The sequence below is a fragment of the Muntiacus reevesi genome, chromosome 2, assembly GCF_963930625.1.
Source record: "Muntiacus reevesi chromosome 2, mMunRee1.1, whole genome shotgun sequence".
NCBI classification, from domain to species: Eukaryota; Metazoa; Chordata; class Mammalia; order Artiodactyla; family Cervidae; genus Muntiacus; species Muntiacus reevesi.
In genome coordinates, this window is record NC_089250.1 from 247,658,817 (window position 1) to 247,781,051 (window position 122,235).

The following is a 122,235-nucleotide window of genomic DNA, read 5'->3' on the forward strand; positions in this document are numbered from 1 at the left end:
GCGAGGAGTCCAGAGCAGGGCAGAGGGAGGGAAGATTAGAGAAGGGGAAAGAGTCTGGTCCAGGTTTAATCCTGGCAGAGGAAACAAAGGAATAGAGGTATTCTTTCCACCATGTCTGACATGCTTAGGAGGCTCTTCCTGTGACGAGAACAGGATCATAAATGCAGAGCTGGAGACTAGCTGGCTAGGCCAGACCGTGCTTGGCTGGCCCAGTCAGAGGGCAGCGCCTTCATCAAGTTCATGCCGTCCAGCCTCCCTGGCCCCCGCCCCACCTCTCCTCTCCCAGGGCTCCCCTGGAGCCAACCCCTTGGTTTCAAGAATAGAACCCCTCCTGACCTCCAGCCCAGGGAGACCTCAGACTTTCCTACTGTCTCTTAAACATCAGGTCCAACTGGGCCCCTGCAGTCCTGCAGTCTTGAGTCCTGTGGAAAGATTTGAGCACCGAGGAAAGACTTCTTGCAGGGATTCAGCCACAGGGAATAGGCCAGAAGGGGAGGGCAGGCAGTGGTAGGAACCTGGGTGGCCCGCTAGACAGTGACGGATCCAGTGGGTTGGAGCTGCCACAGAGCCATGAGGAAAGAAAAATAACAAACCATCTACAGCAACAACAAGCCTTTCATTATTAAAGAAACCCAACCTACCAAACAGACAACCACCACATGCTATAGTGTCAGACCTTCTGATTTATTAACATTTCTCGTAGGTCCCAGAGCTCTCCCCCTTGGCTCCTCTCTGCCAAAGCAGGGGCCCTCTGCCCGGGGGCAATAGCCCCTGAAAGATCACCTGCTAAAGAAACCCCCTCCCAGTCAGGGAAGGGGTAGCATGGAGGCCGGAAGGGCCTGGTCATGTGGAGAGAGGGCAGGTGTGGATCCCCGAGGGATGACCTGCCGCCCTCACCATTCCTGAGGTGCCCCAGCCCAGGAAGGGCATGGCAACAAGGCTTCGCGTCACTTCTCAGGCCTGTGGCATCAGCCAGGCTGGCTCCTTACTGTGTTTTCTCATCGGCCTAAAACCACAAACAGGCTGCAGAAGCCCCCCCAGTCAAGCTTCTGCCGGCCCTGCTCACAGACCCGGGGCACTTCTGCCTTGCGCGGTGTGCCGGCCTCTCATCCCTGGCAACAGAATGCCACCCCCTCACCAGTGGGGGGTTCCCCGGGGCCACCTTCGAATTCACTGGAATTCAACTCTGCCCAAGCGGACCTATCGAATGAAAGATACCGTCTGTGCTACCGCGAAGCCCTCGTCACAGCTCCTGGTCCTGCCCTGCCCGCTGCCGGGAGCCCACGCGCAGGCTCACAGGTTGTTCCGCTGGAGCGCCTCGCACAGGTTCTGGTTGGCGTCGGGCTCCTCTGCCAGCACCTCTACCGCCTCCCACTCCCCGGATCGGCTCGACCGTTTGATGGCATCCACCACACTCTGCATGTAGAGCCCGTCCTCGAACGAGGCGGCCATGGAGACAGGGGTGTGGTCCCACGTGCGGCGGTCCCCCTGCCCCTGGAAGGACTGGCGCAGAGCCTGCACCATATAGACCATGCCCTTCAGGTAGAGCAGCGGGACGTCCTGGGCGCCCTGCTCGGGCAGCCCCGCACCCACAGCCAGCGAGTCCCTCAGCAGCAGCTCCTCGTGCGGGGCAGAGTTCTTCTGCCCGTAGAGGTCCGCGCCCCGGGCGACCAGGCGTCCCGCGGAGCCCACCACCATGACCTCGTGCACAAAGGCGCCTGGCATGTTGAAGTTGAGAGTTACTGTGCTGCACACACCCCCGCCCATGAGCATCTGGAAGAAACAGAAGTCATCGCTGGTGACGTGCCGGATGCCGCGGATGGCCGCATTCTGCCTCACAAAGGTCTTGAGCAGCCCGTGGACCTTCTCGGCTCTCTGGCCGGTAAGGTGGGTCAGCAGGTCCACAATGTAGGTGCCCATGGTGTGCAGGCCCCCACCGCCCATGAGTTCATCGCAGATCCAGCCATAGTTGGGGCTGAGCAGGCTCCCCGAGTAGACGCGTGCGTCACAGATCATCACTGCGCCCACATAGTGCTCGGCGATCAGCTGCTTCATGCGCACAAAGGCTGGCAGGAAGCGCAACACGTTCCCCACGAGGCTCATCAGCTGAGGGTAGTAGCGCGAGGCTGTCACCATCCGGAAAGCGTCCACCGAGGTTGCCGCCTTCTCACAAACCACGTTCTTCCCAATACCTGAGAAGAAAACAACAGGAAATCTCAAAGATCCAGAGGGTTCACACTGGGAAAAGAAAACCCATTTCTGGAAGGCAGATGACTCAGGAAAGCCGGCTCTGAGGCTAGGCGGTGGCCTAGGACAAGAGAAAGGTGATTGGCCTGGAAGAAAATAGTACCCAGGGACTGAGCCTAGAAAAAGAGTTACGGGTTCGAGAAAGAGAAGTTCTTAAAGGGAAATGAAAGTAGAGGCAGAAGGCGCAAACCCAGAGTGGGAGGTACAGAGAGGTGGTACCATGGTTAATATTACGTGTCAACTTGGTTAGGTTATGGTGCCCATCAAATACTAGCCTAGACACTGCTGAGAATATCCCTTTAGAGCTAATTAACATTTAAAGCAGTAGACTTTGAATAGAGCAGATTACACTCCATGTGGGTGGGCCTCAACTCATAAGATGAGGGCCTTGGGGGCAGGGGTGGGGGGGGGGGCAGACAAACGACTGACGTTCCCCATAGAGGAAGAAATTCCGCCTCCATATTGCCTTTGGATTCAAGTCTGTAGCATCAACTCTTGCTAGAATTCAGACTTGCTCTGTGGATTTCAGATCTACCAGCTCCTACAACCAGATAAGCCAATTCTTTAAAATAAACCTCTACCCTTTCTCTCAATATGCATTCTATTGATTCTGTTTCTATGGAAAACACTGCCTAATAGAAGTGGGCTGGAGAGGTGGACGTGCTTATCTTATGTTCATGCATTTATTAGATCATCAGGTTGGGGTAAGAAAATAAAATATATATTCTAGGGGATGGGCTTGGTTCTCTCAGTTGTAATTGCAGAAAGGACTCTGAAGAGTCCCTGCAGACTGTCCTCAAAAAACACTGGTCCAACATGTTAGTGTAGTCAAAAGGCCAGAAAATGCTTGGCTATAGTCAGAGGGGAAAGGGAGAGAAAACATCCTTTCTGTCTCAAGCCTGTTCTAAGTGCACCGCAGCTGGAAGGCACCCAGGAAGCAAAACAAAGCTAGACAAAGCCCTGAAGAGAGCAAGAAGACTCGAGCAGCTCCCACACAAGGAAACGGAAAGGATGAACACTCTTCCACATCACAAGATGAAAGCTCAGGAGGGTATGAATGGCCACAAGACACTGATTCTTGGAGCATTTCTGTCAACTTGGTGTGGTTCAAGTAGAAGTCTTGTGCTCGTATCTTCAATAGAAAAATTTAAAAGCCTAGGAAGTGGTATGGACTAGACACACACACAGTTTTTGGGTACAGCAAGCTGGAGAAGGGTGAAGACATCCAGTTATTCCATTATTCATTCCACAGACACTGCCCTCGGGGTGCAACTCAAACTACCTCCTCAACTCCTCCAAGAAGTCATGGGGTTCTTGAGGGAACAAGCTCAAGGGTCTGGTACAAATGGCAGGATAAGGGAAGGGGTTATCCTTAAGGACGCAGATGTTCCAGGGAGGTGTTACCCTAAGGGGGAAGGAAATCCAGGCAGGGAACTGCAGGGCTCCCAGGAGCCGGGATTCCTACACCCTGAGTGTGTACCAGGAAACCGGCTGGAGGGGTTACACGGGGTCTGTACGCAATGGAGGAAATGGGATAGAGGGCTGGTAGCATCACTCACAAAGACAGTCAAGGTCAGGGGTAGGAATGGGGGTGGAATCCTGTCCCCAAGTTTCTCCATCTCAGACAACGGTGACGCCACTCTCCCAGTTTTTCAAGCCAAAATCACTGAAATCACTCTCACATCCCACTTTCAATCATCAATAAATCCTGCTGGCTTGGCTTTCAAACTACATCCAGGATCTCACCAGTTCTCACTACCAGTATTGCCACCTGCCTCATCCAAGTCACCACTCTTTTTCACCTGGATTATTGCCATGGCAACATAACTGGTTGCCCTGAGTCATTTCTTAACACAGAAGCCAGGGTAACTCCGTTGAAATTTAAGATGGATCAGATCATATCTCTGTGCTGCATCAAACCCTCTGCTGGCTTCTCACCTCATTCAGAATGAACCAGAGTCCTTATAGTTGCCTACCCACAAGGTCATACATAGATGCTCTGTACGCCCCTCTAAAGTTTTCTTTTTGATCCCTTTGCTTCCCGTGGTCCCTCTCCTGTTCATTCTGCTCCAGCCACTGATGTGAGAAGAGGGCTGCTGCTTACACGGAGACCTGGTGGCTGGGGAGAGGCGCTGACTGCTAAGCAGAGATGATGGGCAGGCAGGGCCAGGCCTAGTCGCTGTGCTCAGGACACAGGGTCTTGGGCTGGAATATCTCTTGATGCTTACTCTCCTGAACAATGTTCACATTCAGGCTTCTCCTCCAGTGCCATCCAGGCTCCACTCTCCCACTGCACAGGCACTTCCCGGTTGGCAGAGCAGTCTGCAAGCCTGGACACTGTATCTCGGGGCAGCCAGGTCAAGATTATGCTTTCTCCGGGTATGTGTATCTCCAGTAACTCTGGTGTCATTCCCTTGGTCCCCTGAAAGTTTTCTCAGTGTTTTCAGAGGGGGAATGGCTGGGACACAGATAATTTCTGGTGGCCCACTGCAGGGTGTAGCTTCTGATGGATCTGGATTCCATTCACACAGGTTTGGGAGGAACTTAGCTGGTCACCTTGCAGTAGAAACAATGGGGACCCAGGACAGCTGACTGCCCAGAAAGGGCATTCATTGGTGCTGAACTCAGGCTCTGGACCCAGACACTGGGATTCAAAGTCTGGTTCTCTCACTTGATTGCTGCATGACCTGGGACATTTCTAAACCTCTCTGGGTTCTGGTTTACTATGCTGTAGGAGAGTCACATTTACCATGCAGGGTAGAAGAGAAGAGTAAGTCAAATGAGGCGGTATATGTAAATGCCCAGCCCAGCTCTGTCATTGGTACAGTTTATAACCATCACCATGGGAGACTCGGCAGATGTCATAAATACAGGAAAAAAGGGCCCACTGTGACCTAGATTTTATGACTCACACAGAAGCTACATTTTCTAGGCCAATAATACTGATGTTCAATATTTTAAAATTTTAATTTTTAAAAAGGTATTTAAACATCAACATGAACACAGACAAGTTTTCTTATTCAATGTATTGTGTATCAGGCCTCTCAGAAAGCTGTCCAGGCCAGCCCTTCAGAAGCTCACATCCTGACAAAGCCCACAGTGGATAATCTGGTGCCTTTGGCCAGTCCTTCCAAGCTCCCCTCACCTCCTGCCCTCTCCCCGCCGCCCTGGCCCTCGAGAATCCCACATGGCCTTCGCCGTCTATGCAGACGGAATTCTCGGGTGTGAACTCCCAGTGCTGTGAACCTCAGTGCTGTGGCAAGGAGGAGCACATGTAGATCAGGCACCTGTGACATAATTCAATCGCCTCACTTTACAAAGCTCTTGAAATCTCTTATTCTTCTCCAAATAATAACAAAAGCTTTACAACAGGTATTGGCAGGACCACCAGGAGAACGGCTAGCTGAGTGTCACACACCCAAGGCAGGGAGCCGCGTGCACAGGGCAGGTGGCCTGGGCAAGGGGACAGGCCCGTGTACTGGGGTCTGGAGCTGGAGGAGCCCTGCGGAGAGAGTCGCCCCCGACTGCTATCACTGTCTGCTCCTGGAGGGTCTCTGATCCTCCCCCACACTTGAGGGGTTTTAGGATTAGGGACAGGAGAATCACAATACTGGGGAGAACCTGGTCACTCGGCTGCTGAACACACGACTGACGAGGGAAGTAATGAGAAGTTAGGTTCTCAGATGCCCCCTGTGAGAGCTGTCTCTCTGGCCAACCCAGAGGCTTCCTGCTTTGACTGTGCACAGCGGGAGGTGGGGGGTGGACGCTGGGGAGGAAAGGGGACAGGCTGGGAGGAAAAGGACTCACGTGGCTGCTGAGAGTCTGGTGGTGATAAAACCAGAATCTAAAGGCATCTCTTGTTTCATGCCACGAGCAGTCAGGGAAGGAGGAGAGATCTTCCTGAAGCTGAATGACAGGAAAGCTGAACTTGGGACCCAGCAGTGCAATCAGTGTGGGGGCTAAAGGCCATCTTGAGTGAAACAAGCCCCTGCCGGCCACAGGGCGTGTACCTTGAGGAAGATACTGGGGGTGCCTCCAGAGACAGTTTACTTAAGTTTATCTAGCTTTCCTGTTAGAAAGTCGAAAGAGAGGTTAGAGAAGCTGAAAATCACTTTTTGTCTCCATGGAATGGGGAAGCATGGATGCTGAGTGCCATTAGCTCAGATGTAATCTGGAGGTTGAACAAGCCTCTCCGGGCTCACACTCCCCAGACGACCCAGGAGTGAAGCACGCCTGAGAAACTGTCCCAGACCACATTTTTATTTCTCAGTAATGCACCACAGCTCTGGGACAATACCACTACCCCTCTCTGTAGAGCTGTGGGACTAGATACGTGATTTCAAACAGCAGGGGAGAGGAGCAGCCCCAGAAAAAGCACCACTTTCATGTTTTACAAAATCCATGGATTCTGCCTTTAAAAACAAACAAACAAAACAAAAAAAGGTTCTGCTACTTAGAAAAATAAGTTTGAAAGCCACCAGACAGAATCACTGCTATCCACAGCCCACTCTCTTTTGGGTCACAGGGCCCGTCAGCTCCCTGGGTCACAACCAGCAGACTGGGCTTGCATGGCCAGAATTTGTGACATTGTCATTCAACCAGTGTGCCAGGCCCAGTGCCAAGCTCTGGGATACATCAGGCATGATCGCTACCTTCAGACAACCTACACTTTAGTGGCAGAGAGCACCATGAATCTCATTATCATGTGAATATATGCAGAACTGCCCTTGTGATCAATCCAATGAAGATTATATAAATGTTAACACAGAGTTCACAGCAAGGACAAGATCTGGACTGGGGGCCAGAGGAGGTACCCCAAGGGACTGGTGTTCTTGGGAGTAAATTATCTGGGTCAGGCTGCTTGAGGAATGATCCCTTGTTATCTCAATAGCCCATGGGGAAAGGACTGGCAAACCCAGTGTTTTTCTAACGAAGTACACAAGTGCTAAGAAGTGGGCACAGAAAATTACCTTCTAGCAATGGACTTAGGAAAACATTCAACTGTAGCAAAAATGTTGGGGCACTTTGTACATTAAAATTTTTTGGAACCACTTCTAAATTGAAAAGGAAACATAGAGTCCCTCCTTCTCCTCTAAGGAATTCACGGGAAAGCCACAAGGATGAAATCTGAGGTGGAAGAAAATGAAAAGTCAAATAAAGGTAGAAAGTAAGATGCCACAGGGGCTTCCCAGGTGACACTAGTAGTAAAGAACCCACCTGCCAATGCAGGAGACATAAGAGACACGGGTTCGATCCCTGGGTGGGAGAAGACCCCTTGGAGGAGGGCATGGCAATGCACTCCAGTATGCCTGCCTGGAGAATCCCATGGACAGAGGAGCCTGGTGGGCTACTGTCCACTGGGGGGCAAAGAGTTGGACATGACTGAAGCCACTTAGCAAGCATGCATGCAAGATGCTATAGAAAAGAGCTGTGAGGTGAAAAGTATATCTCTACAGGATAAGTCCAAGGATTAGTTTTAGAAAAAAACTTATTAGAAAAACACTAATAAGAATGAGGGAAGAAACAATCTTTATGGCCTCAGAAATGACATAAGAATACAATGATCTTAAAAAAAAAAAAAGAATACAATGATCTAAGAAACTGAGGAAAATGCGATTTTGCCTACAGCACTAAGGCTTAGTGAGATGCTGTGACCTTAAACGTTTCTGGGCCCGGGTTTCTGTAACTGGAAATGAAGATGCTGGATGAGACCAGTGGTTCTCAATCTTTAGTGTGGATCAGAATCACCCAGAATGCTTGTTCAAAAATTGGTAGGCCTCAGCCACTGAGATTCAGAAGATCTGGGAAGGGGCCCAGAATTGGGATTTATAACAATTTCCCAGGTGATGCTGCTGCTGCTGGCCGAGCATCTCCGAGAAAGGCTGGACTAGATACTCTCTTTATTGTTACTGCAGGTCCAACACTTCTGACTTTATGTCTGTGAATTTCAAAAGAAGAAAATATAGTATTCTGGCATCAAAAGTTTTAGAAGAAGAACAGTCTAAGTCATAGATTTGCTTTATAGTTGCAAATGTGGACAGGTGCTGCATGCCTCACTTAACTGCTTGTCTCTCTGACTTAACCTTTCACAATGCTGGGCAACACAAGAAGGATCCTTCACTCAATAGAGACTTGAGACAATTACGATTTAACTTCTCATGGGTTCAAAATCTGGAAGAGCTTATCTAAAATTAGAGTACTTCAACAGCTATCCTGTTAAGTAAACATGTCTTTTTTTCCCCCTGGTTCTAAAAAGATTGAGGATCTAAAGCTTATATCCTTTAAATTAATCAATTAATAGGGCATGCGGGGACCTTAGTTCCCCAGACCAGGGACCGAACTCCTGCTCCCTGCAGTGGAAGCATGGAGTCCTAACCACTGGACTGTCAGCACAGTCCCTGAAGCTTATATCCTTAATGAAACATAAGAGACACAGCACCCATAACAGCAAGGGTAAAAAAAAGAAAAATAAGACAGAGATATGTAAGTGGGAAAAACAGAAAAATATCCTCTCATGCATATATAGAGGGACTCATACACGGGAATACACAGGTGGAACAGCAGTGGGGGTGTTCTGGAATGCTGACTCTGAGCCCTTTTAAATACACTGTATTTTTATAACTATCAATGTGTCTATCCTGTTCTTCATCTAAATGGTGTACAAGAATCAGATACTGCCAGAGCTTTACATTACAGGAAGAAAGAACTGGTCCTGCTTTTGAAGAATTAACTTAAATAAAGTCCCCCAACTCACAGAAAAGTTTTTCACATTTGAGATGACTTAGAATGCTTAGTTTCATTTCTGAGCTACATTCAACTCAGTGAATATCTGAACATTTACCTAGGGAACATCCAGAAGAGACTCCTACTATTTGTTTTTGATATGAATTTAACTTAAACAAATCTGTTCTTCCACTTGGGACAACAGGAAAGCCAGGCTTTCCCCTGTAATGCGACGCCAGTGTCTTTCTTGGTCAGTAAATGGAGGCAGTCATATCATGCTGGAAAGACTGAATGATACCTTCATTTCACAGGGGCCTCCAGAGGTTGACAGGGACAGAAATAGGACCAGAAGTGGGGTCTGATGTCAAGGTCAGTTTGGTGCGCTGCCTGCAGCAGTTTATGCACTCATATCCAGTCATTTGGGAAACTAGAGCAGTTCTCATGGCCTCTTCCATATGAGCTAAAGCTAAGTCAGAATTCTCACAAAGAAAGCAAGCAAGCACACAGGGAGTTAACCTCATGGTTGCAATAGGCTCGGTGACGCCTTTGGGGCCTAAGTGGGCAGTGCCTCGTGGCAGATCCAGTCGACATGGCTCTCTTAGCCCAACCAACTTGGCCCTGGGATCATGTACCTGCAAGAATAGACCAAGGACCCGCATTCATACCTTCCTCCCTCCTGACAACAGAGGTGTGGAGACAGGGCTGATGGTTTCACTTCACTGAGGGCTGGGATACAAGATGCCAGAAGCTGTCCTTCTTGTTTATATTAAATGGCCTGAAGTCCAGTGTTTTCCTATACGAGGAAAACACCTGGGAGGCTTGTGCCCAAAGAACTCTGGGTCTCCTCTCTCCTTACACAACTAGGAAATGGCCTCTGTGGGAACCCGAAAGTTCAAGAAGCTGGCTGAGAGCCTCTAGAACTCTGCCTCCACACACACCCTCACCAACCTGTACTCATGCCACGAGGAACGGTGAGAAATCAAGAGACCATGGTAGCTTGATTCCCTTGAACCAGCCCTCTGTTAAAGTGCTGACTTTATGTGAAGTAACTGGCCTCCAACTAATAAAATTTAAAAAAAAAAGGAAAAGAAAAAAAAATAAATAAAGTGCTGACTTTAGTCTACTTCTAAACTCAATCTGGGAGCATGATCTGCTCTAAAAATCTAGGGCCAGTGAATAGCTCCAAAGTCACAACACCCTCAGAGAGAGCCCTCTGGAAAAGACAAACCATCTATAATTTTTGGTCAAAACTTACATGCCCCAAATCAACAACCAGACAGACACTTGTTCTACTCACTTCAATGAACATTTATCCTTTACAGCCCATTGGGTTAGAGGTGACAGACACTCTCGTATCTTCAGACGACAGGAAAGACAAGCAGTCTTGGACCCTGGACCACGGTGGTGGCCAGGAGGAGTGGTGGTCAGTCTCATGGCATAGCGGTTCCTGGACCCAGATATCTCTGGGTCAGAGATGGACACCTGGCTCCTGTCCCCTTATATACAACAATTACTCTATCAATTAATTATATGCTACCCGAATTGTTACTTAAGTCTTTTCTCATTAACCTGGCCATGTGTGTTACTTCCAGTCTCTGTGTTACTTCCAGATCGGAATGTGAAATCTGAAAGCAGGGACAGCTCTATCCCAACACTGCTCTGAATGTCAAGAAAGATACCGGGCCAGTGGCTAGCACACAGGAGATTTTTTTTTTAAAGAATTGCTGGATGAATGTTGACTGATTTGTTTCCCTATTAAATTAGGTGTTTTTTTTTTAAAAATTAGGTTCTTATTCATGTAAGACAAAGGAGAATTTTTCCTACTGTCGACAGGAAAGAGCAGCCCAACAGGAATTGCAGGAGAACAGTTTACCAAACCACACCCAGGCGGGGCAGGAGATGGCCAGGCCCACTGCTTCCCGAGGGAGCAGGGATGCCAGCAGGCCAACCTGTGGGTCCCGCTGGGGAAACACAGCGCATTCGGACAGCCTTCCTGCCTCTGGCATACACAACTGCAAAGCATGACAGGAAGGGTGTGTGCTCAGTCTAGTCAAGGACTGACAAAATATGGGAAATGGCAGCCTTGATACACACTCTCTTCTTTCTGTGGTGGTGTATGCCACGGAAATGAAGTACAAACGCATCAATAACAGGCAATTCCCCCGGGCCCAGGTCTTTGGATTCCGATTTCACAGAAGCGAACTTTACAATGCCTGAATGTAATCATCTCCTGCCCCTGTGATAGGCCAGCTCTGAAGTCATCTGCTTAATTTTTGCTTGGGGATTTACCTACAGGAGGTGGAAGGCCATGTCTTTCCCAGACATTGGGGCATTTCCTCTTGCAGCTATAAGGCCTCCCAAAGTGCATTGCTTCAGGGATGAGAGGTGTCCCAGACCCAAGCCCAAGAGGGCCTACCCAGGCCCAGAGGAGAGCAGGGATGCTCAAGGACCCCCGAGAGGGAGGCGCCATCTGCCCATACCTAGAGCCTTCACAGATATCTGCCGGGTGAGTGGAGGGGGCATGTTGATGCACACCAGATCCACGTCTTGATGCAGCAAGACGTCATCGGTCCGGCTGGTGTAGAAGGCGATGTTCATCTCCTCGGCAAGCTGCTTGGCCTCCTCCTCGGTCTTCCCCCACAGGGCCTGCACTGTAAACCCCTCTGCCCGCAGCAGTGGGACCAGAACCCGGGCGGAGCTGCCGGTCCCAAACACACCCACGCCGGGAAGCATCTTCATGCCGCCTTCTTGGTTCACCAACTCATCTCCTCACCAGAGGCTCCGGCATGAGCACCACTGTCTCGCAGTCTCGGTCATACATGGCTCCTGGAACAGCAAGCAGGACACTGGCGATTAGGGGAGGGCGTGCTCAGCAGAGGCAATTTCCTGGGCTGATTTGGAAGCAGCAAGTTCTCTGCCACGCAGGACAAGAGACACACTGCTCCATAGGGGAACGCTGCAGAAACTTCTCCCGTGGAGACTAAGGATGTGAGCAGTATCTGTCTACTAGGAGGAGGAGAGATGAAAAATGGGTACAGCTGTGTTCAAATTCCTGTCCTGCTATACTTGATTTTCTGTGTGACTCTGGTCAAACCATTTAACCTTCAGGGCCTTAACTGTACAAGTTCATGGTTCTCTAATACTATATTACAGAAAGAAAAAGGAGTGTTATTATATTACAGTTAAAAGACAAAAGAGACCCTGGAGCAGGAAATGGCAACCCACTCCAGTATTCTTGCCTGGATAATCTCATGGACAGAGGAGCCTGGCGGGCCACAGTCCATGGGGTTGCAAAGAATCAGACACAAGTGAGCGACTAACACACTCAATCCAATGACTGGAGTTCTTATTAGAAGAAGAAAAAGACACAGAGGCAGACCCGGTGGGAAAGACGGCAAAGTTGGAGGCAGAGGTCGGGGTGAGGAAGCTCTAAGCAAGGAAACCAAAGGCTGATGGCATCCACCCGAAGCAAGGAATGGATTGTCCCCTAGAGCTTTCGGAGGGAGCCTGGACCTGATGATACCCTGACTGTGGACTTCCAGTCTCCAGAACCACGAGAGAATAAATTGTGTTGCTTAAGCCAAAAAAAAAAAAAAGACAAAAGAGAACTACCTAGGTGCTATGAAAGTGAAAGTGTTAGTCTACCAGTCGTGTCTGACTCTTTGCGACCCCATGTACTACAGCCTGCCAGGATCCTCTGTCCGTGGAATTCTCCAGGCAAGAATACTGTAGTGGGTTGCCATGCCCTTCTCCAGGGGATCTTCCCGACCCAGGTCTCCTGCATTGCAGGCTGATTGTTTACCATTTGAGCTACCCGGGGAGCCCAGGTGCTATACACATTATAATTTTAAAGTTTATGGTAGCAAACATAGGAAAATGTTCACTAGAAACCAAAATACCAACAAAAAACTACCAAATAGGCAGCAGCAGCAGTGCTAACAACAAGGATATTTACAAGGATATTTTTATATAAAAATGTCCAGGCCAATGTTGACCATGATAGTGAAAAATTGGGAACTGAGATACATATTCAATCACAGTAGTGGGTCAGATCAACAACACTATGGAGCCACTGAAAACCATGAGTAGAAGGCCCTCAACGACCTGAAAGACATCACCATGTATTCCTTGAAAGGGGGAAAACAATACGTGAAGCACGACATCAATATTCTTTAAAATAAACCAAAAAAAGCACAAAAAAAGTAAATATGCATGAGACTATACAAAGATATCTACATCAATGACCACACTCCACACAGAGGACGCAACTGAAGGACCTAATTTAATAATAGCTATAAATTGATAGAACTGTGAATGATTTTTGTTTTATGAACTTTGCCATATTTTCAACAATGAATGTGTCTTACTTTTTGTAGCATTTTCCCTTCTGATTACAAGGATTATAAAATGAAAAAATGAAGTACTGCATTATGTGGACGCAATGCAGTATTTGGGTGCAATCTCAAAAATGACAGAATGATCTCTGTTTCCAAGGCAAATCATTCAACATCACAGTAATCCAAGTAATCATGAGTAGAAGGCCATGGACATCACCACATAGACAATACCAAAATCAGACTGATGATATTCTTTGCAGCAGAAGATGGAGAAACTCTATACAGTCAGCAAAAACAAGACTGGGAGCTGACTGTGGCTCAGATCATGAACTCCTTATTGCCAAATTCAGATTTAAATTGAAGAAAGTAGGGAAACCCACTAGATCACTCGGGTATGACCTAAATCAAAACCCTTACTATTATACAGTGGAAGTGGCAAATAGATTCAAGGGATTAGACCTGATAGAGTGCCTGAAGAACTATAGACGGAGGTTCGTGACACTGTACAGGAGGCAGTGGTCAAGATCATCCCCAAGAAAAAGAAATGCACAAAGGCAAAATGGTTGTCTGAGGAAGACTTACAAATAGCTGAGAAAACAAGAGAAGCGAAAGGCAAAGGAGAAAAGGAAAGATATATCCATCTTAATACAGAGTTCCAAAGAATAGCAAGGAGAGATAAGAAAGTCTTCCTCAGTGATCAATGTAAAGAAATAGAGGAAAATAATAGAATGGGAAAGACTAGAGAGCTCTTCAAGAAAATTAGAGATACCAAGGGACCATTTCATGCAAAGAGGGGTACAATAAAGGACAGAAACGGTATGGACCTAACAGAAGCAGAAGATATTAAGAAGAGGTGGCAAGAATACACAGAAGAACTATACCAAAGAGATCTTAATGATCCAGATAACTACGATGGTGTGATCACTCACCTAGAGCCAGACATCCAGGAATGAAAAGTCAAGTGGGCCTTAGGAAGCATCACTACAAACAAAGTGGAGGTGATGGAATTCCAGTTGAGCTATTTCAAATCTTAAACGATGATGCTGTTAAAGTGCTGCATTCAATATGCCAGCAAATTTGAACAACTTGGCAGTGGCCACAGGACTGGAAAAGGTCAGTTTTCATTCCAATCCCAAAGAAAGGTAATGCCAAAGAATGTTCAAACTACTGCACAGTTCCACTCATCTCACACGCTAACAAAGTAATTCTCAAAATTCTCCAAGCCAGGCTCAGCAATACATGAATTATGAGCTTCCAGATGTTCAAGCTAGATTTAGAAAAGGCAGAGGAACCAGAGATCAAATTGACAACATCCATTGGATCATCGAAAAAGCAAAAGAGTTTCAGAAAAACATTTACTTCTGCTTTGACTACACCAAAGCCTTTGACTGTATGGATCACAACAAACTGTGGAACATTCTTCAAGAGATGGGAGGGAATACCAGACCACCTTACCTGCCTCCTAAGAAATCTGTATGCAGGTCAAGAAGCAACAGTTACAACATATCAATAACCTCAGATACACAGATGATACCACCCTTATGGCAGAAACCAAAGAAGAACTAAAGAGCCTCTTGATAAAAGTGAAAGAGAGTTGAAAAAGCTGGCTTAAAACTCAACATTCAAAAAACTAAGATCACAGCATCTGTTCCCATCACTTCATGGCAAATAGATAGGAAACAATGGAAACAGTGACATAGTTTCTTTTCTTGGGCTCCAAAATCACTGCAGATGGTGACTGCAGCCATGAAATTAAAAGACTCTTGCTCCTTGGAAGAAAAGCTATGACCAACCCAGACAGCACATTAAAAAGCAGAGACATTACTTTGCCAACAAAGGTCCATCTAGTCAAAGCTATGGTTTTTCCAGTATTAATGTATGGATGTGAAAGTTGGAATACAAAGAAAGCTGAGTGTCGAAGAATTGATGTTTTTGAACTGTGGTGTTGGAGAAGACTCTTGAAAGTCCCCTGGACTGCAAGGAGATCAAACCAGTCAATCCTGAAGGAAATCAGTCCTGAACATACATTGGAAGGACTGATGCTGAAGCTGAAACTCCAATACTTTGGTCACCTGATACAAAGAACTGACTCATTGGAAAAGATCCTGATGCTGGGAAAAGATTGAAGGCAGGAGGAGAAGGGGACGACAGAGGATGAGATAGTTGGATGGCATCACCATCTCAATGGACATGAGTCTGAGCAAGCTCTGGGAGTTGATGATGGACAGGGAAGTCTAGAATGCTACAGTCCATGGGGTCGCAAAGAGCTGGACACAACTGAGCAACTGAACTAAAAGAATGAAACCAAACAAAAGTCTGCTTGGAAATTACAATGAGATTCTAATGTGTGTAGGGAATAGGTTTCCCTCTGAGGCAATCCCTCAGGTAAACCAGTAGTCCCATTCTAGCTGTGTGTGGGGCCACTGGTGACCCCAGATCCACTGAATCAGACTGTGGAGATGAGGCTATGTCACATCACTTTCTTTTTTCTTTTGATTTTTATTTTATTGTGATAAAATACACATAAAATTTACTATGTTAGCCATTATTAAGTGTACAGTTCAGTGGAATTAAGTACCTTCTAACCATCACCATCACCCACTTCCAAAACTCTTTTCACCTTGCAAAATCGAAACTCTGTCTTAACAGGGAGTGACTTCTCATTTCAACAGTTAATTAACAGTGACTTCTCATCTCAACCTTTCCCTCCAGCCCCTGGCAATCACCATGTCTCTATGAATCTGACTACTGTGCGTAGGTACCTCATAAAGTGGAATCACAAAGCATTGGTCTTTTGTGACTGGCTTATTTCACTTAGCATGTTCTCAAGGTTCATCCATGGTGTAGCTTATGTCAGAATTTCTTCCTTTTTCTGAGGTTGAAAATACTCCACTGTATGTATATATCACATTTTGCTTATCTATTCACCTGTCCATGGATTCCTGGGTAGCTTCCACATATTAGCTACTGTGAATAACGCTGCTGTGAACATGGGTATACAGGTATCTCTTCCAGACTTGGCTTTCAATTCTTCTGGGTATATACTCAGAGGTGGAATTGCTGGATCACATGGTAAATCTGTTTTAAATTTTCCGAGGAACTGCCATACTGCTTCCCACAGATCCTGCACCATTTTATTTATTTTTTAGTATTATTTTTTAATTTTGCTTATTTATGTATTTAGGCTGTGCTGCATGGCTTGCAGGATCTTAGTTTCTCAACCAGGGATTGAACTGGGGCCTGCAGCAATACAAGCACCAAGTCCTAACCACTGGACCACCAGGGAACTCCCAAAGTCCTGTATAGTTTTAAATAATAATTTTATAAACACATAATAGTCCCTTAGCCTATCTAATATCTTTAAAAAAAAATCTGACTACTTTTTTATCTTGATGCTGCAAATCACAACTTTTGAAAAGTTGTATCCAAATGCTGGCTATCCAAATGCTGTTCTACTTTTGTCCACATAACATTGCTTCACTTGCTCCTCCTCACAAATTAGTCATGGGCGTTCCTTTTGTAAATCCATAGTAATTAACTACTTCACTCCCCAACTGTGAGCACTAGCGATACATACAGCTCTTACTTCCCATCCATGATGCCCTCTCACCTTCCTGGTCATTTCTGGGTGCAGCTTTCAGGCTCCCCTGCCCCTTCAATGCTAAGGTTCTTGAGATCCTGTCAGAGGCGCCCTCTTCTCTTCTTGCTCTACATGTTCTTTTACTACTCATGTCCCAGGCTTTAATCAGTATACCAATGACTTCCAAATCTGAAGCACAAGCCCAGCTTTCTCTCCAGAGCTGCACATACCCATGTATTCTAAGCTCCACAAAACCCACATGACTAAACTGAACAGAAGCAGTAAAGTAAGACGGTGAGAACACAAAGTGAATACATCTACGGGTCCAAATCCTGGCTTCTCAGGAAGGGGAAAACATGTAAATCCAAGGCTGATTCATGTCAATGTATGGCAAAAACCACTACAATACTGTAAAGTAATTAGCCTCCAACTAATAAAAATAAATGAAAACAAAACACAAACATTTGGAAACAAACAAACAAAAAAAATCCTGGCTTCACCAGTTCTGAGCTGAATGCAATGTTTTTCATGGGAAAAGCAGGTCTAATGCTGTTTAGCTCAAGGGGTCTTTTGAAGATGAAATAAGATTTGGTTATAAGTGCCTAACAAAGTGTCTGGTGTATGAAGTGAAGTGAAGTAGCTCAGTCGTGTCCAACTCTTTGTGACCCCATGGACTGTAACCTACCAGGCTCCTCTGTCCGTGGGATTCTCGAGGCAAGACTACTAGTCAGCATTTAATAATTATCATAAACCTTCCCTCAAACATTTTCTCTCTCTATTTTCTATTTCATGGCATGTCAGCATCACCAATTCGGTTCTTCAACCCATGTGCAACCTCTTTATTCCCTCACCTGTACAGGTAACTCATCATCAAGCCTTGATGATCCTCCCTCTTTATCATCTCTTAAATCCACCCCTTCCTGACAGCCCTTCCGCCACTGCCCTAGGCTAGTCCCCGGCGCCACTCACCTGGATGAGGCAACAACCTTCTACTTGATCTCTCCTGCCTCCATCCTTTCCTTCCTTCATCCATTCCTCACACTGCAAAGGGATTTTTCTAAAATGCAAATGGAATCACATCACTCCCTTCCTGTTTGAACACTTCAATGACTTCCCAATGGACTCAGTATGAAGTCCAGATGCTTCAGTATGACTTACAAGGCCCTGAAAGATCCAGAAATCTCAAGACAGGTCTAGTTTTGTGTAGGGTCACTTTCAAGGGTTATCTCCAAATAAGATGAGTTTCAAAACACATACCTAGAAAACCTAGTAGGAAGAATGATCTGTGAAATTACTAGCTATAAACCAGGGAAAAGTTCAGGAGATAGTTACTCAAAATGAAAACAACTGCTTCAGGTTAACAGATGATGAGTGTAATTTTTCTTTCTGGGAAAATTAAACAGTGGGGAACAGTTGTTTATTGAGCTGCTTTTAGATCTTATTAGCATGGTAAGTTTGTACATGAATGTTCACAGGAGAATTAAACATAACAGCCAAAAAGTAGAGACAACCCAAATGTCCATCAACTGCTGAATGGGTAAACAAAATCTGATAAAGTAGTACTATTCAGCCACAACAATTAATGAAGTATTGATACAAGCTACAACACAGATGAACCTTGAAAACATTATGCTGAGTCAAAGAAGCTAGTCACAGAAGATCATATAATATATGACTCCATTTATATACAATGTTCAGAATCGACAAAACCATGGAGACAAAGTAAATTAGGGGATGGAGGAAGGATGGAATTGGGAGGTACAGAGGCCTAACTATTCTTTGACATGTGGTTATCTACTTGTTCCAGCCCCAATTGTTGAAGAAAGTATTTTTTTCCATCAGAATGACCTTAGTACCTTTACTGAAAATCAATTGATCATAAATATATGGGTTTATTTGTGGACTCTCAATTTTATTCTGATATGCAGATTATATCAGATATGCAGATGTCACCACCCTTATGGCAGAAAGTGAAGAACTAAAGAGCCTCTTGATGAAAGTGAAAGATGAGAGTGAAAATGTTGGCTTAAAACTCAACATTCAGAAAACTAAGATCAAGGCAACCAATCCTATCACTTCATGGCAAATAGATGGAGAAACAATGTGACAGACTTTGCTTTTTGGGGTTCCAAAATCACTGCAGATGGTGACTGCAGCCATGAAATCAAAAGATGTTTACTCCTTGGAAGAAAAGGTATGACCAACCTAGACAGCATATTAAAAAGCAGAGACATTACTTTACCAACAAAGGTCTGTCTAGTCAAAGCTATGGTTTTTCCAAAAGTCATGTATGGATGTGAGAGTTGGACTGTAAAGAAAGCTGAGCGCTGAAGAACTGATGCTTTTGAACTGTGGTGTTGGAGAAGACTCTTGAGAGTCCCCTGGATTGCAAGGAGATCAAATCAATCAATCCTGAAAGAAATCAGTACTGAATATTCACTGGAAGAACTGATGTTGAAGCTAAAACTCCCAATACTTTGTCCCCCGATATGAAGAACTGACTCATTGGAAAAGACCCTGATGCTGGGAAAGATTGAAGGCAGGAGGAGAAGGGGACAACAGAGAATGAGATGGTTGGATGCTATCACTGACTCAATGGACATGAGTTTGAGCACGTTCTGGGAGTTGGTGATGGACAGGAAAGCCTGGCATACTGCAGTCCATGGGGTCACAAAGAGTCAGACATGACTGAGTGACTGAACTGAACTGAATTTTATTCCATTGATCTACAGTCTGTCCTTACCCCAGTATCACCTTGTCTTGATTACTTCAGTAAGTTCTGAAATCACTAGGTGTGAGTCTTCTGACTTTTTCTTTTGAAATATTATTTTGGCTACTCTGAAACCCTTGCACATTCCTATAAATTTTATGACCAATTTATCAATCTGGGGTTTTGAAAGAGATTGCTTTGAATCTGCAGATCAATTTGGGAACTGTTTTCATCATAACAATCTTAAGATTTCTGATTTATGAACATGGGGTGTCTAATTTATTTAAACAATATTTTATAGTTTTCACGGTATAAGTTACACACTTTTTTATTAAATTTACTTCTGTTATTTTATTTGATGCTATAGTAAATGGAATTGTTTTCATTTTCAGATCCAGCTTTTCTTTTGCTTCTACTATAGATATAAGTGGGCGGTGTGAAGTGTCCATCTCTGTTAGGGGTTGGTTTGCCTGTAGAGCCCACAGTACAGCATCCTATACTGCTTGATCCTACCTGAAGACAACTGTGCCTTTGTGAACCACGAAAATAAGCAAGATTTGAGATGCCTGTGACCCCAAACCCCTGTCAGCTTCCTGCCTCCTCCTGTCTCTGACTTTCTGGGCTGTAGAGTCTTGTCTCATTCCCTGAACTCTACTATTTCTACTATTATGTCCGTGGTTTCCCAGCCACCTCTGTTTCATCTTTGCTGATAATTCTCTTGCCCTTACAGGCTTCCCTTCTAGTTAGAAAACAGGTCAGTCACATACTACCTTCTACTATTTTCATGTCCTGAATTCCCTTTAGCTATTTTTGTCACTTTCTGTATTTACAGGTTTTTGGGGGGTTACTTACAGGTCATGGATATTCTGGGACCTTGAAAGTGTAAACTCTGTAGTGCTACATAAGTAAGATTCTGCTTAAGTTCTCTGGGTCATTCATTATTACAACAGCTCTAAGGGCCAGGGAGCGACACAAAGCCACCAAAAGCAACGATGTCCATGTCCTCTCTAAATTCACGCCCAGGGCACACTTCCTCCTCTCTCACATCTCATTTCTCATGCTCTAATTATATTTGGGTGTATATTTGCACTGGTGGCTTTAAACAACAGAATGGATTAGAAGAAATGTTAATAACCTCTGTTTTATTGACACTGAGTCAAAGGACAGCTTCACCAACACCAATAAATAGAAGGGCAAGAGCTGGCCTCTGAGGAAGCCAGACGGCATGAAGCTAGGCAGGCTTGACTAGGTGTTTTCCTGCTCCGGTAGACAGCGCTGGCTTTCCACATATTTCAGTGATTACCCTTTCTCACTCCTAACAGGGCCTTGTTGCTTGCCCCTAACATCCTTGTACATACCTTTCATGAGCCTCCAAAGATCTCCATAAACCCAGCCCTGCCGAGCTCACACGCATTCCAGTCACCACAGCCTGGTCAGGCAAGAAGCAGGGAAGGGAAGGCGCCTTGACAGGACTGACCGTGCACGCTCCAATGAGGCCGCAGGTTATAGGGAAGGCAGCACAGAGGTCAGAGGCGTGAATCTGCGGCTAGCCTCGCCTGGGCTCAAATCCTGGCTCCATCTCCTACCAGCTGGGTGATGTCCGGTGAGTTTCTTAATCATTCTGTGTCTCTGTTTCCTCATCTGTAAAAGGGGGTTAATTGTATCTACCTCATAGGGGACTTAAGGATTAAATGAGTCAGTATTTACGAAGCATTTAAAACAGGGCCTAGCCATCATCAAAAACCCTACAAACAATAAATCCTGGAGAGGATGTGGAGAAAAGGAACCCTCTTGCACTGTGGGTGGAGATGTAAATTGATACAGACACTATGGAGAAGTGTGGAGGTTCTTTAAAAAAAAAAACTAGAAATAAAACTACCATATAATTTAGCAACTCCATTACTAGGCATATATCTTGGGAAAACCAGAATTCTAAAGACACATGGACCCTAATGTTTATTGCAGCACTATTTACAACAGCCAGGACATGGAAACAACGTAATGTCAATAGACAGGTGAATGGATAAGGAAGTTGTGGTACATATATTCAATGGAATATTGCTAAGCCATAAAAATTGCAAATTTGAGTCAGTTCTAGTCAGGTGGATGAACCTAGAGCCTGTTATACAGAGTGAAGTGAGTCAGAAACAGAATGACAAATGTCGTATATTAACGATTCGCACATATGTGGAATCTAGAAAAATGGTACTGATGAACCTATTCACAGGGCAGCAACAGAGACGCAGACATAGAGAACAGACCTGTGGACATAGCAGGGAGGAAGAAGAGGGCGGGATGAGATAGTAGCAGTGAAACATACGCCACCACATGTAAGACAGATAGCTGGTGGGAAGGCGCTATGTAACACATGGAGCTCAACCCGACGCTCTGTGACAACCTAGAGGGTAAGATGGGGTGGGGGGTGGGAGGGATGCTCAAGAGGGAGGGGACACGCATACCTATGGCTCATTGATGCTGTTATACAGCGGAAACCAACACGACACTATAAAGCAAGTATCCTCCACTAAAAATAAACAGGTAACATCTTTATGAAAATAAATAAAATAGGAGCTGGCACATCGTAAGTCACTACATGGATTTTTTTTAAAGCTATGTATGACTGACTTAGATATCTCCTCTTCAAAAGCATATAGGAATAGGAAGATAATATTCTAGGCTAATATGTAGTGAATGCAATAGGCCAGGCAGTGTTTAGTGTAAAACATATAGTGTTTAGTGTAATATACAGTATTATCCCTCCAAGTCCACGCCACCCTGTCTTGCAGATGAGGAACACAGAATCTTGGAGAGGCAAGGTAAACAACTTTTCCAGGGCTCCACACTGGCTTTGTGTAACAGACCGGCCACAACCCGCTTTGAGACCTGGAGCAGGTTACCGAGCTTCTCTGAGCCTCCATAAAAATGGAGGCTTATGTGTGTGGAACAGCTCTTGCATCCTTAGCGACAAGTGTGAACCAGGAAAGTTCCTTCTGCTCCCTGGCTTGGCGACCGCGTGCCTCAGCTCCGTCACTCAAACCAATACTGCTCTGTTCACACATCACACCTTTACTGAGGGCCCTAACAGGAAGGCTGTAATGAATAAAAGATGAAAAGACATAGTCTTCATTATTTCAGGAGCAACCAGTCAGAAAGGGAGTAGGAGCCAGAGCTGGCGGCACAAGTGCTAATCTAAGGAGTTTGGAGGTTGACTGGTGGGTGTGCTCGGTACCTTTGGTCTGTCCCACCTGATCCCCTCTGCTCTGCTCTGCCCCCCATGGATAAGAAGGTCGGTCTCTAAGGACTGCATCACATGGGCTCCAGGCCCTCTGGCTTCCATCTGGGTTCAGCCAATCTCAGGAGGAGATCAGAGCACAGCAGAAAGGCTACAGCACTTGCCTCTCTCCCTACCAGGACGTGGCTCTGGCAGGGGCTGTGATCCTCGCCCAAGGTCACATGCCTCAGGAGGAGCCCCCTTCCCACAGTCACAGGCTTTTCTGGGTTCTGGTGCCCCTCCCTTCCCTCACTGCACTTGAGGTGGTACCAGTACCAGCTACAACTGGTCCCTGCCGGTCCCCCGGTGCGCCACCATCCCTCGCAGGCTTCCCTCACCACTGTCACCATTGTAAATAATCCCTCCCTTAAAGGCGTTTCAGTAACTCTCTGAATGTGCTGGCTGTTTCCTGCCTGGACCCTAACTAATAACAGGAAGCAACGAGAAACACTGAATGTTTTTTTAACTTGAGGTAAGTGGAATAGAGTTCAGGACACAGACACCGAGAACCAGTTAAGATAAAAAATAAGAGATAAGGAGGGTCTGATGGAGGGAATGAAATGGAGCAGAAAGCTGTCAATAGGACTTGGGGTTATGAGGGGAGAGGAAAAAGCCAAAAATGGCATCAAATTATAGACCAACATCCCTCATGAACACAGGATCAAATCCTTAATAAGCTATTAGCATCATCAATATATGACGACCAAGAGAATGTAAGACTGGTTTAATATTCTAAAATCAATATGTATAAGTCAACATATCAAGTCATTAGATTAGTTATTAAACTGCATTAATTAGGAATGCAAATTAAAACATTTATCACAACTACACACCTATTGGAATGGGTGAAATTCAGAAAATATGATATCAAATACTGATGAGGATATAAAGTTCATGAAAATGAGAAATGGTATCATCTCATCCATCTTCTTTCATCTCCCTCTGCTCCACAGCGCTTCAAAGTTTACTGACAGGATATGGGGCTATAGCAAAGATAATCTGCTTGTTTTCTCCACCCCTTGGGACGTCATTCAAATGAACCAGAGGTAAAAACTCACTGAGAAAGAGGCCAGTCTACCTTTCTGTGCCTGCTCCTCTAGCGAGGTCTTTGATGAGAGGACAATTATAACTGAAGAATTGAGAAATGTTGTTTTCTCTGTCATGTTATCCTTTATTTATCCAAAACAACTCACAGTATACCCTTAAGAATGCTTTTGACTGACTGAAGGTTTTTTCAAGGGTCATTACTTGTTCTGGGATTTTGTCTTCCTGATGCCATTAGAATTATCAAGCCACTGAGAAACTTACATACGGTGGAGCCTGGGTGGTTCCATCAAAGCAATATAAAAACCTATCTATTACAGTTTTCCCTGTAACTATATATTTTTTAATTACATATTATGCTTTCTCTTTTTCAGTGTCAGGTTTCAAAAAGAGCCATTAGATTTCTAGACAGTTACTACCTTGTAATAGTATAGTTACCCTGCAAGCCACACAAATGCAGTCAACTGATTTTCAGCCCAAGTATTATATCAATTCAATGGGGAAAGAAAACTCTTTTTAAAAAATGGCGTAACAATTGGATATCCATATGGGCTTCCCTGGTAGCTCAGCTGGTAAAGAATCCACCTGCAATGCAGGAGACTCAGGTTTGATTCCTGGGTCAGGAAGATCCCCTGGAGAAGGGGTAGGCTACCCACTCCAGTATTCTTGAGCTTCCCTGATGGCTCAGACGGTAAAGAATCTGCCTGCAATGCAGGAGACCTGGGTTCAATCCCTGGGTTGGGAAGATCCCCTGGAGGAGGGTATGGCAGCCCACTCCAGTACTCTTGCCTGGAGAAGCCCCATGGACAGAGGAGCCTGGCGGGCTACAGCCCATGGGGTCACAAAGAGTCGGACAAGACTGAGCGACTAAGCCCAGCACATGGCAAACAAAAACCCTTAACCCTTCTTTTCTCACTGTGTATACAAAAATTAATCCAAAATGAATCAAAGACCTAAACGTAAAATCCAGAACCACAGAGCTTCTGGGGTTCTCAGGTGGTGCTAGTGGTAAAGAACCCACCTCTCAATGCAGAAGACGCCAGAGATGAGAGTTCTATCCCTGGGTCAGGAAAAGCCCCTGGAGTAGGAAATGGCAACCCACTCCGGTATTCTTGCCTGGAAAATTACATGGAGAGAGGAACCTGGCGGGCTACAGTTCACGGGGTGGCAAAGAGTCAGACATGACCGAGTACGCACTCACCACACACAAAGCTTCTAGAAAAACATGTCAGAGAATATTTTCAAGATCACAGGATACGTAAAGATTTCTTGGACAGAACACACAAAGCCCTAACCCACTAATAAACTGTATTTCAAAATGTTAAAAGAATTTCTGCTCATTACAAAAACACATATATATGGAATCTAGAAAAATTGGTACTGAATAATTTATTTGCAGGGTAGTAATAGAGAAACAGACATAGAGAACAGACTTATGGACGTGGGGAGAGGGGAGGAGAGGGTGAGATGTATGGAAAGAGTAACATGGAAACTTACATTACCATATGTAAAATAGATAACCAATGGGAATTTGCTGTTATGTCTCAGGAAACTCAAACAGGGACTCTGAATCAACCTAGAGGGGTGGGGTGGGGAGGGAGATGAGAGAGAGGTTCAAAAGGGAAGGGATAAATATACACCTATGGGTGATTCATATTGAGGTCTGACAGAAAACAACAAAATTCTGCAAAGCAATTATCCTTCAATTAAAAAATAAATAAATTTAAAAACATATGTGTGTGTATATATATATAAACCCTCTTAAAAAATAAAGTAAAAGATGTTTTCTATTGTAGGTATATATATATATATAACATTACAATCATGAAAGAAAGAACTACAAATTTGAGCTTACTATGAAAAACTTCTAAATGATTTTCACTATCCCTTTATTTTTACTGGTGTGATCTTTTGGTAAAATATTATAAAAATATAAATTAATAAAGAGAGTACACTGGGTCCAGGAAAAAAAAAACCAGGGACTTCCCTGCTGGTTAGGTGGTTAGGATTCCATGGTTTCACTGCAGGGGGCATGGGTTTGATCCCTGGTCAGGGAACTAAGATCCCACATTCCTGTGGCAGTCACAAAAGAAAAAGAAGACACACACAAAAGAAGAACTTGATTTTCTAAAATGTCAAAAGATTAGACTGAGTCACACCAAAGATACAAAAACAGCCAATACGCATGTGAAAAGGCGCTCCATATCACTAGTCATCAGGAACATGCAAACTAAAACCAAACCTTGCTAGAAGGGAAAAGGTAAAAAAAGAGAGGGAAGAGACTAACAATCCCAAAGTCTGGAGAGGATATGGAGCGACAGAACTCTCACGCATTGTTAGTGCCAGTGTGAAATAGTAGTCACTTTGGAAAATTGACGTTTTCTTATAAAGTTAAAGATACATCAACTCAATGACACAACAACTCCATTCGTAGATACTTGCCCAAGAAAATGAAAACATATGTCCACAAAATACTTACACAAAATGTTCTCAGCACCTTATTCATCTTAGCCCTAAATTGGAAATAAACCCAAATGCTTAGGAATAGGAGATTAGACAAATAAATTATGGTATGGTCTCATACAATGAAATACAGAAAAAAGCAGCAAAAATTAATGAACTACTAATGCATGCAAACACATGCATGAATCTTAAAAATATTACTTTGAGTGAAAGACGTTAGGCACACACACCAAAAATAACACTCCTTACTGTAGGATCTCATTTACTTGAAGTACAGGCAAACTTACTTATTAGAGAAAAGGGCACAAGGAAACAAATGAGGATGGGAATATTCTATATCTTGCATTGCACTGTGGTTATATTTATCACAATTCATCACGTTGGATACTTAGGATCTGTATATTTAATTGTATGTAAATTATACATCAATTTTTAATCACTGTAAGTTATGGCTGAGGATATAGAACAACCTATTTGTACCATGTGGATTTACATCTATAATCAAATTAAATGGACATATATGAATTAAGTCTCTTTCCTCTAAACACAAAACTTGAAGCTGTTTGCACACCAGTGACTATTCACATAGTTTTACATTGTATTTACAACTATTTGCACTGTATTAGATATTATAAGTAATTTAGAGATGACAAAGTATACAAGAGGATAAGTATATGTCATATGCCATTTTATATGAGGGGCTTGAGCATCCGTTGAGCACTTTTTCTATGTCCTAGTGGTTCAGACAGTCAAGAATCTGCCTACAATGCAGGAGACCCAGGTTTGATCCCTGGGTCAGGAAGATCCCCTGGAGAAGAGAATGGCAACCCTCTCCAGTATTCTGGTCTGGAGAATCCCATGGACAGAAGAGCCCATTGGGCTACCGACCATGGGGTTGCAAAGAGTTGGACACAAAAACGACTAACACTTTGAGCATCTGTGGATTTTGGGACCCCAAGGGGTCTTGGAACCAACGCCACCCCTCCCAGATACCGAGGGAGGACTGTATAAAGACAACGGCTGAAGCCAAGCAGAGGCCAATGATCTAGTAAGTGTGGGCACTTGCTGAGGATCAGAAAGAAGGTTGCCCTTTCCCACAGCCAACATCACAGTAGGCAAGCTGCTGAGCTGCCGGGGTTAGGCATGTCCTCACCACTCACAAACAACTCATACTCAGGAAGTGAGGGCTGAAAGAAGGGTTCTTCTCCGGTATTGCTGTAGGCAAGCCAAGGAAGGATGGCTGTAAGTGAGAAATAATGTGTAACAGGTTGTGGCTAAGGCTGGACAGGTTGGGCAACAGGTTGGCACATCACATGGGCAGGAAGCCCAAGCTCAGCTTCCATCCCCACCACACCCCAGAACCAGCCCATGGCTGGAATTCCCCAGCGGGGCAGCCTCAGGGCACCCTCGACAGACTTGGCGGCGGGCCTCTGCCCTCTCAGACACATTCCCAGGTGCCAGGGTCAAGGGACTTGTTTGGGAATTAGACTTTTCTGTGGATGAATTTCTTCAGTAATTGTATCTTAATATAAAATACTCTAAAATAAAGCACTGTGGCCAGTGATGAGGCCAGGACCCTAATTATTAAGTGAGTTGGGTCCTCAGTCTAACTTTGTTTGTTTGTCGGGCCACACAGCTCGCAGGATCTTACTTCCCCAACCACGGATTGAACCCATGCCCTCAGCACTGAAAAGAGGGTCCTAACCACTGGACCACCAAGGAAATTCCCAACCTAATTCTGAAGTAGACTGTGACACTGGCGGTGTCTCTTCCTACCTCTCTGGCCATTTCTCTGCTTGTTCCCTGTGATGATGACTGCGGTAACCATGGCTCTTGCCTCAAGACTGATGAGTCTATTCATATTCACTCATGGCTCTAAACACGGATCTATTCTCTGACGACTTTCAAAGCTGCCAGCCAGGTCCTCTTCCTTGAGCTTCAGACTAGTATAAACAACCACCTATCTGACGTACATTTCGATTTGGTGTCCAGAACTAAACTCCTGATGTTTCTCCCCACCAAACTCACTGTTCCCCCCAGAAACTGGTAACACAAGTTTTCCAGCTGTTTAAATCAAAACCTTGGAGTAATCTTTGATCCTTCTTTTTCTCATACTTCTCATCCGATCCATAAAACCATGTCTTAGTGGCTGTCTCTCTTCAAAACACACCCTGAATCTGAGCATTTCCCACTACTCTGTTGCCACCGCCTTAATTCATGTCACTGTCCTCGCACCTGTGCTACTGTGAGCGCCCACCTGGCCTCCCAGATTCTACCCCGCCCCTTCTCGTACTGTACCCCCAGTCTGCTCTCATACAGCACTGAGGGTGACGCCATTAGAATATAAGTCAGATCAAGCCACTCCTCTGCCCAAAGGCTGCATAGGCTTTGCATCTCTTCCCAGGTCAGGAAGATCCGCTGGAGAAGCGACAGGCTACTCACTCCAGTATTCTTGGGCTTCTCGTGACTCTGCTGGTAAAGAATTTGCCTGCAATGCAGGAGACCTGGGTTCAATCCCTGGGTTGGGAAGATCCCCTGGAGGAGGGAAAGGATACCCACTCCAGTATTCTGGCCTGGAGAATTCCATGGAATGTATAGTCCATGGGGTCACAAAGAGTCAGACGTGACTGAGTTTCACTTTCACTTTAGCATAAAAGCCAAGGTTCTTCCTCTGACCTACAAAAGGCCTGTCTGCCCCCATCTTCTTTCTGACTTTATATCCTATTTCTCTTTCCCTTGCTCACTCTACTCCGGTCATCATGGTTCACTGCTGTGTGTATCGCAAACATTCCAGGTCCATCTCTGTCTCAGGGTCTCTGCGCTGGCGGTTCCCTCTACTGTACAGACGAGATCCACTGGGTCTACACACTCCCTCACTTCCTTCAGGTCTCTACTCACATGCTGTCTTATTAGAAACAGGTTTATCCTTCCATTGTTGGTCTCCTCCTACCACACCTCCTAGAATGCATGCTCCTTGAGAAAAGGGAATTTTTTGCCTGTTTTGTGCACTGTTGTATCCCCAAGTTCCTAGAACAAGGCCTAATATGTAGTGGGTGCTCAATAAATATTTGCTGGAAAAAGGCCAAAAGATTCCAGATCTTGCTCCTGTATAGTTAATCAATAAACCAAGATATATATACTGAACTCATCAAAACTGTAAGTAATTGTGTATGATCTTGGGGTATGTTCACAAATGTAATAAAGAGAGTACTTATGCTGATAATTAAATAGTTTGAGACAGAATCTGGTTTAATGGTTTAGGAAAGAAAGCATCATATAACAGAATAGCTCTGCCTGCCAACTGGGATTAGGAAAATGAGCTGAGGCTCTCAGTCTTAAACTACAACTTGACCTGTCAAGAGGGTGCCTGCAACCCAGAACTGTCTTTCCAACTACCTCACCTCCTCACATAATGTGACTCATGCTTATCTGTTAGCTCAGTCCCCTTGTAGTCAAGCTTCCTCCCTCTAACAGAAGCATACTGTATGTCAAGCCTTGCAGGATCCCAATGACCTAGCACGCAGGGGCTATGTTCAGTCAAATGCCAACAATCATGAAGGGAAAGGAAGTGATAGTGGACTCAAGTGGTGGTGATTCCAACCTGACCATCTCATAAGGAATCACTCTAGATGCAGTGAAGTTTTCCTGCCCCCATGGCCCGTCTACCCCTATGTCCCACCAACTGGACATCCGAATGTCCCTTGATTTCCATCCACTGCTCTGGTTCCATGAACCAGACGGTTCTCCTGAACTGGCCATTTCTTCCCCTAGCCTCTCTAGGATAAAGCCCAGATTCCCTGATGGGCCCTCCCCAGCGTGGGTTGGACCTTCCCCCATCTCTCCACCTTACCACTTTCCCCTTACACTGCACTCAGCATGCTGGCAGCTACCACATCTAACTCCTTCAGTTTTGCTCTGAGATTCTGGTCCAAACTATTTGCTCTGCCTGCAATAATTTTTTCTTTTTATTTCCTCAGGATAACTCCTTCTCAGATCTGTTAAGTCTCCACTTAAACACTACTTCTTCAGAGAAGCTGTGCCTGAGCTTCTTCACAGTACCCATCACACTCCACTGGGATCTGTCATGATGTCAAGAGGCCGCCTGTCTCACACACCGCTGTCACCAGGGCAGAGCAGCGCCCGACACTGGGTGGGCGCTGAGTGAAGACTGAGGAATGAGTAAGTGTGAGAACGCACAAATCAAGAAGTCAGATCAGAGCCTGTGGGGCAGCTGCACCAACGAGACGGCAACAGCTTTTCCTGCTCAAGTCCTCCTTTTCCTGCCTACTTTAAATAAAATACGTTTTAAAATCTTTTAAAGCGTATAAGCTTGATTTTTTTTGGCAAGGCTGGGGGCTTGTGGAATCTTGGTTCCCCAACCAAGGATTGAACCTGGGCCTTGGAAGTGAAAGCAACAAGTTCTAACCACTGGACTGCCAGGGAATTCCCTGAATACAAGCTTCTTTGAATGATGCTCCGAAACTGATATGATAACCATCACCTAGGAGGGGGGTACCTACCATGATGTTAACATCCAGTTGCAAAGAGATCTAGATTTATAACATAAGAGCATAATTCATGAGCACACTAAAAGGAGACAAAATTAAAATGTAAAGGTAAATGTTAAGTTTAATTCTCATTTTGCAAAACCCAGGAATTTGGTGGGGGAAATAAGTAGCCTTTCATGCAGTTATCAACATCAGCCATGTACTAAGAACGAAGAGACCGCCTTCTGGGCCACCCCCCAACACCTGGAATTGAGCCACTCTGGTAGACACACTGTCGTTGCATGGCCAGTAGAGCTGGACCCAAAGAGGAAAGACAACCACACCTCAGCACTGGAGCTCAGGCAGGAGCCGGGGGGAGTCTGCAGCCTGAGTTCCGAGCTGTATTTTCACAGCCGAAGGACTACCTGAGGTACAGTCAGAGCTTCCCATGAACCAGCTTGTACTCCCAGTCTGGAAGGGTAACATGCTTTCTGCAGGGCTGCTTTCAGATAAAAGAGAAAGTATGTCTTTACCTACATTTATGTTTCCACTGAAAAATAAAAGTCTAACTAAACAAACAGGTATTGAGTTTTACAAAGGAGTTATGATAAATGCTTTGGTCCCTGGATCTCAAAAAGTCCAAAGATCCTGTGGGGAAGGTTTCATTTTCCTACAATTTGTTTAAGTGTCTTACACGGACTCAGTGACACAGACGTTGCCGCCTTCTTACTGACTGCAAAAACACGACAAAGGAAAGAAAGGCTACTCCTCCAACTCTGCAAGCTGACATGGAGGTAAATAGTTAAGCAGCCACCTGATATCGAGAGAGCATACCCAGACCTAGCCAAAGACGCCAGGTCCCAGTCTCTGGGCTGCCCTCACACAGTGTCCTAGGAGGGACATTAATGAAAGGCCTAATGACCTGTCTAATGAGGTATAACTACCCAGTGTACAAAAAGGTCAGCTAAAATTGAGTCATGAAGGAGACGTAAATTTAACCAACACCCACAGAGGTATCTGGATCACCACCTGGTCTGAAAGTTAGTTTCAGCTGATGGTTACAGTAAGAAAAAGTACTTTGCTACCAGTTATATTAAATATTGCTTCTGAAAGTTTGGCAATAACAAGATGGCTATTTTTCTGAGACTGCTTTAACAGCAAGTTCTAGACTGACATCAACCTGAAAATTCCATCCCCATCCCTACTCTCTCACGGAGCAATGTTATCTAATCCTTCAATTTCACTCTGACCTCCATGCAAACGTTCTCAATTGGCTCTGTACCGACCTATCAGCTTCTTCCAACCCAAATTTATCTTTCCTTTCCTTCCCCTGTGTTCCCTCACCCCCATTTAATGGCATGATATCCAGTCACCAGAGTTCTTTCCTCATTCATTCCCCAGTATCTGTGAGGGCAACAATGGGTCAGGCACTGCGCCATAAGGTGGGGTACAGGGCAGTGATCCAGACAGGCCAGGTCCCTGGAGCTTAGCTTCCATTTCTTGCTACAGCCACAGCTGAATACCAAGGAGTGATTTGACAGAGGGAACACAATGACAACGGCATGTGACAAAGACCCTGCCTTTGCCAAGGTAAAGTACACTTGGCCACTTGGCCACGATGCCTGTGAAGTACCCGGCCCTAGAGAGAGGTGTATTTTACATTTAATCCTGAGAAGGCAATGAGTTTTTAATTATACTCATGAAACATTTTTCAACATGAAAACCTAACTTACTAAAGTTTTGTGTTTTCTACCTTCTTTATGGATACAAGTATCCTGTTGGTGTGAAAATGGCTATTTCTATGGTAGCAAGAGACACTTCAGAGTTACCTAATCTGCCTTCCTTCAGATTTCGGGTATAGGGTGTTCTGAGGGCACCCCGGAGCACAACCACCCTGACCGGTGTTCTCTAACTCTAACGTGGCTTCTGGTCACCAGGAAGGTAAGGAGGTCTCCTGGGAGTGGAAATGCCTGGTGTCCTTCACAAACATCGCCTGCTTGGACGCAGAAAACTGCTTACCAACTAGACCATGATTATGCTCAGCTGTAGTTTAACAATGCTCTCGCTATTAAATGTGACATGTAAAATAATCTAATCTCAGGACAGTCTTTGCCATACCAACCCCCTTTTCCTGTTTTCCTTTTGGTTAATGTGTAATGAAGGAGGCTGGTTATAAAATACAGAATGTATCTGGGATATGCCCACCTGAAAATAGCCATTCATTTTAGGATTTTATAATTTTCTGATTATTGTTTAAATGATGCTCAGTGTCTTACTACTGAGACTCTAAGATCTTTCAGGACCAAGACTGTGTAATTAAGGAGATCACAGGTCCCTGAAACTTAACACTTCAAGGTATTTTGCTAACATTCCTATAATACTTGAAGGCATTTAAATGTTCTTTACACAACAATCTTAGCATATCAGGGATATTAAGCAGTGAAGGGGCTTCCCTGGTGGCTCAGTGGTAAAGAATCTGCCTGCCGGTGCAGGAGACATGGGTTCCATCCCTGGTCTGGGAAGACTCCACATGCAAGGAGCAACTACGCCTGAGCACCACAACTACTGAACCACATGCCACAGCTACTAAAGCCCGGGTTCCTAGAGCCTGTGCTCCGCAGCCAGAGACGCCAGCACAATGGGAAGCCTGTGTGCCGCAACTAGAGAGCAGCCCTCACTCACCACAACTAGAGAAAGCCCAAGCAGCAACGAAGACTCAGCACAGACATTAAAAAAAAAAAAAAGCAGCGAAGGAAGGAGAAACAAAGACAGTAATCTTGAAAGAATAACCACCATGACCAGGAGCAAGCCCTGGGCTGGGGTAACCAAAATAGCCATTTGAGCACAATAATTTAATTTTGAAAATAAGAGCTGATGAGAAATACTATGTTCAACCATTGCCCCCAATGCTTCAAACAACAACAACAACAACCAAGCTTTGTCCCCTTGGTCCCTGGCACAGGAATATGAGTGCAAAAGGCTGACAAGTAACAGGAAGTACAGCTGATCTCTCTACCATCCCCCATCTCCCTGACAATGAGAGGATGCCTGGATGACAAATACATATCTCACACGCTCTGAGAGCCACCCCCAGAGAGGCCCCTCTGAGATGATAACCATTTCCTAGCAGGAACCACCACTGGGCTGCAGAAACCATTAACCGCGTGGAACATCCTCTAATATGCTGTGGGATGCAGAAATACAAAACCATTTATCAGCAAGCACCGAAAGAGACCCTAAGGGTCAAAACTATTCATCAACAAGCACCAAAGAAAGTCTGAGAAAGCAGTATAAGAGCTCTATGGTCACCTTTCAAATAATACAAGCAAATTCATTATCCTAGGGAACTGCACTGCTGTTTGGTTCATAACACCTGAGTTAGGAAACACAGGAGCTTCCTGGCCCCTGCCATCATTCTCCCTCCACTTAAAATAAAATTTACTTGGCTGTGCGGGGCCTTAGGTGCAGCATGCAAACTCTTAGTTGTGTTATGCGGGATCTAGGGGCTTCCCAGGTGGCTCAGATGGTAAAGTGGGCTCTAGCTCCCACACCAGTGATTTAACCTGGGTCCCTATACCGGGAGTGTAGAGTCTCAGCCTTTGGACCACCTGGGGAGTCTCCCTCCACCACTTTCAATTCAGTCAGAGAGCAAGAAGGGGCTGAAGGCCCTGAGAGACAAAACAAGTTCACTATCATTCTTTACACAAGCAAGAAACTTTTAGGAGCATTTTTTTTTTTTAAATATTCACTCACTATAGAAAATTACTATGTGTTCTTCTTATACTCTTTTTTGCTAAGTTTTACATCCGTTTAATGTAATCTACTTATATGCACAACTTTGTATCCTGATTTTTTTCACTTAATATTTTGACATAAGCATTTTTCATGTTATCACAGTTTTTAAGGATTACTAATGATGTGAACCAGCTCTTCCTTTCTCTAGTTTTAGACATTTCTGTCATTTTTAAATTGTTTTCTGTTATAAATTACACAGATTAAGAAACTAGGGCCCAGTAATTATATGATTTGGGTTTCCCAGGTGGCTCAGTGGTAAAGAGTCCGACTGCAATGCAGGAGACGCAGGTTCAATACCTGGGTCAGGAAGACCCCTGGAGAAGGAAATGGCAACCCATTCTAGTATTCTTGTCTTGGAAATCCCACGGAGTGAGGAGCCTGGTGGGCTACAGTTCATGGGGTCGCAAGAGAGTTGGACATGACTTAGCAACTAAAACAACAATTCCATGATTTGCCTAGCATTATCATTCTAAGCAAAAATATAATTCTGAAAGAAATAATAAAGATTTTGAGATTGTAAAGCAATGCGGTAAATCTCAAAGCCAAGTAGGAAGTATTTCCGGTTATATTTTGGAATTATCTATTCTCATGAGAAATTGAAAGTTGACAGTTGGGGAGGAGCACAGTTATCCCAGGCCAGAAAGGAAGACCATGCTCAGTACTTAGTTTCCACTCCTGAAAGCCTTCATTCCTAATCTTTCATGGTAGAAGACAGACAGGATGCTTCTGGGAATGGCTTTGAGAGGTGGTGGAGAGACTGAGCTATCGCCACAGCAATCCTGGATCCCAAAGAGATGTGGCATTTTGTCACTGGGAACCTTGAAAACTGACAGTACCTAGGACAAAGGCATTACTTGCAGCTCCTCTTCTAGGAACAGGAACTAAAGAGCACATGCTAAGGGTAAGGTTTGAGTGTATTTAACTAAAGCTCACTTCTTCCTTCTTAATCTTTAATCCTACTTCCTAAGTGTTCATTCCCATCACCATGAAACTGAAATATTTACTCCATTTGTCACTTCCTTTGTCTGGATTTAAAGAGATGGTACATTAACGAGTGATTCCTGACCTAATGGCTAATTCATGAGTGAATGTTAGTGTGCTAGAAAGTCTTACTGTTTTCATGTTTTTCTCAGTATCTTTTCTCCATTTTTATTTTCACGAGCCCAACCTAATGTGAATTATCTTTCATTCCCCACTTTTAAAAACACCTGACACCTAAATTTTCAAGTAATCTGGACTTTTAGGTTCTCTTGAAGTTTACTTATACAAAGCTGCTTTTTTTGTATGTATGTCCTGGGACTTGTATACAGCGTACTGGGACTTCCCTGGTGATACAGTGCATGGGAGTCAGCCTGCCAATGCAGAGGACATGGGTTCGATCCCTGGTCCAGGAGGATTCCACATACCTCAGAGCACCTGGGCCCGTGCGCACAAGTTCTAAGCCTATGTGCTGAAACTAGACAAAGTAATTATTTGTCAAAGGTTCACTGCCACACACCTAGAGCCTGTGCTCTGCAACAAGAGAAGCCACAACAATTAGAAGCCTGTGAACCACAACGAAGAGCAGCCCTCTCTCACCCCAACTAGAGAAAGGCCATGGGTAGCAATGAAGACCCAGTACAACCAAAAATAAATAAACTAATTTAAAAAAAGAGAAATACAAAAGGTCCTTCCCCCAAAAAAGAAAAATAATGTCCTACTACTATACTGCATATGAATTCTCAAAAACAGCAAAACCTCCAATTTTTTTCTAGACACTGTCTGATTTCCATAGTGGATTTATCCTAGATTGAACTCCTATTATATATACACATGAGTGACTTACTAGGCATCAGAAGGACTCCTCTCCTGTTTCTAAGTGACTGGTCACTGATTCTTGTGTTCTGTGAACACCAACTTTATATTACAACCTCCCCTATCAGATCACACTGTGCCCCCATTTCATTTCTCCTCTTATTGTATAAACAGAGAATCAGTTCAGAGAAAGTAAATCCTGTTAGCATTACTGGTTTATCTGGTAAGTTAGCCTGTTAAATACTGTTGATTACTTTATTACAGGCCAGATTTGATAACTGCCCTCAGCTGCCCCAGAAAATGGAATGGATGTTAAGTAATTATTTGTCAAAGGTTCACTGCCATAGTGATGAAGAAACACTTTGAGAGTCTGTATGCCCATCTTTCTTATCTGAAAACAAGTCTCTTTCTCACTAGAGGGGCTAAAATAATGCATACACATCCACAGGGCATACTCACCACATTTAAGCCATATCTTCTCCAAATGCTCATTCAAGGAAGTATTTGTACTGACATTCAAAGCACCCTCCCACACCCTCTCCAGCACTACAGATGGTAATTGCTCCCTTCTAGCCTACTTGGATTTTGGCCTACTTGTCTGTCTTCTACGTGGGCCAATGCTAAAGTAATGAGGGTTTCTACACAGAATACGATGATTTTCACAAAGCTTTTCTGACAGGATTTGGTTAACAGTGCCAATGTTCCCCCCAGATCACATACCTTTCTCTCGAGTTATTTATACAAATATTTCCAGAGATAGAAGGAAAGTCAATAAAATGCACAGCCATAATATCCACAGTTACGGGCCGGCACTGATTTATGAACAAGAGAACAAAGCTTTCTTAAAAAACTAATTTGATCTATTAACATTATCAGAGTTTCAATGTACCTTCTCTTATCACTCTGGGGGGGGGTGGGGGCGGGTGGAAACCTGCTGCCATATCAAATACACAGTGAAAATTAGTTTTATCAATACCAAACTGACTTTGATGATTAGAATCAGGGACCACCTTTTAAAAATCACGCATTTCTTTTCCCCGTATTACAAATCTTTATGTCCTTTGGGAGAGTTCTTTTTCCCTTTTTTAAAATTTAAATTTTTCTACCTGAAGTACAGTTGATTTACAATGTTGTGCCGGTCTCTGCTGTAGAGCAAAGTGACTCAGTTTCCCACATTTACACATTCTTTAATATTTTTTTCCATTACAATTTATTCCGGGAGAATGGATACAGTTCCCTGTGCTATGCAGTGGGGCCTTGTAGTTTATCCATTCTAAATATAATAGTTTGCCTCTACCAACCCCAAATTCCAAGTCCATCCCTCCTTTTCCCCCTGCCCCACGCCAACCACAAGTCTGATCTCTATGAGACTCTGTTTCTATTTTGCAGATAGGTTCATCTGTGCCATATTTTAGATTCTGGTTGCGAATCCTACTTCTAGTGGGTTCCAGTTATTACTATAGAAATCACATATTTGAATTTTCCCAGCAAGTAAAAATAACAGATCAGATCCAAAGTACTCATTCTATAGGAAAAGTAGAACAACCAGGTGGTATAGGAAAGCCTCTCACAACAGAAGCTTTAAACTGTAAACAGTATGTGCGTGTGCTCGGGCGCGGGGGGGTACGGGGGGGGGGTGTCCTCCCACCAAAAAAAAAAAGGTGAAAGCGCTAGTCTCATTGTATCCGACCCTTTGCAACCCCATGGACTGTAGTCCACCAGGCTCCACTGTCCTTGGAGTTCTCCAGGCAAGAATACAGAAGTGGTTAGGCATTCTTTCCCCATGGGGATCTTCACCACCCAGGGATTGAAGTTGTGTCTCCCACACTGCAGGCAGATTCTTTAATGTCTGAGCCACCAGGGAAGCCCATTAATCCAACAGAACTGTCTGCTAAAAACCCTAGTCCAAAAGCAGTAACTTTTGCACATTTTCTGTAAAATGGATGGCCTTAAAACTCTTGTTCCCTGATGTAGCTTTTCAGAAAGAAAGGAGTTCCCTTATCAAGAATGTATCTAGATTCTCTTACTTCCATCTTCTCCTTATCACAATAACACATGAAGTGTCTTTCCTAATTTAAACAGCTGTTCCTTTCAACTACAGGGTCACAGATTTAGGGCTCTTCGATCTCCAACCTTTGTGCCCCATAGCTTCAAAGGTCCTCTGTGCCCTGCGCCACCAGGCTCTGGATATTCAAAAGTCACCACTTCCTTCCTCCTGTGTCCTGCCCTCAGCAATGACACCGTGGGAACGCTGACGATAAATAACGTTTATAACCTTCCTTGGTGTTTCTCCAAGGCAGCTTTAAACTTTTCTATTCCTGTCTGGTTCTTTAAATTCTGCAGTAAACGCTTCACACAACCATTCACAAGTCCTGATCTTCCGGACCCCTCTTTCTCCGTCACCATTCATGTGATAATGCCTTGAGAATACTTCACCTCACCTTTTGTCTCCGCAAGTCCATCTGCTTCCCTCTTGGGCTTCAGAGGTAAGCCAGGCCCAGAGAGATGTGGCCAGCGGACACTCTGGGGCTGGCTGAGCCACCCGCACCTTCTGGAGTGTCCCTTCTCCCACCTGCCACCTGAACTCTCTTTCCTTAAATAAAGACATGCCCCCTCAGGTCCCTTCTCCTGTGAAAGACGAAGGACCAGCTACGCCAAGTGCCCTTTGTCTGAGGTTCCCATACCTCATATCCTTAGCCACAAAGCGGCGGTCCTCACACAGGTAAGGGGAGTTGGTCGGCAATGGACAGGGGAGCCTAGGTTTTCGCGTCCAGTAAAGGGATGGGTTATGGCCAAGGTCCTTCCAGGAGCCAAAATTCTACAATTCTACGACCAAACTTGCAGGTCCTATCTCTGAGGTGAGAGGACCAACTCCGGGGAGACTCCCGAACTCCGAGCCCGCGCTGGCAGTTAGAACGGCCCCCTCCAGCCCCGGCGCTACGTATCCCCGCCTCCGACCTCGGGCGCCGGGCCGCCGAGGAGGCCCGGCCAGCGCCCGCTCGCCGCCGCGCCATGCCCTTCTACATCCTCACCCGTCGTCGCGGGCCGCCTCTCACCTGGCACGCTGGCATCCCCCGCCCTGCGCCGCCCTGAAGACCATGGGCCCGGACGGGTATCGGCAGCCGCTGGCGATGCGTGAGGGAGGCTTCCAGGGACGCTCGGGCCCCCGGAATCCAGCGCGCCGCCACGGGGAACGCGCCGCCTGGTTTCTAAGGAACCGGGGTCTCTGGAAAAGCAGGGGCGGGACGGCAGGAAGTCTGCGCATGCTCCATGACTGGGAGGACCAGCGCTGGGAGGGGCCGTGTCCAGGAGCTACGCATGCTCACTGACTCCGGGCGGAGGTAAAGCCGTCTGGCTGGAAGCCCTGGTCATTCGTTTCCGGCGGTGGAGGCGGCGGAGGGGACGGTTTCCCAGCCTAGGCTTTTTCCCAGTCGGTCTCCTGGCTGGAAGAGCAAGGAGGTTCTGAGTGCTGTGGTGGTCCTTGGTTGTCTCGGAATGAAGGAAGGTCTGCTGCTGGATGACATCTATCTTTGCAGAACAACAGTTCTCTCGAACTCGCCGGACTTCCCGGCTTTCTGACTCCTAAAGACTCGCTTTTTCGTGCGTATCTGGGCTCCTCTTATTCTGGATGTTCTTTGGTTGTTCTTCCATGTCAGTGCTTTTCAAGACTGCGACCTCAGTCCCCCTTGATCTCTTTACTGGAACCGGTTTTCCAACCAATAAATACGACTTTGTAACCAGACTACCCTTTGTTTCACCATACTGTCTGCTAGAGCAGCGAAAATAACCTATAAACCTTAGCATAAAACAAACTACGCTGGAAATGTGTCTGGAGGGAAATGAATTTACTGTGGCTTTACTTATGGAACCAGGACATTTGTGCTTAATCTAATAAGCCACTCTTCCTTCTACACTAGCTTTTCCCTTTTCTCAGTCGTTCAGTGGTGTCTGACTCTGCAACCCCATGGAGCCCACCCGGCTCCTCTGTCCAAGGAATTCTTCAGACCAGAGTGTTGGAGCAGGTTGCCATTTCCTACTCCAGGGGAATCTTCCCGACCCAGGGATCGAAATTGCATCTCTCATGTCCCCTGCATTAAGAGGTGGGTTCTTTACCACTCTGCCACCTGAGAAGCCCCCATACTACACTTGATCTTAGCCAAAAGGCGGAGAAGCAGGAAGCTTTTCCCTGTGAGTCCTGTAAAATGGCCTTGAGTGAAGCATTCTGTAGTAATGCAAGTTTGGAAAATACTGGATTAAGCTACACATCTTAAGACAGAATCATTAGAGCTTTTAATTAGCAGGTGATGTTTACTCTGAGCATCCATGACAGTTTTTGCTGTTTACTAGGGCACAGATCCTTTTCCAATTCCAGGAAACATGTTTCTCTGAGATATGGATTTATATGCTCTCCAGCAAACCTCCTCACCCCAGTGACTTAGCCACCACCAGTTCCCTGTTATTATCTTGCATGCAATTGCCTCGTCTCTTGCTAATCTCCCTCACTTCAGTTCACTCATCCTGTGATGCTAATATCCGCTAAGTATTTCTCCAACCTGCCTTCTTGTGTTTGACCTTGGCCTTTTCTTTGCTTCTAGTCTTACCTCCAGGTGAACAGAAGCATCATCTATTTTATCCCTCCTCTGCATAAAACCCTGGTGCCTTGGGGGCAGGGGAGGCAGCTTGAGGCAGAAGTGAGCCTGTCACATCAGGGTACACCCTCCTGGAGGCAGGGCAGTCGTGTATGTTGTGTGTGCCAAGCCCTGCTCTATGCATGCCGTAATCCTCTATTACCATGGAGCAGCAGAATTAACCAAGTTAATGGGGAAACTGAAGATGAGAAAAGTTAATGTCCCAGGGTCACCCAAACTATGATTTTTCAGCATGAATTTTTCCCTTGGACTAAAAGGAAGCTAACCTTGATACCCCTTAGAGTTTTCTGTACAGTGTCTGGAGTGAGCATATTTGGAATGTATTAACATCTTATTTGGGGACTTCCTTGGTGGCCCAATGGTTAAGAATCCATCTTGCAATGCAGCGGATGCAGGTTCAGTCACTTAAGATCCCACATGCCATGGGGCAATGGAGCCCATGTGCTTTGGAGCCCCGTGTACCACAACTAGAGTCAGTGTGCCACAGCAAAGATCTTGAGTGCCACAACTAAGACCTGGCACAGCCAAATAAAGAAATAAATATCTTATTTTGAGGAGAGAAGGTCTTATGGCCCACCTTTTTGAATTTGCTTTTTGTTTCAGATGAAGGTTGTTTCGCAGGAGAATCAAAAGCATGAGTACCTGTGCTCTTTGGGGTCTTGTAAAAGTCTTCAGGGTCCTTGAGGAGACACCAAGGGCCTGGGCACTCCCAACAGATAAACTGGGAAGGGGCCAAGCCTGCCAGGACAGCTGTGTTACACTAGGGATGGTCAATCCCAGTAAGACTCACAACAGAGACTAGACACTCATGACTGCTCATGGATGTGTATTTTAATAAAAATAATTCTGTCAAAATACAACAGGAGTTTTTTCATCTCTCAAGTACAATTTAATAGGATGTTTTGTGTTAGAATTCTCTCTAAACCCTCCCACACCCACAAGTTTCATGCTAATGCCAAGTATCAACTTGCGAGGACAAAGGCAGAACCAGTGTGCACAATGTGGAGGACGTCCGAGTCGGCTGTAGTTACTAATGGAGGAGAACCCTATGCAGAGAGGCGGCGCCTGAGGCAGCCAGAGTCCACATCTGGCCACGGGTCTGGGTGCACGGGACTCGCGGTCAAGGAGGGCTCCGCTGCCCAGCTGCCACACAGTGTGCATACCTGAGTTGTGAGCAACCAAAGGAACTTTTAGCTCTGACAGATCTCTGCCTCATCTTTGTGCTTGCTTATGGGCTAGGAAGATGCTGAGAGGTTGGGGAGTCCCCCTTCTCCATCTCTTGGTGTCCCTGTTCTGCCAGCCCACATCCAGCCACAGACCCAGGTGGGTGAGGGACAGGGGTTCTGGCTATCGTTGCATGTCCGCCAGTTTCTGCTCTGGAAAAGAGCGACCATTTGGTGGAACAAGAGGAAAAGGTAAGAGGGAAAGGCTGCTCCCCCAGAGTTGAACGACCCAACAGAGCCAGGTCTTCCTCCTGCCTCCTTGGCTGAAGTCCAGTTCTTCACCAGGACTCCTCCCAGGTGCCTGCCCCACTCTTGGCTCCTGGAAGTAGGCTGGTAGGACTGGGTGTGTAGCAGGGGCTCCACTGGTTGGCAGGCAGGCCTGGACTATCAGCAAGACAGTGGGCTCAAGCAGCTTGATTTTGGTCCTCTCCACGGCTTGTGGGGCAAAGGCTAATGTCCCGAAGGTGAGCTGTCCAACTGGGACACAGTGCCCCTTTGGAGAGGAACAGAGTAAACAACTTGGACTCAGCTGAAACAGTGAGATAAGGCACAGAAAATGGGGAGGTGGCCATGGGCACTGAGCGTGAGCCAGGCGGACACCCAACCCCGAGCAGCACACAGCTGTCCTGAGCCCTCCGGGGCCCTCTCAGCCACTCCACAACCCAAGCCCAGGCACCCATCCCCACCCCTGACACACCCCTGAAGGTACCAGCTGCTCAGACATTGCTGGAGGCCTCACCAGCCTAATCCCTCGCCTGCCATTCAGTTTTAGGACTCAACAGTGTTGTCCAAGCCACAGGGATGAGCTTAGTCCCAGTTCTGCCCCCATCTGTTGAGTGACTTTGGCCAACTCACTTAATCTCCTGGGCCTGTTTCCTTATCCATAAAAGGAGAGGACTGGTGGAGTAGATGGTCTCTGAACTTCATTCCAATTGCAAAAGCCTCTGGTTTTAATTCCCAGTCCTGAGTGCTTTCAATCATTTTAATAGCCTGATTTTTCCAATCCATTGGTTTGGGAGCTGGGCATTCCCAGGTTTGCAAAGGATGAATTTCCTTCATAGACAGGACACCACCTTCCTGATGCTTTGTGGTCTCTGGGCTGCCAGCCGGGGCCCCAGTGGGGACCAAGAAAAAGCAGCAACATTCAGGGTGTGTCCCGGGACAGAATTCTGGGGGAGCACAGGGCCAAGGGCCCTGACCCCATCACCAGCACTTAGTTCAACTCAATTATTTCTCTTGTCCAGCTGTAGGCCCAGCAAGTCCCAGTGGGCACCTCAGGCCACTTCCAACCATTCCAGTATGCACTGATGGGAAAACCCAGATCCAGGCAGGGACTGGAAGCTTGACTTCTGACCTTGCCCCTTAGCAGGGGCTCTCCGTGCATTCCCTCCCACTGTGAGGCAGACGGGGAAATCCCGGCCCCTCCTCCTGCTCCTCTGGGAGGGCACCTCCCTTTCCTCCCCGTGGGCGGTCAGTCCTCTCCACAGAGAGCCTGCTCAAGTCCTGGCCTCCATCTTAGCCCTTCCTTTCCTGATTCCCTAATGGCAGTACTAAGACGGTTTCTGACCCACTAGCTGTGAGGATCCGTCGGACATGGACAGTGGGACATCTGTCAAGCCCATGAGGTCCCTTCCTCTGGCCAGCAAATACTCATAACAGTCTTTCCTAAGAATGACTGGGGCCAAACTGCAGGGAGCTGCCTGGCACAGCTACAGTGAGGCTTGGCCTGGGGGGTCAAAGATTCCATCCACTCTGGCGACGGGCAGTCCACAAATCTGCCTCCACAAGGTCCTGGCTTCTCAACAGGAAGTGTTGATTCCATCCAAGCTGTGCAGAGACGATGAAGACCCAGGCAGGAAGAAGGCAGCCCCTGTGCCCAGGGGCCTCCCTGTAGGAGACTCCCTCCCCGCAGCCTGACACACAGCAGCTCTCGGGTCAAAGGCAGGTAGTTCCCAGGCAATCAATTTAGAGGAAATGAAGTATTTGGCCATCTTAACAAGGAAAGGCGGGATGTTGAAAAGGGAAGAGAGAGAGAGTCAAGGCAGGCAGTGAGAGGCAGGGTAGGATGGTGGACAGCGTGCTGGCCGAGGACCCTCTCCTCCCTCACTTTGCTGTTAGCCCTGGGCCAAGTCATCTCTTCTGTGGCCCCTTGGCCCTGCAGTTCTCTGCTCAGTTCAACTCTCAGAGGCCTAGGCACCCACACCTCTCGGATGCTGCAAACCAGCTTAGCCTATCCTGCCCACTGTGAGGCTCCCAAAGCCTACCGGGCTTTCCTAGACTGCAGCTGGGCCTATAGTTCAACAAAGCGGAAGCCTGAAATGAAGAAATCCCTTTGCTGAGGTGACAGAGATGATTCTTTTTTGATTAGTTGGGACTCAAATAAAAACATGGTGTCTGGACAGCCTCACCCAAGAGGTGCTGGACCACTAACACTACGATAAATACTGTGTCTTTTTTTTCAATATATATATTTATATATATAATCTCATTTTTTTTTACTTATGAAAATAATAAGCTATCACCAATGTGGATAGGCTTCATCACTAAATTAGCAGAAACCAGCTCAGCACAAACTCTCCAGAGATAAATACTGGTGGCTCAGTCAGGAGGAGGGGAAAAAAAAAAGATTAAAAAACCCCAACCTCTCCTCAAAACAACCCCCCTCTTTTCAAAATAGAAGGTGCTACATGAAGAGTAACCAGCCAATACTGTGTCATAGGCCGCTGCACGTGAAGGGGGGAGAGAGAGAGAGACTGAAGGTGGGAGAAAAAGAAAGGAAGGAAGGAAGGGAGGAAAGGAACAGAAGAGGCCAGGCAGGAGGAGTGGACTCTGCCCGTGGCTTCCGGGTCCCTGCACCAGGTGCCGATGGAGGGCAGGGCTGCTCCAGCCCTGGGGCCGAGGGAGGGCTAGGCGGGGCCAGCCAGTGTGGTCAGCTAGTGCAAGTAGTCGTCGACTCTGGCAAAAGAGCAAGATCCCAGGCCCGCTCGGGCCATGAGCCGTAGACACTCAGACGCCTGGCCCAGGGCGAGCACCAGCGGGGGCTGTTTTGGCAGGTTCTGAGACTCTGTGGGGAAGAGACAAGGCCTGGTCACTGCCGTGATCAGCGCTGAGCCCAGGTCCAAGTTCCTTTGGGAGCAGAAGGTGGGGGGAGTGGACAGAATCTCTCGGAAGAGAGAGTTCATATGCCTCCATGTGTGTCCAAACCACCAGGCTATGGCCCTGTCAAGAGCCTGTGGACCTGAGCTTTCTTTGGAGCAGTGAGCTGGCCTGGGCCCAGGTCATAGTCTAGGGCCCACTGTGATCTAGTTGGCCAACTCAGTTGGGCAGAGGGAGGTCAGGGTTCTATCACAGGAGCCCAAGAGTCCTGCGGGCTACCAGACAGCCTCTGGGCAGAGTTCGCTGCCCTGATCTAGACAAACAAGGAAGGGGTGACGGGGCCACCCCAGGCCTTCCTGGGACAGCTTATTTTTGTTAGCGCCACTTACCTAAAATGGCGCTGTTGAGGGCGGCACACACAGGCTCCCTCTGGATGGGGTCAAGCTGCTGGCCAACTGGACAACTCCAGGGGTCTGAGTAGGCGAGCAGGCTAAAGGCATCCTAAGGAACAGAGCACTTCTGAGAGGACTGTGGTATGCACCACCACCCCCCACGGCTCCAGGGGGATACGGGGCCCTGCATGGCGTCAGGGAGGGCACAAAATACCCCGATGTCCCATTTCCCACTGCAGTCTTGTCTAGAGCTCACGCTCTCCTATTGCTGCTGCTCCCAGTGCCCTCCCAGTCACCGTACCCCTGTACTACCAAACAGGGGCCCATTCTGTACGGGGCCTGGCTTGCTCCATACCTGTAGCATCTCCGTGTGGGCCAAATTCTTGCCATACTCCCGGCCCAGCTGCTCACTCAGTGCCTGCAACTCGCGGCCGAACAGGATAATTCTTTCTGTGGCTGCCTGATTGCCCCCGCAGAGCTGCCGCCGCGGATGCCCATCATCTGCACCCAGAGCCCAGGAGAGGGCACATCGGGAGGGCACAAACAGACAAGGGAGGACGAGGGTGGGGACCCCAAAGAGAACATGGCAAGAAGGACCTAGGTTGGGGATGGGGGTGGGGGTGCCCTTCTGGTGGAGGCAAGCGAGGGCTGAGAGGTGCAGGGGGGCCACCCCGAGCTGAGCTGTTCTGAGTCTACCCAGCACAGGGTCTAGGGGTCAGGCAGGACTTGGAAGCTTTCCCTCTCCCACCCTGTGCAGGATGCAAGGGGGTTCATAAGACTACCTGCTCTCACCAACCCCCTCCAGCCACTAATGCGGGAACTTGGCCTGGGCAGCAGGCCGAGGTCTTCCCATCACAAACACCCACTTGTGATGGCTACAGAGGCAGTGGATCAGCCTGCCCAGTCCCACACCCACCTCCAGCGAGGGGAGACCCGGACTGAGCACGGCCACCTGCAGAAGACGGGGCAGGCGAGGGCACAGCCTTACCCATGCTGGACTCATCCGTCTGCAGGTCCTCATGCTTGTAGGCACCGTTGACGATGCGTGTGGACATGCTCTCCAGCACACCATTGGGGTAATGCTCCGCCTCCATCTCCATCTCACTGTCACTGTGGAGAAGGGTGGAGATGGCAGCTGGCTAAGTGGATGTGGTTGGCGCAGCCTGGGTGGGCCCCCATTGAAGCTTCAGCCACAGGCTGCTGTGGATAAACTGAGGTCCCTAAAGGGCATGAAAGGATAGCTCCCAGGTTCTCAGGCTCCAACACTTGGGCCCTACTGTGATGCCAGCCATCCCCAGGGGCTTGTCACCTCATTCCCACTCCGGTCCCGACGCTGCCTCTGTGACCCTCGCCTCCCCAGCCCTCCTCTGAGTTGGCACACCCCTTCTAAGCACCCCTAGATCCCCAATGACCAGGGCAAATGAGTCATGACAGGCGTGTCTGGGAGCCAAACCCGGGTCAGCCTTGAAGCATGCTGGGGCGCTGAGAGCCACCTACAGTCTGCAGTTTATAACCTCTACCGGCCCAAACTGGCTGAGAGCTGAGCCCAGAAAAACTTCCTTTAGTATAGACCCCGGGTGTTCTGAGAGACCTGGTATCCTTGGAGGCAACCACATTCTCAGTGCCAGCGCCTCTGGAGAAAGATGGTGCCAAGGGAACTGAATCACGAGCAGCAGCTGAATCACGAGCTAGACAGGAAGCTGGAGCCAAAGCCTGGCCTGGCAGGTCCACAACTACTATTCCAGGCACAGGGCTGGTGGGGAAGTCGGGGATACAGGGCAGGGGGGTGCTCACAGGACAGGCTGCAGTGGGCACAGAGCGGGAGGAAGAAGCTGAGCAGAACAGGTACCTGGTCTCCTGGTTACTAGTACTGCTGTGGGGCTGGGACTTGGTGGAATCTGTAGAGTTGGACTCGGAGTAATTCACTGAGGAGGGAGATGAGGAGGATGAGGAGGATGACGAGGACGAGGAGGAGCTGGGTGCAGGGTATTTACTGTGGTTCGGTTTGCTCTTGGAGGAGGCGACGCCGTTGCTGCAGCTGGGACTATCTGCTCCTAAAACCCAGGGGATGGTCAGAAGAGGAGGGCCAGCCTGCTGCCCAGTGGGGGCCCGGGAATAACTGCAGTGGTCCCGTTTCCCATCCCTCCCACATCCGGCAGTAAGTCCCGAGCCCATCCTGGGGAAGGGTGTCTAGATGGCCTCGCTTCTCCACACCAGTTCTTCCCAGAGCCCTCCGGAGAGCGGCTGACCTGTGTTGTGTGTGTGGGAACTAGTGGGGCCGTGTCGGGGACTGAGGCTGGGGGAGCCAGGGTAGCTGTCCTGGGACTTGGGGCTTCGAGAGCTCAAGCTGCGGACCTCACTGTCAGTCCCGTTCACCATCTCCACAAACTGTCGGCACCTGCGGAAGGAGCAGAGCAGCCATGCTCTGGGCTTGGTCTGGGTTGCATATTCCCACCACCAGTGGGGAAACAGAAGGGAGCTGGCAGGGGCCCAAACTTACTTAAGCATGAAGAGCAGGTTGGGATTATGCTCCAGCAGCCCTGGGTAGAAGCGCTGTGTGGTTTCAATGGCCTCCCCGACTCGGCCCTCCAGCACCAGCTTCTGAATCTCTGAGGAGAGAAAGAGCGAGGCAGTGAGAGAGCGGCCACAGACCCCCACACGTCTCCGCACTGTCAGGCCCGGGCACAGGTCAGCCGCCAGTCCAGCGGGCAGGCTCAGGGCGGCAAGCCCCCTGAGATGCTCACAGAAGAGACCGAAGAAAGAACCTGGCCACCAGGCCCACAACAGATCCTGGTTTCTGTTAAGTGTCAGGGAGTCCTCAGAGAATCATGGGGAGAGGGAGGAGTGGGCGCCCCCAGCCCAGAAAAGCAGGAGGGTGAGTTCGAAGGCCTGCTCCTATGGAGTACAGGTTGCCAGGGACCTGGCAGTGAGAGAGGTCTTGGCTATGAGAGTGTAATCTGGGGGTGGGTGCCTGGGCAGCTCTGTGGCTTGACGGGCTCCTCTTCAAGCCCAAACTCCTCTCCTCAGGCCTCACAGGGATGGCAATAGGAGTTCATGGTCTCTGGGCCAGGGCCCACAGGTTAGTGGTCTTCAGGGGCTGCAGCAGCCCCTGCTGAGAGAGGAGATCACCCTCCTCACGCTGGCAGCTCCAGCGCTGACACCTCTCAGGCCCTTGGCATCGTGCTCCTGCCCTGGGGCCTGGTGTGTATTGCTGGGAGGGACTTCTGGGTCTGGGGCTCTTCTCACTCACAGACCCCAAGTCTGCGATCCCTTCCCGTCTGCCAGGCTGGGCACAGATTCTCTGGGAGACACGGACACACCCACATGCACAGAGACAAGAGCCTCAGAGAGACGCAGGCAGGCACACACAGACACACGGTCCACACACCCCTGCTCTCCCCGACTCTCCTCCCCTCACTCAATCTCTTTTCTGGGCTGTTTCCTCTTTCCCCGCACCCTCCTTCCACAAAAGAGCCCCAAACACGCAGTAGGCAGGCCAGTACGAACACCAGGAAAGCTTCCTTGGGCTCCTTCAAAGGCAAAGGGCAGGAGCAGAGGTGGGAAGCAGAGAGAGTTCTACCACAGCAGCCATGGAACATCAACCTTTCCCGTCTGAAAACTTCATCCCCTCTCTGGCCAGGGGCAGGCAGCATGACTGAGGTTGAGTAAATGGTGGACAAGGCAGGGCACTGGACTGGTAAGATGCAAACACACTCCTTCCAGAAGACCATGAATGGGGGCTGCATGGAATCCTGAATGCCAGGGGAAGCAGACAAGCATGGAGGCAGGGGTAGCCAGCCACACAGGGCCCAGCTTGCAGCCGGCCATCCAAGCGAGCATTAGGATGCCTGCACGGAGACATCCCCATGCTGGGACGGTCCTCGGGGGCAGTGTTGCCTTGAGAGAGGGACAGAAGCAGGGCCCAGGGCTGGGTGGTGGGTTGGTCTTCTGGTGAGGATCTGAGCTGAACAGACTCCGACAGGCTACCCAAGGCTGCCACGAGCCAAAGAGCAGGGACAGGTGAAGGAGGGAAGGTAGGGGCAGAGGACAGTCATCCTTACTTTGTCTGTTCTTTATGGATGCTTGTTCTTCCTGAATCGGGGTTTCAGTCATTCGGGCAAAAGCCGTGGCCGTGGCACAATACCCATGATGCACCAGGTAAGACGAGACCATGCTAGAAAAAAGGAAACGCTCAAAGTTGACACTTAAGAACTACATTTCTCACTGACCCCCTGGGGGGACAGACTATCTCCCTAAACATATCTTAAAGATGCAACCTCCACAGAATGAGAATAAAGGGGCTGAAACAAAATGAAAACTTCCCCCAGGGCTCATGCAGTCAGGCGGGGGGAGGGGCAGGTCACCAGAGCTGTCCTCGCTTCTTGAGGAGTGGCTGCAGTTCTCTGGGTTATGCTGCCCACAAGCGGGCAAGTGTGGTAACATGAGTACATATGGAAGCACACACCATCTCCTCACAGAAGCGACCGCCTCCTGTGACCTGCGGCAAACCCAGAGACTGCTGCTGCAAACCTCTCTGAGGGCTTCCCGGACGGGCGGCCAGCCAAGCAGTCTGGCAGCTGCCCAGATGGGGATGAGGCATGCCACGTGCGTACCTTCTCCAGACACAGGAGCTCCTGTGCAGGCACCCCACATGCCTGGCAGAAGCATTCCAGCTCAGGTGAGCCTGGCCCTCAGGAGTGCTGGCTCTAGAGGGTGATGGGAAGCTAACCCACGACCCAGGTTACTCCACAATACACCACAAATCTAAGGTCCAGAAGCCACGGTTTTAGGCAGTAATATGGCCAACAGGAACACAGTCTTTGGGAGATGGCCCTGAGAAACCTGATGTCCAGAAACCATTTAATCCCGCCCGAAACTGGCACATATAAGCAGCGGCACACGTGGAGCCCTCATGTCTGATGTGCACGAAAGTGTGTCAATGGTGTGTATGTATATGTGTATATGTCAATGGTGTGTGTATATGTCAATGTCATTACTGTAACTGCCCAACCCGAATGTCTGTAGGGCTGTTCTGTGGAAGGCACAGAAGTTCAGCTGAGTGTTCCCTTATGTTTTAGGGGTAAATGAGATGATCCACATAGAGTGCCTAGGCACAAAGCAACAAGTTAATATATATGACCTCTTATTATGAAATTATGTATTCATAACATTTTCTTACAAATAAGAATTATAATAATTATACTATTAAAAACACAAGGGCAAAAATTCTTGACAAAATAAGGTTCAGATGAGTCCATACACATATCAGAGGCCACTAAAATGTATAGTCCCCTTGACTCAGTAATTCTACTTCCTGAAAGGATACCCAGAAAATAATCTTAAATATAGAAAACTCCTAATGTATAAAAGGGTGACCTACACAAGCAAAAGAGAGGAAATAACCTGAAGCTACCACCAAGGGGAGCCACCCAAGGGGCTTGTGAAAAATGTGTCTGTGACATAATATAGCCATTAACAATGCCCATAAAGTGAAGTTATATGAAGTCACAGGATTTGGGTTATATGAAATACTTAGCAAATACTACCTATGAACACACAGAGGCACACAGATAAATACACATAAACAAACACACCCATGTGCTGAGGCCAGGCCCTGTCAGCTGAGAGCCTCAGCCCCTCCCCCACACAGCTGGGGCAGCTCACCCCTCCCCTTGCCTGTTCCAGCAAGCCTACTGTGGGGACTGGCACCATCTGGCCCTCCAAGGAGGGGCTGCTTCTAAGTTCTGGGGCTGGGGACAAGATGGAGTCGTGCTGCTATTCCTGAGAAAGCTCTGGCCACCTACCCCCTGCCTCAGTCCTCCCACAAGATCCATCCCTCAAGAAAGAAGGCTGCACGAAGAACCCAGTGTATACCCAACCCCCACCCCCTGGACTCTAGGACCCTGGCATCTACAGGCCAATGACCCGGGCTAGGAGGAGACCAGCCTTCCTCTGTCCATCCTTGACAGCCAAGCCAACAAACTAACCCATCTCCTGGCAGAGTGGGTACAGCTCATTGCCCCACTCGGGCCTGCAGCTGGCAAGTGGCAGAGAGACCTGTATCTGACCTCCCTTAGGATTCTCTGTGGACTTTTTTTCCATCATAGGGAGTATCTGTCATGCCATGACTCTGGCCTCAGGTCACTGCTCAGGGTTGGATCTTCTAGAGTCAGCTAGGTGGGCCCTAGGGAGGTCTCTCTTCCCACCACCACTGCTGCAGATGCAAGGGGTTTAGGTGGATCCAACCCTGAGCAGTGACCTGAGGCCAGAGTCATGGCATGACATATACTCCCTATGATGGAAAAAAGTCGACAGAGGAAGAGGCCACAGGGCATCCTAGGACATCCTCTGCAAGATGAGCTGGGGAAGGGAAACAGCCTGCCAGTGACATTACATCCAGGGCCTTCTGATCCAGTGGAGGGGCACAGGCTCAACCAGGAGCAGCTCTGGAGAAGTGAACTAAGAGAGGGGCAGGAGAGCAGCAGGCAGAGTCATCCTGGGAGTGCTTTCCAGAAAGAATGCTACCCATTAGAGTTCACAAGAGCAGCTTGCAGCAGTTCAGGGGTCTACGGGAGAGTGAGGCCCCTGGGAGGGCGCAGGGCAGGGAAAGGGTGGGGGCGGGGGACTCACTTCTGCAACACCGCCTGCCACTCGCCAAGCCGGGCACTGATGGGGAAGCAGTGGACAGTGCCCTGGACCTTGGCACGCCACTCCCGCATGTAGTCCTCAATGTCAAACAGGAAGGGCTGCTGCCCAAAGTTGGCGTCCACAATCTCCCCGGGTGTCTGCAGGCCTACGGTGGGGTAGAGGTTGGCCTGAGGAGGAGAATGAAATGTCAGTTGGGCCCTGAGGGCAAGCGGGGGCAGCAGGGCCTCACCTCATCTCACCCCGCACAGAGCAGGGAGGCGCTGGCTCCTGCAGGCCGCTGCTTCGGCTCTGAGCGAACTGCAACATGGCTGGGGGGGCGGGAGGGGCAAGGCTAAGCCAAGTGCTGCCCACCTCCCAAGCAGAGAAACTACTCCCCATAGTTAGAGGGAAGAAAGCAAAAGAAAAGCCAGGCTCAACGCAAAGTCTCCTTCCCCTCATTAGAGGCTGTAGCATCCCCAGAGCCCAAGGCCCCCATTTGGGACTCGGCCAGGGCACACAGAGGCAGGCCGGGCCCCACCACCCTGCAGGCGTGCCTGTGAAAATCTGCTGTAGGGGTGGGTGATGGCTCCTCTCAGAGCGATCAGGACCACAAAAAATGGGGTTCTGAGGGGGCAGGAAGGGATGTGGGGAGACAGGAAAAGAGGGGAGGAAGGGGAGAGTAGGGCCAAGGGCGTTAAGTGGTTTGGACCCCCTGACACTGGAAAAGGGTAAAGAAAAGCCCTTTCTGTCTGAGGCTCACTTAGAGGAGGATCTTCTGGCCAGTGACATCTAGGCATGTCCTCTTGGTGTGGGGCTCCCCGCTTCCCTAGCCCCTGCCTGGACCAACTTCTACCAGGTCACTCTCTCACGCCTCCTATGGCTCCCATGCTACAGCCCAATGTCTCGGCAGCCTCCTCCCCATTGTCTCTGGGCTCCCAGTCTTTTCTTCCACCTTCCATCCTCAGGCCCCATATCATTCCTATCATGTGCTGTTACCGCACTCTGGGCTCAGCCTTTCCAGCACTTGGCAGAGAGTGCTGTCACACCCACATCTGAGTGTTTCGTGTCACATCTCCACCACTAGACTCTTCCCCACTCAGGGTCAGAATTCTCCTGTGTCTGTGTGCTTCACGTAGGACCACAGCCCACCCTTTGGGGACTCCAGGCAGGAGGGAAGGATTTTGATACACAGACAGAGGTGCTGTAGTCTGAGCTTGAGGAGGGCCCTCAGATCATGAGGGCATTTCCTATTCCTAGAGCGTCACAGGGGTGCCCAGGATCCCTAAGTAGGCCCCAGGGCCAGCAAACCCTTCCTCCTTCCAGAACCAGCCAGGGTACACAGCCAGCCCAGACTCCCACCATTCTGGGTGGAGGCCCTGCATGTGACGAGGCCCGGGATGACTCATAACCGAGAAGGAGTGGGGTGCAGGAGGTGGGGGAGCCCTGAACTAAGTCAGCAGGAAAACCTGACCCTTTACCCCATAAAGCTCAAGTCTCTGGCTCAGGGGTACCCTGCATGGTAGCAGGCTCAGTCCCCAAGGGTGCTGGATTTCCTCAGGGATCTCAGATGGGGATGTACACAGACCCAGCTCCCTAACACTTCAGGAACAATTTTCTATACTCTGTCCGTGAGTCCACTGGGTATAACCCACACAGAACTGATTCAGACCAACTGAGCCATGGAGCTACCTCATCTCTGCCTACACTGTGCCCCACCCGCTGGCTGCCTCTGGAAATGCCACAAATCATGGTCACCTACTAAGAGTTGTGGAGGAAGAGCAGGCCTTGCTGCTGAAGAGAGAAGGCTGGCAGGGCCCCTTACTGATACTTTCAAGTGGATGGCACAGCACACACCGCTGGTTGGGGAGAGGGCAGGACCCCACTGTGCCTGCACTATGCCTGTCAGCCCCCAGGGGCCAGAGCAGAAGACCCCACAGCAGTACTTACCGGGAGGTCTGTGAAGGCTATACCTGCGGAGGGAAAGGAACAGTCATCAGGCCACATGGTGGATTCCCACACCTCTGTGGGCCCCCAGAGGGCCTGTCACAATGGCCGGGGGAGGGGCTGGTCACCACATCTCCCCTGCGGTAGAGGGCCAGCATGAGCCAGGGCCTGGTAGGTTTACATCCTGGCCAGAAGTGAAGTCTGATATTTGGGTATTTGTCCACAGCATTTCTATCCTCTTGGGGAAAATCTGCTAGGAAGGACCAACACCCAAATAAGCGATACTGAGGCCTCTCCAGGCCTGATCACACTCTCTTGATCCAACACATATTTAAATGGCAACCCACTCCAGTATTCTTGCCGGGAAAATCCCATGGACAGAGAAGCCTGGTAGGCTACACTCTCCGTGGGGTCGCAAAGAGTTGGACACGACTGAGCGACTTCACTTTCACTTTCATTCTGTATGCCAGGCTCTTTTCTACCCATTACCTCATCTGATCCGTAGACCAACTATGGTGCTAACTAAGGGAGTGCTTAGTTAGGTGTTAACATCTGGTGCTTAGACCAACTAAGGGAGCAGGCTTTCTTATCCCCATTTTACAGATGTGGAAAGCCAGCTTCAGCAGTTAAATAATTTGCCAGCAGTCATAAAACCAGCAGAAACTAGTCATTCGTACCAACACTGACACAGAAGTGGCGACAGAGAGGGTGGCAGCTGCCCATCTTCAGCCCCGACTTGCCCAGGGTCCCCAGAGATTCTGCACTGACAAAGCCCAGGTTAATACTGGCCTGTGTACCCTCTGAGCCTTCCTGCCGAGAAAAGAGACTGTGTTTCTAGGGACCCCAGTCCGGAACAGGAAGTGAGGGTAGAGGGGAGCAAGACCTAAAACATATCAGCAGGCCCGAGCAGGAGAGGGGCCTTGGTATATAAACCAGAGCATTCATGTTTTGCAGGTTGAGAAGTGACTCAAGGCCAAAGGAGACTCTCCCGAGGACTCAGTCTTCCTATTTTTTAAGATAAATTCTTATTACATCCTCTAGAAACTCCTAAGCTTTTGGCTTGAGAGATTTTCAAACCACTGACTACGTAGAGGTCCCTGTCTTCTCCCTCAACTCCACCCAGAGAAGAAACTGAAATCCATCAAGACAAAAGAACAGGGGAGGGTCTGAAGACAGGCCTCCCAGGAAACCTCAGGCCAGAATCCTGACAGCTAGCCAGCGCATCCCATGTGCTTCCTCTGTGCTGGGCACTTGTTTCACCTCTTACAAGGAAGCATTTAATATTCAGAACAGGCCTGGAAGGTGTATACTGTCTCTGACACTGGTTTACGTATGAAAAAACCAAGGCACAGAGAAATGTTTACATTCTTTATTGGGCTATTTTGCTCCTCAGTGAAAGAAGTTCATAAACCCATGACCTGCCTGCCTGTGGCCACTTCCAGCCCCACATGCATAGTCAGTGGTCACAAAACCAGCAGGATGGGCTCTGGAAGCCCCTCAATGTCCACCCACTCCACCCACCAGCTCTGCATGGGAGCTGCCCCCATGGATCTCCGTGTGGCCGGGCTACTGCTGCTGGGCTCCCAGGCTTGTGGAGAGGCCCACAGAACTCTGGAAGAAGGGGGAGTCCAGGCTCTATCAATTACCTGCCGTGTGACCTTTGACAAGCCACCCAATCTTTCTGAGACTATCTGACAAAAGAGGGTAATGATACACCCAACACCCCAAGAAGAAAGGAGAAACAGATTCTCTGTGAAAGCTGCCTCGTAAACTGTGAGGTCCAGGTACAAGCTGGCTGGACTTGCACCACAGGGCAAGGCACCTGCCAAGCTCCTGCCCAGGGGATGACCTACCCAGCTCGCCTAGCTCGATCTCACAGTGGCACTTGAGAAGGCATCCAGGAGGATGTGGAGAGAGGCTACTCCACCCCCTATAGAACTGGACAAGGGCGACACTGCTTCCCACAGCCCTGCAGGTCTCCAGGAGTCTCCACAAAGCCACTGTGATAGCAAGATATGAGATGGCCCACGGGAAGATCTGAGAAGTCCAGGCAAACATCCAGGAGGCAAAGAGGACATACAAACCTGCTGATGAGAAGTACCCTGAGCCAAAGACACAGACCTCAGGGATTGCTAAGGCTGAGGGTAGAGAGAACCTGCATAAAAACTACTCTAGAACTTTCCTGGTGAGTCGCTGGTTAAGAGTCCATACTTCCACTGCAGGGGGTCTGAGTCTGATCCCTAACCAGGGGACTAAGATCTCAAGGTTTGCAGGGGAAAAAAAAATTACTCTGGAAGCACAGGGACCACTTGTGGGTGAGACATCAGTCTCCATTCACTCAGAACATTCATTTGTCCTCCCGTCAAGTATTTGCTGAGACCTCGCAGGAGCCAAGCCCTGCGTGAGGCACTAGGAAACCAGCTGTAAGCCTGGCCGGAAGAGTGCTGCCAACTCCAGCAAGAGAGATGGTGTACAACTAGTAATAACACAGACAACTGACCAGTGACACACAGGGCGAGTGCTGTGACAGAGGACGAGGGAGCAAATAAAAGGAGCAGGGCGGCTGGAGGCAAGAATTGTCACTCTGTTTCTCTAAAAGGAAAAAGGTTCTGAGGCCAGAGAGCAGTCACTGGCTCACTGATCCTGCGTGAGATTCTGAAGCACATCACATTGACATGCTGGCTTGTGAGAAGAAAATAAGGTCACTAGAAGAGTCACCAAGTGGTGTATCACTCAGAGTTCATTGACCCTTCCTTTAAATTTTGTGATCTAGAAGATGCAGAGGATAGGTCAGATTCATTTTTTAGTAAAGTCTCAGCAATAACCTTGTGGGCAAGACAGAAAAACTCGAGCTTCAGAATAACATAGTGAAGTGCTTCTTAAATGGCTGGTGTCTACCTGGACAAGCTGTAGGCTGAAGAGCTCAAATCCAGCCTTGTCCTCTTCCAATATTTTTATCAGTATCTTGATGAAAACACACACAAACATGCTTACCAAAATTTAGGATAACACACAGTTAAAGACTGTTAACATGTAGCTGTTAACATATAGCTGTGGTGTTGGAGAAGACTCTTGAGAGTCCCTTGGACTGCAAGGAGATCCAACCAGTCCATCCTAAAGGAAATCAGTACTGAATATTCACTGGAAGGACTGATGCTGAAGCTGAAACTCCAATACTTTGGCCACCTGATGCAAAGAACTGATTCATTGGAAAAGACCCTGATGCTGGGCAAGATGGAAGGCAGGAGGAGAAGGGGACAACAGAGGATGAGATGGTTGGATGGCATCACTGACTCAATGGACATGAGTTTGAGTAAGCTCCGGTAGTTGGGGATGGACATGGAAGCCTGGTATGCTGCAGTTCATGGGGTCGCAAAGAGTCGGACACAACTGAGTAACTGAACTGAACTGAACAGCTGAAGAGGATACCAAATATTGGATGAGCAAGACCAAAGCAGATCTTGACAGACTAAGAAAACTGACAATACAGACCTAAAGGAAGTTTAATTATGAGAAGTGTAAGGTCTAGCATGGGGTCTATATAAACATGTACTACAGAGGTAAGTTTTTAAAAACAGTGATAGGGTCTGGCTGACATTGAGGTGGCCATGAGCTCTTTAGGGATCTAGACTGACAAAGGGTTGAGGGCCCAGAGGAGGGAGGTGCAGGTGCAGAGAGAACAACAAGTATGTCCCAAATCTCGTGTCCCACGGCAGGTGCCATGCTTTGAGAAAAGTGAGGACAAGCTGAAGAGAAGTAAGGAGGGCAGGTGTTCAGAGCAGAGAGGCAGGACTGGGCCTGGCCCAGAGAGGCAAAGTGAAGCAGGACTTGGGCAAGGACTGAGAGCCCGTAACAGTGGCCCCTGGACTCTGACAGCAGAAGAGTCAAGAAGCAATAAATGGTTGGAGTCCAAGAACAGAGTGGGGAATGAGGCCTTGCCCTGGAGCAGCGAGTTCCTTCCAGGCTGGATACCAGCACTTGCGGCTAGGTGGCCATGGGTCAGGGGAGGGTTTCCTGGACGTGCGGCTGGGTCAGCTCTGCAGCATCTGGGCTATGCTTCTGGCTGCCCACTCTGGGCCGTGGCATCTGACTGCCCTGCTGAGGAATGCTGGCTCCTGATCACCTGCCACAAGTAGACCTGATTTCCACGCAGGTCCCCTGATTTTGCCTGGGCTTGGAGAAGCCACAGAAGGGACGTGGGGAGTGGCAGCCACCTTCTGACTGCCCCTGAAACTAGGGGAAGTGAGCCTCCTAGGAGTTGGGTTCAAAGTCAAATGCCCAACTCCCTTTTGTGGCAAAGCCTCTGGCCAACCTGGCTGGTATGGTTCTGCTGGATTAGAGACCTCTGCAAACTCAGGCAGGCCTGCTCAGCAATTAGGCACCACTTCACGGCCACTCTGGCTGTGGGTTCCGCTCCCTCAAGGGCCAAAGAGTACCCACCCGTACCAGGGCAAGGTGTCAGAACAGCTGGAGTTCCCCTCTCTCTGAAGTTCTGGCCTAAGTTTCTCTGTGTGTACAGGACTGCTCTGCAAGGGATCCTCCACCTGCCTGCTGCTGCTCCTGGGTTTCTGACTGGTTGATGGCATCACTAATCCAGCTACTTTCCCAGGTTCCCTTCTCGCCAGTGTGCCCCACCTGTCACCAACCCATGCCGCGCCACGCCGAGGCCTCTGCAGGCCTGTTCTCCACTGCCTGCACCCATCACCACGGCTGGGTCTCAGGCCATCTGCCTCCTCCTCGGCCCTTACTCCAGTCAGTTTGTCCTTCTAAGTTTAACCAAAGGGACCTTTTCAACATAATTCTGTCCAAGTTGCTGTCTGTTAACCACAAAAAGGCCAGAAGAGACCTGGCCCCATCTGACTCCAGCTTGTCTGTTTACCTCCTATATTAGAGTAGCCCTCACTGTGGCTCCATAGCAACCAGCACCCGACAGAAGGGCCAGCCAAAGTCTGGGCCCAGGCAACTGGCATAGAAATCACTTCCACTGTCCAGTATGTACTAGAGCCCCTCAAACTGCTTATCAACCCTAACCCTGCTCCAGTGAGTGTCACACAGGCCAGGAGCATGACCATGACATTACTCTCCCTCAGCACTGACCCAGGCTCAATAAATGTTGTTGAATGGATGGATTAGCAAAGGGAGAACCCCTATACACTCGTTTCCCCTTTCAAGGCTCCGATGCTTAGAAAAGGCTGCAGTTCCCCAGAGCTCAGCAGAGGATATACGGCATGGCTCTGGCTTGAAAACCTGGCTTCATCAACCAAAGTGGCTCCACAGGGCAGACCCTCCCAGGTCCCCTATGTACCCACCAAGGCTGTGGCCATTCTTGGTGTAGAAGCAAGTGCCGTTGATGAGGTTGACGCAGCACCCAATCACATCTCCTGTAGTGAATGTGGGACCATAGGGCTGGCCAGTCCCCGAGGAGCAGAAGGAATGCCCATCATCACCATGGTAACCATAGGAATGTTTATCCCAACCTGTGAAGGAAAAGAGAGCAAGAGCTTAGGCGAGGTACTTGAGAGAACAAGACAGTCAAAGAAGCCCACTCAGTCTGAGCTCCAGCTTCCAGCACCTCACCAGCACACCTGGCCTCTCAGAGCTGGCTGTAGGCAGGGTCTGGTTGTGTTAAAAGAGCAGTGAGTTCAGCAAATCACTGCTCTGAGGAGTTGAGGCAGCCGTGCCAAAGAAAGCCCAAGCTGGGGTTAACAGGAACCAAAAACATACGTGCCCTGGAAGGGACTTACCAGAGGGCCATGAAACAAGGAGATGACTGGGGAAAGCCTCATGAAGGAGAAGGTGCTTGAACTGAACTCTGAGGTATATCATGGTTGCTTTTTCAACGCTTTTTCAAACTGAAGTATTATTTACATGTAATAAGATTCTTCCTTTTTAACTGACAGTTCAACAAGTTTTAACAAATATTACCACTACCACTACCAAGATATAGAACATTTCCATCAATCCAAAAAGTTTTCCCTCATGCCTCTCTGCAGCCGAGTCCATTTCACTCACCCCTAAGCCTTTGGCAACACTGATCTGATTTGTTCCTATGGTTTTGCCTTTTCCAGAACGTCATATAAATGGAATCACAGGGCTTCCCTCGTGGCTCAGGGGTAAAGAATCTGCCTGCCAATGCAGGAGACACGGGTTGAAACCCTGGTCCAGGAAGATCCCACATGCCATGGAGTAACTAAGCCCAACAGTGAGACAACTGTTGAGCCAGCACGCCACAGCTCGAGCGCTGCAACCACTGAGGCAGTGAGCCCTAGAGCCCGTGCTCCGCAAGAAGGGAAGCCACTGAAATGAGAAGCCGGTGTACCGCAACTAGAGTAGCCCCGCCTGCCACAACCAGAGAAAAACCTGTACAGCAATGAAGACCCAGGACAGTCAAAAAAATAAAAATAAAAAAATGGAATCACAGAATATGGAGTTTATTGTATCTAGCTTCTTTCACTTAGCATAATGCCTTTGAAATTCATCCACATTGTTAGGTGTACCTGTATTTTGTTTCTTTTTATTGCTGAGTAGAACTCCACTGTATGGACATACCACAGTTTGTCAATTTACTGGTTGATAGCATACAGTTGTTTCTAATTTTGGGCTAATATGAATAAAGCCCTAGACATCTGTATACAGGTCTTTGTACAGACATATGCTTTCATTTCTCTTAACACTTAGATGGGGGATTGCTGGGTCACAAGATAAGTCTGTGTTTTACTTGATAACAAAGTGTCAAATTGTTTTCCAAAGTGGCTGTACTGTGCCGCATTCCTAGCAGCAATGTATAAGTGTCACAATCTCACCAGCAATTGGTACTGTCAGTTGTTTTTCGTTTCTTCTTTTTCTCTTAAGACATTTTAATAGGTATGCAGTGGCTGTAATTTGTATTTCCCCAATGTCCAAGGACCTTAAGCATCTTTTCATATACTTCTTTACTTTCAGTTTATTAGAAAATTATTGAACTATCAATTCAAATCTTTTTTTTTGTTTAATTTATATGGAACCATTTGAAGTCATTCAGTCGTGTCCGACTCTTTGTGACCCCATGGACTGTAACCTACCAGATTCATCTGTCCACAGGATTTTATAGGAAAGAATACTGGAGTGAGTTGCCATTTCCTTCTCCAGTAAATCTTTAAAAAAAAAACTGGTTTGTAAATCTTACTGAGTTGTAAGAGTTCTAGATATATTTTGGATACAAAATGTGTTTTGCAAATATTTTCTTCCAGTCTGTGATTTGTCTTTTTCATTTTCTTAACAGTATCTTTCCAAGGCCTATTGGCATTTTTAAAATCATTTTTAAAATTTGAATATAGCTAATTTCCTGCTGGGATTCTGACTGGGATTGTACTGAATCTACAGATCAACTGGAGAGAATGGGCAGTGTAATAATATTGATTATTCAAATCCATGAACATGGTATACTTTTCCATTTATTCAGGTCTTCTTTAGTTTCTCTCAGCAGTGTTTTGTCCATTTATCACTAAATATTTCACTTTTGATGTTATTATGTTATTTTAAAATTTTAATTTCTAATTGTTTCTTATATCAAAATATAATTAATTTGGGAGGGGTGTGGGAGGATGGGGTCAAGGTTTCTTTCTGGAGTGGTAAAATTGTCCTAAAATTAGAGTATGATACCAGTTGCACAACTGTGCAAACATGCTAGAAAACCACTAAACTGTACATTTTATTTCTTTTTTGGCTGCACCATGCAGCATGCAGGATCTTCAGTAACCAGGGATCAAATCCATGTTCCCTACACTCCATGTGTGGCGTCTTAACCACTGGACTGCCAGGGAAGTCTTGGACTACCTACTCTAAAAGACTAGACTTTGTGGGATGGAAATTTCATCTCAATAAAGCTATGAACACACACAGTGCCTGATTTCTTATTCACTCATCTGACGCCCTGCACTCTTGTCAAACTCGCCAATCAGTTCTGCTGGCTTTTGTAAAGACCGCGGCGCCCGCTGAGAAAAGGTCCTGAACAGGAAACCCCACTTCCCACATACAAAGAACACATGTGTAATCCAGAGGAAGCATCACAAGCACCAGACCTGAGGCCACAGGCCGAGTTCTCAGCGTGGAGTCTCCCAAGACAGGCTATTCTGCTTCAGGGGCTGAAGCTACTAGAAACCCAAACTTCTGCTCCAGGGGCCTTTTGCCAGGGACAGTGGTGGGGCTCTCTCAATGCTGTCTGACCAGCACAGCCTTCCCTAAAGCTAAGCCCACTGCTTACCACCTCCTGAGGCCATTGGCTGTCGGGGGAAGGCTGTCCAGCAAAACCACTGTCCATTCTAGCTCTCCGCAAAGAATCCTTGCAGGGGGGCTGGCTTGCTGCTTCTATCATTCCTCTCAGAACTACGCCCACAGTTCCTGACTGATGCCCACCAAGTTCTCTCTTATGCCAGTACATGAAAGATTGCCAATGCGTGCCCTCTGAAGATTTCTATAACATTCTTTGGTCCACCCCTAGTATACTGCCCACATTCTTTATCAGTCCTGGTTCCTGTTGAGCCTCTCTGGTCACCAATCACTGTTTCTGGGGCTGTCCCTGTCTCACTCACAACTTCCTAAGCCTCCCTTCAACCCTTGCCATCAGGAATCTGAGAGATGAGAGACGACACACGTGTGTGCATACACAGGATGTGTGTTTATGTGTAGTGACTAGTTCCAGTACACTTCTTTCTCACACAAGGATGATCCTGTGTGACAGATCTTTTATGCAGATTCTATAGTCTAGAAGATAGAAGACACAAGCTGGAAGGTTTTCTTTTGTTTCTTTATTTAGCCTTCTCCAACTGAAGCAGCGGGTACTCTTTAAAAACAAATACAAATGCAACCATTTGATTTACTGAAGCTAGTGAAATCATCAGCAGAACTGTTTCCAACTTAGTCAATGACTCAAGGATATTTGTGAGCTATTTCTGTCTCAGTGTATGGGAGCTCAATAGTGATCGCCAAAACAACAGATGTTTATATTTTCAAAGACCTAAAATAAAAATTTGAGTATTTTGAATACTTTTCTTCAAAGATAAACTATGTAATTATTTTGACAAACCTACCATAGAATTTTTGGATTTTTAACTCAAGCTACTCAAGCTATAAATATGGATTTTAACTTTTTAAAAACTAAAGAGCTCAAATAAAAACCCAAAATATCTATTTAGAGTCAGTTCAGGATTCACCATCATCTCAGTTTGACAGAAAAATAAATACATTTTCCTGTTTTGCTTTTCTTCAACCCTCAAATGAATTTTTATTTAGTTATACAAATTTGCCCAGAGGAAGAAAATTCACACTTAATGTGAAGTGAAAGTTGCTCAGTCATGTCCGAATCTTTGAGACCCCATGGACTATACAGTCCATGGAATTCTCCAGGGCAGAATGCTAGAGTGGGTAGCGATTCCCTTCTCCAGGAGCATACTGAATAAGGCCTCCCAGAGATGTCTAGGTCCTAATCTCCAGAATCTGTAAAATATGCTACTTTGCATGGCAATCAAGATTTTGCAGAAGTGATTAAGTCAAGGCTCTTGAAATGGGGAGATGATCCTAGATTATCTGGGATGGAGAGAGTACAGTAATACAGTTATAAGAATACATGTAAGAGAGAGGCAGGGGGGTCAAGTCAGAAAAGGTGATGTGATGGTAGAAGCAGAGAGACAACAGAAGACGCTATTATACTGCTGGCCTTGAAGATGGAGGCCGGGGGCCAGCAGCCAAGGCATGCAGCTGGACTCCAGAATCTAGAAAAGGCAAGGAAACAGATCCTCCCCAACAGCCTCCACAAAGAATACCACCCTGCTGACACCTTGATTTCAGGACTTCTGTCCTCTAGAACTGTAAACGGATTATTTTAACCCACTACTACTGTAACAGCAACAACAGGAAACAAATACAGTCCACTATGGCTTGCCTGGAAAATCCCATGGACAGAGGAGCATGTAGGCTCCTACAGTCCGTAGGGTCGCAAAGAGTTGGACACGACTGAGCGACTTCACTCACTCACTCACAGCTACAGAAGAAGCTTCTGAGCATCTGGAATGATCAGTGCAGAGAAGCAACACTTCAGCTACTTGTCTCCTGCTCTGCAAAGCACTACGAAGTTAAAAGCTTTTTAAAGAAGATCACAGAGCTGTAATGTATCTTCAATAGAAGCTATCATTTCACAGCCAATATTTTTTCCAAACACCATTAAGAGCTTGCATGTGTGTGTGTGTGTGTGTGTGTGTGTCTGTGTGTGTGTAAGGTGTGTATGAATGCATGTGAAAGGGTTTTTAACTTGGGTTAAAAACAGAATGTGAGTATATGGCTCATTTAGTAACAGTAGCTGCAGCAGCAACAGTTTGGTTTAAGACCACTGTGCTACTTTTCCATCTTCTGGAAAGAACAGGCATCATCCAACTGTTATCACTTAGTTAACAAAGGCCTGCTCCATGGAGTTGACAAATGAGGGTAGTGGGTGGTGTGAAAGGGGCAGAGAAGATGTAACATCTAAGTAAATCAGCGAGCAAACAAGAAAACACCTGGTACAGAAAACATGCTCTGAAAAAAACTGAGCCAGATGATGAGCTGGACGTGGGAGTGGGGACGAGGACTGACTCCTGAGCAGAGGTCAGCTTGACGAGAGTATCAGACAGAACTTCTATGAGTTCAGCATGTCTGAGAAATAGAAAGGCAGCCAGCGGGGCTGGAGCTGAGTGAGACTGAGGAAAGACTGGGAGTGGAGTCAACAGGGCTTGCTGACCGTGGGCGCTGATGGCATAAGGGGAAGTGAAGACGACTCCCAGGTTTCTGTCCTGGGCAAATGGGTGGATGGTGGTACCACTTCCTAAGAGATGGGGAAGATGGGACAGAAGGAAGAGATCTTCAGGACACATTAAATTTGACACGTTTTATTAGACATCAAAGCAGCTGGGTGGCAAGACAAGGCAGGTGAGATGACCGTGGCTCATCCCAGATGTGGCAAGGTTGCCATGGGGAACACTCACTAAATAAACAGTGGCGTGGACAGAAAACTTAAAATGAAGTCACTGGAGGATTTTCCTATGTGCTATCCTCATACAATGGCTTTCTGTTTTTCCTTTGGGAGAAACTTCAGGCTACTCAAGGACTAGAAAGGGCAGAACAAACACAAGAGAAAGGTACCAGAAGCCCAAAATAGATGAGGACATGTTAAAGGGCACAAAGTTACTCTAAATGGATTCAGTCACCCCGCCCTCAATGAACCTTCTCCCCAGGGCTTGAGAAGTTGTGCAGCAGACAGAAGGGCTCCCCAGGAGGCGCTAGTGGTGAAGAGACTGCCTGCCAATGCAGGAGATGTAAAAGACACGGGTTTGATCCCTGGGTCGGGACCACACACACACACACACACACACAGCAGAGTCTGCACTGCACACACACACACAGATACACATACAGATACACACACACACACGACAGAAGCTGGTACTACAAGGCCATTCTTGAGGTATCAGGCAGACAGAAGAAAAACTGTAAGGTCAAAGCCTAAATGCTGTTGCATGTTCTGCAGTGACTCTGGTTTTTGTTGTCAGTCTCAGGCTAAGGTCCTAAGGAGAGGAGATCTGGCTTCTGTTAGAAAGAGACACTGCAGTCCTGGATGCCAGAGTAGTTCGTGTGGCCTGAAGGGCCTCTGCGGTCTGCTCTCACACACAGCACTATCCCTTCTCAGGTGGCAGACCCTGGGCCATCACTTACCTTCTCAGACCTTGGTTCCCTTCTCTACAAAATCAGGGGGAGCAATCAGACATCATTGTCAAAGGGCCCTAGGTATCTACTTGTAAGAACACTCCCCTTTTACCTCGTTGCAGCCGAGAAAGCAACATGGGTCACCACCAGCAGCTCTACTGGAGCCATCCGAGAAAATTCGGCCAGGGTTCTCACTCTTGCTGGGTCTGCTCAAACCGGCACGGTCTGATCCAGAAATACGGCCTCAATATGTGCCGCCAGTGCTTCCGCCAGTATGCGAAGGACATCGGCTTCATTAAGTTGGACTAACTGAACTTCCTTAGATGGCTCAGCCAGCACATCAACCTTAGGCGGAAATAATACTAGTTCTTTGTATATAAAATAAAAGTTTTCAAAACTTCAAAAAAAAAAAAAAAAAAAGAACACTTCAAGAGTCCAAACCAATCCGTAAGTATGGTAATCCTCATCTGAGGGCTGAGGAAACCGAGGCACTGAGAGGCTCCACGAAGGCCTGTGGTCTTGTAGACTACACTCTCAGAAGCTTGGATCTCCTAGCTTCCTTTTTTTGGGGGGCGGGAGGCGGGCTGTACGATGCAGCACGTGGGACCTTTAGTTCCCCAACTGGGAATGGAACCCACACCCCCACTCAGTGGAGGCATGGAGTCTCAGCCACCCACTGAACTGCTAGGGAGGTCCTCTAGTCTCCTATTTTCTGAGGGACTTTCAAGTAGGCTCCAAGCAGGTACCCATGAGAGTGAAGGTGAAGCCTCCTCCTTCCTGGGGTGGTCCCCGATCCAATCACAGGGAAGAGGAAGATGCTCTGAAGACCAGACTGAGACTGGACTCCATCAGCACAAACTGCAGGGAACCCCAGGCTTCTGAAGCCTAGCTCAGCCACCTGACCAGCGCTACTCCCTGTAGGTGACTGGTGGGTTCCGCCAACTTTTAAGAAGGGACTGGGCGCCAGCAGACTGGGACCACACTGCTGGCACCCAGCCCCCAAGGCTGTGGGAACAAACAGCAGGATCGGGGAACAAGGAGTGCCAGGATATGTCTGCTAGCCCCCTTCTCTGGGGGATAGCACTCCTTTTCTCAAGAGGTAGCTCCCCTCCTGTGCCAACCCTAGGGCTCCAGTGGGGAATGCTAATCCTAGGGAGCCTCCTCCCTGACCTAAGATGGACCAGTAAGAGATCTTGCAATTTCTGTACAAGGGAGCTGGGAGGAGAATGGGCTTCAAAGCCCTGTGCTGCCATTGTTTCAACCTCGTGTAGAGAGCCAGTTTGACAGAATAAAGCTAATAAATAGCAAGCAGACAAAAGACAGGGAGAGAACCCGAAAGACTAAATCCCAGATGGCATTTGAGTCCCCAAGACTTTGCGCCTCTCTCTGCCCTGCTTGAGGGCTGGCTGACCCAGCTGGTGAGAGATGGGGTTCTCATCTCTTTGGAAACAACCAAAGTTCTCTGACTAAAGGGGACACATCCAAGCATCTTTACATTGCCTAACATGTGGCCCACAGTAGGTGCTCAAGAAATATCTGTTGAAATGGAAAGGGAAACGGGTTGAGGGTTGGCAGGACACCTGAAGTACAAGACCCGGGGGTCAGACCATGCTGACGGACACACCACCCAGGAGCCACCCTGGGCTCTACTGAGACCTTGGTTATTGCGACTTTCCTTTTTAAGAAAAGCAAAGCAATCAGAGCAATCTGCCTGTATCATACCCCCATTTGTATAGACTAATGGTGAAGCCACATCCGGAACCCCCAAAGAGGCTGCAGACCTGGCTCATCCCCTGGGAAAGTCCTGTAACTTTTCTGGGTTTCAGCTTCCTCACCTCTGAAGTAGGGCAGCTGATGTAAGTGTCCCTGCCAGCCCTGGAAGAATCCATAGTTCTTGGTCCTCCTTCCCATCAGGAGGGTCTAGCAACCATGGTCTTTCCCCGACCTCTGCCTAGGTGAGTCTCCCCTGCAGCCCTATCAACCTCAGCTCAGGACAGACTTCCTCCCACCCCCCACTCCTGCCCCAGAGCCAAAGTCAGCCACTTTCAAAGTGTGGACCCTGGCAGTCACCCCTCCCTGGGTGGGCCTGGTGTGAGGCTGGGATGACGAGACCAGGAATGAGGGTTATCACCCTCGCCACAAGGCCAGGGTCAGCTGTCTCAGAGGACAGTAGGCTGTGAGGGCCAGATGAGAATGAGGGGGCTCAGTTGCCCTTCAGGGAGACAGCTCCAGAGGCCTGGGGACAACAGATGCTAGTGCTCCACAATAGGGACAGCACTGTGACAGTGAGCGCCACCCAACTAACCATTCTTCCCTCTCCAAAGAGAACGAACTCTGTCCCTCCCACAGAGAATGGATGGGTCGCCAGGATGGCGCCTGCACAGAAAAACCCATCCCTGCCACGTCAGACACCTACCAGATGCCAGTGATGCAAGGAGAAGCCACACCACATTCAGGCCAGAAGGCAGGAGGCCCCAAGCATCCCATTCTGATGCTCTGGCACCACCCACTTCCCCCTCCATCATCACCCAAGGGGAACTCCCAATCACAGAGGTACGGGGGTGGCTGAGGACAACGCTCATCATCTTGGCACTCCCAAAATGCCATCCCTGGTTACAGTGACCTCAAGGCGGGCGACTCCCTCTAAGGGTGCCAGGAACTCCAGCACGACTGCTCCAAGAGCCCCTCTGCCTGCCGCTCCCATCTGCCGGGGACACATTGAGGGTTCAATCCCAGGGGAACTAAGAAGGGAGGGTACGCCTACTGCCACATGGAGAGATTTCCACATCATCACCACATTAGCACCAAAGCCAGGAGCAGGACTGGTGTTGTGCCTGCCTACTAGGCTCTAGTCCTGGACCACAGCTGACCAACACACAGACTCCAGCCCAGGCCTCATAAACCAGCCTGAGCACTGGCCCCTAGGGCACCAAATCAGCCCTCTCTCCCCAACAAACAGATCCTGATCATCACTGGACTTTGAGATCAGGAAGACTTGGGTTTGAATCCCAATTCTGTCACGTCTTAGTCCCCTGAGTTCCCTTGGCTGAACTCTTCCAGGGCTGACAATGGACATGGAAAACCAGCCAGCCTCCTTCTCTGGCAAGCTTCCCTGCCCCCCCTCTCTCTACCACCAGCTCCCTGGTCAAGCCTGGGCACTTCACACTTCCTCTTCCTCCTGCCTTGAGGGAGTGAGCAGGAATGGAGCCAGCTTTCCCAACTCACAGCCCACCAAGGGCAGCACCAGGCCAGCTCCACTCTTACTGGTCCCCGGCTTCCTGGGGAGGTTACCTGGCCCTCAGAGCACTTGGCCATGCTACTCTTGGGGTTGGCTACAGAGGGAAGGCACTGGGCTGGCTTGGCCAGGGTGCTTCCGAAACCTGGGGTTGCTGTGGGGAGAGCGCAACTGTGTTAGGAGATCCCCTGGCAGGGCTGCTTCTCAAGCATGGTCACTCACTCAGGGTCAGCCCTCGCAGGAAATCCATCAGATAACTGTTCTTCCGATAACCTGAAATATCTTAAAAAATCTGATGGGACCTGCAGCCTAGAACAGGTCGACAACAGATAATGGGAAAGCGAAAGAGATTTTCTCATTCAGCAAACTTTCTGTGAGGGCAGCATCAGAGAAGCCTCATCACAGTTCTCACAAGACTGTTACCCCAAGCTCTAGGAACCTTAACACCAAGAACAGGACCAACACAAGCCTCAGGTGATGCCTCTGACAGCTCCAGACTGAAGGGGCCAGGGGGGCCCTGGAGGGTCTTGTCTTTACGGCAGCTCAACACGAAGACCAATGCAAAGAGGGCAGGAGGAAAGGCTGTCTCTACAGACAGCTGTGACACTAGGAGTCTGTCCTCGTAGGGGCACCCAGGCCCTACAGTGAGGTAGATCCAGGTGTCAGCTGAAGCCCTGGGCAGGCTGAAGGACTATGCAACCAGCACCTGCATGTGAATGGGCCTTCCACGGATCGTACCTACCCTCAGAAACAGATACCCGATCACCAGCAGAGGTGCAGGGACAGCCAGGATGGGTGGGTCTGGCCAGGACATGGCTCAAGTAGCATGGGGCACACTTGGCAGGGCTACCTGCCCATACCTCAGGCTCCCAGAGAACAAGCCAGGTCTCTCATCCATGCTGAATCAGGCTAAGGAAAGGGGTGACACTCTCCCCCTAACCCTGGCCTTGGTATCTCTCCTCTGGGGTTGGGTTTGGCTTGCCCTTCTTGCCACTGAACTCCCAAACATCTGGGCAAAGTTACTGGACAGGTGACCCCTGGTAAAGTAAGCGCCTGTGACATCCTGCACCTGCTGCCAGATCCTGAGAAGTGGGCATGGGTAAAACCCTTCCCCAAAGAAGGCCCAGCGTGATACTGTACTATTTCCAGGAGCCCACATCCAGACTCCTTCGACCCAGCATTAAGGAGGAGGCAACAAGAGGTTGAGCAGTAACTGGTCCCACTTAGCTCTTCCCTCATGTGGCCCCAGTCTCTGGCCAGGACAGACGACACTCCATAACCTCTGTTTTCAGAGACTGACAAACTCAGGTTTCAGAACTGGCTCTTCTGCTGTCGATGAAAGCTTTTATCTCAAAGGACTTAACTTGCCCTGAAAAACACAGCTTTCAATCCAGAATTTTCACTTCTGTGCTACAGAGAAGTGGCAGCTAGTACCTGGAAGAAGAACAGGACACTGCAGACTAGAAATCCCCAGGCCCAGGAATAACCTACCTGTTACCTGAGTTGAGGGAAGAGAGGCCCATACAAAAGGACCACGGGCTTAACTGGCCACGGGGCCAAGGGCATCGCCGGCCCAGGAGGGGGCTGCAGGGAAGCAGGGAGCTCTGACACAAAACGAGCTCCACAGGAGGGACTGAGGAAGAATCTGTGGCACCAACACCATTCGCTCCAGTGAACCACCAGGAGTTCAGACCACCCTCTGCCTGGACTGCCCAGGGAAGATGTTGCCAGAGCTCCAAGGTCCCTAGGTTTCTCTCCTTCCACTCCCGCCGGGGTCATTTCCCAAGGATATCTCAGAGACAGAACAGAATGAGAAAGGCAGCAAGGGGACAAGACACACCAAGCGCCCAAACCCCAAGCTATCTTCCCACAGCCCTGGTCCTGGGAGCTGCTCCAGTGGCTTCGGGGCCCCTCCTGGCTGTCCTCCTTCCCCAGGCCGGGCTGCCTTGAGGAACCCAGAGGCATGAACACAGGGCCAGCACCCGCCAGCTTCTTTGCTTCACCAGCCTCAAGGGATACTCGCTGAGGAGGCTTGCATGGCACCTACCATCAAGCCCGGGTTCTTGAGGCCTGTTCCCAGGGGCATTGCTGGCATTAGGAGGGGTATCCCAGATGCCCAGGGGCATCCTGATGATTCAACGTGCCCAGCAGGAGTGAAGTATGACTTCCCCACGAAAGGGACTGAGCAGCCCCAGGGCAGACCCCTGGGAAGCAATGCAGATCCTGGGTGAAAGATGCTCCAAAGACAGGTGGTTATCAATGGTGAATATGAAGGGGGCTCATAAGCTGTGGGGAACAAGGAACTCAGCCCACGTGGAGTGAGACAGAAGGAGCCCCCCATGTGGTGGGTACGGACAAACAGCATTTGTAGACTACTGGAAACCCTCCTACATGCCACCTGCACAAAGCCATCTGCTATTGGTACCTGCTCTGAGCAGACACCTTATTCTGTGTATTTTCAGGAGCACAGAGAGGAAGGATGTCCAGCACTCTGTTATTTACTGCTGCGCCCTAGCACCTGCCCTCAGGAACCTGACAGAGACCCTCACTGGTCTGTCCTGATCTCTGTTATCTGCTGCTGCTTTCCCGTGGCACACGCAGATATGAAATATCAGCTGTGTGCAGAAGGTGTCTCGCCCAGGAGAAGCAGGGACACAAACACTCCCAAGGGTGTGCTCCTGATAGCCCACTCTGACTAAGGAATGGGCGTAGTAAGGTCAGCTCCAGGGAGAGGAAAAGATGCTCACTGGAACCTGAGGATCGTGTGGAGCAAGCAGACAGTCCCTCCGCCACCCCCCCCACCCTACTACGCCCTCTCCTCTCTCCCCCACCAAGTCTCCGGCTGCCAGGTGCCATCTGCTTCAGGAGATATACCCCCCCCAACTTCCAGCTGTGGTTCTTCCAGTTGCTTCTCTTGCAACAGTTCAAGGAAAGGATGCCCCAATGGGCCTGGGCTCTCTTTTGAGGGGTTGTAGTGATGAAATAATAGATGCTACCCCAAGAGAACATCTGCCTCCTCCACAGAAACGGCAAGGAGGAAATAATTAGCTGTCCAGCTCTGCTGCAGATGAGGCTGCCTAGTAACACAGACTAGTCTCCCCGGCCCTGTCTGAGGTACGAGACACAGAAGGAAGATCTGTCCTAGCCTCGCCCCCTTCAAAGCACCTGAGCCTGGGAGGAGTCCAAATCCCCTCTACCCACGCCCCTGACTTTCTTCCTGCTTCGCCAACCCAGGGATCCCAGCCCATGCACTCTGCTGCCAGCTCAACAACGGAAGGGTGGGGCTGCAGGTACACTCACCTGCCCACAGATCATCCTGACTGGCTTCAAAACCATTTAGCCAAGGGTTCTGACAGTCTTATTTTGGCCACACCTGTTCCTTGGTTCACACTTAAGGAGGCCAAAAACACCTTATAAAAGATAAACATCAAAACTTCGACATCTTCCAACAGAAACCTTTGACCATACAAGCTACAACATGCCCATATGTTCCCAGGGAAAGACTGAACATAAGGCCTCATTTGAGAGGCGCTCTCTGTTACCACCTGCTGCCAAGGACAAATGAGACCCCCAGGGTGGCTACCCTCTACCCCTGACAGCCTTAGAGGCAAACATGTCCTCCCTGAGCTAGTACAGGAAAACCTGTAAGAAAATACTGAAAACATCAACATCCCTACCTTGGTTGCGGTCCATCTGCATTGTCTATAATTCAACTCCAGCTAATTCACTAAACATGTCTACTTAAATACGGAAAACACAGCACTGAAGAGAAAATGTCGTTTAGAGTACACCTAACTCCACTCTGATGCACAAACACCCATTAAAGAATTTTAAATGTATAAGTACTTTCTTCCTCAGACAGGAAAAAAACTTTATCAATAAGAATAAGCTAACACTTGTGAATCCCCTTTTCCTGTATCCGGCACTATTCTAAGCACTTTAAGCACTCAATCCCCATAATCATCCCATATGTGAGTTAAGTACTAGTATCACGTCCAATTTACATATGAGGAAACTGAGACGCAGAGCAGTTAGGTGACTTGCTCCAGGAAACACAGCTGCCAGGATGCAAACACAGCATGACTCCGGAGTCATGTTCTAAGTCCCTGAGCTACACTGCTCCAGAAGCCAACCACAACCCGAGGGTTGGCTCCCTCACACAAGCAAAAGTGAGCCAGCAGCTGGTTCAACCATACTGAGCCCCAACACACAGGAGTGGGTAGCCAGTCAATCCCCAGGCACAATCAGCGCCACGACAGGGCGGTGCAGGGAGGCTGAGCTCCAAATGAAGGCTTCTAGCCCAAGACAGGCTGCAGGCCAGGGGGCCCTGACTCAACGCTGGTTCCAGAACCACACTTGGCTTACTGCAGCCAGTGCATTGAGGCAAAGCCCAGGGAGATGCAGGATGCAAACGGGGCTGAAGGGATCGGGCAAGACTGCACGAGGGCTCACAAGCAAGGAGGACACCTCCAGGGCAAGAAGGACATCTGCCAAGGGGCAGAGCAGGAAATGTCTGCAGGGCGTTTGGGGTCCCACACAGACCTGCTGGTGTGCAGCGTGTGTGGAGGGTAAAGGTGGCAGAAAAAGGTGAGAAGGGCCCACAACACCTGTGTCTGATGGACAGGGAGGGGGTCAGAGGTCCAAAGCAGGCAAGGGGCAGAGTGTATAAGGGAAACAGAACAGAGGCCCAAGGCAGAGAGATTAATCAGGAGGCCATGAAAATAGCCCAGTGGAGAAGCTATAGAGGCTGGAGGCGCAGTGGAGGAGGAATAGAGAGGCAGGCCAGATTAAAGAGATGCTTAAGAGTAGTAGAACCACAGGATGAGGGAAAAGGAGGGAGGATTCCACTTAGGGGCCAGGGTGGACAGTGACTGTCAACAGAGACTGCGAACACAAGAGGATCTGGGTTTTGCAGGAAGATGCCTCGGGGGCAAGCAGGTTCACTGTCTACTGGACCTTAAGCAAAATGCTGAGGTTTCTGGAAATGCAATCTGCTCAGAGTGGAGAAAGGAGTGAGTTGTACACTCTTGCCTGGAGGGCCCTTCAGCTGCCCCTTTATTAAAACTTTCAGGACCTGGCAAAGCACCGTCAACCATTCAGGAGCCACAGAGAGTCTGCTGGGTCCCTCAAGGAACGAGAACACTGCCTCCATTGTCTCCACACCCACGTCACCCAGCTATTCTAAGTTCTAATCAAGAATAAGACCCATATGGGAAGGCCCTGGAAATCCAGTGGTTAGAACTCGTGGTTAGTGCTTTCACTGCAATGGCCTGGGTTTGATCCCTAGTCTGGGAACAGAGATCCCACATGCCACGCAGTCCAGACAAAAGAAAAGAATGAAAGAGACTCCTATGGTGGTCAATGGCTGAGACTCCATGCTACCAATGCAGGGGGCCCGGGTTCAATCCCTGGTCAGGGAACTAGATCCCACATGCCTCAACTAAGATTTCACAGGCTGCAACTAAAGATCCCACATGCTGCAAGTTAAGACCTGGGGTAGCCAGGCAAATAAAAATAAATATAAAAGAATAAAAGAAAAGACTAATATGTGCGTGTGTGCACACATACACACACACACACGAATACTACTCAGCCATAAAAAGGAACAAAATAATGCCATTTGTAGCAACATGGAGGGATCTAGAGATCATCATACTAAGTGAAGTCAGAAAGACAAATATCATATGACATGACCTAAATGTGGAATCTAAAATATGATACAAATGAGTTTATTTACAAAACAGAAACAGATTCACAGACATAAAGAACAAACTTTCAGTCACCAAAAGGGAAAGGAGGGGTAAGGGAAGGGATAAATTAGTTAGGACTTTGGGGCTAGCAAATACAAACTACTACATATAAAATAAACACAGTCCTACTGTATTGCACAAGGATTTATATTTAATATCTTATAATAAATCATAATAAGAAAGCATATGAAAAAAGGAAAAAAAGACAACCTAAAGAATAGAAGAAAAAAATCAGCAAATCATGTAACTGACAAGAAACTTATATCCTGAACATATAAAGAGCACTTACAACTCAATAATAAAAAGATTAATAACCCAACTTAAAAACAGTCAAGTCACATGGTATGGCAAAAAAAAAAAGCAAAAGATATTTAACAGACATTTCTGCAAGGAAGATAGACAAATGGTCAATAAGCACATGAAAAGAGGCTTGATATTATTAGTCAGGGAAATGAAACAAAAACCACAATGAGATACCACTTCATATCCACTGCTGCTGCTGTTTGTAAGTGCTCAGTTGTGTCTGACCCCGCAACTCCATGGACTGTAGCCCACCAGGCTCCTCCATCCATGTAATCTTCCAGGCAAGAATACTGGAGTGGGTTGCCATTTCCTACTCCAGGGGATCTTCCCGGCTCAGGGATCAAACCCAGGTTTCTTGCATCTCCTGCACTGGTAGGCATTCTTTACCACTAGCACCACCTGGGAAGCCTCATACCCAATAGGGTGGCTATAATAAAAAAATCAGATAATGACAAGTGTTGGCAAAGATACGGAGAAATCAACCCTTATACACAGGTAGTGGGAATGTAAATGGGGCAGCCACCATGGAAATCAGTCTGGTAGTTCCTCAAATGACTAAACTGTGTTACCATATGACCCAGCATTTCTATGCCTATGTACAGTCAAGAGAAATAAAAACATGTCTGTACAACAGCTTGTATACAAATGTTTATAAAAGCATCAACTGTAACAGTCAAAATATGGAAACGACCCAAATGACCATCAACAGATGCATGGATAAGCAAAATGTGATATATCCATACAGCAGAGTATTATTCTGCCGGAGGAAGGAATGAAGCTCTGATACATACTACAGTGTAGATGAACCTCGAAAACATTATGCTAACTGAAAGAAGGCAGTCATTAAAGGCCACATATTATGTGATTCCATTGATATGAAATCTCCAGAACAGGAAAAGTTCATGGAGACAGAAAGTAGATCAGTGGTTTCCAGAGGCCAGAAAGAGGGAAAATCCAGGAGTGACTATTAATGGGTATGGAGTTTTTATCTGGGATGGTGAAAATAATCTGGAATTAGTAGTGATGGTGGCACAACTTTGTAACTATACTAAAACCATGGAATTGTATACTTCAAAAGAGTGAATTTTATTGGATGATAATTATACCTCAATTTAAAACTACATAGGAAAACGAGATTGATAACCGTGATTCTTCTTTTTTAATAATTAACAAAATGGATTCAGCTGATCTAAAAGATCAGTCATGAAGGTGTTTTTAGGTTCTGATAATATTAATCACAGTCATTTTCCTATAAACTAAGAGAACCAGATGGGCAAAGCAGAATATATGAAAAGCAATGCCGCAGGAAACAAGCTGTTATTGAACCAGCTAACAAGAGAGGAAGAGGACACAAAAAATGTCCTCCCCAAAGACCAACTGGCTCTGATGGATTCACTGGTAAAGTATTCTAAACTTGCAAATAGAAAATAATCTACATATACAGTAATGAAAATAAGGAACCCCTCCCAAAGACCTAGTAGGATTCTTCTCAAATAAACCAGATATATTGAGTTACCGCAGTATACACTCACAGGCATTTATAAATTTAACTGTCCACTTCTAATGAAATGTTTCCAGTTCAATATTTTAGGACAGGGAAAGGGAGTCTTTTTATTAAACCATAATCTACCACCCCCTGAAGCTCCCTGACACGCCTGAGCTCTCACAGTTCCTACTGCCCAGGAGCCCGAGTCTGGCCTTGACCCGTTCGAAGGCCTGCTCTAAATTAGGTACTCCTGAACTAGCAAGTCTGATTGCATCTTGCCTCTGCTTAAAACACTCTGCAACTCAGCCATTAAAAAAAGAACAAAATAATGCCATTTGCAGCAACGTAGATGAACCGAAAGACTGTCATACTGAGTGAAGTAAGTCAGACACAGAAAGATAAACATCATGTTACCACTTATATATGAAATCTAAAAAAAAAAAAGGGTACAGACTTCCCTGGTGGTCCATTGGTTAAGACTCTGTATTCCCAATACAGGAAGCACAGGTTCAATCCCTGGGTGGGGAACTAAAGACCCCAAATTCCACACTGATGCCAAAAAAGTGGGGGGAAATAAATCAATAAAAAATAAAGGATACAAATGAATTCATTTACAAAACAGAAGTAAAGTCATGGATAGAAAACAAACTTATGGTTACCAGGTGATAAGGTGGGGGAAGGATAAATTGGAAGACTGGGACTAACATATATACACTACTATATATATAATAGATAAGTAATAAGAACTATATATATAATAGATAAATAATAAGAACCTGCTGTGGGAAGGAGGGAGGGGACTCACGCATGCTTATGGCCGATTCATGCTGATATATGGCAAAAACCATCACAATACTGTAAATTAATTCTTCTCCAATTAAAGTAAATTATTTTTTAAAAAACCTGCTGTATAGCACAGGCAACTCTACTCAGTACTCTGTAATGGCCTATATGGGAGAAGAATCTAAAAAAAAAGAGTGGCTACATGTACAACTGATTCACTGTGCTACACACCTGAAACTAACACACCACTGTTCATCAACTACACTCCAATTAAAAAAAAAAACAGTCCTGCAGCCCCTACTGCTTATATATATAAAAGTCTAGGCTCCTTGCCATAGTAATAAGACTCTTCCCTCAGCTGGCTCATCCTAACTGTTCCCTGGAAAGCAGCCCATCACAGCGGACAACTTAAGAGATCCACTCACAGGCCCCATAGTATCACTGCCCAAAACCATCTGGCAAACTCCTATTTGCCTCTAAATGCCAGGGTGAAATAGCACTTCACACTGTTGTGGAACCAAAACCATCCCTACCACCACCCTCCACTAAGTACACCTGTATCTATCAAGAGATACATCACCCCTCTAAGATCTCATCTGGAGTTAATACCAAAGTCTCAAATTCTAGACACAGCTAAGGCCACCACCTTTGCTCCCCTGCCACCAATCATACATCTAAACGGTTCAAATAGCCTTCATCTCAACCAATGGCCTCTTAGAAATGAGATGCATCTGGCAGGAAGGTTTTAACTACTATCATCCTCCATCTCTCACTTCACCACCAAAGTACATACAAGTAGTTTCAGGTATAACCATTTTTGAATGATGATACTTCTGGTTTTGGAGAACGTATGCTCATCACATACACACAAACACACACACACAAAGTGACCCCAGAACATGGAAAGCACCAAAGGGGATTCTGATCTTCCAAACGCAGCACTGAGGTGAACAGTGGCAGGCCCCCATCATTCCTGAGAAGCAAGGGAGTGCCTACCCTCTGTCCCTACATCTGTCCTGTGCTAGGTCTGTCCAGCCACTCAGTCAGTCCTGTATCCAGGAAAGTCAGAGGCATCCATCATTCCTAGGGTGAATCCCTACCTAGATGCAACCTGATTCCTAGTTTCCACCTTACGGAATAATCAGGGAGATGATCAGATATAGCAGGAAGGAAAACCCTCAGGAGCTGGCAGGCAGAGTGAAAACAAAGACAGGGGCAATATGCATAGAACACCGAGGCTCCTTTCTCTTGCCAAAAGACAGATGCACCAGTGAGGATGTAAACAAGGCACTAGCTCTCCTGATGCGTTAGTGCGGGAACTAACACCTTATCCACTGTCCCCAAGCCCCTTCTCACTAGAGTCACCTCCTGCGCCCAGGCAGAGTCTGACTTCACAATAACATTGCATTAACAATGTGACCCTCAGCTGACCTCTAAGCAGCCCAGAGGGGTCAAAAGCCCTATCTTATGAACAAGACAAAGAGACTAAGCCAGCTCCACATGGCTCCATCTCAGAGTTTCAAGTCCGTTCAGGCAGCCCCAGAACCCCTTCTAACCTCATATGCTCCACTCCATGGATCCTGAAACCAATGGCCGTGTGAAAACGGTTCCTACTAAAGAAGGATGAACGTATGGAACCTGGAATGCCATGTTTGGCACAGGGTAAAGGACCGCATCCCGAGAGCAGCTAAAGGACAGGCATGAGGGCTTCTTGATGAAGGGACTTTTGGTTGTTTTCTTTATTTATTTTTAAAACATAATATATTCACAAGAAAGAATATTTGAAAGCTTAAAAAGGGACAAATTTTCTTCCCAGTCCTCTCCCCAGTCACCCTGATTCAAGGGACAGCCGACAGTTTAAGTTTTTCTTTAACTTTCCAAAGATATTCTATGCATGTACAGACAGATATAGTGATGCACATTTTCCCTTTTTTTAAAAACATTTGGTAGCATAATATACAGTGTTCTATGCCTTACATTTTTCACTTAATACATCCCAGAGATACTCCAAAGCAGCACCTGAAGAGGCTCCTCATTCTTTTCATGGCTGCACAGTATTCCTTCACATAGATTAACAAAAATTCATTTAACCAATGTTCAGAACTGCTTAAAGTCCCACTCAATAACAGATTATAGTAGCTAATTTTGTGTAATGAAGCTACAAAAGCCTTTTTTCTCCATAACCAAAGCCATGCAAAAGTTGAAGAGCACATTTAGTGCAAGACAAAGATTAAGAATCAGTTTACCCTTGATGGGAAATTATCTTTCTAAGCTCCCTGTTCACAAAGAGGCAGAGCTATGAACACTGTAGATATATCTAGTCGGCCAAGGCTAGAATAACAAACATCACAGCTGCACACTGCACAAAGAGGCCAAACATGCCACACACATTCTGATTAATAACTAAAGGCCAGTTTTGCTCAGATTGAAGCCAACTTTTTTAAAAAAGTCAGATTCCTGACAATTGTAATCAATCCTGAGCAAGTCAAGATTTCTAGTGCTTGAAAGGAGTCAATTAGGAAAAAAAAAAGCCTGAGTGATATTAAACACAGATTGGAAAAAAAAAGGAAGGTTTAAGTGGTGTTCCCTCTGTGGAAAAAGCCAGCTGCCTTCTTTGTGTTAGAGGCATAAAAACTAGAGAGGGCCTGGGCAAAAACACAGGGACTTTGCCTGCCTACCTGACAGAGTCAGGGTAGTGTGCACTTTGTCACTTAGGCCACTCAAGTGACAAATGAATTTGGGACCATCTTCTAGAATCCACTAGCTTCTGGTAGAGGCTTTTGTCCTCTCAACTGTGCCTAGCTCAGGCCTGGGCATGAGCTGCTGGGCAGAAAACAACTGGAAGGGCACCTGGGTGGTCGAGGAGGCCCACCGGCAGGGCCCAGAGAACTCCTTTATAAATCTGAGGTTGCTGACTGTAAGCCTAAGTCTCACACACATCCTACTTATTAAGACACTGCCTCAACTGTCTTCCACGTGGGAGGTCCCTTAAGGCTTTGGCCACTGACATGGTAAAGTAAAAACAGGACCAAGGTTGATGGCAGCCTTTCTCTCCAAAATGCCAGAGTCCCAGGCTGGTCAAGCAAAGGCCAATGGGAATGAGGGCTACCGAGGCGTATCCCTACAGGGAGCAAGCTCAGGTCGCTTGGTACTGACTGTAAACAGTTCAAATTCCATGAAGGACAATCACTTGCCAGTTCATTTTTGGAATGGAAGCCCATGCCATCCCGGCCCAGTGGCTACCTTTTAGGATCCTCCACCCAATGGCTTGGCGGGTAGGCAGCCAGCAAACAAAGTCCTCTCCAGCCTGCTGGCTCACCATGACTCTCATCACAGAATGGATCAAGAGACCAGAACAAATGTTCTCTTAGCCAGTGACTCACCAGGAAGTCTGTTCATGTTGACGCCTTGAGCTGAGAGTCCTATTCCCATGTACCTTTGAAAAAGCACACACACAAACATTTTGGTTAGCAAATGGTTATGCATCTCCCGTCTCAAATATTTCTTGGTAAATGAAAACCAGGAAAAGCAATGAATGCAGAGACTCCTTTAACACCCTAGTGGATCTTGGAGAACTTTTGTATTTTGATTTTCTAATGGAAATCTCTCAATGCCTTAAGCAGCTGGAAAAACAGGAGGTAGTGTCTACAACCAGGAATCACTGGCTTCAGTTTCAGAGGAAAGTTTCCTGGAATCACTGCTTCCCGTCCTTTGGCTTCTGCCTCCTAGCTAAGGCGGCAGAATCTATTCCCAAGAAGTACCTAAAGTAAGTAGTTCAATCCTACAGAGTGTTTGGCAGAATAATGCAAGATTAAGCCACAGGGACAAGCCCCTCTTCAGCAAGAACCAAGACATGGAAAACGTACAGCCAGCTGGATCCATATAGAGCCATAAAGACCCCTCACACAGGGTTTCTTCTCTGAGGCCTCCAAATTAACTACCCTTGCCCCACACATTCACCACTGGCCTCTTTAATCATCCCAAGCTGAAGGTGATAGTGTGTGAGGCCCCGGAGAGCCACCCTCTACTCCTTCCACCCAGGAACCTAAACAACTAAGGCAGCCTCAGCCAGGTGGGACCCGTGCTGGGCAACTCTGTCAAAGCTATCTCAGTTGCACTCATGAGAGGGAACATCAGAAAAGGGAATGAACAGGTTTTTTAGTCTATATACTTGTAGTACACAAAGACACAGTACGGTATTTCCCCAAGAACTCAGAAACTAGAGAAACAAGTCACCACCATCTAAGTGTAAACCCACTAGAAACCCACACACAATGCCTGATGTTAACCACATGTGAGCATCAAGATGTAGCTAAGATGATCACAACAGTGAAAACACCAACCAAGATGGCTAAGGTGTAACTTCTGGTTGCATAACAATGTGAGTATACTTAATGTCACTGAATTGTTCACTTAAAAATAATTAAAATGGTAAAATTTATGTGATGCATACTTTACCACAATAAAAATGTTTTTTTTTTAAAGCAATCACATGGGGTTGCCTTATTTTGACCATTTCCAAGTAGCTGGAAATTACATTCCAACTGCTCCCTGTTGTAATTGTGCAAGGAACCACCTCACATCCGTTTCTCCATCTTGGACTCTTCTTTTCCTCTCCCAGCATGTTCCATGAAACATATGGACCAGTATCCTAACACTACCAGAGTCCCCACCACACGGTGCTCCAGAACCTGCGAGCCTTCCATCTGCAGTAAATGCCCCTTTGCCTTTCTCTGGCTGGCTGCAACAATGGGTGCTGAAGGAGCAGGAAGGAAGGCCCTAACCTACTCACTTTCCCCTGAAACCAGCTTTCGCATCTTTGTGGGCAGAACCCATGAAAGACACCAATCAACACACGGCCCTAATAACTGGCCTGTAAGGGTTAGGGGAAAGGAGAGGGAAGGGAAAAGAGAAAAGGAGAAGGAACAACACTTCAAAGAAAGGTTTCTATGGTTCAAAAGGATTGAGACTCTCAAACTGCCTGCTACTTCTTGCCAGAAGGAGACCTTCGACGACCATCAAGAGCAAAAGCTGTGTAAGCCTGCTGGCAGGCTTCCCATTAGGCTAGAACCTGCACATTTTCCCAGAAAAATAGCAGCCCAAAAAATCAGCTTCCTGACTTTACATGGGAGAGGCTGCCAAGAGTTGGTCTCCATTCCCTTTATGCCATCGCTGACGAAACAGCAAATGACCCCGACTGCCCTGCAGTCATCAATCAACATATGCAAGTGCAATAGAGCCAGGAGTTTGGAGTTTTCCTAACTTGGATGCCAGGTCACTTATCCTGCCCTGTTTTAGAGCCCAACACCACATGCGATCCCACCCCTCACATTCAGCTTTCCTGACACTAAGATGAAGGCTTAAGTGTTTGAAGCACGTATGCTTCCTGGGTGACCCGACTGCTTAGGGCTACTGCAAATAGGGGAGGTCAAGGGTCATCCAGGGAAAGTATGCTTGGCCACCAGCAACAGAGTTCTGGTTCCACAACTTCCCAAGAGAACAGGGAAGGCACATGCACTCAAACACAAGCTGCTTAGGTCTCTCAACAGGAGAAGCCTCTTCCACCTCCGGCAGCTACCCCTCAACACCTTCCTACAGACTCCATCCCACAGCTGGGGCAGTGTTGACCAGCAGATGGCCTGGGAGCCTCTGTACAAACCCCAGGGTCATCTTGAGAATCTGAGTAGGTAAGCTAAGGGTAGAGCACCCAGAAGAGACCAATCTCCACACCTGAATGTCATGCCCCTGTGAGTGTCACTGATACAGGGAGCAGCCCCACAGGATCCTAACTTGAAATGTTCATATGAAGTCAAGCTAAGTCAGAGCTCAAAGGGAATGAGTCTCAACTCTTCAAACACTGTGTGACATTAAGTCTTTCCAAAAGTATAATGTCTTAAAATTTCAAAAACATGCAGCCTTCGAGCAAGTATTCATACACTTGAAAACTGTTATCCAACCAGTTTAAGATAAGCAAAGAGAGGGAAAAAAACTTTAAGAACACTAAAAAACACTGAACTGTACACTGTAAGTGAGTGGGCTGTATGGTATATTACTTCTCAAAAACACTCAACAAACTAGGCATAAAAGGAAACAATCTCAACATAATAAAAGGTCTTATATGAGAAAAACACAGCTAATATCATATTCAATGGTGAAAGACTGAAGACTTTTCCTCTAATATCAGGAACAGGAAAGGTGCCTGCTTTCGCCACTTCTATTCAACAGAATATCAGAAGTTCTAGCTAAAGCAATTAGACAAGAGAAAGAAATAAAAAGGCATCCAAATTGGAAAGGAATGGGTAAAACTATCTCTGTTCACAGATGACATGATTCTATATGTAGAAAATTCTAGATTCCACAAAAAACTGTTAGAACAAACAAATTCAGCAAAGTTTCAGGATACAAAAACAACACATAAAAAGCAGCTGTGTGCTGAATTCTACCAAAAATTTAGAGAAGAGCTAACACCTATCTCACTCAAACTCTTCCAGAAAATTGCAGATGAAGGTAAACTTCCAAACTCATTCTATGAGGCCACCATCACCCTAATTCCAAAACCAGACAAAGATGCCACAAAAAAAGAAAACTACAGGCAAATATCACTGATGAACATAGATGCAAAAATCCTTAACAAAATTCTAGCAAACAGAATCCAACAACATATTAAAAAAATCATACACCATGACCAAGTGGGCTTTATCCCAGGAATGCAAGGATTCTTTAATATCCGCAAATCGATCAACATAATACACCACATTAACAAATTGGAAGATAAAAACCATATGATTATCTCAATAGATGCAGAGAAAGCCTTTGACAAAATTCAACACTCATTTATGATTAAAACTCTCCAGAAAGCAGGAATAGAAGGAACATACCTCAACATAATAAAAGCTATATATGACAAACCCACAGCAAGCATCACCCTCAATGGTGAAAAATTGAAAGCATTTCCTCTGAAATCAGGAACAAGACAAGGATGCCCACTCTCACCACTACTATTCAACATAGTGTTGGAAGTTTTGGCCACAGCAATCAGAGCAGAAAAAGAAGTAAAAGGAATCCAGATAGGAAAAGAAGAAGTGAAACTCTCGCTGTTTGCAGATGACATGATCCTCTACATAGAAAACCCTAAACACTCTTCCAGAAAATTACTAGAGCTAATCAATGAATATAGTAAAGTTGCAGGATATAAAATTAACACACAGAAATCCCTTGCATTCCTATACACTAACAATGAAAAAACAGAAAGAGAAATTAAGGAAACAATACCATTCACCATTGCAACAAAAAGAATAAAATACTTAGGAGTATATCTACCTAAAGAAACAAAAGACCTATACATAGAAAACTATAAAACACTGATGAAAGAACTCAAAGAGGACACAAACAGATGGAGAAACATACCGTGCTCATGGATTGGAAGAATCAATATTGTCAAAATGGCTATTCTACCCAAAGCAATCTATAGATTCAATGCAATCCCTATCAAGCTACCAACGGTATTTTTCACAGAACTAGAACAAATAATTTCACAATTTGTATGGAAATACAAAAAACCTCGAATAGCGAAAGTAATCTTGAGAAAGAAGAATGGAACTGGAGGAATCAACCTGCCTGACTTCAGACTCTACTACAAAGCCACAGTCATCAAGACAGTATGGTACTGGCACAAAGACAGAAATATAGATCAATGGAATAGAATAGAAAGCCCAGAGATAAATCCACGAACCTATGGACACCTCATCTTTGACAAAGGAGGCAAGGATATACAATGGAAAAAAGACAATCTCTTTAACAAGTGGTGCTGGGAAAACTGGTCAACCACTTGTAAAAGAATGAAACTAGAACACTTTCTAACACCATACACAAAAATAAACTCAAAATGGATTAAAGATCTAAATGTAAGACCAGAAACTATAAAACTCCTAGAGGAGAACATAGGCAAAACACTCTCCGACATAAATCACAGCAAGATCTTCTATGACCCACCTCCCAGAATATTGGAAATAAAAGCAAAAATAAACAAATGGGACCTAATGAAAATTAAAAGCTTTTGCACAACAAAGGAAACTATAAGTAAGGTGAAAAGACAGCCCTCAGATTGGGAGAAAATAATAACAAATGAGGAAACAGACAAAGGATTAATCTCAAAAATATACAAGCAACTCCTGAAGCTCAATTCCAGAAAAATAAACGACCCAATCAAAAAATGGGCCAAAGAACTAAACAGACATTTCTCCAAAGAAGACATACAGATGGCTAACAAACACATGAAAAGATGCTCAACATCACTCATCATCAGAGAAATGCAAATCAAAACCACAATGAGGTACCATTACACGCCAGTCAGGATGGCTGCTATCCAAAAGTCTACAAGCAATAAATGCTGGAGAGGGTGTGGAGAAAAGGGAACCCTCTTACACTGTTGGTGGGAATGCAAACTAGTACAGCCACTATGGAAAACAGTGTGGAGATTTCTTAAAAAACTGGAAATAGAACTGCCATATGACCCAGCAATACCACTTCTAGGCATACACACTGAGGAATCCAGATCTGAAAGAGACATGTGCACCCCAATGTTCATCGCAGCACTGTTTATAATAGCCAGGACATGGAAGCAACCCAGATGCCCATCAGCAGATGAATGGATAAGGAAGCTGTGGTACATATACACCATGGAATATTACTCAGCCGTTAAAAAGAATTCATTTGAATCAGTTCTAATGAGATGGATGAAACTGGAGCCCATTATACAGAGTGAAGTAAGGCAGAAAGATAAAGAACATTACAGTATACTAACACATATATACGGAATTTAGATAGATGGTGGCGATAACCCTATATGCAAAACAGAAAAAGAGACACAGAAGTACAGAACAGACTTTTGAACTCTGGGGGAGAACGTGAGGGTGGGATGTTTTGAAAGAACAGCATGTATATTATCTATGGTGAAACGGACCACCAGCCCAGGTGGGATGCATGAGTCAGGTGCTCGGGCCTGGTGCACTGGGAGGACCCTGAGGAGTCGGGTGGGGAGGGAGGTGGGAGGGGGGATCGGGATGGGGAATACGTGTAACTATATGGCTGATTCATGTCAATGTATGACAAAACCCACTGAAATGTTGTAAAGTGATTGGCCTCCAACTAATAAAATAATATTTAAAAATAAATAAATAAATAAATAAATAAATAAAATAAATAAAAAGGAATGCCTGTTTTACATGGAATTACCAAGGAGAAAGGAGGTGAGCATTTGCTTCCTTCTTGGTAAAAGGTCAGGCAATGCTAGGAACACTCACAGACACAGGCTGCCAAGGTCTCCTGGGAGGCAAGAGGGGCTCTCGCTCCCCAAGCCAGTGACTAGAATAGACAGAGTTTAGCTCCTTGACAGTTCACATGTCCACCAGGGCTTTCTTTTCAAGCAGCAGGATATATCTGAGGAGCTTGCAGGAAAAGTTATTTACCTCCTAAAACAACTGAAAGTAAGTTAAATCCATCTGATTTTCTCCTTTCTTCCAATTGGGCAGCGCAATGAAGAATATCATGTGTCTATCATATTAGACAGCCAATAAGTACAGACAGACAACCGACAAGCTACCGTGGTAGGGAGGCCATCAGTCGGCCTCCACCTCCTCAGTCTCTATCCTTTCCCGCAAAAAAACACGTGAGCCTGAAGAGTGACTCTGCCTCTCTGTCAGGCTCCAGAGAAGAGGGCACCAACTGGCCCAGCTTGGGCCAAGCTGGGTGGGGGTCCACCGGAGAGCAGGCAGAGGAGGCGCGGTGGCAGCCGTGGCCCTTGCAGACCACCGCCAGGCCCGCCCTGAGGCAGCAGAGGTAAACTGGGGCACTCAAGATGAGCAGCTTTGAGAATGGACTGGTGGTTTTCCGGGGCCTGTGCTGTCCTCCGCCCGCTCTGATGACTCTCCCACAAAAGCAACAGTCCACTGGATCCACTGCAGTCATGCGGAGAGTTGCGAGCACACAGAAAAAGTCATTTTCAAGAACCAGCTGATGGCTGCACACCGAGGAGGTTGCTGGCTCTCAGCCATCAGACTCTCCCTGGGCTGTCCCAGCGCAACATTTCAATACCAGGGAGAGACAATGGGGGCCTGGGCCTTCGTGCCAGCTCCTTGGTATTCTTACTTCCCTGAACCTTGACAGGAGAGTGGAAGCTGCATGAGGAGAGCACACCCGCAGCAACAGCCGGAAAGGGTCCAACTCCATGCTCAGCTGGGGCTCTGGCTCACATGGCCCCTAGTGCATCCTAAGCACCTCCCGGAGCACACCCTCAGGAGATCCCATGGACACGGTGACAGCCTCAGCACAGCTCTCACCGACTGGAGACTCTTCCATGAGCCAGGCAAGCCTGGGGGTGGACAAAGGACAGGACCTTAGAAAGCAGGCCTCTGGACTCTCCCACCCTCCGGAGATGTACAACAAGGCCTGGAGGGAGGAGACTACCCTTTGCTGCAAGCCCCCACCCGGACAGGAAAGACAGCTTGGAGCACTCCACCCAAAGAACCCCTTTGGCAACAAGTCTGACATTCCCTTCCTGCCTCCTGAAGAGAAGCACAGGAGGATTCTAAGTGACAGGGACACTTGGCAGCTGGGCTCCAGAGACAACATCTCAGGCTCTGAAGCCTGGTCTCAGACACTCCAGCCTAACTCAGGACTAGGAGACTTGGATTTCACCCCACAGTTCAGGTTCCTTGTCAGAAAGACAGGTTGGACTAACAGTCTCTTAAGTGCCTTCCTAGCTCTCACCTAGAGACTTCAGCTCTTGGCCAAGTAACGTTTGGGTACTGTTCCAAGTGTGCTGTACCCAGATGCAAGTCCAAAATGGGGGAGACCCCTGAAGCTGTGATCAAAAGCCATCAAGAAAAGACACCAAAAGAAAAGGAAATTACAGATCAATACACCTTCTGAATGGAGATGCACAAAATTTCAATAAAACTATAGCAAACCAAATTCAACAACATTAAAAGGATTAATACCATGACCAAAGGGGATTTATTTCAGGAAGTCACGGGCAATTTAACATAAGCAAATCAATCAATATAATAAACTACATTAATAGAACAAAGAAAAAAAAAACCACATGATCATCTAATTGACAGAAAAAGCATCTGAAAAATCCAACACCCTTTCATGATAAAAACACTCAGAAAACCAGGAACAAAAGGGAACTTTTTCAACAAGATACATGGCACTTAGAAAAAACTCACAGCCAACATACCAAACGGTGAAAGACTGAAAACTTTTACCCTAAGATGAGGAGCATTGAGAATGGACTGGTGGTTGTCGACGTTTCACCACTGCTATTCAACACTGTACTGAAACTTCTATTCAGATTGATTAGACAAGAAAAAAATAAATAAATAAAAGGTATAAAAATTGGAAAGGAATAAGTAAAACTATTTCTATTTGCAGAGGACATGACCCTACATATAGAAAATCCTATATCGAAAGAATCCCAAATGATATACAGGAAGCTTACTAGAGTTAATAAACACCCAAGTCGCAGGATACAAAATCAACACATAAAAAGCAGCTGTGTTTCTATATACTAACACTGAACACTTAAAGGAGAAAATTAAGACAACAATTCCATTTACAATAGCATCTAAAATCAAACTAACAAACAAAACCCTCAGGAATAAATTTAACCAAGGAGGTGAAAAGGCTTGTACACAAAAAATTATAGAACACTGCTGAAAGAAATTAAAGAAGACAAAAATAAATGGAAAGACATCCTGTGTTCATGGACTGGAAGACTTCATATTGTAGATGGAAAGTGTTGTTAGCACACTCTAAGTTGGCCTACAGATTCAGCACAATCCCTGCCAAAATTCTGACAGTCTTTTTTGTAGGAGTGGAAAAGAGAACCCTCAAAATCCATACAGACTTGCTAGGGACCCCAAGTCACTAAAACAATTTTAAAGAAAGAACAAAGTTAAAAGATTTCTATTTCCTGATTTCAAAACTCACTACAGAACTACAGTAATCAAAATAGTGTAGCACTGGCACAGGCAGACATATAAACTAGTAGAAAAGAATTCAAAGGCCAGAAGTAAATTTATACAGTCAAATCACTTCCAACAAGGGTGCCAAGTCCATTCAATGGGGAAGAATAGTCTCCTCAACAGTTGGTGCTAAGACAATTGGATTTCTACTTCATATCTTGTATAAAAATTAACTCAAAACATCTTAATATAAGAGTTAAAACAATAAAACACTTAGAAGAAAAGATTCATGACTGTGGTTTAGGCAATGGATTCTTAGATATGAACCAGAAGTATCATATGATATGATATGAGCACCAAAAGAAAAAAAACAGATGAACTGGACTTCATCAAAATTAAAACTTTTATGCGTCAAAGGTCATTATCAAGAAAATGAAAAGAGAGAATTCCCTGGTGGTCCAGTGCTTAGGACTTCACACTTCCAATGCAGGGAGCATGGGTTTGATCCCTGGTTGGGGAACTAAGATCTCACAAGCTGTGCAGGAAGGTTAAAAAACAAAAAGTGAAAAGACAACTTGGAAAATGGGAGAAAATATTTCTAAATCATAGCTTTATGAGCATCTAATATTCAAAAATATACAGAATTCCTACAACTCAACAACAAAAAGACAAATGACCCAATCATAAACTAGCCAAAGGACTTTTTTTTTTTTTGGTAGACATTTCTCCAAAGAAGATATACAAGCGGACAATAAATACATGAAAAGATGCTCAACATTACTAATCCATTAAAACTGCAAACCAAAATGAGATACTAATTCACACATAAGATAGATACTAATTCACACATAGGATGGGGAAGGAAATAAAGAAGGATAAGAGGAAGGGAGAAAGGAAAGAGGAAGTAAGTTATTGGTGAAAAAGTAAAGAAATTAGAAACTTCACACTTTGCTGGTAGAGATATAAAACTGTATAGCCACAGTGGAAAACAGTCCAGTGATTCCTCAAAAAGTTAAACAGAACAATCAAGCAAAATTTTTTCTTTTTGTGGCTGCAAAGTGCAAAGCCCCAATTGCTCAGCCACCAGGGAATTCTTAAGTATACACTCAATCAAGCAATTCTTAAGTATACACCCAAAAGAACTGAAAAGACAAACTCAAACAGACACTTGCATGCCGATGTTCATTATACCATTATTCACAATAGTCAAAGATATAAAAAGCTCAAGTGTCCATCAACAGATGAATGGATAAAGAAAATGTGGGAAATACATACAGCGGTAAAAAAGAATAAGATTCTGACACAGGTCATAACATAAGATAAACCTTGCAAACATTATGCTAAATGAAATAAACCAGACATAAAAGGACAATGCTGTATGATTCTACTTATATGAAATATCTACAATAGGCAAATTCATAGAGACAGAAAGGAGATTAGAGGTTACCAGGGGCTGGGAGGAGGGTGGGGAGGGATGGGAAGTTATTGCTTAATGGGTGCAGAGTTTCTGTCTGGGGTGATGAAAAAGTTCTGGAAAACAGTAGTGATAGTTGCACAAGTTGAACACAACTAATACCGCTGAATTTTACACTTAAAAATGGTTAAAATGGCATGTTTAATGTTGTATTTATTTTAGTACACACGTGGGAGTCACCAAAAACACCCTTATGGCCCTGCAGGCCAGCACTAGCCTCATCTGGCTTTTCTGGATGAGACAAGCAGGGCTTGGCACAGAGCTTAGTGGAAAGCATCAGCGTACCCAGGCCTCGTGTCAGGGCCAGAAGAAAGAAGTCCCGCACCATAAGCACACAGCAGACAATAAGAGTGAAGAATACAGACCTAGCTCTTTCTAAACTTTTATCAACTTCCCCTTTGAGGGAAGGTGGATTTTATGGGGTGGCAAGCCCAGAAACACTTTTTTTAACAAATGTTACATTAGATATATGAATCAATGACTATGCGACCTGAACTTTATTTTTTTTTTTCCAGCCACGCTGCACAGCTTGAGGGATCTTAGTTCCCCAATCAAAGATCCAACCTGGCCTGGCAGTGAAAATGCTGAGTCCTAACCACTGGACCACCAGGGAATTCCCTAAACATTTTAAATTTAAGCTCCATCAACTAACTGTCCCCAGGCCCACAGAGCTCTGGTAGGATGTGACAAGGAGGAGAGAAGGAAAAGCTCCTCAGCCTCAGGGCTGAGATGGCTCTTGCGGGCTGCAGGAAGGTAGTTCAGCCGCTGTCTGTCACCACTCCCCCACCCTCTGCCTCAGCCCTGCAAGGTGCTGCTGGAATCTCGCCAGTTTCATCCTGACATCTAACACCTTAGCCACAGATAGGAAGGCTGGCAATCTTGTTCATGTCAGAACCTGCCCCAGACAAGAAATTAACGCCTCCACATCAGAGGGGACCTCTGGGGTCATCACCGACTCAATGGACATGAGTCTGAGCAAACTCTAGGAGATGGTGAAGGACAGGGAAGCCTGGCATGCTGCAGTCCACAGGGTCACAGAGAGTCACACACAACTTAGTGACTGAACAACTGGGATCGTGGTTACAAAATGGTCCCTGGGAGACATTTCAGGAAAGACCCCAACTGATACTTAGTTCTGAAATATTTGATGCTGGGGGTTTTAGTTTGTGGTCTGATGGGCCTGCTTAAAGCCACAGTCCATCAGGACACTTGTACCTCATGTACAAGCTGCTTCTCCAGCAGTCATCCCTCTACCCTGCCCCTCTGTCAGGAAGCCACCCAGTGACCCACTGAGCCCAACTCTGTGCAGCCCACGCACTCCCCTGAGAGGAGGGGTATTACAGAGACGAATGGACCCAACCCAGGTCTTCCAAGGAAGACCAAATCTGAAGGCAAAGGAGCCATGAGACAGGACGTGCTTGCAGGGAGGAAGGCGGCTTTGAATGTGTAGACCCCCATGCATCCACCGCCACCAGCACCATCAAAGCACCCAGAGAGCCCATGAAACAGGAACAGGCAGAACAGCCCCCATGGGTGGCTCTAGGCAGGTTATTCCTAACCCTGGATTCTGCCTCCTTCCTTCAAGAATTTCTTGGGAAACTCAAGGACCAAGCCTTGAATTTACAGAGCTTATCATATTCTAGAACCAAATATGCTGCCCTTAACTGTAATAGCCCATTGGCACCCCACCTTAATGTGAGCAGGTTCTTCCCAGACCTCCACAACCCATAAGCTCCAGACGCTAACCTCTCTGGCACTGTGCAATTACAAAGCTGGAGCAGAGCTGAGAGTGGACACAGCAAATGCTCTTAGGTACTCAGATAGTACTCTTAGCTCCCTAGTTATAGGTATTCATCCAGAAACTGGCCTTGAGTTTGCTTGTTTGTAAGTTAACATCTTTTCATCATTCTCAGTACAAGGTTTTATTCAAGTAGCCTGCCATTACCTGGAAACTAAGTCCTAACGATTTTGAAAGCATTGAATTCCACGTAATAAACCCCCTACCTGCTTAGAGTACCCGAAATCATTTTCTGTTCTCTGCAATGTTCCCAAATGATACAACATACATAACAGCAATAACCTGCATTTGTTTACTGAATGTACACTGAAAATGTAACACTGAAAAAAAAAATAAAATGTACACTGTGTCAGGTGTTGCAAGAGTATTCTTTTTTTTTTTTTAAGAGTATTCTTTTACAGTTAAAATAGATTATAGGTAAAATAAAAATACATTTTGGTTAAAAAAAAAAAAGGCAAGGCATACATAACTACCAATAAACTCCTGGCACAACAGTTGATATTAAAAAAGAACACTGTATAATAAAACAGCCCATGCCAATTTCAGACACATGGCTTTGTAAACTGGGTTATAACCAATTTTACTCAGCAGACCATCGCCTCTACTCCTTTCCCCTTGGTTCAGCTTGGCCTCAGCAATGTCCTCCAGAAGACAAAAGTTGAGCCCTCGAACCATCGGGGCACACTGTCTTTCTCCTCTCTCCATCTCTTCTCATCTGAAATTGTCTCTGCCCCAAGGACCAGTAGGTTTCTGTATCATATGAAACTCTGACAAAAAGACAGTACCTGCCTGATGTGCTGGGTAGTAAGAAAACTTCTGGGGCTCTGTCTGGACAAGAATGAGTGCTGCTATTGGTTCATGACATCTTCCATGGAAGCTGAGCAGACAGTGCAGATATCTGAGCCTTGACACTTGGCGTCCATAACCTAACGTAAACTTCTCTGAACCCCAAGCCATCTCTAAGGTCCAAGAGGTAGGAGAGGCAGAGAGCATATGAAGAACACAAAGACTTTCCTAAACAGTCCAGACCATATTTTAACTAGCCCTTTCCTGGCAGCGGGCTTGGCCCTGTTCCAGCAGCAAACCTCTCACCCCAATGCCTCTTTTCTAGCAACAGAGTCACAATCTCACATTTCTTTTTTTTTTTTTAATTCTTTTATTTATTTTTCAGTGTCTCACATTTCAATTACAACAAAACACCAAGGATCTTGGAGCTAGACGGATGCAAAATTTCTAGGGAGGCAGAGGAACATCCTTGCATTTAGACGTGGTGCCACCCACCCCTCTCCTAGTGATCAGTCCCTTCTTTCTAACTGACCTCTGACTACAGAGACCCACTCTGGGGCCCCTGATTCCTTCTCAATGGTCCCAGAGTAGGATGGCACATGGTGCCTGAAATGCACAGCTGCTGAGACCATCCCCCTATTTGCTCCACTCCAAGGAGCTCCGGCTGCCATTCTAATGGGAAATCCCCCTTGCGTGGTGACCTATCCAGGGAACAGACCAAACATGCCTGAGAACAAAAAATAATGTGGGTGTGGTACAGGGGGCGGGGGAAGGCGTGAAGTGAATTTTAGAAATTTCTCTACTGGCTGATCCTTGACAAGGAAGTCCCCAGTTCTGAAGAAAGAAGTCACACTCCTCACTCTCAGCTCAACCGGTGGAGCCTGGGCGGTGATATACAATGGGTAGGGAGGTCTCAGGGAAGCCCAGAAGTGCTCAGGGCAGGAGTAGGTCTTACCAGAAAAGTGGACACAACGTGGACTCCAGTCTTCTTGCTCTAGGCCAGATCACACCTGAGTACACCCACCCAACTAGACCTGGGCTTTCACACCCAACACAGGTCAGCGATACAAGGCTCCAAGCTGCTCCAGAGCCTCAATATGTTGGGTCTCCAGAAACAGTGCCACTCGTTACTAGGGATAGATGCAGTCAGTGTCTGCCCAGGAGGCCATCAGCACCAGGGGACAGTCAGCGCAAACAAGGAACAACCACCGTCAGCAGCCGCCTTGGGCAAAGACAGCACCAACTGCTCATGATCGGCAGGACAAGACCTTCCCCAGGTCCACAGATGGGCACCACGATTCTCAACCACACTGTACACAGCACAGAGACGGGAGTGGGGAACCCCAGGGTGAGGGGCCAGCCACAGGCTGCCTCTCACTGGAAGGCCTGTGCTCAAGTGGCTCACCAAACCAGAAACATGGCAGGTGAGGTCTTAATTGGGTGAGCAGATCTCTGAGTCTCCATGGAAAATTATGGACAGTGTTGCCTTTCAGATGGGACTTAACTCAGAGTACCAGAGAATACCAGCACACACAGAGGCCTTTCGCCTCTGGGAAGTCACTCTGGCTACCAGTTTTCAACCTCCTACCTCTGCATCCCACCAAACAGGAGAGAGGCCAGCCAACAGAGAGAAAAGATAACTGCTGTAGGGAAGCCATGGCTGGAATCAAGGACCTAAAATCACTAGCTCGCACCAGACGGGGATCTCAGACAGCGGGACCTGGTGGAATCAGACCAGTGGAGTCTCTTCTCCCCTATCCAGTCTCAAAAGTGCAGGCAGATCCAAAGTTCTCATACACTGCTGTCCTCAGGATAAGCCTAAGCTCCTTGGCCAAAGCACACTGGCCAGGTATTTCTGACCTGGCCCCTGCCTCTCTCACGCTCCATGCGCCACATCTTTTGATGCCCTGCTCCCTCCGTCTAGGGCCTCGATTCTCGCTTTGTCCACCTGGAATGCTACAACCTGCCCTTCCAGATTCAGCATCATCACCTCTTCTATGAAGTTTTCCCAAACTCTCAGGTACAGGAGGAAGCTCAACTTCTGGGCCACCCTTGGGGACGGCACACATCATGGATGGGCTTTTGCTACACCACCCTGTGAGGTCACGTGCACGGGCATACCTGCCTCCTCTCCAGATGGGCCTCGGGCCTATGTTCCTGGGGCCCAGGCCTGGGACTGGGACAAAACGATGTGTGCTTCGCATTGATGTGGAGAATTAATCAATGACCACACTGCTGACTGGCCAAAGAAAGTCAGCTATAAGTGCAAGGAAAGGCAGGCTGGCTGTGGCCGGAGGGCCACAGGGCCTGAGCACCAGCTGCAGAGGAGAGGAGAGCCCCCCACCCCCACCATTCCATCCAGTGCTCTGGCCCAGGCTTGCTGTTCTTGGGCAGAGCCACTCATCACATGTCAGGAGGCCACCGCCGCCGCTGCGGGGATGATGTTACAGTCTATTTTGAGGGTCACACTGGACCATCTGTCAGCCCGGCCAGCCACACCCTCCATGCGTCATCACTAAGAGCCGGAGACACCCAAAGGTCCACAAACTCTGCCTGAGCACATCACTCCCCAGGGACCCTCGGTTTCAGGGCCTCCTTGGCTTCCTAACAAGATCAACCCAAATGCCCTTATCTCCTGGCACCAGTGGCAGGGCTCTGATGTCTCCTCTTGGGGTTCCCAGCTCTGGTGACTCGGCAAAATGCAGCTGAAACCCGTCAGTGTGAGACCAGCTCTTAGCTCAAACATAACCCCTTCCTTCTCCAGCCCTCCCTTGTATGTGAGGAGTGCCCAGACATCAGGTCAGCTACCAACCAGGCTCATTTTAAGTCCAACAGGTCTCACTTGCTGAGAAACTCCTACTCATCCCTCAAAACCATGCCCAGGCTCTGCCTCCTCATGCAGAGAGCCCTCCAGTCCACCCTTTCGTAGGTAGGCCGAGGGCTCTCTGAGGACCAGGCTGGCCTGTGCAGGCTTTCCTGTTGTTCTCCCCGTACCAAGCATGCACTTGGCACACAGCAGGTACGAATCAATACAACCCTTGAAATGAAATCTTTCTAACCAGACACGCTTGAAAGTGAAAGTACAGTTGCTCAGTCACCTCTGACTCTTTGTGACCCCGTGGACCGTAGCCCGTCAGGCTCCTCTGTCCATGGAACTCTCTAGGCAAGAATACTGGAGCGGATTGCCATTTCCTTCTCCAGGGGATCTTCCCAACCCCTGGAATCCCAACCCAGGGACCAAACCTGGGTCTCCCGCATTGCAGGCAGATTCTTCACTGTCTGAGCCATAAGGGAATCAGACACACTTCATGTATTCTTCTACAAAAGACATCTTCAGAACAAAGGCCTTTCTGGAAAACAATGACACTGATGACTGGGTTCTCGACACCCTTTAAAAAGGCCTGTCCCCAAATCTACAGAAAAACAGGTCTACAGATTCAGCAGAATGGTAAGTCAACAAAGTCCAGTCCAGAGCATGCCACACTTCTCTGGCCCCACTCAGCACCAAGCACCTTTCAGTTCTCTAAGAACACTAGGACCTCCTAAGACTCCGACTGGACATTCTCTCCACCCAGGGGAAGAATGCAACAGGGAAAGGTGGCAGGAGGGTGGACACATATGTCTGGGATCAAGTGGAGGCACCTGACAAGTCAGGCTACTCCACTGCGCACCCTAAGCCCTGTGGCCAGGGTAGGTCACCAAACATCCCTGGGACTCAGGGCTCACCCATGAAACAGGTACATCATCATCCACTCCAGCCACTTTCCAGAGATGCCGTGAAGATGGAACTAGATAATACAGGAAAGCTACACAACCGGTTAACACCTGGGTCATGGACCAAACCCAAGTCAGAAACACACCTTCAACACTGACGGCAAACAGGAAACAAGCTGATCATTGTCTGCCCTGGAACAGCCCCTGGCCTCCTCAAAACCACACCTGGCCCATCTGGCTATATCCTAGCCACGAGAAGGCTTTCAGGAATTCCATAAAGAGGCCATAGCGGACATTCGTACACATTTCCTCTGAAAGCGGTCAACTAAAGTAGGCATACGTGACTTGTGACCTTTCTAAGACTGAGGTTTCCAGGTCAACTTCACAGCTATATTTACCACATGTAAAAATGCTAGGAAAAAAAAAACTGCTAGGAAAGCTGGGAGAAGATGTTCAACTTTCTGCGGATTTGCAGGCAACGCCAACAGCATGACAATCTGACAAGACACAGGGTCTTTTACAGCAAGATCCACTTATAACTGAAAGGTTAAAAGCCAGGTGAAGGAAACCAGGTCTCTGCATTTAAACACTCCCCTTCTGAAAAACTATTCTCTCCTTTTACTAGCTCACCTGTTATCCAAAATGATCCACTTTCCTACCTACAAGGTTAGGAAATGCCAATCCACTTCTCTGGCAATGTAAGACTGAAGCACCAACGTTTCAGTCTACATTGTAACTATTTTTGCCATGTTTGTTTCATCTTAAGAGGCCATTCTTATTCACGTGAGTTCCAGCACACTAAATGTATGTGCTTTTATCAGACAGTGGAAAGGGAAAATAGAAGGTTCAAAGTCAAAGTCGCTCAGTCATGTCCAACTCTTTGCAACCCCATGGACTATACAGTCCATGGAATTCTTCAGGCCAGAAAACTGGAGTGGGTAGCCTTTCCCTTCTCCAGGGGATCTTCCCAACCCAGGGATTGAACCCAGGTCTTCTGCATCGCAGGCAGATTCTCTACCAGCTGAGCCACAAGGGAAGCCCAGGAATACTGGAGTGGGGAGCCTATCCTTTCTGCAGTGGACCTTCCCGACCCAGGAATCGAACTGGGGTCTCTAAAAAGCTCACATAGAGACTTCCCTGGTGGTCCAGTGACGAAGATTCCATGCTCCCACTGCAGGTGGACCTGTGTTCGATCCCTGGTTGGGGGCTAAGGTCCCATATGCCACAAGTAAGACCTGGCACAGCCAAACAAATAAATATATTTAAAAACAAATAAATAAAGAGCTCTGATAATATAAACTTCCTATCTGTAAATTCACTACATGGGGATAAAAGTAAAAGATGTAATAGCTCGCCATGGTCAGAATTTCAGAATCACAGAATTCTGGGATTAAAGGTAGCTCAGATGCTGGCCTAGCTCCCCAGAGGACAGACAAGCAGATGGAAGCCCCGTTACTATCCACAACCACAGAGCCCTCCCAGGCAGGGATGTTACAACTTCACTGAGGAAGCAAAGCTCCAACTCTGGCAGTCTTGCCCCTAGCAAAGACCCCTGGCCATGCATTTTGCATGTACCACAAGGGGGACTGTCCCTTGAGAAAGGAAGTACTTTGAATGCTCAAGAACACACATTAAGAGTTGGAACAAAGGTCACTGGTGGGGTTGGCAAACCACCCAAACCAGACCTAAGGTTTGATGAGGAAAATTTTTCCAAGACAGCTAAAATCATTTTATTTCATAACTTAAACAACTGCTTTGTGATAATCTCCAGAAAAAAAGAGGAAAACTAGGAGAGGAAAAGGAAGAGACATGAAAAATTTCCCCTCCTATTTCCTATATCTGCTTAGATCACCCTAAATTAGGGAGCCTCCCCAATGCTGACTTTAATGAGGACCTTCCTAAAGCTGGTCCAACTGGTGTTCAAGTCACTGGACTGAAAAACAAGTTTATGAGTAGCAAGGTCACCTGATTCTGACCATGTCCATGCTGTTTACCCTAAGATGACAGGCCAGTGGTTGACACAGCTTTGATGAATGCTGCAAAGACTCTACTATCTCTTTGAAGTCCCCAGGGGCCTCTACATGACTAAATGCCATAAAAAGGAACCTTGAATACAGCAACAGTGTGAAAGGAGGGAAGTGACAAACACCACACAACAGTGGGGGAACTTCATTCCGGACACTGAACTGTTAATGTAAACTTGTTACTTGTTTCCCTGACTTGTGAGGGAAACAGTCATTACATCATCACCAAAGAGAAGCCCCTCTTCTACAAAATGTACTTACTTGCCATCAAAAGCTACTGCTTAGACCAGGTCATGACTACAGCCGGGAAACAGGTACCCACTACTCAACCCTTTGCAGCCCAGACCCATGCAGCTCAGCAGCTCATGCAGGCACAAGTGTCAACCAGGAGACCTCAAACTCTGACCACAGGGAACAGCTCCGTGTCGAGGGAAAGGTGGTCAGGAGGGGCTTACCCATCTCTTCCTTTGCTGACAATCTTCACCTCAAAGTAATAAATGCCACAGGCAGCAGGTATGGGGTGGGTGGCACGCACTGACGCCGCATCTTTGTGATTTTTGCCATGACCTAATAGAAGAGGGCAAGGAAGAAATTTCAGCAGAGGGAACTACAAATGGAAGCCTCATTCCTCTCTGCTCCATGGCAACTTTACCCCTTCATTGCCAGAGAAAGCCCTTGCACAGTCCAAGAAATAATTAGACAACAACTAAGCAAATACATAAACCTCCCACCTTTGGTTCACCTCCTCCTAAGCACAGCCGCCCTGCCTGGGACTCTGTCCACCACAGAAACCACAGGAGGGTACATGCAACGTGGGTGCCTTCATGAGAGATTTCCTAGTGCTGCTGGCAGACTCTTCAGGACACAGGCAGTCCACTTGGAAGAGTAGGGGAGGGAGAGGCAGCCCTGGAAGATGCCCCCACGACTTTGGGCAGAACCTCAGGCCCTGTCTGGGATGTCTGGCAGGTGAGCAAGCTCATGGACCTCTGGCCGAGGGAGGGGATGTGACCACCCCTTTCTTCAGACACTTTTGAAACTAAGCAGTGGTAAAGGGCTCAGCTAGAGTCTCTGGAGCTACCTCAGGACAAGCAGGAAGGCCCTGGGAAGAAGGTCCAGCCCAGAACTGGTTCGGACACCTGTTGCGGTTCTCCTGACACCGGGTGTCTCAGGGCAGAGCAGACAAGGCAGTCAATCCCTGGCCCGCTCAGCTCCACTACCCTAGACACCTGCGGAGCTAAGGCCCAACCCGGAGCACCCGAGCTGGGGAAGGCACATGATGGAGCACCGGCTGGGCATTACAGCTACACCGACACTCTGGCATTTTCCTCCCCTCGGCCAGAAGGCCGATACCTTTATAGTGGACGCGGAGGTTGCCCTGGGAGAGGCCGATGTAGTTGTACTTGTCCTTGGGGCTCCAGGAGCGCGGCAGCGGCGTCTCATGCTGGTTGACCGCGGGATACAGGCGCTGCAGGCGCCGGCTCAGTTCCTGCTCCCCTGGGGACGGCAGCCCGCACCCAGTTGCCCCGCCGGAGGAGTCTCCAACCTGCGGGCTCCCAGCTCCCGGGTCCGCCGTCGCCGCCGCCATCTTGGAGGGAGCTGCTATTGTGTCACTGGGGGCGGGGAAGAGCAGGACCAGATCCGCCCCGCTCAGCCAATGACCAGCAAGCCAACCCGGGCCGCAGGGAAACCGAGTCCCAGTCCTGCAACTCGCTTTGGACCTCACCACGCCTCGCCACATTTCGGACTCCACTCCCCATAATGCAGAGCTCTCCAGGGGCGGACCAGCTCAGGCTGGTGAGGATCTCTGGAAGATGTAGTACAAACCTGCTCGGCCATAAGCCTGCTCAGCTGAGACATTGAGACACCGAAAACTACAGTTCCCGCTGGCAACGCAGCTCTGGTCTCTCAGTTCACCTCCCTCCCCCGTGGCCTCTGTTTATCCCCCAGCCTCAGCTCTGGTCGCTAGGGTCATATCCGCTGTAATGACTGACTCTGAGGGGACCCTCAGTCCCTATTCCCTGTCCGAGTACACCTTTGCTGCTTGACTTTCCTCCCGGCGCGCGGGAGCCGGATTCGGGGGCGTGACACAATCCTGATCCCGCCCCCCCGATGGGCTGCTGGGATCTGGTCGCCATGGTGACGGACTGTACACTACCACAGCTTCCCAGGCCGCGGGTGCGGGCTGCCGGGCTGCCCGGCTGCCCTAGGGTCATGGACTCCCCGAACTCGAAATCCCTGAACTTCCCCACCACGTCGAGGTAGGCGCTTGGCGGTCTGAGGCCGGAGAGGAGGCCTTGAGTACTTCCAGAAAGAGAAAGGGTACCTGATTCAGACCTCTGCACCTCGTGCCTCTGTCTACTGGTCTGGGGCTCCAGCCCCACAGGAACAGTGGTACAGAAACAATCTCAGATGATTTGTCAGCCTAGGAAGGTGGTTACATTATAGTAAAAGGGGAAAGTGAAAGTCACTCAGTCGTGTCCGACTCTTTGCGACCCCGTGGACTATACCGTCCATGGAATTCTCCAGACCAGAACACTGGAGTAGGTAGCCTTTCCCTTCTCCAGGGGATCTTCCCAACCCAGGGATCCAACTCAGGTCTCCCGCATTGCGGGCAGATTCTTTACCAGCTGAGCAGGGGAAGCCCAGTAAAAGGGGAGGCGCACTTTATCATTAGTCACAGCCAGCTTTTTCGCGTTGACCGTGCGTTAAGTGCCAAGTGCTCCATACACCATATTTAACCCTCACAGCAAATCTATGAGGTGGTAATATCACCATTTTACAAACATAGAAATAGAAGTCTGAAGAGATCATGTGTTTTACACATGTTTATAAGTCATGGAGCTGGTATTTGATCTCAGCCATGTGAGTCTCTAGATTTGAGCTCCTAGCCACAGGATGAACAGCCTCTTTACCCACTGGCTGAAGATAAAAAAGCATCGCTAGGCAGCCCAAGAACATCTCATAGCCTCAAGGTAGCTCCTGCCTGTATTCACAGGTGCAGCATCTGGACACTGCAAATATGATAATAAGCTCCTATAGCCAGAAAAGCCACAGCCAAATAAATATTTTTTAAACTGTTAGAAGATAGATATCAGCCTCTGGGTTCTATCATTTAGTAAGTATAGGCTCAAGACTCTCACCCTGACTTTTGACTCCAGACTCTGTATTTTTGTCCTATAGCACCTGCCTTTGGTATCACACCCCTAGAATGTGCTGGTAATGTACATACAATGGTCATTAGAGCCACAGACGAACGCTGAAGGAAGTGTAGGTCCACGTGGTTTTATAGGTTCCTGATAAGGGGTGTTATGCCACTGCAGGAGTACATGAGATTCCAGTGATGAGGAGAATGTTTCTGGGAATGTGGGAAAATATTGTGAGCCCAGAATCGGGAGCTTGTTGACAGCACCTCTGGGAATCTGTAGGCAGCACGGGGAAGACCCAGAACCTGGCTCGGAGGAGAGAGGAGGCCATGTCTTGTGGTTCTGAGAAGGGTGGAAGTGCACTCCCCATTCAAGGCTCTGTCACCCACCACTTCCTTCTTCTCTATGCAGAGCACAACTGCGGCCTTTAGGAGTGTCCATAGATGATTCCCTCATCACAGAAACCAAGAATACCCAGAAACGCAAGCTTTCTCAGAAACGGAAGACACTGCTGGTTGGTGGCAATTTCCTGTGGGATCTCCAAATTAGGATCCCCAGTCAGGGGTGTGTGGGTCAGAGGCCAGGCCCACCAGCCTCTGGGGTGGGAGCATGCACACTTGCCACATCTCACCTGAAAATCCTTCCCAGACCAGCCCCTGCCCACAGATAACCTTCTCTTGCAGCACAGCATTCTGGAGTGGACCTCATTTCTTCATCCAGCCTACAATGTGCCAGGCGTTGTGCTTGGAGCTGGGACGGTCCCACCAGATCTGTCAGGGTCTTTTAGAAGACCCTGTATCTTTTTGTCTTTACACCCCTAGTGCCTGGTGTGGTACTTGAGTGGCTGCTATGATGTGTGCCATAACTGCTGTGAGTAGGTGTGTGAAGGCAGTAGCAAAGGATGTTCATCCACTGTGCTGTTGGCTCTGCACTGGAAGTAGGGACTCTGTCAGTCTCAGGACAGTCTCTTCCTCCATTCCTGTTCTTTGAAGTTTTTATATAAAAATGAATGCTGGGGAATTCCCTGTCAGTCCAGTGGTTAGGACTCTACACTTTCACTGCAGTGGGGAATGAGTGCCATCGCTAATTCTCCCCACAAATTTTAAAAAATGGTATGTTATTAAGATTTAGGAGTTTTTGTTGATATGATCATAAGATTGTCATTACTATTTAATCAGCAAGCAGCCATTGTCCAAAAATCACAGGTGAAAAAAAACACATTTGAGCAAACTTTAAGTCCAGCTCACCGTGGAGAATTGTGGGCTGTGGTAGTTTTCCACCACACACTTGGGTGAGTGTGTCTTATGTAGAAGATGGGAACATGAGTTGTACCCTTTGTGAGGCTGGGGACTTCAAACATCAAGAACCTGATATCAGGGCGAGAAAGGGGTAGTGTGGCCTCTAAGCGGAGACCAAGCGCAGCCACAGTACCGCATGATCCCGATTACTTGGGGCTCCCTGCCCCTTCAGCAGCCATCTACTCAGTGGAAGTGGGACCAGGCTTTCACTCCCTTTATTTTGCTCGTCGGCAGTGATACCGTACTAAACCACCAGGGGGCATTGCACCCTCCGGCAGTCCCTCCGACCCCCGGGGCCACCCTTCCCGTTTTCACCTGCAGGGGGAAGCAGACAGCACAGCTCACGGGAACACCGCCTTCCAAGCACCCGCTTGCGGAGGCTTTACCAGCTGTTTGATAACCAGACCAAGAAAGCAGCCTATGCTGGGAAACCAAAATAGGGTAACCCCGTCTTCTCTTGACAGAAACGGCAGACAGAACGCGAGATCTGGCCTCTTTTATTTTTTAAGTTTCCCAAAATAAGCTAAATTAAGCTTTATTTCTATGACTAAAGTGGTTTTGTCTTCTCAGGGAATTTTCAAGGCTGGTCTCCCTTTGTTACTGTTCTTATATTTTCTGTTCGTCTTTCTTGAAGTATGGTTACTTTACAATGTGTTAGTTTCAAGTATACAGAAAAGTGATTCCATTATATATATATTCTTTTTCAGGTTCTTTTCCTTTATAGGTTATTATTACAATTACATAGTAATTATTACATTATAGGTAATACAAGATATTGAGTATATTTCCCTGTGCTATACAGTAGGTCCTGTTGTTTACCAATTTATATATAGTAGTGTGTATGTGTTAATCCCCAGATCCTAATTTATCTCCCCCACTCCCACTCTGCTATCCCCTTTGGTAACTGTAAGTTTGTTTCCTATGTCTGTTGTGTAAATAAGTTAACTTGTATAATTATTTTAGATTCCACATATAATTGATATTATATTTATCTTTCTCTGACTTGCTTCATTAATATGATACTCTCTAGGTCCATCCACATTGCTGCAAATGGCATTATTTCATTCTTTTTTATGGCTGGGTAGTATTCCTCTATATATATATATGTACCACATTTTATTTTGAGCTTTAAACTCTTCACAATTCTGTTTCTCATCTCTTCCCCCTCCCATGCTGTGTTTTTATTTATTCAACAAATACTTGTTGATTTCCACTGTGTGTCAGGCACTGGTGATACAGTGGTAAGCAAGACATCTACTCTGTTTCTGAGAGAAGATGGGGGTGTGATGATGGGAATAAGTGGGTGTTGGGATTGAAAAGAGTATCAGGGAGAACCCCTGAGATCCTAAATATGAATAGCCAAAATATGAATAGCCAGCCTGGAGCATTCTTGACCCTGGCAAAGCATGTGTGAACATATACACCCAATAAGTAGCATTTCTGTTTTTATTATATCATGCATTCAACTAAATCATGCTTCCCTAAATATTTATTCCACAATATTTGCTAAATGCTACTTAAGACTATGAAGAGTGTTAACACAACACTGTAAATCAACCATACTGGAATTAAGAAAAAAAAAAAGACTATGAAGAGTATGAAGTGTGATGCCATCAATTCTGGAAGTACAGAGATAGGTCAACCCAAACCCCCAGAGGCTGGAGTCCTCCCTGAGACCTAGCAACAAGACTTACTATGTACTTTCCAAAATATTTAGGGAAAGGATGGATGATTGCAAGATTGAGACAAAATAGGTAGAACTAAGAATGCAAAGAAGAGCCCAAGGAGACAGGGGCAATTTCCACCCTAAGAGGGTCAGGAGCCAGCTACCAATAGTCTGGAAGGACTCCTAGAACCTGGATATGTGGGATATGGGAGGTAGGCCTGGCCTCCATCCCAGAAGAACCTGGAAGCTGGGCTCAGGGCCACAGAGCAGGCTTTAATATTGAATTCAATAATTCAGTTTTTTTTTAAATTTCAAAGTAATTTATGCATTGTAGAAAATTTTGAAAAATACACAATTATAGATACAAAAGCACCCATGGGCCTACCATTACAGAATAACTGCTGGTATTCTTTTGGGTTATTTCTTCCTTCTTTTCTGGTTTTTTATCTTACCTGGTTGTGCTTATTCCCTAATTTCAGGCTTTACTTAACTAACCTTGCTATAACCCATGTTAAGCCTCTTTGTAAACATTTCCATGGCTGCACAATAGTCTTCTACTTTTAGATACTTAGAGAGTTTTCTGATTTTTTTCATAGTCATAAGTAAGGCTTTGAGGACCTTATGATAGAGCTGCCACTTCACCTCTATGCCCTCTGTACTGGCCAACCCAGACCTCAGCCTCAGCTGGCCTGCTCTCCTTGGGCATAGGCCCATTCATAGCTCTTCAAAAGTGTTGCTGTTCCCCTGAGGTATTGGTGCTACCCAGGTAGTGGAAGTGTGGAGTCCTAAGCACTGGACCACCAGGGAATTCCCATAAGGACCACAGTCTTAATTGTGAACCATATTAAGAGATGTTGTTGGGGAGGAAAGACCCAGGAGTGGAAGGAGGAGCCTGGAAATGAACATCAGGAAGGGGAGCAATGTTGTTATGGTAACCCGCCTGTCCCTGCTCACAGTCCAGTTCGTTCTCCATTGGTGGCCACCTGTCCCCATGGCCCAGATACATCAGTGACCAGACCATTCTGCATAATCGAAAGCCCTGTTCAGATGACTACCGGAAGCGGGCAGGGTAAGCTAGGGTCAGCCTGATTGTGGATAGACTGGGCCCAGAAACAGCACAGGGATGTGTGCTGCCACAGTCCTGTGGGGCATGAGGGTCCGGCAGGGTGTCCATGGCACTCAGCTCACCACCCCCTGCAGTAGCTTGCAGCAGCCCCTGGGCATAACCAAGCCGAGGTACCTGGAGCAGCTTGAGAACTACCTGCGCAAGGAACTCCTCCTGCTGGACCTAAGCACGGATTCTGCCCAGGAACTAAAGCTGCAGGTCAGAACCACAGAAACCCTGTGGGGAAACCTTACTCACCAGGACTGGGCACTTCAGATTTTCTGCAGAGACCAGCCTTCCCCAGCTCTTTTGGGTTCCCCATTCCTGGTAAGAGAAATAGATTCTATGACAAAGCGTGAGCAAGCAAAGTGGCCAAGGTGGAACCAAAACTCTCCTGAGGCTTTGGCTTCTTGACCTGAGTAGGTGGCCTGGATACTGTCTCCAGTCCCTTCTGTGATCCCCAGCACCCACCTTGGGTCATTCAATATCAGTGAATGGAGCCTGAATCTTGACAGTTGGGCAAGCAGGGGTCATAAAATATCCACGAGCCCAGTCACACTAGCCCCAAGCTTGAGGAACTTAGCCAAAGCAGAGAGAAATCTGGATGTAACCTAGACTCTGATGCATATCAGGGAAGTAATCACCCAATTCCTGCTAAAACGGAAATGATGATGAGGAACACCGCAATTCTGACTTAGTCACTCACTGCCACAAGCATTTGCTGAGCACCATCTGTGCAAACTCTGGATGGGGCCTAGATATGGCCTCATGAGCTAAAGGGAACCTCGCCAACAAGGAAGCAGAAGCAGAGAAGGGCATCCAGCTTCATAGCAGTGGAACTAGGACTCAAACTCAGGGTGGGTTCAGGAGTCTGTGCTCATTCCAGTACACAATGTTGCTTCCAAATGCTTCCTGTGTGTCCAGGTAGGACAGGAAATCATGTCTCATTGGAGGCTGGAAAGCAAGGTTAGAGCCTAAAGTGCTGTAAATGGGGAGGGGTGTTGGTGAGAGGCCAAGCTGAAGCACAGTGAATGGAGGAGGTTGGCTGTCTGGAGAGCCAGAGAGGGGGTGCAGGTAGAGGGGGAGATGCTGACCCAGGTTGCCTGCCAGGTCTCCAGAGAGCAGTTTAGACGGATGGACTCAGCTCTCAGACTGTGCGAGACCCTAGTGGTGCCTGTGGCATTTATTTCAATGTGAATCTACTGGCAGCTTCATACTAGAACCCTTCTAAGTTGAGCAAAGAAACACTTAGGTCCCACTGAGGGTGGCAGCTATAGGCCAGGAGATGACAGTTTCCCTTTTCTTGCCAGCCTTACAGAGAGATCTTTGAATTCTTCATAGAGGACTTCAAAACTTACAAGCCATTGCTGTCCTCCATCAAGAATGCCTATGAGGTGATGCTGGGTAAGACTGCAGCCTCTCTGCCTGGGCCGAGCCTGGAAGAGGCACAGAAGATCCAATTTTGATTTTCTGGGTTCTGCAGGGGCCTGGGGTACCTACAAACTGGGCTTTGAGGCCACCACGCCATCTTGCTTACACTCTTCTGTGATAAGGCACCCCAGGGCAACTGACTACCGCCCATTCTTGGAAGCGTGATGGGGCGGTGTCTATGGGAAACAGCGCATCTTTCCTGTTGAGACTGAAGCCCAGAAGGGAGCGTGTAGTTCAGGGAAGTGAGGGCGCTTCCCTCCCCAGGCTCAGGAGATGTTGGGCATGGCACAGCTGCAGAACTAAAATTGTACAGGGAAGGTGCCCAAGTGAGGCCCCGGTCCTCATCTGGCCTCTGCCCCTGGTTGCAAATCAAGTGCAGGAAGTTCTTAAGCAGGGAGTATAGACTTCTTTGAATGGGAGTATAGACCTCGAGTTTGCAAGGGACATAGTTGCTCACTGTGACCTCAAATCAGTGTCTGCTGGCTGTTTGTCCTCCATGGCCCCAAAGGGACTCCCCTACCTGTCCCTGCTTAGCCCACCAGAGGGAGAAAATTCGGGCTCTGGAGCCCCTGAAGGCCAAGCTGGTCACTGTGAATGAGGATTGCAATGAGAGGATCCTGGCCATGAGGGCTGAGGAGAGAGATGAAGTCTCCATGCTGAAGAAAGAGAAGATGAATTTGCTAAAACTCATTGACAAGAAGAATGAGGAGAAGATCTCATTGCAGACTGAGGTGAAAAGGGAGTAATGTGGTGCCCAACTCACTGAATTCCTGCCACCCCACCCTAGGGGTGACCTTGAGGCCTTTGGCACTGGCGTGACCCCCTGGCTCTCTCCACCCTTCTACCTGGAATGACATACAGAGCCACCACCTGCTCCCAAACCCCGCTTCCACATGTTGTCCTCCTCCTTGGCCCAGGACTGCCTCAGTGTGGCCCTCAGTGCTAGCAGAGTCCTACTCCTTGGCTGCCAGACTTTCTCCACAGGAGGAAGCTTCGGCACTTTGACAGGAACAACCAGTCTCCTCCCCTTCCTCCCTTTCTTGTTCCCAGGCCCTGGTAGGGCCGCCCAGCACCCACCCATCCGCTGTGGTGACGAGCTGTCCAGAGACGGCCCCTGACCACAAAGCCATCTCCCCAACAGGTGACCAAACTGAGGAAGAACCTGGCTGAGGAGTATCTGCACTACCTCAGCGAGAGAGATGCCCGCAAGATCCTCATCGCAGACCTGAATGAGCTACGCTACCAGCGGGAAGACATGTCACTAGCCCAGTCCCCAGGTAAGCCTGATGTGGGTTTCTGCCCTGCTGGAGGAGTCTGATTCTCACCACTCACTCCCATGTATTCATTGCTCCTGATATCTGCTCGTTCCATGCTCACTCCCAGTGAGAGATGTTCCTGCTGCCACCAGGGTCTGTGGATCTTCTGAGCTGGCCTGAGAATCACAGACTTCTTGTTTATGTAGGAAACAATCGCTGGCAGTTGAGGCAACCTAGACTACCCAAGGGCTGCACAGGCCTGGGACTCCATGTCCCGGGCTTCTCTATTTAAGCTCAAAATTCTACAGTGGTAGCATGATGGAAAGACCCAGTGGTTCCCATGCTGGGAGAGCCGGAAGACCTGGGACATGCCCTGAGGGACACTCAACCCTGTCCTGGGCTACAGGCCCCAGAGCCAGGGTGATGCGAGCTGGTGGGCCTCCTGGCAGGTGTCTGGGGGGAGGACCCCGTGAAGCTAACAGTGGCTCTGAAGATGGCCCGGCAAGACCTGACCCGCACACAGATGGAACTCAATACCATGAAGGCCAACTTTGGAGATGTGGTGCCCAGGAGGGACTTTGAAATGCAGGAGAAGACCCTCAAGGAACTGCAGGAGCAGGTGCTGGTGGGCAGGCAGGGCAGGGTAGGGCCACACAGGTGGGTAGCAAGGACCAATCACCCTGCCCACAGCTGGAGAGCCTGAGAGACGACTACGAAGAGGTCCGCAAGGAGCATGAGATGCTGCTGCAGTTGCACATGAGTACACTGAAGGAGCGGGACCAGTTCTACTCCGAGCTGCAGGAGATCCAGCGCACCTCCACACCACGACCAGACTGGTCCAAGTGTGAAGGTAACGCTGGCCCTTGGGGCCCTAGGGACTGCACAAGTGTGTGGTCTGGACTCCAGCTCCCTCCCCAACCCCTGCAGATGTGGTGGCTGGAGGACGAGATCGCTGGCACATGCTGGCCGAGGGCAAGAACAGCGACCAGCTGGTAGACGTGCTCCTGGAGGAGATTGGAGAGGGGCTGCTCCGGGAGAAAGACTTCTTCACTGGTCTGGTAGGGGAGTCCCTGGGCTCGGGGAATAGCCAGGCCTCACTGCTGAGAAAATTGAGGTTCTGGGGGAAAGATGTGGGGCTCTGCCCTGCTTGGTGGGGCTACAGCTGGGCCCAGAGATGAGCTGACATGGTTCCTTTCAGGGCTATGGGGAATCCATTCCCCCTTTCCTTCGGTTTGATGGCATGGTGGAGAACAAGAAGCCAACCAAGAAGGAAGTGGTAAAACTCCTCAAGAATGCCTGGAAGGAACGTATCACTGAGGAGCAGGTCAGATCTCTCCAACTGTTTTAGCCCGGCATGGCCGCCTGAGTCCTCCGGCGGTGGAGGGTGGATGCAGACAGGGGCGGGGGGTGTTCCCTCGAAGCACTAGGGAACTGGGAGGAAGGCCAACCAAGCAGTCTTCCCCCCACCCTGCAGAAAGAGAAGTTCCCAGATTTCTTCTTCAGTTTCCTGGAGCGCCACTTTGGGCCTGGTGATGCCATGGCCTGGGCTTACACCATCTTTGAATATATCAAGCTCTTCCATACCAATGAAGTCATGAGTCAGTTCTATGCAGTCTTGATGGGAAAGGTAAGCTTGGGCCTGGCTCTCTACCCTTTGTCCCCAGCATAGGCCAGCTCTGTCCCTATTCCTCTAGGAAACAGCAAGATAGTCAATGCTTCCTCCCATAGAGGAAAGAGAGTGTGTACATCAAGCAGATGGAGACCATAGCACAGCTGCTGAAGGAGATGACAAACATTGACAGCCAGAATGAGGGGCTACTAACCGTGGAGCAGTTAAGGTGAGAGACCAGTTGGGTCACCCCAAACTCCAGCCCAACATGCCGTCTGGCCTGGTTCCCAGTGCAGGGGGAAGGGGAGCCTGGTGGGAAAAGGCCAGAACCTCAAGGCATGCTGCCCTTCTGAGCACTAGTAGGACTGGCAGAGGGGTGCAGGAAGATGGGTAAGCAGGCCTCTGCCAGGCCCATCAGCCCTCATGTCTCCCTACAGTACTGTCCTCAGGAGCGCCTTCCCCTTTAAGAAGGATGAGAGAATTCAGGAGTTAATGGAGACAGCGGGCTGGCATCCCAGCATCAGCAATGCAGACTTGCTCGACTACCGCATGTTGTTTATGGAGGTGGGTCGGGGCCCAGGAACTTGCCCAGCCCCGACCTAGCCTCTGCCTAGACTCTAGCCCGTGTATCTTCACCCTGCCTTGTGGCCCCTTCCCAGGATGAGGAGGGCCAGAGCGTGCCCTTTGTGCAAAAGCTGTGGGAACAGTACACGGTGGAAAAGGATGAATACTTAAATGAGTTAAAGCAGGAGCTGGGCCTGGAACTGTGAGTAATCCTGGGGCCCACAGGCTCATCCAGTCATAGGCAAGTCCTGCAGGCTGGGCCACAAAGTAGCACCTCCAGCCCCTGGGTCTCCCTAAGCACCAAGCTTGCTGCTGGGCCTTACATACCACTCAAGCCTAGGAGAGGACATCCTGGGGTCTGGGTAGAGAGCAGAGGGTCAAGGTCTGTCTCTCTCTTTCTTTGTGGGACAGCAAAGAGGAGGTGACCCTACCCAAGGTACGTGAGGCCCTGATGAACATTGACCCCAGCCTGGACAAGCAGACCCTGAACCACTATCTGAGGCAGGCCTTCCAGCTCCCCATGACAGAAATGCCAGAGGAGGGCGAGGAAAGGGAAGAGGGCATTGTGACACAGCTCCAGACTGCACTAGAACAGCTTCAGATGAGTGACATTAGGCGTATGGGGCCTCGGGAGCAGGAACCTGCAAGCTAAGGCCACCGGAGCAGCCTAAGTGCTCCCATCCTGCTAACCTCTGATTGTTGTTATAAAATTCTTTGTCTGAACCCATGCTATTCTCTAGGTTATGCTGGGGAGTCAAGGGGAGGGGCTTGGTCCCTGCCTGGCTGTCCCACGACATGCATCAAAACACAACATATTCTGTTTGTGACACTTTATTGATGCTGAGGGGTGGGGAGGAAGCCTAGAAGTGTATGTGGGGCCAAGCAACCCCAGGTAGGGACAGAGCAGGTATGGGTCCTGGTCCCTACTGGGTAGGGAAGACAGAGTTGCCACTAAAGGCACAAGGGATGAGCAGCTGCCGGTACTCCAGGGGCAGGTGCCGCTCCACGAGCACATGCAGGGAGACTCGGTCAGTGACCAGGCCCTGCCTGCAGCAGAGGACAAAGAATGAGAGAATCAGCACCAGCATTCCCACACCCAGCACCTCCCTGCTTCCATCCGCTTACCTTCGCAACAGCAGCTCCAGGTCCTCTGGCCTCACAGTCTTGCGCCCAGCATGAGCAGCAAATACCTCCAAGTCTTCACAAAGATGCTCGAAGTACTTGTCCAGGCTGCCAGGAAGGTTGGGGTAGGACAGACTGTTCATGATCTGAGGGACTCCTCTCCTCAACCTAAATGTCAAGGACTCACCACTTTTCCACCATCTCCACAGCCTTCTTCTCCATGGGCATCTTAGCATAGAAGCTAAAGAGTTTTGCATAGTGGTTCAGTCCAGCTTTGTAGGGATCTTGACGGGGTCTGGAGCCAGGGATTCGGGGCCTGGGAGGAATCCTGGCCGACAGACGCTTTGGGAGTTCTGAAGGTAAGCTGGAGACAAGAAGTGAACAGAGTTAAGCTAAATGCTCCCTTAAGAGGCCCCTAATCAAAGATAAGTCTTGCTGGCTCCTGCCAAGATTGGGGTCCTTGTGCTCCTTGGCCAGCCTGGGCCTACAGTTCCAACCAATTCTGGGGGGCAATGGAGATGCAGGGCTATGTAGAAGCCTGGTCTTTCCCTGGGGACCTGATGCTCCACAAACTGGACACAATGTCCCGTCTCACCTCATCATACAAACCACTACTCGCTCAGGCCCATGATCCTCTGGCTATGGCACAGACACCCCTCCTCCCCTGCCCCACCACCAGCCCATTGCTACCTGTCCCATTCTGCTAATCCTCCTCCAGGAAGCCTTCTCTGACTACTTATTAGCCCAGGTACTTCCCCCTGGCCAGGCTCTTCTAAGCCCCTGCAAGCAGCACGGGATGACAGATGTGCTCTCAGTGACCCTGCCCAGCCCACCTCAGGGTGCTCTACTGGGTAACCTCTGCATATGTACAGGAAGAGTAATAACCCTATGGTGCCCAATGCCAACTTCAGTGCCTACCCCCTTCTAAGAGGCCCGTGTGGAACAGGGTCATGGGATCTTACACTGCAGTGCTTGGTGGTGGAGCTGGCTCAGGAAACTGAAGTCGCCTGGCCTGAAGCAACTCTGGAGTGCTGGGTGCCAATTGTGGACTTGCTGCAGAGGAAGCGCAGGGTTATAGGAGGCTCAGGCCTGACCATCTCACCCAACCCTGAAGGCCTGCAGCTCCCTTATCCTGTTCTTTGATGGTTCCATCTAGCTCCGGCCAAGCAAGGTGCCCTTCACAGAGTTTCCCTGGCCCCAGACTACCTGAGCCCAGAAACACAAGCCAGGTTAAGTCCCTCCTCCCAGGCCAGGAACACAGCTGTCACTTACCCACCCACTCCCTGATCCCTCCACTGGGCCCCTTACCTGACCTACCAGAGGTGTCTTCATCCTCTGAAGATCCTTCTGGCTCCTTGGCCTCAATAGCCCCCAAGGATCCCACTGCTTCTGTCACCTCTGTGTGTCCTTCAGGCTCTTCTGCCCTGGCAGAGTCTTGTTCTTCTGCTGCCTTCTCCACTTCCCTCACACTCATGCTTTCTTCCATACTTTCCTCTGCTTCCTCACCTACTCCATTCTGTAAGGGCTCTACGCCATCTTCTCCAGAGATACTGCTGGTGTTTGGAAAGCCCATAGCAAGGGCATCAACCTCCTCCACCTTTCTTGCCAGAAGCTGGGCTGGTTTCCCAGGACCTGAATCTAGGGAACAGAATACACACTAGCGAAGCAGTAGGCTGGGGCTGTAGCTCTGCGAAGGGTAAAGATGGAGTAGTAAAACCCAGCCTAGCCCATCAAGGAGGGAAGAAGGCCAGAGGCAGAACCAGGGCACTGGTTTGGAGTATCCTGGCCTGACACTGACTTTGCTATTGAATGAATGGATCAAGAGCCCTCCAAAGGGACTTGCGGGAGGGGGAGGGCATACCTATGGGCCTGAGGAGGGAAAACCACCAATGCCAATTCTTGCTCAAGCTAGGCTTGACTCCAGGGCGCATGCCCCACATACTCACGGTTGTTTTGAAGTCCAGGCCCACTGCTCCGTGTCCTGCGACTGGCAGCCCCCTCCACTTCTTTTGTCCCAGAGTGAGAGGGACAAGGCAGGGAGTGGTGTACACTGGGGGAATGGTCAGCCAAGGGCTGGGAGAAGGGCTGGGTGTCCTCCAACACTATGTCCGTTGGCACAGTAGCAACAGGAGTTCTGTGGCTCTCACCTGGAAATCAAAGGCCAGGTGGCACTCAGAATTTTGCCCACCTGCCGCTACCCAGTCACCAGGGCCTAAGTAGTAGGTCTATGAGTCTGCCCAAGTGGCCCTCAGAAAGAGAAGACTACTTAGCATTCAGCTTAATCTTCCTTCCATAGCTCTCCTTGCTTACCTCCCTGCTCCTCAGCCTGGCATTCCCAGGCTCCAGAGCTCAAAAAAGTGAGTTTGCCCCACTCAAACTGCTCACCCATGCCTCTATTCTCCACTTCTCAGTCAGATCCCTCTGCCAGAAACCCTTCTCTTGCCATGATGAACTTCATTTGTTTTCTGGAATCAGGCTCCCAGGTCAGCTCTGGCTGACCAGCTGATCCTGAAACTTAGCCCTTTTCAATCTTCCAATAAGCTCCAGCCACCATATCACACCCCTTTCCTACCCTCAGTCCTATAGCTTCTTCAAGGATACAGGGTTCTGGAAGACTGGACTAAGGAGGGACTAAGAGGGACTAAGAGGGACTGGACTAAGAGGGACTAAGATTGGACCCATAAGATAAGTGGCAACTTGTGGAAAGAAACCAGGAAGTCCTCCTAGATCTACTGGCCAGGACTGCTCACCATTCCTGACACAAAGGAGAGAGAAGCAACCCTGGACTCAACAGCACCTCCCATCAATCATGGGGTGGAAGATTTCCCCATCAACTAGAAGAGGAAAATCTCAACCTTACCTGGAGGAGCCACAGGAAAGGAAGTATCTCGCAGATCCTGCAAAAATGTATCCACATCTACCACTCGGCGAGTAGGAGGTCTGCGAGCTAAACCAGGCCTCTTCACTGATTGTGGCTGGACAGGCACGGCAAAGGTCAAGTTGAGAGAGCTGACGGGAGGGATAAGGCACAAAGGAAAGTCAGGTACCTGAGGCCTAACCCCCTTCCCCCGCTCCAGAAATTCCCCCCAACTCCCTTGGTGCTCTCTTCTCTTAGAACAGCCACCATGCTGGGGCATGGAGGAATATGGTCAAATTCCCTCCTAGTCAGCACCTCCTTTCCCAAACCTCTCTCCCAGCAATTCCCAGAATAAATAGGCAACAGCACCTGGTGAGGGAAGAGGCATCAGCATTCTCACGAGGCTCTACAGAAGATGTAAAAAGAAACCATAAGTTACCAGGCCTCTCAGGCCTCCTCAGTCTCTCCAGAGGACAGAGAGGGTGGCCACAGGTGTTGTCCTGGACCTCACCTTGGGAAAGATGCCCCCAGTCCATTCCTTGTTGAAACTCTGACAACCTCAGCCTCTGCTTCCTTCTGCCAGGAGCCAGCAGACCTGGAGCCAGGGTTGTGGGGGGCTCAAGTTCAGGAAGTTGCAGCTCCAGGCTACAAGGATGGAGCTTATCTCAGACAGACTAGGACACCCAATTCTGGCTCTCGGGGGCCCCCCAAGAGACTCCCTGACCAATAATGCCCCCAACAGCCCAGTCCAAGGGGAGAATTGACTGTACCTGCCCCGACTGCTTTCCCGTCTGGAAGGCTGGACAACCTGTGGTGATGGCACCAGCTTCACCACTGCCTCTGGCATCACAATGGAAGATTCTGGAGCTGTAGAAATAGCAAGGAGAGGACTTCCCAGGTGGTGCAGTTGGTAAGAATCTGCCTGCCAATGCAGGGGACACAGGTTCGATCTCTGGTCGGGAAAATTCCACATGCTGTGCAGCAACTAACCCTGACTGGCACAACTACTGAAGCCCATGCACCCTAGAGCCTGTGCTCTGCAGTAAGAGAAACCACTGCAATGAGAAACCCACGCACTGCAATAAAGAGTAGCCTGCACTTGCTGCGACTAGAGAAAGCCCACACACAGCAATGAAGACTCATTGCAACCAAAAATAAAGAGATAGCAAAGAGAGCATGAAGCTGGCAGGGCAGGCTACCCTAAATGAGGGATACCATGGGGCTGGAGCCTGATTCTCACTGCAGGCCAGTGCTTGCTCACCAGTTAGTATGATGTTCTTCAACAGAGTCCGGGGTGTCTGTTCCTCCAGGTGTCCACTGGCTTGAACACGGGCCAAACTGTCAACAGACTTTGGGGGAAAGCACCAATCACTCTGTTCTTTTGCCTTGAGAGTCCCTCCAGGTGGGCTCCAGAGCAGAGCTAGAACTCAAGGGCCCCCTGAAGGCAACCAGAGCCCTGTAGTGGTCAGTGGGTAGGGCACTTACCCTGGCTGTATGAGAACGACGCCTGGCAGTCATCTTTGTTTGACTCCTCAGCCTCCTAGAGGAAGGTGTTTCAAGCAGGTCTCTCTGGGCACTGTGTAAAGACCAGCAACGGTGAGAACCGTGTAGGAAAGGGGAACAAGGGGAATTAGAGAGGTATCTTCATCTGGGATCTTGGCTGAAGTCTTCTACCCTCAGGGACAGGGACCCAGAAACCACTTGCCCCTCCCATAGCTGTGTTCCCAGTCCTGTGTCAACAGGGTTGTGTATGAAAGGGAGCTGGAGAAGAATGGGAAGAGAAAGGAAATATGACGACCCAGCCAGAGGGAAGGGCTGAGGAGAACTTCACAGAGGTGACTTTGGCAAAATCAGGGGTTAACCACACTGATAAGCAGAACAACTTGAAGAGTATCCATTCTAGACATTAAAACAAACCAAGGATATTTAAAAAAATTTTTAACCTCTTAAGTACTCTTCAGGGTCGGAGAGCAACCTCCGTTGCTTCAGGGTCGGAGAGCAACATGGGTCACTCTAGCTTTTGCACTCTAATCCCCTCTCAGATTCCAGAACTACATAAATATTCCTATGGCACAACTCCCACCTCGTCACTCAGGTGTAAAACCTATAGTGAATGGTTTCTCATTGTCAATAAAGGAACTGCAGCGCCCTAGAATGTCAGCAGACGCCATCTTCCACACCCTCTACACCATGAGCTCACCACCGCCCTCACCCACTGACACTCCCACCACATCCAGCCAAATTCCCAGCTCCCTAGCAAAGCATCGTTCCAGTTTCTGCCTCCCGACTGCTACCCAGACTGTTCTCTCCAGTTCCTTTCCCATCTTTCAGCTGGGAACGAACCGCCTGGGAGGCAGTTCAGGGCAGATGCCTGGACAACTCTGGAAAACTGGCCTAGAGAACAGAGCAGAAGTCCAGATTCTGAGCAAATATCCTCCGCGTTCAAAAGCGCACCCCCCGACCCCCACAATGACTCCTGCATAATTAAGTTCCGAGGTCCTGAGCGGCCTGGAGGCTCACGGGTCGGGGCACAAACAGACGAAACCGAGCCCAGCGGCGAGAAAGGAGCCTGGTCTGAGTCCTGGGCTCTGCTCTTCTCCGGAACTCAGTTTCCCTCTCCCAACTGAGTCAGCGCGGGACCCCATCTCCCAGGGCCTCTGGGTTGCTCTTGTGCTGGGGCAGCGCCCTCACATACCCAGACCGAGTACTCCGGGCTCGCCGCGGTGTACGCGGGTCCGCTGTATCCAGCACCCGCCGTAGCAGTGTGCGTGTCGTAGGCTCGCTGTCAGGGCTGAAGTTGTCGGCCATCGCCTCAGTTGCCCACTTTTCCAACGGCTTGGGTATCCACAGCCGTCGCCTTCCCGCCGCCACATTTAAGCCAACTCTCGCGATGCTTCAAAATTAGGTCAACTCTCGTGAGGCAGCCGCACAGCCCCATGGGGATTGCAGTTCTAGTCCTGCAGCGGCCTTCTCTCGGTGTGTACAGTGGGGGTTGCAAACTGATTTTGCAGGCATCCTTACCTTGTGTGTTGTGTTCAATTGCTCAGTCGTGTCCAACTCTTAGCGACCCTGTGGACTGTAGGCCGCCAGACTCCTCTGTCCGTAGAATTTTCCTGGCAAAAATACTTGAGTGAATTGCAATTTCCTCCTAAAGGGGATCTTCCCAACCCAGGGATGGAACATGCGTCTCGTGAGTCTCCTGTATCTCCTGCATTGTAGGCAGATTCCTTCCCACTATGCTACTGGGGAAGCCCCATCCTTAAGCCTGAGCAAATATGGGCACCATTTGAACCCTCGGTTTCCTTAGGGTGATACCCACCTAATAAGGGTGTGTATGTAATGACTCAAAGAGATAATGTTTAACTCAGGATGTGACATATAATAAGCCAGGCCACCAAAAAAATAGCAGCTACTGTTGTTAGAATGTCTCTCATTCTCTTCTCCCTCTCCGAAGATGAGGAGAGACACATTTGGGCCTCTAAAAAATTACTGTATTCTATATGTGACCTAGTCAAATTTGCATTTGCCAACCCATGTGTCTGTATCTATCACAATAGATCAGTTTTCAGGCTAGGAGGCTAGTGAACTGTTTGTGATCCAGCAGAGATGTTAAAATTTCCAAACACAAGCAATTTTGAGATGAATTCCGGCTCTCAAAAGTTCTGTTAATATTGGATACTCTGTTACCATATTTTCACCAATTGATAGCCCCATTGCTCACCTTTCTTAAGTTTTAGTGGGAACTGAAGTAGAACTTGAGTTATGCATTTCCTGTGGAGTTTTCCTTCATGATCCTAAATTGAGTGTGAAGTATCAGATACTGGAAACAGGCATGGGCACATTTGTGTTTGTGTTTAAATATAGATTAAAGAAAATATAGGATTTTTGCGTCTCAAAATAAGAGAACTGCGGAGGAAAATCTACGCTGCTCAAAATAGCCTGGAGTTAAAACTCCCCTCGAGGTCCTCCACACCATTCTATACAGAATAAAGAACTTTCTCCCCTGAAGAAAGGAAATGAGCATTAAGATTGATTACGTTCAGCTCCCAGCTGATCCCAGTCTCTGGCCGGTCTCAGAAATTCCTTACGCCAGTTGTGGAAAGCTAACTAATCATAAATAATCATGAGGAAAAACAGACCCCCTCAAAATGATGTATCTCCACATATATATGTATATATGTTTTCTATATACCTACTCTCTTCTTGATTTAGCCCAGCAGCCCACTAATTGGACTGCTGCCCCTTCTCACCTTATTAAAGGTGATCTGTTCCTATAAAGTGCTGGTCTTGTCTTTTTTTCTCCGAACCTTGCCTTCTCTAGCTCCCTTACCTTACACCCTGTCATTTAGACCTGACCTTTATGATGGCTTCCCTTGTGGCTCAGCCAGAAAAGAATCCACCTGCAAAGTGGGAGACCTGGGTTTGATCCCTGGGCTGGGAAGAACCCCTTCAGAAGGGAAAGGCTACCCACTCCAGTATTCTGACCTGGAGAATTCCATGGACACCATGGGGGTCACAAAGAGTCGGACACAACTCAACAACTTTCACTTTCACTTTCTATGTTACCTGACTTAATTTGCTAGCCCTTTGCAGGCACTTTTCCACTATCACTATCAACCTAAGTAAAATATTTATTATTTGTAAAGTCTTGAACTGGATGATACACATGTTTTTCTTTCTTTTTTTTTTTTTTTAATTTATTTTTTTTTATTTTTCAGTGGGTTTTGTCATACATTGATATGAATCAGCCATAGAGTTACACGTATTCCCCATCCCGGTCCTCCATCCCACCTCCCTCTCCACCCGATTCCACTGGGTCTTCCCAGCCCACCAGGCCCGATCACTTGACTCATGTATCCCACCTGGTCTGGTGGTCTGTTTCACCACAGATAATATACATGCTGTGATACACATGTTTTTCACATAAAAACCTTTAATGTTTTTTCACATAATAACCTGTTCAAAACAATTTGAGAACAAGCTTACTCTGGCATTGTATTGTTTGCATAGATTGTCCTTACTGTGTTTCCATGATTGATTAAACTTTATACTTGTGTATGTGTGTTAGTCACTCAGTCGTGCTGGACTCTTTGTGACCCCATGGGATATAGCCCACCAGGCTCCTCTGTCCATGGGACTTCCCAGGCAAGAATACTAGAGTGGGTTGCTATTTCCTTTTCCAGAGGATCTTCCCAACCCAGGGATCAAACGCGGGTTTCCTGCATTGCAGGCAGACTCTTTACCATCTGAGCCACGAGGGAAACTTTGTGACTTTATATTTATTACTTGTCAAAAAAGCAAAAGGGGGAATTCCCTGGCAATTCAATGGTTAGGACTCCGTGCTCTCATTGCTGAGGGCCTAGGTTTAATCCCTGTTTCAGGAAATGAAATCCCACAAGCAATGTGGCATGGCCAAAAAACAAACAAAGAAAAAAAACCCTAAAACAAACAAAAAAACTAGGTTCATGGGACCAGACCATGTGAGGTCTTAACAAGTTCTGCAAAGGAGTTTGAACAATATTCTAAATGCAACAGGCCACTGGAGGGATTTAAGCAGATGTATTACATAATCATATTTTCTCTGGCAATGATGTAAAGAACAGATTGCAGGGGAGGCAAGATTGGAAGTAGGGAGACATGTGACAAAAGTTATTGCCTTTCTCCAGAGGTGACAAGATAAAAGGTGGCCAGGGCAGAGAGGGTAGAGAGAAAACCATGCGTTGCATTCCAGATATTTTTTTCAGTGTAGAATACTACGTAGATTAGAAGTCATTTTATGTACTAGAAGGTAGAGTTCTATAAAGCATAATCTTCAATGTTCTGTGCACAAAGAAATAACATCAATTTGACCTCTCACCAACTTTTTTTGAGTAAGGTAGGTCTTGAGACTGGTAGGAGTAGAACCATATCGGTAACTGTAGGACAATGAAAACATATAACAATACAAAGATCTTTTGCTGAATTTTATCTCTACTGCACACACTTTATAAACATTCAAACATATAACAAAGTGTGTATTCATGTTTTTTAATAGCTGTGTAAATGATTCACCCAAATGAATGCACATGTTTCAGCATGAGCTACACATACTAGAGAATGCGTTTCTGAATCTAAACTGGTTCAAGCTGTGGCCCTCAATAGCACTGGCCAGGAGGGATGGTTCTGTGGAATCCACACAAATAACAAAGGATCACATTGGTTGTAAACAGAAATGCAATGGTAATGTTTGGGTGTTGGAACTAGAAAAATAGTTCTTCCCCTCGTCCCCCACTGTCCTGTATGCTTCTAGAACATTTTATGTATGAGCTTGTTTTACAATAAATAACAAACTTTTTAAAAAAGTAACAGTCAACTTGGAGTGCTATTGTTCTCTTCTGCAGTTAACTTGGAGCGCTATTGTTCTTTTTAAAAGGCCCGATCTATTTCTTTTTTATATCAAATAATTAGAAATAACATATACTTGGCTTTGAATGAATACCTGTGGTTTGTAATCAGAAGAGAACAAAATGAGGAGGGAGAGTCGAAAAAGGGAGAAGAAGGGCAAGAAGTAGGAGGAACAGGGAATTCAGCAGAGGAGGGCTAGCTTACAGGTAATTCTTCTGGACAAGAGCCTGCTTCCTTGGTTTTCCAGTCTCTCTTGCCCTTTAGAACACTTTTCCCAGAGAAGTCGAGGGAATTGGGAGGTAATTTGTTACAAACCCTATCCATCCTTTCGTTTCACACCCTTCCAACAGTTCGCAGTCGCTGTCATAATAAAATCACAAATCTTTT

General features: G+C 47.7%; 5 protein-coding genes across 9 annotated transcripts; 2 read left to right on the forward strand and 3 right to left on the reverse strand.

Annotated features, from left to right (window-relative positions):
• Positions 1–648: 648 nt before the first annotated feature.
• Positions 649–39,794, reverse strand: GFOD2 (Gfo/Idh/MocA-like oxidoreductase domain containing 2). Of its 2 annotated transcripts, none has more exons than XM_065920532.1 (3): positions 39,508–39,794; positions 11,451–11,796; positions 649–2,192 (listed from the first exon to the last, which is right to left on the reverse strand). In XM_065920532.1, exons 2-3 carry the CDS (start codon positions 11,707–11,709, stop codon positions 1,294–1,296), a joined length of 1,158 nt encoding a protein of 385 aa, XP_065776604.1. In that variant the 5' UTR covers positions 11,710–11,796; positions 39,508–39,794; the 3' UTR covers positions 649–1,293. The 2 variants fall into 2 exon arrangements, with proteins under 2 accessions (XP_065776604.1, XP_065776605.1); XM_065920533.1 differs by lacking the exon at positions 39,508–39,794 and adding an exon at positions 17,857–17,888.
• Positions 39,795–41,911: 2,117 nt separating this feature from the next.
• On the reverse strand, positions 41,912–101,006 carry RANBP10 (RAN binding protein 10). Of its 3 annotated transcripts, none has more exons than XM_065925573.1 (14): positions 100,764–101,006; positions 99,869–99,980; positions 81,035–81,087; positions 59,692–59,859; positions 54,386–54,408; positions 52,442–52,626; positions 49,873–49,985; positions 48,312–48,420; positions 48,061–48,209; positions 47,661–47,736; positions 46,800–46,921; positions 46,167–46,312; positions 45,809–45,920; positions 41,912–45,387 (listed from the first exon to the last, which is right to left on the reverse strand). In XM_065925573.1, the coding sequence occupies exons 1-14, from the start codon at positions 100,996–100,998 to the stop codon at positions 45,257–45,259; spliced, it is 1,734 nt and encodes a 577-aa protein (XP_065781645.1). In that variant the 5' UTR covers positions 100,999–101,006; the 3' UTR covers positions 41,912–45,256. The 3 variants fall into 3 exon arrangements, with proteins under 3 accessions (XP_065781645.1, XP_065781644.1, XP_065781643.1); XM_065925572.1 differs by having other exon boundaries at positions 47,661–47,859; XM_065925571.1 differs by having other exon boundaries at positions 47,661–47,865.
• On the forward strand, positions 66,230–66,404 carry LOC136158717 (small ribosomal subunit protein uS14-like). The gene has a single exon (XM_065920534.1). The coding sequence runs from the start codon at positions 66,230–66,232 to the stop codon at positions 66,401–66,403; it is 174 nt and encodes a 57-aa protein (XP_065776606.1). The 3' UTR covers position 66,404.
• Positions 101,007–108,707: 7,701 nt separating the features above from the next.
• On the forward strand, positions 108,708–112,178 carry TSNAXIP1 (translin associated factor X interacting protein 1). The gene is made up of 11 exons (XM_065920538.1): positions 108,708–108,787; positions 109,198–109,333; positions 109,762–109,931; positions 110,003–110,162; positions 110,240–110,370; positions 110,511–110,636; positions 110,787–110,939; positions 111,041–111,150; positions 111,359–111,485; positions 111,581–111,687; positions 111,897–112,178. Exons 1-11 carry the CDS (start codon positions 108,710–108,712, stop codon positions 112,135–112,137), a joined length of 1,539 nt encoding a protein of 512 aa, XP_065776610.1. The 5' UTR covers positions 108,708–108,709; the 3' UTR covers positions 112,138–112,178.
• Positions 112,179–112,300: 122 nt separating this feature from the next.
• Positions 112,301–118,728, reverse strand: CENPT (centromere protein T). 2 transcript variants are annotated; one of them, XM_065920537.1, is made up of 13 exons: positions 118,486–118,728; positions 116,950–117,040; positions 116,726–116,813; positions 116,235–116,331; positions 115,976–116,109; positions 115,834–115,870; positions 115,468–115,616; positions 114,554–114,754; positions 113,925–114,245; positions 113,570–113,660; positions 112,795–112,971; positions 112,611–112,715; positions 112,301–112,532 (listed from the first exon to the last, which is right to left on the reverse strand). In XM_065920537.1, exons 2-13 carry the CDS (start codon positions 116,980–116,982, stop codon positions 112,409–112,411), a joined length of 1,557 nt encoding a protein of 518 aa, XP_065776609.1. In that variant the 5' UTR covers positions 116,983–117,040; positions 118,486–118,728; the 3' UTR covers positions 112,301–112,408. The 2 variants fall into 2 exon arrangements, with proteins under 2 accessions (XP_065776609.1, XP_065776607.1); XM_065920535.1 differs by lacking the exon at positions 118,486–118,728 and adding an exon at positions 118,160–118,334.
• Positions 118,729–122,235: the final 3,507 nt, after the last annotated feature.

Bases quoted from the DNA above. Each gene is read 5' to 3' on its own strand.
- GFOD2 (XM_065920532.1), bottom strand. From the start codon at position 11,709: ATGAAGATGCTTCCCGGCGTGGGTGTGTTTGGGACCGGCAGCTCCGCC. The intron at 2,193-11,450 runs GTATGGGCAGAT...TTTTCTTCTCAG, and splicing joins GATATCTGTGAAGGCTCTAG to GTATTGGGAAGAACGTGGTT.
- LOC136158717 (XM_065920534.1), top strand. From the start codon at position 66,230: ATGGGTCACCACCAGCAGCTCTACTGGAGCCATCCGAGAAAATTCGGC.
- RANBP10 (XM_065925571.1), bottom strand. From the start codon at position 100,998: ATGGCGGCGGCGACGGCGGACCCGGGAGCTGGGAGCCCGCAGGTTGGA. The intron at 48,210-48,311 runs GTAAGTTTGGGC...CTCCTTCCGCAG, and splicing joins AACCTGCTCTTCATGCTTAA to GTGCCGACAGTTTGTGGAGA. The intron at 45,388-45,808 runs GTAAGTGGCGCT...TCTTCCCCACAG, and splicing joins CCTCAACAGCGCCATTTTAG to AGTCTCAGAACCTGCCAAAA.
- TSNAXIP1 (XM_065920538.1), top strand. From the start codon at position 108,710: ATGCTGAAGAAAGAGAAGATGAATTTGCTAAAACTCATTGACAAGAAG. The intron at 109,334-109,761 runs GTAAGCCTGATG...GCCTCCTGGCAG, and splicing joins GTCACTAGCCCAGTCCCCAG to GTGTCTGGGGGGAGGACCCC. The intron at 109,932-110,002 runs GTGCTGGTGGGC...CCCTGCCCACAG, and splicing joins TCAAGGAACTGCAGGAGCAG to CTGGAGAGCCTGAGAGACGA.
- CENPT (XM_065920535.1), bottom strand. From the start codon at position 118,272: ATGGCCGACAACTTCAGCCCTGACAGCGAGCCTACGACACGCACACTG. The intron at 115,871-115,975 runs GTGAGGTCCAGG...CATCTTCTGTAG, and splicing joins CTGGGGGCATCTTTCCCAAG to AGCCTCGTGAGAATGCTGAT. The intron at 112,972-113,569 runs GTAAGATCCCAT...TCTTGTCTCCAG, and splicing joins CCACCACCAAGCACTGCAGT to CTTACCTTCAGAACTCCCAA.